General features: G+C 34.6%; 3 protein-coding genes, 2 long non-coding RNA genes, 5 other non-coding genes and 1 pseudogene across 12 annotated transcripts; 10 read left to right on the top strand and 1 right to left on the bottom strand.

The window, feature by feature from the left end:
- Positions 1–25,319: 25,319 nt before the first annotated feature.
- Positions 25,320–28,755, bottom strand: LOC103504191 (transmembrane 9 superfamily member 3-like). The gene is made up of 7 exons (XM_008468655.3): positions 28,460–28,755; positions 27,996–28,036; positions 27,059–27,644; positions 26,836–26,973; positions 26,586–26,742; positions 25,999–26,483; positions 25,320–25,735 (listed from the first exon to the last, which is right to left on the bottom strand). The coding sequence occupies exons 1-7, from the start codon at positions 28,639–28,641 to the stop codon at positions 25,516–25,518; spliced, it is 1,809 nt and encodes a 602-aa protein (XP_008466877.1). The 5' UTR covers positions 28,642–28,755; the 3' UTR covers positions 25,320–25,515.
- A 33,283-nt stretch (positions 28,756–62,038) lies between these two features.
- Positions 62,039–62,132, top strand: LOC127151102 (small nucleolar RNA snoR69Y). Its single transcript, XR_007823840.1, has one exon. It is a non-coding gene; the product is annotated as a small nucleolar RNA snoR69Y (small nucleolar RNA).
- Positions 62,133–68,380: 6,248 nt separating this feature from the next.
- On the top strand, positions 68,381–68,474 carry LOC127151100 (small nucleolar RNA snoR69Y). Its single transcript, XR_007823838.1, has one exon. It is a non-coding gene; the product is annotated as a small nucleolar RNA snoR69Y (small nucleolar RNA).
- Positions 68,475–68,614: 140 nt separating this feature from the next.
- LOC127151097 (small nucleolar RNA snoR69Y) lies at positions 68,615–68,706 on the top strand. The gene has a single exon (XR_007823835.1). It is a non-coding gene; the product is annotated as a small nucleolar RNA snoR69Y (small nucleolar RNA).
- Positions 68,707–76,118: 7,412 nt separating this feature from the next.
- LOC103503149 (pyruvate kinase 2, cytosolic-like) lies at positions 76,119–81,629 on the top strand (annotated as a pseudogene).
- A 250-nt stretch (positions 81,630–81,879) lies between these two features.
- LOC127151048 (uncharacterized) lies at positions 81,880–83,788 on the top strand. Its single transcript, XM_051090366.1, has 2 exons — positions 81,880–82,494; positions 82,717–83,788. The coding sequence occupies exons 1-2, from the start codon at positions 81,950–81,952 to the stop codon at positions 83,039–83,041; spliced, it is 870 nt and encodes a 289-aa protein (XP_050946323.1). The 5' UTR covers positions 81,880–81,949; the 3' UTR covers positions 83,042–83,788.
- Positions 83,789–84,149: 361 nt separating this feature from the next.
- LOC107992374 (uncharacterized) lies at positions 84,150–103,018 on the top strand. Its single transcript, XR_001764880.2, has 4 exons — positions 84,150–84,668; positions 84,958–85,127; positions 85,216–85,427; positions 102,606–103,018. It is a non-coding gene; the product is annotated as an uncharacterized LOC107992374 (long non-coding RNA).
- On the top strand, positions 102,342–102,433 carry LOC127151101 (small nucleolar RNA snoR69Y). Its single transcript, XR_007823839.1, has one exon. It is a non-coding gene; the product is annotated as a small nucleolar RNA snoR69Y (small nucleolar RNA).
- On the top strand, positions 102,567–102,658 carry LOC127151094 (small nucleolar RNA snoR69Y). Its single transcript, XR_007823832.1, has one exon. It is a non-coding gene; the product is annotated as a small nucleolar RNA snoR69Y (small nucleolar RNA).
- Positions 103,019–105,835: 2,817 nt separating the features above from the next.
- LOC103504177 (immune-associated nucleotide-binding protein 9-like) lies at positions 105,836–110,353 on the top strand. The gene is made up of 2 exons (XM_008468645.3): positions 105,836–106,070; positions 109,521–110,353. Exons 1-2 carry the CDS (start codon positions 105,884–105,886, stop codon positions 110,189–110,191), a joined length of 858 nt encoding a protein of 285 aa, XP_008466867.1. The 5' UTR covers positions 105,836–105,883; the 3' UTR covers positions 110,192–110,353.
- A 952-nt stretch (positions 110,354–111,305) lies between these two features.
- LOC103504185 (uncharacterized) lies at positions 111,306–113,288 on the top strand. Of its 3 annotated transcripts, XR_007823754.1 has the most exons (3): positions 111,306–112,013; positions 112,895–113,034; positions 113,122–113,288. It is a non-coding gene; the product is annotated as an uncharacterized LOC103504185 (long non-coding RNA). The 3 variants fall into 3 exon arrangements; XR_540965.3 differs by lacking the exon at positions 112,895–113,034; XR_007823753.1 differs by having other exon boundaries at positions 111,306–113,034.
- Positions 113,289–118,358: the final 5,070 nt, after the last annotated feature.

The following is a 118,358-nucleotide window of genomic DNA, read 5'->3' as shown; positions in this document are numbered from 1 at the left end:
CTAGTGAAGAAGCAAGCTGGCTTCAAAGCTTGCTATCAGAAATTCCCACATGGAAAAGACCGATACCATCCATACTAATCTATTGTAATAATACTGCAGCTATTGCAAAAGTTCAAAACTGTTACTATAATGGTAAGAGACGACAGATACGTCGTAAGCATAGTACCATTAGAGAATTGCTCACTATTGGTGCAGTAATAGTGGATTATGTACGGTCTGACGATAACTTGGCTGATCCTTTGACGAAAAGACTCGCTAGAGAAAAGGTTTTTAAAACCTTAGAAAGAATGGGACTCAAGCCTATTAAAACTTGAATGACTATGAGGTAAACCCAACTTGAAAGACTGAAGATCCTAAGAAACAAGTTCAATGGGTAATAACTGATCACAAGTAAGATGATGAGAATCATGCTAAATATTTAAAAGTCCAATTCTTATGTTTTAGTGATCAACATGACATTCTGAAGTGTATGATGAGGCTGAACTTTGTTCTTAATGAAATCTATACTTGATATCAAGTAGGGTACCTAGCTACAGGTGTACTCTTGATAGATTCACTTTAGTGAATGTGGAAGTGAGGGCCGCTTTCTATGGAATTCTGGACAGATTCCTAGAGCATTCACTAAATTGGGATATACGTGCAAGGCCATAAAACACGGGTTATTTTAGAACTTCACTCAAATAATGCTGTGTGTGCGATAACGTTAGAAGTAAAGTTCAAAACTATGAGTTACTTTACAATATTCTAAACTATTGTCACTACGTAAAGGTTCAGATCATCATACACCTTTACTTAAGCACAACATTATAGAGACAAACACTGCTCGATGAAAATGTTTTTAAAAAGTTTTCAAGTGGGGGACTGATAGTAAAAGTTTTTTAAGTGGCGGATTATTGGATGAAAAAATTGTAAGGAATTATGAAACGTCTATTACAAATTAATTTTTTGACCGTTAAGCGTTACAAAATTAATTTTTTGATCGTTAAGAATTAAATTAAACGTTTACAAAATTAATTTGTGATCGTTGTGAATATGACTGTTGGTAATCCGCCCACACTATAAATAGATCCTTCACTCTTATTCTCAAAACACACAACAAACAATCTTCTCTCAAATTCTCATTCTCTTAAAAGTTTTTCGAGCTGTTCTTTTTTGAATGTTTCGATTCCAATTAGTTTCTGTACAAAACTAAATGATGAAAAAGGGTTGTTTTATTCTGGGGACGATGAGACATAATTCTGTTTACACGATTCAGAGCAGGGTCGCGAAACGTCTTAAAGAGAGCGTGTTCCGTGACTGCCTTTCATTAATCTAGTTTCTGTTTTTCTATCCTTGTTCCTTTTAACAATCCGTTCAGTTGTTGCCTTATTTCTTTCATCATTATTTGCCAGACTTGGATGATTTTTTGCATTGAAGACCGAAATGCAACAACAATATGTGAAAAAGGACTTCGTTTCCAAAAGTAAAAAACAGTGCATTTACTAATTGTTTTTTTATTTTTTATTTTGGTTCTCTTTTTAATTCTAATTTACCCCTATTGTAGATACTTGAAAATATACTATATATTAAACTATATATTAAAAGAAAAAATTACATTACTTAGTTAATGAACTTTCAACTTTGTATCTATAAGATTTTTATTTATTGATACAGGGTGAATTGAGCCTAGCAATGAGATCTCAAACCCCATAGGGGAAGGGGCTATCAGGAGGCTAGACAACCAAACTACAAAACTATTATGATGAGGGCAGCCTTCAACGACTTTCCAAAATCCAAATAGTGATGACCAGGTCAGTTATACTTGGAAAGAAGCCAAGACGAAGGCTACGTTGTGTAACACGTGGTAAAGGGTAACATTAACTTAACCCTGGAAGAAAAAGGCCAAGACTTAGAACACCAAACTTGCTCACTCCTAAAGGTCTCGTAAGACGGTGTCCCATTGATTGAGTCATTTACAAGAAGATCAAACCACCTGGATCATCTATGAGATCAGTCAACAAATCGATCAATCGAATCAAGAAAAGAGTCTCTGACCATGAAAGTTTGAATTTGGAAATTCTAATAGATGAATAGACTAGAACAACTAAAGAAAGCAGCACATCACTAAGGCATATGGAGCTAGCCATAAAATTATTGAAAAAAGACAATGTCTCATTCAATAATATCATAACAAAAGAGTTTCTCGAGCCTTCAAGCTCCTCACCACCAAAGAATATGATGGGAGCACTGAATCGATTGAGATATGCTCAAATGTACCATTCAACCATGGAGCTACATATGGTGTTGAAAGCCATATACAATTGTGCCTTCCATATATTGTAACGACCTAACTTCTTATACTAAGCTGAAGTCATTACTAATTAAAAAATAAATAAAATTTCTTAAATTAACAATCGAAAACAAAACAAAACAAAACCCGAAATACTTCTTAAAACCATAAACAAATGTATGTAAAGATAAAATAAAATCCTAACTCGAACCCTATTTAGTTTTAAAGAAAAATAAATAAAATAAAATAAAATAAAATAGAAAATGCATCTGATCAAATGACATAAGGCAGAAGCAAAAATGATCCCTATGGTTCACCACGATCACTTCATATCATTCGCCAGCTTCCCTCTGCCCTTACCTCTACCTATGCCTGTAAAATTAAACAAGAAAGAATGATTATAAAATTATACTCAATTAGGGACCCACTACTAGTCCCGCTAAGTGCCTGTTAACTTCCTATTAGAGTCCTGTAAAGTGGTACCCCTAAACTGGCAGTTCCCGAACACGTGCAAATCTGTGATCCTTTAGGAACATATATGGTCTTCGGTGAACCCAAAGGAACACCTAAGACAAATTAGTCTTTAATGCACCCGTAGGAAACACTAATACAATCGGACTGTGAGTGACCTCGTCGAATCACTCATAATCATGTCTATGTCTATGTCATAATGGACTGGTAATCCCGTCGGACTACACATTCGTAAAAGGTATTGATCTTGAGGGACACCCATGCAGGTACGACTCTAATAGCTAAAGCTAACATCACAACCTAACTATAACATGTAACATAACATACATCATCATAAACATGACATAAGTATCGATCATATCATTTTTAATTAAACATTATCATCAAAGATATAACACAGTCGTCATCATCTATATACTACCAGTAATAAACATGTTAACAGCCATCACCATCAATCACCCCTATAATGACAGTCATTATCAATAGCATCAAGTTATGCATTTTAGCTATCATTAATGCATAACCATAAATACATGTGATCTCTTAAATTCAGTTCGAAGGTCTAATAGTAAAATCTCTTACCTGGAGATTAGTTAAAACCGAAGGTAATCCTAACAACAAGGTCAAGCTTCCCAAGGGGAAAATCCTAAACAATAAGGGTAAATAACTAAATTTAATAATTTAACTCGCAGTTGATTAAGGATCCAAAAATCCAGTTTATTTAACTTACCAAAAATCGAGGCCGAAATCGATTTACACTTAGTTGGACAAAATCCCAGCTCGATTTCCAGTTAAATCTAAGAATTTAATTCAACATTCAAAATTTTACTAATTAGAGTCCAAAAATCAATCTTTGTTGGGAACTAACCAAAACCCAATCAAAACTTACCAAAAATAGGTAAAAGAAACCAAAAATAACCTTGGTGGCTCAAACGGCTTGGCTGGGGAAAATTGGTTAGGCGGCTCATGGCTTCGCGGCTGGAAGTGGCTCATATGACTTGTGTACGGCTGAAGGGAAGGACAGCTCGACAGCTGGAAGACGTAGCTCGGACGGTTGAGGCGTGGCCCGGGTGGAGCGTAACTCGCGACGGATGGATCGACGAGTAAACAACGGCTACCAATGGCCAACGAAGATAGCCTGGGTTCGTGACGATCTTCGATGCAGGCCGAATGGGATTCCAATGATAGCGCATGTGATGACTGATGGAGACAGCTCGGCTATGCGACGAATCGTGATGAAAACAGACAACCTACAGATGTGGTGGCTTGCATGATTTGACAGTTGTTTGATGATCGATGGACAAACGAAAGACGGAGACAGAGACGGCTCGGGTGAGGGTCAGGCGATCGGCTAACTTACGAAAGAAAAGAAAAAGAACGGCGATGAGGGCAGTCTGACGGCAGTGGCGAGGAGCTACGGTCTTTTAGGGTTAGGGTTTTCCTTTTCTTTTCTCAATGAAGGAGATGACATAACTCCATATGGCAAATTTAAACAAAATAATAATAATAATATTATTATTATTATTTAATTTTTAACTATCCTTTTTCTTTTCCTTCTTTCCCCAAATAACCAACCAAATCTTCTCTTACTTCATTTAAAACCCACGAAATCCCCCTTTTTAAATCAAATATTCTCTCTCTTTCCAATCCCATCACTTTATTTTCCCAAAAAATACTAACCCTAAATAATTACATTATCTTTATAATATAATTATTTTATCCTCAAATCACTTATTTATACCCTTAAATCATTATATTATCCTTATAATATAATTATTTAACTTCACAGTCAATTAATTATACAATCAATGTACAATTAATCAAATTTCCACAAATACAACAATTGGATATTTTTTCTGAAATATCTAATAAGTTCCAACTTCTACTAATTAAATATTTCAACAATTAAATAACACCCAAAAATTCAAAGATTAAACTTAAGATAATTACAAATAAATTACCTTAAATTTAGGGCGTTACATATATACCCAATTTATGGTTGAACACGAAGCCTTGCAATCATTTACGCAATTGTTTTTAGTGCAATAGTGCTAAAACAAGGAACTGTGAGATTTCATCATCACTAGTAGAAAAAGAGCCTACAATGACAGTTAAATGCTGTCATTAAAGGTTTTCGTGACAGTTTTTTACAGTCATTGATGCGGCAGTCATAGAAAGTATTTTATGACAGTTCTATAAAACTGTCACGAAATGTGGTTTTCATGACATAGAATAAACGTCACGAATTAAATATTTTATGACAGATTATAACTGTCATTATTTATTTTCAATGATAGTTAATAACTATCATTGTTTATATTTTATGACAACTGATAACTGTCATAGTTTACATTTTATGACAGAGAATAACTGTCATTGTTAATATTGTATGACAGATATTAAATGTCATTATTTATCATTTATGACACTTTTTAACTGTCATCATTTTATTACCATGACTTTAATTAACTATCAAGAAAATTTTTTCGATGACAGTTTTATTTTTCAATTTAAATGCATAGTTGTGTTTTTAGTAACTGTTTTGAACTGCCCTATTTTTTATTGAATCCAGTATTTCTTGTCGCCCTGCCATTACACATAGCATTACACAGACTAATACAATCACACATGGAAAGAAACAATGAACGCTTTAATATAAAGAAACATACACTTTCTAATATTGCTTTAATTGTTGGTATAGATGTATTTTGGTACGAACAAACTATTTAAATGACTACATTTAAACAAAAGAATTTCCTACCAAACCTACAAAAAAGTCTATACATCAATGAAGTGGCGTAAATATGGCTTCATTGGTCCAATGGATTGTGGCAAAACCTAGTAATAAGAGAAAAGGAAAAAAATGATTCAAGAAGACAACACATTCACCCACATAAACACATCACATTCACTTCAACAACAGACTTCAACAACATAGCACATACACACTTCAAGAATAATAACTTCTAAGCTTGGCAGTGAATTATTCTTTTCTATAACTTTTAAGCTTGGTATTGGAAATGTAGAGGGTATTCAAATGGAAAGCCTTACATATACGGGTCGCAAAATTATGCTACTGTTTAAGTACATAATGTACAAAATTCATTCATATGAAAAAGACGAAAAACGTAATCGCAAACACCAAATTCAGCCCACAAACTTAGCTAAATTCATTACGAAACTTCACAAAAATGCCAAAACCAACAACGAATAACAACATTCAAAGAAAAAAAATGCTTACAAGCATATCAATGGCTAAAAGCAAAAAAGTTGATCAAACGATGCACTAGCACAAAGTACAAAAGGAGAGAAAAACAACATTTTGAATGAAAATGGATTCTGAAGTGCTGGGATTTGAAGTAGAAGGCTGAGAATAACTTTTAGCGCCTAGCAAACAAAACAGAGTGTCTCATTTTAGCAAAAAGTGTATTCAAGTTACAGATACTAAATCAATGGAGATTTTAATCAACAACATATGCAAATATATAATTTGATGAACTTCAAAAACTGCATTTTACTAAGTTCTAAGATAACCTTACCTCATTGATATTGAACATGGCAGCTGTATTTTCCTCCAGTACTGTATTTTCCATGGCAGCTCGAACACAAAAACATGTGACAAAATATGTGACAAAATATATGACAAAATATGTGACAAAATGTAACACTGTAATAACATATCTTAGATTATGTTATCATCAAGGCAAGCAGTAGCTATTGGTCGCATAGATGAGAAATCCTTCCACAACTCTATCAAGAATTATTATGACCATCTTAAAGTTATAAGACAAGATTGTTACTTAATGTTATAGATAAGGTTGTGACAGTGAACTTAAAGCTAGGCTTGAACCAATTACAATTAGTAACTAGATTGGTTATCTTCGCCTCTGTCATTTAGAAACTTCAAAGGAACTACACGTTTACGGTGGTGTGTTCGAGCTACAAGCTCTTGCCCCACGTAGCACCCTTTGTCAAAACTTATTGCATTTAGGCCTACCAGGTTGTATTCAAGAGGGATTACCTAAACTGTAAAAGGATAGAAAAAGATTCAAACCAAGAAATTTGATATTCATAAGCTACTTGATGCAACTTAGCAGCAGAAAACTAATCAAACCACAAAGTGTAACAGAAAGACTCCATTAAATACAATGAAGACATGAAAATGAACCTTTTTGAATCTCATTTAAACCTTCGACATGACATTGTAATCGGGAACAAAAATTACCTGGCGAAAGTAGGCATGACAGTTATGAGCTGTCCTACATTTTGTAATACGAAACTAGTCAGAACTTTCAATTGAAAAGGCACCAAATGGGCCGGAACAGCCTAAAGGACGAAGGAAAATATTATTACTTCTCCTAAAAAGAAAATGTAGTTACATAAAAGCCCTCCACTATTTAAAAAAAAAGAAGAAAAAAATGAAGTTGTATTTGGCAGTCCAATTAGATGCCATGAACTGTGCAAGAGACGTCATGAAAATAATAGACACTTCTCTGATTGATGTATTAAGGTCGAATCCAATATGAATTACTTTACCACCGGAGTTAAACTAAAACAAATTTACTATTATAAACCTAGATGCGACTCAGACAAATAAAGTCCAGTTTTTTGACTGCAGAAACTACCTGTATTCCCAGATTATGATCTATGCCATGTATTTTTATTAGGGATGAAAACCAACAAAAAGACATGGTATACATGAAACCCATATCTTAGTGATTGTAGAAAGCAGTATGCTAAATTTATAACGACTATTTATGTGCCTAATCGTACCTTCAACAAGTCACCAATTTCAGGATCATTATTTACTGTAGCCTATAATACAGACATACACACAAAAACTCACAAAGAAATTTTAACAAATATCTGCGAGGCAAAATTTTACGAATCTCAATCATATCCATAAACTTACGATTTGACAGCTTACGGTGAAATCACATTCTTGGTGGAGCTTGGGGCGGAGACACGGGCGAAAAATCTCGAACTTGTAGAGTCACGTTTGGCCGATACAGAGCCACAAGCGGTGAAACTTGGGGCGAAGTCACAAACTAGTGGCCATGGAGGAATCTGAAGCGTTCAACCCCTTTGCACGACTAATTGCTTTAACTCAAATCTTCACAATTTACTCCACAAACACAAAATACCCAATAATTTTGGATAGAGAGGGATAGAGAGGGAAAGAGAGAAGGGGAGCCAGGGATTTTGGAGCTAATCGGAGAGATAGAGAGAGATTACCAAATCGGAGATTTTAGGTCTAGTCGGAGGGAGAGATAAGGAGGAAGTACCACGCAGATCGGCAAGTAACTTTGGTCCTATGCGGCGAGAGTTGGTAGCGGTGTGTTTAGTTGGTCGGCGCTTAGTCGCAGTAGTCGCTGGTGTTGGTGGTGGAGAGATAGAGAGAGATTGCGCCGAAAGGGAAGGTCCTCGAGAGAAATTTCAAGAAGAGGATGCTCTCCTACCTTTTCACGCAAACTCCAATTCCCCTTCTCTTTTATTTCTTTCTTTTCTTTCAATTTAAATAAATATTTATTATTTTATTATTTATATTTAATGACATTTAAATGTTGTCATAGATTTATGACACTAAAAAACTGTCATAAATTCTTTAAATCCGAAAAATTCAGTCTTTTCCCGCCAAAAATGCGAATTTTTGATATTTATGACAATTTTTTCTTCTCTCCTTTCATTTTAGCCTGTAGTGAAATGTCATGGTATACCAATTTTCTAGTAGTGCATGCATTTCAAAGTTGAGGCACTAAAAATGGAAGAGTGCTCCAAGGACACTATTGCTCAGCGCTTGTTGTTATAGCCTCCTCCATTCATTGAGCTTCAACCTCCTAAGCTAAAATCTTGTCTTGGGCTTAGAAGCATATCTCAACAACTAAGCCCATTAAGGCAAGTGGGTCATAAAGGAGGAAAAATTGTCACACCGAGTTAAAGAGCACTAACAACCTAATGATTCCACGCTATATGACTTTCACGTTCCCATCCAAACTGAAAAAGAACAATGATGTGGGGCACAAGTTGTACACCTTTCTGAATTGGCCTATTCACGAGATCTTGGGTTGCAATGGAGGAATATAGGATTCTCCTATGCCAAAAAAAAAAGAAGTCCAACTTGTGTCGTAGGGATTAGAACAAATACTGTAACGATCACAGGCACAACATGGCTAGTTGTGTTACCCTTAAAGATCAAATTGAATCTCTCGCCTAATGTTTGGATCCTAAAGAAATACATCGAAGAGGTCATGCGCCTAAAAGAAATTTTGGCAATCTTTTAAAGATTGGCCAAAGGACTTATTGGGCGAAAAGAAAGGTTGGCCCTCAATAGGCTCGTAAAGAATAGCCCGAAGGAATTTTGCTATTCAAGACAAGAAAGTTGAGTCGGTTGATCGAATTCATCGAAGAAAGAGACATTGGTCCACCTCTAACTGCACAACGTGCCCTGATAATCTCTCTCACCATAGGAACAACTTTGTTGAGGCAAGTCTTTATTGATGGGGAAAGCTTAACTAACGCCTTGCCCCTATCTACACACAGACAACTTGGTTGAACAAGAAACAACTTGAAAGGGTCATCGATCGCACTAATTGAACTCTCTAGAGAATATGTATCACCTCAAGGACGATTGACCTTTTTGTAAAATTCAAGGAAGGTAACTAAGAACCAATATTTAAGGTCACATTTACTAAAATCATTAAGGCCAGGAATACCTACTAGAAACATAATAAATCAAACGTAATATGAAAATAAGTCACATTTAATTATGTTTGATGTTGTTTTACTAGTGTTTCATAGTTGTAATGAGATGAGAGCTCCACTTCCAAGTTTGTAATCAAAACCCACAACCTTGCAGTCTAATTTAGCAACGAAGGGTGGTCAATTTGATTGACTGAAAATTATGTGAGATTCTTGTTACCATTATGATATGATTACTATTGCAATGAAAAAAATGATGAAAAGCAATGGAAGAATTATGAAAATGTCAAAAGCATTGTTATCGATACTGATTGACCCTAAATAATAACCGTAAAGGTAAGATGACATATTACATTTGCAAAATATTTAGGTAAATGTTGTTAGAAAACATTCCAGACTAAGAAATGTGAGTTCAGAAGAATAATCACCACGTTAGGATTAGAGAAATGTGAAAAATAGGCCAACATGCAAGGGGAGGAAAATACTGAGATGCAAGAGGGAGTTAGATTGAGTGACCCAATCACCTACCTCAACCTTGGAGGTCGAGGTGAGGGAAACTCCCCTCGATCGGCTCTTGAGAGCCAACCGGAAGTGGGAGGTAATCTTTGTCCCTTATGGCTAGTCCAAATCAACTTTTCCTACTTTTAGGTTTGGAAGCCCATATCACCCACAATACTATAATAGGAAGACATAGACACATCTAAAGGTAAGATCTTCCTCCCCTTTCTAGGTTAGATTGAATCTTTGTTAAATATTAATTTAAGTATGGGAGGTTTAGTGCTAGACACTACATCGGTTTTTTTTGTCTTGATAATCGTCTTCCTTTCCAAAGTTATAAATTCATCGTGGAAGGCATGTGAGACATTTATCCATATTTTACCATCAATAATTGTGACAAAAAAAAAAACAATCCAATTATATTTACTTGCAATTGAGATCTATTACAACTACTTCATCAATGGATTCTTATTACGATTGAGCCACTTTTCATTATAGATTGGTAAATGTGCCAGAAAATAACAAATACGACAAGATCGAATAGATAATTAGTATTTCAAAAGTAAAGTTAATTGTTATATTTTCTAAAAAAAGGCTACAAATTATAAGGAGTTTAGAATTGTAATGTAGACTTTTGAATATCATTTTAGTTAAAACATCGGCCTAACATCAGTTTTAAAATTGATGTAAAATATGATTACCTTATAGTAAGTGACATCATTATTAGCAAAAGTGATATACATATATATATATATATATATATATATATATTATTTCTTTTTTATTACAGTAAATAAAATAAAAATAAAAAAGGCCTACTTTGAGAAAAAAGTGTTGAATAATGGGAAGCAATAAATAGGGGAAAATATCATTCTTAAAAAAAAATAAATATAAAATAAAATAAAAAGGGGAAAAAAAACGTAATGGATTTGGATAAGATATGTGTTCTAATGTTTTGGGGACTCCAAGGTTTCTCAAAAGAAAGCATAACGCCGTTAGATTCTGACACGTGGTAATGTTGAAAAAATATGTTTAATCGGACGGTGGTGATGATATGTATGTAGTTGTAAGTGTAACCTGACAATTTCTTATGGGAAATTTTTGAGTCTTTTAATGCCATTTAAGTTTTTTTCTTTTTGTTGAAAAATTAAGAGAAAAAAGATGGAAGAAAAGAAAAGAAAAGAAATGTTGTCGTGAATGGCACGCGAAGCTAATGCCCAATTCTTATGGGATTATTTTTTCTCTTTTTGAGAAATTTGTGAAGTGACTTTTCCACACTATCCAAATGATTGGTGATGATCCCTATAGTCAAACACCCCTTTCTTTTTCAAATTATATATACTTTTCCAAGTTTTTATTATACACTCAATAAATACAACATATATTTTATATAATTTCCTAACGCTAACTATTGCACTTGATGGAGATAAAATACTATTATTTACGTAATATTCAATACTAGCCCTACAAAATACTTTAACGGACATGAAATGTATGAGTTCATCATGCACTAATAAGGTTTCCATCAATGGTCTATTAGTTGCAATGTTCAATAAACATGGTCTTCAATGGACTATTTTATGTATACAAAAAACTATTGTTCATTATGATAATCAAGCTACTTATTTCTATATTAGGTAGATAAAAGAAAAAAACTTCTTTTTAGACTAAGGGAGTTGTAAAGAAGTAGTCGACGATCCTGTAGATATCTATTACAAGTAAGGTTTATAAGAATGACACAATTATCCAACTCGAACAATTCATCAATGGAAGATAACTATTAAATACTATAAACTAGTAATTTTAATTTTGTATTTAAAAACACTTTCTTCAAACAATTTTTTTTAGTATATGATTGGTTAAGTTGGTTGTTAGAGATATTAATTTGTTTGAGATAAATGATGGAGCTGGTAGCAGATCAGTTGGTCTGCCGAAGTGATTGTCAGAGTTGGTTGGCAAAGAAGTAGTCTCCGCCAGAGTCAATCATTTAAAGGTTGTTATTTCAAAGTTAGTTGTTTGAGGTGAACATTGATGTCGGTCATCATAGGTGGTTGTCTGTACTAGATAAAGATGACATTTGTTATAATCAAAGGTGGTTGGCGGAATCTAGAGTTGATTATTGCTAGAGTTGGCCATGTGAAGATGGTCATCTTTAATGATCAACTCTGGTGGCAACCTTTAAAAAGTGTGGTATAGCAGTAGTGTTCGCTACAAGAAAGAGGGGGTTTGCCGATGCAGCTCTGTGTCGGCATAATCCCAAAATGCATCAGTAGAAGCTACGCCGACGTCGAAATCGACATTGACAAGGACGTCGAAATCAAGATTGATAAGGATGTCGAAATCGACATCGACAAGGATGTCGTGAGAATGTGTCGTTGTCGCCTCTTTCGACGTGAGAATTAAACGACATCGGCAAAGATTACTACCGATGCACTTTTCGTCAACATGGTCAATATGTTGGGAGTGCGGAACTATGGACGCATGTTAACAGCGTCGCAAATACCTCATTGCCGACATCGTCGTATGCGTTGGCGTTATCTAATACGCAGTGTCATCAGTGCAATCAGATTTAATTTTTTTAATTAACCTAAAATTAATAAAAAATTAATTTATTTCTAACTTTTATTAATTAGTGTAAACTTAATAAAAAATATTAAAATTCTAAATTGTATTAGAATTAACATAAAATTGTAAAAATTATAAAAATACTAAGTCAAATTTATTATTAATTGAAATATTAAAAAAGTACACGTTCTAGGTGATTCGAATATAAATTACATCAATAATCACTACAAGAGAAGGGGGTACTCCCGACGCACAAAAACGTCAGGAAAAGTGAAAAAACGTCGGAAAAGGATATGCCGAAGTTTTCCGCGGCGTCGGGACGAACGTCACGAGAAGTGAGTCGGAAGAGGTATTCCTGATGCGTGACCAACACGGCGTCGAGAATGCGTCTCCCGACGTCATTTTTGCTGACAAATTCTACAACGTCGGGAATACCTCTCTCGACGCCGTTTTTGCCAACGAAATCACCGACGTCGGGAAGTCCTCTCGCAACGTCCTTTTTGCCGACTCATATCGTAGTGTCGGGAATGATTTCTTTCGATGTTTTTGTGCATCTTGTTTCTGATGTTCGGGTTTAGGGTTTAGGGTTTAGGGTTTAGGCTGCGTAGGGAATTCCTTTTTATATGTATTTTTTTTAAGATGTAATTTTTAATTTTTTTTCCCAAAAATATTTTGCTCAAACAAGTTCTCTATTTTTGTGAAATAACGACATTCAGATTGCTCAAATATTTTTTCCGACGTTTTAGATTAAATTAAAACAAATTCAGTATAAATTAATAAATTAAGAAATACAAACACAAATTTAAAAAATGATTTAATATTCATAATACGAATAAGTTAAAAAAACATAATTAATAGCGTTCATAATAAAAAAAATGTAGTTCTCATAATACAAAAAACCGCAAACAAAGTCGTACGTCTCATAACGAGGCTCGTACGTGCCATTGTACACCTTGGGTCCTATAATGATACAAAAGTAGGTAAGTTTAGTACATATATCCATATGTTCATTGTATACTATCATTGCAAAAACTTAAGAATAATGGAGACATATATACGTACCGCAAAGCTAGGAATCATGGGGTGGTCCTTGCTGTGCTCGAGTCAAGTCTTTTATCAACTTTTGCATTCGTTCCACTTGTGAAGATAACGCTGCGTGATTTCTATATTGTACTTCAATCCGTTCCAAAGCTTCATTAAGTTTAGATTGTAATTCAATCTTTTTTTGTGTGGATGACGAACAAGATGTTGTGGAACTGCTTGCACTCGTTGTCTTGGGTCCCCAACCAAGACCTTTTAAGTAGCCTGGTCGTCTACCCAACACCTAATTGCATATCTCATCCTCAAAGAGTGGCTGACTACCCTCTAGGGTAGGCTGGGACTAGAGTTCCAACATTTGATTCTGCAACAATTTTATAAACTAAGTTAGGTAATGCAAAAATATATAATTAATAAGGGCATAAGTGTTGGTGCAATAACTTACATGCGTATCCTCTATGGCCTGCGACACGAACGTCCCGGCTCGAATGTGTGTTTCCCGAAATAACTCCACACGGTCGATCGACTCTCCTTTCTTCTCAGCAAGCTTGTGTTGTCGTTGTAGAAACAACTTTGACCCGCTGCTCTGATTGTAAGACTGCTTCTGTCTAGCAGCCTTGTTCGTCCGTGATTGCTCCTACATTAAATCAATTATATCGTTTATTTCTTATACATATTAAAAATTAAAATCATAATTAAGCATGACAAATACCTGGAATGCACGACTCATGTAGTGATCGCAGAGGAAGTGCCAATCCTCATGACGTCCAACCAATATGTTTGGTGGGTTGGCACGAGCCTCCTCGAGGTTGCTGTACTTTTTGAAGTGTCTGTGACAGTCAGCTCGAAACTTTTTAAAGGTGGTGAGCATCTGATGCTCAACAAACCTATTCATTACTTGAACATTGAAATTAAGCACAAAAAACCGCTACACATTAAAAAAATAACACATTAGATTTATTAACTTAGATATATTTAAAATGAAATCATAAATGTGTAGTGGACTTAATTACCTGGAGGTGGTCTTTGACGACCTCAATGTATTCTCTGTCAATGTTCGCCAAATTAAGGCAGCGGACGGGAAATATCTTTCGCAGGCACATGCCAATCGCTTGGCTGAAGTGAAGGGCGTGTGAGGAAATAGATTTCTCCGCACCAAGGGCGATCGTCATCGGAATGCGCCCATGTACTGCAATGTGGTGCTCCATCTCTAAGAGTCGAGACTATGCACGTCTCCTAGGAGTCGGAGTCATAGGTTGCTGAGAATATGACCCTACTCAATAAATCGATAATAACATATAATGTTAGAGAAAAACATGTAATAATCGTAAGTTAAAACGAAAGAAATTCTTATAATCACCCGCATTATTGCCCACCGATGACGACCCTCCCACAAAGTTATCTAACTCGTCTTCAAACTTGAGGAATATAGCGTCCGTCTCCAGAAAATTATGACGTGGGTATGGCGATGACATAATGCCTGTGGACATAGAAAACAAATATTGAATAAGCAAATACGAACACATATCTATAATCAAAATATATAAACTACATAAATATGTGGGTATGTGGTTTGTCACTATAATTCGCCGTCATCGCTTGCATGTGACAAGTGTTCATCCATATCGTCGATGAAGTAGTCAGTGACATGGCGCATAATCGGTCTTTCAACGATCATGGGATCAATGTCAATTCTGCACAGATTGTCAGCCTCGATATGGTCATCCACTTGATGGCTTACAACAACTTCTAGTATGTTAATGTGTTTATTCTCAACATCCTCCACTTCTGGCATGTCCCATATACGCTTATTTTGGATGACTTGCACAACTTTCCAATTGCTACCATTTTTTGGGTCATCGACGTAAAAAACTTGATGTGCTTGAGTCGCAAGAATTACAGGTTCCTCCGCTTACCAAAAATGGGACGTGTTGAGAGATTGTACTCTACTTCAACGTGTGTTTTTTGATTTTCGTTTACATCGGTGTCATACCACCGACACTTAAATAACCATATATTTCTTCCCAACAGATATTATACGTGCAACACTTCCAAGAACACCGTAGAAATTATTGTCGCCACTTCAACTTGCATCGCTTTCACCAATGACCATTACTTCACTGTTTTGAGTAGTACATTGGGAATTAAGTTCAATAGTATGAAATCTTAGACCACCCACAATGCATCCATTGTAACAACGAACGTCAAATAATGGTCCCATCGCAAGTGATAAGAAATCGTCAGATAGATTTACAGACTCACGCAGTTCTAACACCTGAAATGAATATGACAACGATTATAGACATCTCACGTGCTTAAATACGTTACTGCTTACATGTCACACTAAAATTTGTTATATACTTGTGCTCGAAACCATTCAGGGAATGTCCGTTCATGTCTTTTATACAAATCCATAGCATTTTGAGCATGTCGACGTTGGAGCCTCAAATGTTTCCTAATAGGGATGCGGATGAGTTTAATTTTTGTAAGAACAATGTATAACAACTATTTAAGAATTACGAAGATGAGGAATGCTTACTTGCGATACTCCAATATTTCGTCTACATTATTTAGTATGTACCAAAGGAAGAGTTGTTTCTCTTCCTATGATATAGCACGAACACTTGACACACCTAAAGGTCGTACTTTCTGCTTGAAAATTTCAAAGTCACCAATTATCTCGTCCTTTACAATGGTGTCATCATTTCGCTTATCTCTTGTGAATTGAGTCTTTATACCACTTAGGTAACGCAAACAAAAAGTGCTTGATTCATTCGTGACATACGCTTCTGCAATTGACCCCTCAGGACGTACTTTGTTCCTAACATACTGTTTTAATGTGCGTAGACTTCTTTCAATTGGATACATCCAACTATAAGAAACCGGTCTAGTAATCTTCGTTTCATATGGAAAGTGTACAGCAAGGTATACCATAATGCTAAAGAAGGCAGGTGGAAATATTCTTTCCAACTTACAAAGTATGGTTATGATATCTGCTTCCAATCTATCTAGAACACTTACTTTTATCGTTCTGGTGCACAAGTCATGAAAAAAATTACATAATTCGGTTATAGCAATGTACACGTTTTTCTGTAAGAATGCTCGAATACCAATTGGTAGCAGTCGATGTAATAAAACATGACAATCATGCATTTTGAGTCTTGATATTTTCCCCTCTCTTTTATGCACACATCTCAATATATTGAAAACAAATCCATCAGAAAACTTAACTGATTTCAGAAACTTGCAAAACTCTACTCGTTCACTGTTAGTCAACGTGTAGCTCGCATGTGGCTTCATCAATCGGTTACTCACTTCTACAAGAAGTAAGTCCTTTCTTATCTTCAAATCTTGTAGGTCCAATCGAGCATTTGTGGTATCCTTGGTTTTCTCTTCGATGTTCAACAACATACCAACCAAATTGTCACAAACATTCTTCTCGATGTGCATCACGTCAAGTTTAAAAAACTCTACTCGTTCACTGCTAGTCAACGTGTAGCTCGCATGTGGCTTCACCAATCGGTTACTCACTTCTACAAGATGTAAGTCCTTTCTTATCTCAAATCTTGTAGGTCCAACCGAGAATTTGTGGTATCCTTGGTTTTCTCTTCGATGTTCAACAACATACCAACCAAATTGTCACAAACATTCTTCTCAATGTGCATCACGTCAAGTTTGTGGCGTAACAGTAGTCTCGACCAGTAAGGAAGTTCGAAAAAAATACTTCTCTTTATCCAATTAAGAGCTTTCTTTCTTTTCTTATCCTATATTGAAGGATGTTTACTCATAACTGGAAACTCCAACTGATCTAGTTGTTCTAATATTTCATGCCCATTCATCACCACTAGAGGAGCCCTACGCTTTACCTTTCCATCGCGTAGCCTAGATCTACACCACGCGTGGTTTTCTGGAAGATAGCATCTATGTCCCATGAAAGATATTCTACCTCGTATCCTGAAGGATGACGTACTCATTTGACCAAATGGGTTAAACCCATCTAAAGCCAAGCTTAAACGCACGTTCCCTAGATTATAAGCAAAATCAGGATATTTAGAATTAAAGTGCTTCCACCCCTCTACATCAGCTGGATGTCTCAACACATCATCTATTTCAACGCGTTTATCCCTATGCCATCTCATGTCAGCAGACTCTTCCTGCGATACAAACAAGCGTTGTAATCTTGGTACCAAAGGAAAGTGGCTCAATACCTTATGCGAATTTTTCCCCTATATTATGATTAGCCTTGTACCTATCCTCGCCACATGTAGGACAATGTTGAAAATCAACAAACTCTTTCCAATACAATACACAGTCATACTTGCACGCATGAATAGTCTCATATCCCAAGCCCAAGTCACGAAGTTTTTGTTTTGCTTTATAAAATGAACTAGGGATAGTACTACTACAGATTGGAAACGCTGCTCTTAAGAGTTCTAACAACATGTCGAACGACTTGTTACTCAAACCATTTAGAACCTTCACATGCATCAACTTAACCAAAAATTTCAATGACGAAAATTCAGAACAACTGGGGTACAACTTATTACGTGCTTCAGTCAATAAGTTCTGAAATATATTGTTTGTTCTATCTTCATCTATATCTACCCTAACATTCATCGACATTTCATCTTCCAAACGACCATCCTCTGTTTCCTCTTCATGTTCAATGAGGAATTGTAAATCATTTAGCATATCAAACATTTTATCTTCTTCATTAAATTGCCTACTACTAGTTTCTTCATCAAAAGGATTACTACTAGTTCCTTCCTCAAAGTTTTATGTACCTCTAAAGCTTAATGACTCTCCATGATACGCCCATTCTGTGTAAGAGGGGGATATTCCAATAGTCAGTAAATGTCGTTCTATACCCTCTAATGAGCTCCAACTTAAATTCAAGCATCTTTTGCATGGACACCTTAATCATCTGTAGACATCAACGTGAAACTTAGCAAATTCTAAATAGGGTTACTCCCTGTCTATACTCAAGGGCGAAATTATTTCTAAGTTTCATCCAACCCTTGTCCATCGTTTAAGTCCCTAAAACATAAATAGGTTTGATTAGAAACATATCTCTCTCTCCCTCTCTTACATCCATAACTTACTGTCTTAAATTTTCACTAAAACTAACTTCAAACTAAAGAGACTGACATAACTGCAGGATAACCAACACAACTTAATTATTAACAACAAAATACTTTAAAAATCTTCGCATCCTACCCACCCCTTCCAACCTTATAAGCCATCCTAAACAGAAATAAATTCAAAATAAACAAGGCTACCATAACTGCAGGATAACCAAGTCAAATCAACACAAACAGGCTACCATAACTACAGGATAGTCAAAACAAATCTTAACACATATTACATTTTCAATTCAAAACATAAACCCCCCTTCAAATTTGAATGCAACCATAACCCCCTTTATTAAAATTTGAATTCAACCATAACCCTCATCCCCTTCAAATTTCAATTTAAATATAACCTCTCTCAAATTTCAATTCAACAATAACAACATTACACACGTTGTATACAAAAATATATTTAACAATAAAAAATCAATTCCAAAACAAAATTTTAAAACAATTTTTTTAAAAAATAAACCCTGAAATAAATCCTAAACCTAAAAATAAACTTATTTAAACTTACCTATATGGTGGCAAACGGCGGCGGACGACGGCAAGGAAGGGCAGCGGCGGCAGACGGTGGCAAGCAACAACGACACACCTTCTTTTCTTTCTTCCTCTCCAATTTTTTCTTTCTTCCTCGTTTTAGTTATGTTTAAAACAGAACCGAAATGAATATATAGAGGATTTCCCAACGCACCTCGAAAACATCGGGAGATCCCACTTATGGCGTCGGGAAAACGTCACTTTTCCCGACGCTCATTAAAAGCGGCGGTAATACCCCTTATTCCTGACGCCTTTTGCAATGCACTATGCGTGGTGTTGGGAATTGGGCTTATTTTCGAAGTCTTTTTCTCGACGTGTTCATTGCGCGTCAGGATAATCTTGTATTTCTCAATGCGTTTTCTGACGCGTTAGGCCGACGTCGGGATTAGCCTTTTCTCCCGACGTCTTACTTTGTGCGTCGGGAGAGCCTCTTATTCTCGACGTCTTTGACTGCATCGAAAAAATCTTGATTTCTTGTAGTGAATACAAAGTAAAAATAAAAACAAACATAATTTAAAGCGTCAACGTGAATTTCTCAACTTCTGCACATTGCCTCAACATCACTGTAGCTAGTATGATTATAGGGACATGAGCAGGATGTGCAAAGAGGAAAATCGAACATTATTATAAGTTGCATCGAAGAAACATGAGGTTGCTTCAAACAGAAAGAATCCTTACTCTGGTGATTCCAGAAAATTGATTTGGAAGATAGGAGCAGAAAATGACAAGATCGAAAACCGAATAAATAAGCCATAGAAAGTTTCTCACTTGTATTACCTAATATGCAAGTAAAGGACTTTCTATGATTTACCTGTTCAGCTTTCAATCTTATCATTTTCTGCTTCTCTCTTCCGAATCAATTTTCTAAACCACCAGAGTTATGGTTCTTTCTGTTTCAAGCAAACTTGTATTTCTCCGAATGTAGCTCATAATAATGTCCAATTATCCTCTTTACACATGCTGCCCATGTCTCTATGATCAAACTAGCTAGCTATAATAATATTCAACTTTCCCTTCCTCTGTTTGAGTTCCTCCATTGCACATAATGATGAAATACACAACAAGTTGATATAAAAAATAGATACACTATACATACAACAAAACATACATTTGTAGGAAATAAATGAACAACCATTAATATACGTTCAAAAGCATCAACATACATATACAAAAGAACAACCATCAACACACATTGAAAAGCATTAACATACATACAACAGAACAACCATCAACATATATTCAAAAGCATCAATATATATTCAAAAGCATCAATATATATTCAAAAGCATCAATATATATTCAAAAGCATCAATATACATTCAACAGCAATGTGCAGAAGTTTACATTCAACAGCAATAGTAATGTGCATCATCAATATACATTCAACAGCGATGTGCATCATCAATATACATTCAACAGCGATGTGCATCATCAATATACATTCAACAGCGATGTGCATCATCAATATACATTCAAAAGCAATGTGCATCAATATGCATTCAACATTAACAAACTCAATGTTCAGATTTGAAATGTCCATACATACAACAACAATGGCCTCAATGTTCAAATTTGAAATATCCTTAAAAGCATGCTAAAGAAGTAAAGAATGATCGGGCAAGGCCAATATATATGTTTATTAAACTGATATGAACATAATGATATAAGAGAAGAGATAAATTTTTTATATTTGAAATTTATCGAAAATGGAAGAACAATGGCGAGGGAGATGCATGATGGGCGACAGATGGACGACACGTGCTGAAGACCGATCAAGAAGCGGATCTCCGATGACATTTGTGTGCGACGAAGACGACAAAACTTGTGAGAATGGAAGAACGAAGAGGATGGAAGGACAGAGGAGAAGACGATCGGATCTTCAAAATTTCCGTTCTGTCTTGAAATATGGAAAACTCCCAATGTCGTTATCTATTCATCGAGAAAAGTTAGATCAATTTTTGGTAAATCACTAATATCGTTGGGAGTAGGTGAATCATTCCCGACGCTCCATGCATGGCGTTGGGGATCTTGCTCTGACACATAATTAATGTTTAAGTTTATCCCAACATCTTGTGTAACTCGTTGAAAATTATATTCCTATTTCCGATGCCATGCATGGAATGTCGGAGATCTTGCTTTGACACATAATAAATGTTCGAGTTTATCCCGACGTCCTGTGTAACCCGTCGGGACTGTGTTCGTATTTTTTAGGCCGTTTGATAAGCATCGAGACCGACTTCTTTTTTTCTGATGTTTTTCGTGACATGTCGTGCAAAGATGATATTAAAATAGTGATGTCGCTGTGTCCCAACGTATGGATCCCGGCGTCGAGAATAGCCGTTTGTCTCGACGTTTCTTCCATTGATGCTTTTTTGTGCGTTGGGAAAACTCTGATTTCTTGTAGTGGTTCGGGTGGTCTTTGTTGGAGTTATTGTCTGATATGGTTGGCAGAGTTTGAATTAAAGTTGATTGCTAGAGTTTGCCACATGAAGCTAGTCATTTATATAAGTGTGGTAGCAGTAGTGTTTGTCACCGATGGCCACACGGGTGAAGTCCTTGAAAACATTGGTTGAGTGAAAGTTGGTGTGAATAAAAATTAATCAATCAAACTCCTGAAACATTTAAAGTTTGCGGGTCAAACATTAAGTTAGTAATGATAATTATTATCACTCAACCCAACTCATGTTGGTGAGCCCCAAGTTTAAAATTAAGATAACACTCATAGTTTGAAATCAAATATAAATTAAACTCGCAATTTAGACTAAAAATGTACTAAATTTAGAACAAAATTAAATTCAAAATTTAGAAATTAAAGAAAATATGTTTATTTTTCTAAATAAACAAAAAAATGAAAGAAATAGGAAGGGTGACTTTTCTAATGATGAGAGTGTTTATTTTGGACTGCACATCTATCAATTAGACTACAAAGTGAGATTGGTTGGTTTAATAAATAGGTCACTTTAATTTCATTTTAGGTTTTGCAGTTATAGATAATTTTGTTCTTAAATAATAATCGTGCTAAAATTATTATTTAAAAAAAGAAAAATTCAATTTAGTTCTATTTGCCACTTCCCTAATTTTTATTCATTAGGTATTAAATTTAAAATAGTTTAAACTTTTAAGTCAATTGATAATGCTATCTCAAAACTACCTAGAAAATAAGAAAACTTGCCGTATATTCTTCCTCAATATATGAAGAAAAGAAAAATGAAGGAGTGAAACTTATAACCAAACTCGGTCCAGATACGACAACTGCGTGTTTGATTGTGCGTAAATGATTTTATCAACATCATTTGAAATGAAATAAATGGTAGATGTTTTTAAAATTATTTTATATTTGTAAATAATATCATATAAGCCTCTATCTTTTATTTAGTGTTGTTGATGCTAAAGAAAAATAGAACAACGGTAAATTTATATTTTTAAGGAGAAGAGTTTAACTACCGTGTGCAAAAATGAAAAAAATTCTCGCTAATATGTGTGGTATCAAGACACCAACATCTGACACTTTATAAGTTAGTAAGAAGTTGAGATGAATATTGTGGTAGTATAAAGTAGTATGAAGTGGTTTTAGCATATATTTGACAAGTGATCTTGATTGTTTATATAGGATTCGTATTATGTAATGGACACCTTGGCTCATAATGACACGTCATTAATCCCAATGAAGCCGTTGAGACTCATTGTGCACCAAACACCCCTACCACATGAAACGACTGCCAACTTGATTTGTTGGCTTAAATTTTTTCATGGGTTTTGTTCTTTATAATTTTGTACCACAACCATTAAGTTCTTAATGAGGTCCTTTTTTAACTTACTATAGTTTCCCTTATGGAGCATCCGAGCTTGCTTTAGGCTATTCATGAGTCTTTTAAATTTCATGATGGGTCCATATGAGCTCACTCTAGTATCCCTCATATATAGATTTTCTAAGCTTCTTCTATTAGGTTTTCTCACAGGTTTTTTGAGTTACCTTTGTATGTTAGACCGAATCTTTTTACGCTCATGGCTACTTAATTTTAGAAAACTAACAGTAGTTTGACCGATGAAAATTGGGGGGAGTTTATAGTAAATTTAAATTGATTGAAGAATAACTTTAAAAGTTGCTTTCAGTTGAATTTAATTATTGAGGAAATATTAGTAATAATTGTGAAAGAATGTTAAGATTAAGATAAAGCCCGTGAATGTTAGATGAGTTGAAATTAATGAAACAATAGTTGGTAAAGAGCACCAAATCAGAAGTTAGATTTTGAAGGTGACAAATTAATACTATTAAATAAGAAAAATTATTCTAATACAACCAAATTTTAGATTCTATTGATGAAAATATTGATAGACATTTATAGATTTTTCTCGGTGTCCAATATTTATGAGTAATAAATTTAAAAATTTTATTATATTTTATAAATATTTTAATTTAATTTTGATATTTTTGAAAATGTATTCATTAAATAACATTTAATTTGATTTAGATTTATATATTAAACAAAAAGGTGAAAAGAAAATTGTATGCTTTTTCATCGTGACTTTCTTGGCCACCATCCATACCCCACTCCAAATTTAAATTTCACAAATTTTCAAACCATTTGAACAAGCATTAATAAAATAATAAAATAGCTAAATACTTTAATATCCACTTCACTAAAAGAAATTTATGGATGAAATAGACTAATATCTAAACAAAAGGGTCATAATAAATATTATTCACATATAATAACAATAATAATATATAGGGAAGTTGCATACACAATGCTTTAAGAGTCAAATGTTACAAAAATAGTAAACAATACTATTCTATATAGACAGAGTAAACAATGAATCAGTATAATTATTATAGAACCCTAATGTTGGTAGATCTTTATTTATTTCTTAGGTTTGATTTAGTTTATGGAAATCTCTCTTTTTTTTTTTTTTGACAACCATTTTTGTTTTCAACGTTAAATTACAAATACAGAGTCTTGGTTATGAAGTTTGCGTCGATTTGGTCATTAATTTCTAAAAGTATTTAATAGGTCTAGAAATTTTTTGATATTTAATAATTTTTAAATTTATGAATCTATTAAAAATAAAAGAAAATGTTTAAAGATTCAACTTAACATAAAATCTTAGTCTTTCAAAACTAAGTTTATAAATATTACTTCCATACCTATAGATTTCTTAGTTTGCTATCTACTTTGTAAAAGTGTTCTAAAGATGAAGCCTAAACTTTGGACAAAAAAAAGGTTTTTATTACTGAAATTTAGCTAAGATTCGAATTTAGTGTTTAGATAGAAAATGTGAAAAGTCATGATCAAGCAATAAGAAAACCAGCATAATTTTAAGAAATTAAAAATGAAATGATTATGATAAAAGAATAGTTTTGATGTTTAGGCATCAAATTATAAATGTTGAGGTTTGTATTTTAAACATTAAATTAAAAATTATATCATTTTAAAAGTAAGACTAATAATTAATTATATCAATTTTGGACGGGTATTCATTAGAATTTAAACTTATATATAAATATATCAATTTGAATTCCTAATTATCTTTTATTTGAAGTAAAAGTTTTACAAGTGTAAATTTAAACCTTCTATTATGTTTTACACACTCTGTAAAAGTTAAAAACTTAATAAAAAGCACCAACTTATATATAAATATATCAATTTGAATTCCTAATTATCTTTTATTTGAACACACTTGTAAAACAAGTGTTACAAGTGTAAGTTTAAACCTTCTGTTATGTTTCACACTCTGTAAAAGTTAAAAACTTAGTAAAAAACACATCAGTGAAAATTTAGATTGATACATCGACAGAACCCTCAAAGTTTAAATCGATAAAAAATGATTTTCTATTCAAGGTGAGTTTACTCCATGTTTGGTATTGCTGTGAGAATATGTTAGTTAGACATTGCATACAATCGGTTCTAAAATCGTGGGGGCTATGGAATTTCTTTACCCTAATAATACAAAGATTAACAAATAGGTTTCGTTTCTGTGGAACAATTTGTATATTTAGCACTGCTTCTCTACATGAATAAATAAATATAGAATATAACAGAATCGATTTCCTTTCGTCCACAAAAGCAAAAAAAAAAAAAGAAAAAAAAAACAAAGATTATAAGATGAAGTAACGACCAAAATCTGTGAAAACTTTAGAATCTGAAAAAGGATCCCAGAATGGAGGTAACACATTCAGTAAGCTTTACCTAACCACTAGCCAAGAGGGGAGCATTTAACTAAAATGAAGGGATAAAACTGAACCAAAGTGTTCTCTTCTTCCCTCCCCAGCAAAAAATAAAACAAAAGAAAAAGGGACCAAATCTGCTACTCGCATTTGATCGATCGATAGATGTGACGAACGAAGAACAGGGCTGCACGGAAGCCTACAGTTCCGAGCATCAGAAAGAAGCCATAGCAGATGCAAGCCATGTACCCGAAAAAGAAAGAAGTTTGCATGAAGCCCGACATATCTGAGCGTGCGTAGTAATAGTACAGGCAGTAACCATAGATGAACAGACCAGTCGAGCCACCACATAGAAAAGATCTGAAACCATATTAGGTATTCAATTCAGGTAAGAGGTAAGAAGGGTGAATCATTAAGATCTTCAAGTCTAAATGGCAGAAAATGAAATAGATGGAAATGGCTTAAAAAAACACAGATTGAATAACATTTTACAAGACTATGTGGCCAAATGATGTCTTGTCTACTTAAGTGTTTGTGTGAGTGAGAAGAAAATGTGAACCAGTGAATGAGTGCAAGAAATAACATTAGGGAGATGAGGTGTCTAAGTAAGAAAATTTGTGTACCTCCACCACCATTCATGATCTTCAGCAGTTAGCTGAAAGTAAGTCAAAGCCACGGTAATGAAAGCAGTAACTATCAAAAGGATGATGAAGACGATAAATAAAATACTGTAAATTGTGTATATTTTGTGACCCCAGACACTAGCAAATATGTAGTAAAGCTCAATGTATATAGCACTGAATGGGAGAAACCCTGCCATTGCCATCTGAGGAACAGTACTTCTATACCAAGGTAACTGTGGAATCTCTCTAGGATACTTTGTGGTGCGACATGGAGCTTGAAATTCAATCCGACTATTTTTTCCTGCTATACCACCCAAAACAAGCAATGGTGATGTTACTAATGTCCATATGAGAACTATCACCACAATTGTGCCAAAGGGAAGTGCAGCTGTTGCGTTGTAAACTATAGCGACAGTGTTAAGGAAGCAGAATGTGGCAAAAAGAGGTCCACAGAAGAGGCAACCCGTCAGCAACAGATTCCTCACCTTCCAAATAGAAGGGAAAAGAAGTTACTAGATCATTCTATAGCAATTGAGTTTTATGCTGGTAAATTACATTTTCCTGAAAACAGAATTATCTCCACATACCCAGTTTGTTCCTTCAAGTTGGCAATAGAATGAGGAAGCTGTATATCCTGCAATCCCAGACGTGAGTGCGTATATGACCACCAGGGCAGTAAACAAAGCTCCTCGGTTGTATGGATAAAACACACCAACTAGTGCCAACATAAATATGAAAACTGTACTGAAAAATGAAAATAATTGGAGAAGATATGAGTCTCACACTTGTAGGTGTAAGGTAACATGAAGTTTAGACGAATGAGGATAAGCTTCTTACAGAGTAAACAACTGGGTGCCAGAGCCAAGGGCTGCCGCAAACAATGACTTGTACTTAGGGAATCGAAAAACATCGCCATGGATGTATTTCCAGCCCGTCTCTTCTTGATCATCAGCTGCTTCCTCGTCTTGTGCATACCTGAAGTTACGGAATTTAAGCAATGCATTAACAAATTTTGGAAGGTTGAAAATATTTACTTGATAGACTAACTTATAAATCTTACTTCATAAAGTCATTCTTCAAGACACGCATCAGAATAGTGGCAAGAAAACCGGTCAAAAGAAGGACCGTTACACAAGAGTTAATAATTGAAAACCAATGAATTTCCAAGTGATGTGGTAATGAAGAAGACTGTGAGTACTTATCCATCCTTTTCTCAAAGGGAGTATCTGTTTCCCTCCACTTCACAGTATACATGAACTCGACATCAACATCCTTGTCCTCAGTCAGGTCCACTACAGAATGAGGATCCATTCGAGCACTAATTTCAATCACACGATCTCTATTGTAGGAAATGTCAAATTGGATGTGCTTGAACAGGAAATATTTATATTCACTTGGATCATCCCTGCCTTCCCTATCAACCTTTCCAATAAAACCCCAGATAGGCAAATCATCATAATACATCTGAAAGTAATAATCTTTCTTCACTGCAGCTCGAAACTGAGCAACTTCTTTCTTTGACAGCTTGCTTTTACAAGCAACTTCTGTATCTTTCTCTCTTTTAAAATCAAGCTTGTAGGGAGCACTAACAAGACGGTCTCCATTCAACACCTCACCAAGAGCTTCCTTTTTCTCTTTTACATCACCTGACATTATCACATGATATTTACGAACTGAACCTAAACAAATATTAACAAGTGCAGCAATCATACACACACCGTTTAAGTTGAGACTCAGATAGAAGGAAGCTATTCATTAGTAATGACAAAGTTTTCTTCAATCAAATTATGACGATTTCTATGTCAAGAACAAAGAAGATGGGCAAACCAAATGCTTAAGAAGATATCTATGAAGTAAGTGTTCTTTGTCATTTTCCTGGAAAATGACGTGATAGAAAAGTTCAATAAAATAAACACTAAGAGAAAGCAGCTGGAACATTAGGCAGACGCAATTGGGTCAAGATTCGAGAATGTAATCACACAAGGAGAGGAGAAAACCTGGTGAGCAGAAAGGCAGATCAAAGTAGCGGTAGGTTTCACTGGAATGACACAGAAAAACCAAGATCAGAGAAAATAACACAAAAAACACAAACAACCCGACAAAATTTGGTCTAAATAATTGTAAATTCCAACAGAATAATAATAACAGCAACAACAATTATAATAAACAACCAACCTAATCTAATCTAATCTAATCACAACACTCCTAACCGAATCATCAACCGCCAATGGCCGCATTTCATTTTCCCAAATCCAAATTATTTCAGGTGCTACATTAAAGAAACCCATTTCAATTCAACAAAGCAGAAACAAACATTCAAATACAAGGCCATGATGCTATCAAAATCAAATGAAACCACATGAACGAATGCGCAACAAGAATACAAAAGATGGGTTACAGAAACTAGAAATCGTCAGATTCAATTACGGATCCAAATTAGAAGAAAATAAAAAATAATTACCTGGGATTGTGAAATGGGCCGACCTTATTAGCGTAAAGAGGAACAGAGTCGCCTTCGCTGTAGCGGTGATTGGAGGCATCTGGTGCCACCTGAATGGCACAGATTGCGATCCACAAAAGGGTGAAGATCAGAGAGTCCTTCATGCTCCGATCAGGAAATCTCCGGCAAGAGAGAGGGAACATGAACCTCGAGTGAATGAAGAAATTGGGATAAATAGAGAAAGGAAAAAAAAAAAAACCAAGGAAGAGATTGAAGAGAAGGGTTCTCAATGTTTCTTATTTCCACCGTCTTGTTTCTGTTTCGGTTTGAAGGCGAAGAGTGAGAGGAGATTGTGTGTTGGGACCCACAGAAAATCGCTAGAAAGCCAAGTCGGACGCCCACGTGGCACTTTTTAAAGATATAATTGGAAAAGTTTTGTCGGTCACGTTTCATTCCAAATTGGATTTTTATAAAGTATATATATTTTTTAATATTTCAATTTTGTCTCAATTGGAGTTAATGTTTTGGGAATTCTCTACTATACCTATGAAATTATTTGAGCAAAGGGGTGGGTAGCAATTAATGTTATATATTATTTTGTGTTGGATTTCTCTTTTCTTTTATAGTTTTGTTTGAGAAAGATGTGTTGTTGGCTACTGCACATGATCCACAACCATGGTCTATCTCTTATGCAATGTATGACTCTATATAACATATTATATTGTTTCCTTGTAAGCATAACTGGTTTAAAAAAGTATTCATGTCACTTTGAATTGAGATATAGCTCTAAATATATGTTTATTGGGTTCCTAGGACGGTGTGTTTAATTCATACTTGTTTTGTTTGAGTTCATGTAATTAGAATGTTATGATCAATTTTTTTTAGAAAAATTATTGTAAATGAAAAAACGACTGAAAATATTTACAAGACATAGTAAAATTTTAAACTCTATCAATGATAGATAGACATTAAAAGGCTGATATCATTGATAGAATTTGAAACTATTGAAATTTATGTCATAAACTCGTAGTTTGTAGTTTAAATTATATTCTATTCCTTAAAGTGGTTATTGAGGACTTATTAGTAAAAATTGAATGTTATAATCTTGAATCCAATAAACTAAGTCTCTGAAGATATCTAGTGTAGACTTGAACTTTATGTAGAGACATAAATAACATAGATCAAGTTTGAGTATATAGCCCAAACGGTCTATAGTGTATAAATAAGGTTGAGCATTTTATTAAGAGAACCCTATGGATGTGACCCACTTTGTAGTTAGTACAAACGATATGATTTTGAATCGTTCATGTATAGACATAGAAGTGGGGACATCCTATGTAAAGAGTCTACATAAGACTGAAACCATGAAATGGTCACTTTTAATTAAGTTATAACACCATTGACTATATAAAATTGACTACTTCGATTATTGATAACCTAGGTAACTTAATCTTAATTATGAGCTAACTATGAAGTTATGTTCACACAAAATTATCCTTAGATTTGCATAGGTGAGGGCAGCTCAATAGTGTTGGCCCAATAAGCCTCCCATTTCAGGGTGGATGACTAGGACATAGGATGCAAGATGGAATTCACTTCTATCTGCTTTAGGGTTAGTAAATAGGTTGTTCCCATAAAGACTAAATCCAAGTCTTGAACAAGGGATAAATTGGACTTTAAACCAATTGTACAATAGTGGATTAATGGGACTTAAGGTGTAAGATCGGAATAAAACGGTATTTTAACCCAGCCGAGGTTATTAACAACCTATGAAGGATAAACTTACTGATCATGGTTATTTCAAATGGACACAAATATATCTATAATGAGGGAAATACAACTACGAGACTTTAGTGGTATGACCCATTAATTAACGAATGTTGATTATCTCAGTCTAAAAGAATTTAGTCAGTTAATCTCGAATCATTGGAGTCCATGATCTATAGGTCCATTAGGTTCCCCTGGTAGCTCATATAGAATTAACTTAGAACAATATGTTGGAATAATTCGAATTGTTTGAATTAGGTAAAGAGAGAGAAACCGATAAATATATGTGTCATAGCCGTCAGTTATTAGTTGCATATAGTTTTATGTTTAAATGTGATTTAAATATTAAAAATAAGAACGCCGATTCATATTCGGAAGCTCGAAGTTGATGGAAATGGTTAAAGCTGTAAAAAGTCAAAATGTTGACTTTAGACTTAGAAAAGTCAAACTTTGATCGACTTTATATTCAAATGTGATTTGATTTTAAGAAAAATAAATGTGGATTCATGCTTGGGAGGTCGAAATTAGTCTAGATGGTAAAATGGTAAAAAGTCAAAATGTTGACTTTAGACTTTGAAAAGTCAAACTTTGATTAGCTTTACATTCAAATATGATTGGAATTTCTAAAAAGTGAATGTAGGTTCATGCTCGGGAATCAAAATTAGTTAATACGGATAAAATGGTAAAAAGTAAAAATATTGACTTTTGATTTTGACTTGAATGATCAATTGACCATTTTACCCTTGGACTAAAGTTAGTGGAAAAATCCAACATATTGTTGGATAATTTCATTAACACTTAGCAATAAGTGGCTACATAAGATGTTAACACCTACCCAACTAGGTTCCATTAATAGTTAGTGGAAAACAATAATAATAATGTGAGGAAGTCTTCAATCCTAAGGTTCAGGAGAATACCAATAGGGTATCTTTAGAATGTCAAAAAGTGTGTGTAAAGTTATAATCCCGAGGGTCGGTGGTGAAGGTTTATTACAAAAAAATATAACAGCTCTGATAGGGTAGAGCTGCAGTGCCAAATGCTTGTGCACACACGTCCCACGTCTCAAGTTCATAGTGCCATAACGCCATAGGGTAGCGGCACGATGCTATGCCATATGCTTGAAAGTGACCCCTTTCTAGTCTTACGACAAGATGTCTAGCGTCAGAACACCATGACTTAAATGCTCCAAGTGGTGATTTCTCATTCCATTAAAGCTCTAAATGTCACGCCTTACCCTCCGAGTTGTGGTACACGACGCAACTTGAGCAGCTCTGATGCCTCAAGAGGAAATGCCAGAATACTTAACTTAAGTCCTTGAATCTTAGCTTTATCGCCTAGTTCCATTTAACTCCTTTAATTACTAAGCGATAAGATTAATCACAACGTAGCGGAAAATAACAAACAATAACTGCTTTATTAACTTAACAATATACAATCCAAATACATTTTATGCACTTTCTTAAGTACAGGAATTATAACATAAAAATTTAAACATCTGGTCCCGCTTCAATGATTGGTAGCTCATCTTACTTAGCCCGGCTTGGCCTTAACGCCTAGTGAACATGGAGGAGAGAAAACTTAAAATACAAGTCAAAACTTAGTGATCGATATTTTGAAATCTTTTTAGAGAACACAATACATTCAATAATACATTTCATAAGACAGACTATCACGCCTCATTTGAAAACATAAACCACACATTAGTTTTTCATATCCCTTCCTCCCAAGAACATAAACCCTTCTCACGTATAGACTACTATGACGACCGTATTATCATCAATATCTCTTAAGAATCTCTCGATTCATTTCTTATTGCTCAGGCTGCTAACATAACCACATTGGTTAGCTTAGTACCGACATGCAATCCTTTTTTACATGGTTTCCTTGACTCAGTATGTGCACATAATAGCTAGTTTATAGATAGGAATAAAACTGATAGTTTACTCTCAAACAACTGATTCATACAATCGTCAAACATAGAACTTTACTTGAAACATAACACAAACTTTCTTTAGAAATCATTCTACTCATAAACATTAGTACATAATACAATATAAAGCTTAGAAAGAAAAGCTTTTTAAACAATTTTAACTTAGAAAATTCACTCACAAACACTTTAGAGTTAGAGGTAATCAAGTTATCCTCTTCTTGTTGTGTTGTATTTGATATTACCTTCACTCAATATATAGATTTTTAATTTTTGAAAAAGAAATAGAGGTTACAATGAATAAATTTGCAATTCAAATATTATGATGGCTATATTTCTCAATGAATCTTTTTGGTTTTAAGTATAATTGCTTTTGTGACTCATTCATTCAAAATAACAATGAGAGTATTAGTATATTCTCAAATTTTCGATAAACATAATGTAAGGATGCATGATTTAGTGACGATCAAGATTTAAACCTACTTGTGTTGCATATTAATTGCGGACAAAATGGATCACTATAAAAATATTTTTTTAATGAAATTTAGACAAATTCTTTTAATAATAATTGTTGGATGAGATTTGTAGATAAATTTAATTAGTTGAACTTGAACTTTGTATTTTTTTTAATTTAAGAATAAAGGGTATAATATCCAATATTTGATTTTTTGATTCTTTCTTTCAAAAAGTAAAGTTTGTCTTGAGAGCTTGTTGTTTGCTCTCAAACATTGAATCATCTTAAGGGACTTGTAACATATTCTTGATATTGATTAGTCTTGCAACTTACTCTTGAATGTTGATTTATCTTAAGGGTCTTGCAACTCATTATCGTCGTTGTTCAATCCTAAGGGCTTTCCAACTTGTTCTCAAGAGTTTGAAGAGTATAATGATCTTTTGGAAGACTTCTTAACTTTAGTCTTTAGATCTTAGGAGAGCAAAAACAAATATTTTTGAAACTTAGGTCTTCAAATATTCGGAAGAATTACACTTAAATAAATAAAAGCTTCCAAAGCTTTAGATTTGTATTTTTCTTTAGATATTTAGAGATTCAAAGCTTTGGAAATTCAAAGTTCAGAGCTTGTGAACTTCGATCTTTAAGACTTTTAAAGCTTCCAAACTTCTGCGTTTAGTTCTTCCAACCCTAAACCCTATTACCCTAATGAACAAATAAGACCTTAGGTTTTAATAAAAAGGATAATGAGTAACAATTTGAGGAGTAATAATTAAATTGTATAGCAACATTTTAAAAGAAATACAAATATAACAAAATCTGTAAAAGTCTATCAATAATATCAATAATAGAAGTCTATCACTAATAAATCATGTTGCAAATATTGATATATCACTTTATCATCAATAGATTTTGCTATATTTTTAAATTTTTTAAAAAATATTACTATACATTTAATCATTTTGAATCTAATTGTTATATTTGCAAATATGTCTCCATCATATTTACATGGGTTTAGGTTGTGGTCCTTAAAATTGAGTTTGGACTTAGAGTTTAGTATCTTTCATGACGTTGCAAACGTAGCAAAAGATAATAATTCATCCGTAATAAGGAACATGTTTGTCATTTAGAAATACCCTATTTCGGTCTGTTTAAATTTTTGAGTTCTCAAGCTTCTCCAAATATCGTCATCATTTTCGACGCCATTTATTGTGATTGATTATGAAGGTCCTCATTTATTTCACTGCAATTTCACTTCATCATTACTATTTCTATTCCTATTTCTACGAGGTTTTGGATTAGATAGATGAAATTCCTGTTTTCATTTGTGTCGTGTCGAAGAAGCAGTTTTCTCGATTCATTTCGTTTTCCTTCTTTCTAATGATATATTTGTAATCGACCCATTATTTCTCTCAAACCAATATTTGTTCATGCTTTGAATTCATTTCGACTTTCTAGTCTTCCATATCCCGCTTGCTTCATTCCATGCAAATTTTCGTGAGAATAAAAAGATTACAGTTCCCCTAATTAAAGAAGATTAGGTAATTCTACTCATCATCTACTCTACTTAAAAACTATGTTCAATTTCTTTAGTTGTCCTATCTTGTTTCTAATTGATGAAAGATAAACTTTGATTTTGTACCAGTTCATTTCCAGGCGATTTCCTATTATTTGATTCTATGTATGTATTCAATTACTATTACTTTCTTACTATTTAATATAATATCGTCTACATGTCAGATTGCATATATAATTATCAAATTTACAAATATCTAAGCCAAAGGGAGTGCTAAAATAATGAATATATTTAAAAAGTTTAGTGACCTTGTGTAATCAGGATCCATTCTTTTGGTTGTATGTCTGTCATTGGGTTCTAAGAATGTGTTAAAAGATTTATATACTTGTTGAAGTTGAACACTCTAGGATGGATCAGTGATCTCCCTTTTCCGTGGAGGAAACTAGATTAGGTGTTTCATAGTTGCAGGGTGTACTGATTTTGTCTTAATTTCTCTTTCTCCCTATCTTTTTCTCTTTTTGTAGGAATTTCTTTGATTTGAATATTTCAGTCTCCAGATGCTTTTTCTTTTGATTATCAACTTTCGGCATCAAGTAGTGGAGAATTTTTCTCAATGCAAGGACTTGTTTCTTTATATGGTCCTTAATGTTCTCTTATATCTTTGCTGCGCACAATGGAATTATTAGTTCATGAAATTGTCTTTGGTGGGTATGATGTGTAAAGCATCTTATTTTAGTGATTAGAAGCTGCTGGATGCTTGATGGACTAATAGGAAGTTCATGATCTTTTTGTACTAACCTACAATTTGAAATTACTTGAAAACATGTAAAGGAAGTATCCAGAATTATCATACATGTACTTGCTAACTCATGGTTTACACAGTTCGATTTGGCTACATTGCAGTCACGGAGCTATTCTTTGGTGTGAGTAGTGGTAACAAAATGGAAAAGGAATCAAAGAGCTCTTATGTAAGAGAGTTCATCAGGGAAAAAGTCCCAGACTGGGATGACGAAGTGGTGGCTATAACCCGGTTTAAGGCATTTAGTGGGCAGAAATCTGATTGGGAACCCAGGTACTTATTTTGGAGGGATTTGATACTCACAGTTTCCCGTCAATTCAACTTCCTCATTATAAAACCTTATGAAATAAAGAATCAATAGTCTCGAAGAGGGTTGACTCCATTGTGCCTTGATTATGTTCTGATATTTCTTTCAACTAAGATGATTGTTTTCTATTTTTAATTTATTGACTTAGTTATTGTTCTGTCTGAGATTAGTTCACCATTTCATTTAGCATCTAATGTATACTAGGGGCAATATCATAACACATAGTGACATATTGGATCCAAGGAGTGACCAACTCTCCTGCATGTTTAAAAAAACTAAGCAATTTGATGGGTACATCTAAAAAGAATCCTAACACTTTGCTTCGTGATGATTATATAGTTCTTACCTGTGTATAACAGGTATATGCTTTAATTCTTCTCTCTTTTTCTTTTTAAAATCCTTTTTACGTTCTCTACTTTTTCTAGACTTGAATTGTTAAATTCTGCTTTAGAATTTACTTTAAAATTTGTCTTAATTTTTCATCACTTTTGGTTCTTACTCATATAAGTTTAATATGAAATATTTCCATGCCAAGGATAGAGTAGCTGAAGTTATCAAGTGTTTATCTCTTAGTGGACCTCGTCTTATATTAATACAATGGTGAAGTTCCAAAACATCTGTTGATGACCTGATAAAGCAACTATTATCTTGAGTTACTTGATTGAGTGTGGTAAAACAAAAAATTTCTCCAAGGGTAAAACGGAACTTCTAGAGATATGCCATTATGTCATTTTCCATATTTCATTCTTCATATAAGCACATTCTTGGATTATTTTTATAATTTACAAAAATAAAAACTTAAGTTGCTTTGATTTTTTAGTAAGGTTGTCCAGCCTGCCTAAGGACTTGACTTTACTGGAAAAGTGGTTGTAAGATAAGAAATAAATAAGTTAAAGTCCGATGAATACTGAAGGATGTAAATAATGTACCATAATAGGATCATTTCATGCTACAAATCTTAAATTTCTATTGACCTTTTTAGTTTTTCAATGAGTTATCACGTTTTGAGCTCTTTTTCATTCCTCTTTTCTCTCCTTGTAATAACTAGGGTGTAAAGGTCTCTCGTTCAACAACGACAGTTCCTGGAATCACAACTCTCGATTATGATATTTTGCACTTAGTTTGAACAACACAACAGCTTCAGCAACAACTTGATGTGATTGACCATAGCTACTATGTATAACTATTTATGGCTCTCAACACTCTCTTTATAAATTGTACTAAATTCTTTGAGTAATGGTTGCATACATATTGAATTCCATTATTAACTTGATAAGAAGTCTCTGAGTAGTTCACGATAAGATGGGGGTGAAACACTTGAGCTTCTGTATCAAGAGTGTTTAGTTTTATCACCGACTAAAAATGTTCCCTTGGAATGTACCACACATCAACTTCTGATTGTTAAAAAGAAGGCATAATGGAACTTTTCGATATTTGAGACTAGGATGGGTGTAATAACCGTAAATATATATAAAACACATAACTCATCTTTTAACAAGCTCATCATAAAGACTTTCTAGGACACAATTTTTACGTCATTGAAGCCACTGTCAAGAAAGGCTATTTAACGATACTTTGGAAAATGTGTCATTAAATATGCTTCGATGACACCAAATTGTGTCATTAATACCTTTACCTTGACGCAATAAATATGTCACCATTATCTATAATTAGACACCAATATATTGTCATTAATACCCTTATATTGATACAAATCATGTGTCACTGTTATCTATATCTTGACACTAATATTTTATATCCATATAACATCACTTTTTTTCGTCTCAAATTTTTATATCCATATAACAAAAAAACTAATGAATTTTTCATACATTTTACAATTATAAAAATGAAAAATAAATATTAATAATAATAATATTAGCAAAAAAATGTGAAATATGATAAATACAGGTTGAAAAATAATACAAGTTGACATATAAAACAGTTGGCAAATGATTTGACAAATAATACAGCAAACAATATATTTGACAAATAATACAGGTCGAAAATAATCTACAGGGTTGGAAAATAATATACCCGTTGAGAAATAATATATATTTGAGAATAAATATATTGAAAACAATATAAAATAATATATTGTAAATAATATAAAATAATATAATGGAAATAATATAAAATAATATATTGGAAATAATATAAAATAATATATTGGAAATAATATAAAATAATATATTAAAAATAATGTAAAATAATATATTGGAAATAATATAAAATAATATATTTGAAATAATATAAAAAAATAAATTGGAAATAATATAAATAATATATTGGAAATAAAATATTGAAAATAGTATAAAATAGTATATTAGAAATAATATAAAATAATATATTGAAAATAATATAAAATAATATATTGAAATAATATAAAATAATATATTGGAAATAATATACCTGTTGAGAAATAATACAAAGTGTAATATGCAGGTTGTGAAATAAATATAAGACCTAACAAATTATTCTATCTTTCACAACTCTAATTAATTAATTTCAAATATGCAATATATTTAATAAACTGTAAACAAAAAAAATTAATAACATTCAAATTAAACCCTCAATCTAACAAATTTAAATCAATTGGCTTAAAAAAATTTAAAGAATAGCATAATAAACTCAAATGACCTAAATCTAACAAATTTGAAGCATATTGAAATCAATTGGTCTAAATCTTTCAAGCTAATAAACTCAAATGACCTAAATATAACAAATTCATTGAAATCAATTGGCCTAAATCTACTAAATAATTTGATTCAACAATAAATTTAATTGGCCTAAACTGTAACGACCCAACTCCTTATACTAAGTCGAAGTCATTACTATTTAAAAGAACATATAAGTTTGTAAAGTTTTGAAAACAGAATAAGTCAAAACCTCAAGTTTTCAAATAACATAAAAATGTTTAACAAGAAAATGTGAAATAAGTGTAAAGCAAAGTCCTAACTCGGGCCCTATCTACTTTTAACGAAATAAATAATCAATAAAATAAACGAAAAGCTGAAATGCTATACTAAAATCCAATTTTGACACAAGCAGAAGCAAGCGTGTCCCTATGGCCCACCACAATCACTTCTGGTCACTCGCCAGCTTGCCCTTGTTCCTACCTCTGCCTCTACCTGAAAAATGGAAATGGAAAGAGTGGGCATAAAAATACTTAGTAAGGGACCCCCTACTAGTCCCACTAGGTGCCTGTCAACTCCTTATTAGAGCCCTGAAAGTGGTACCCCTGAACTGGCACGTCCCCGAACACGTGCAACATGTGCCCCCGTAAGGACAAGCTGTCCTTCGTAATTCGCAAGGGAATACCTAAGACGCTCGGGCTGTGAGCGGTCCCGTCGGATTACTTACGTCATGTCTATGTTAATGTCAATGTCAGACTGGTAATCCCATCAGACTACGCAGTCATAAGTGTGAGCAACCCTGTCGGATCTCTCCATCATGTCTGTGTCATAATAGTGGTGATCCCGAAGGACACCCATGTGGGTACGACTCTAATAAGAAGCTAACATACACCCTACACATCGCATGTACACGACCTCTCGTCAATCACATTATAACTTGTCATACATATCATAATTTCATCAGTTCATGCCATAACATATCAACCATAACATACCAATCCTAACATATCATATCAGTCACCCCCAGCTACCCCCAGGTCTCTAGAACGAAGACAGTAGCATCGACATACTATTCACGCTAACCATAAAGTCAATCAGCAGGCACAATGTCAAAATCTATCTCTCTCTCTCTCTACAATCTCAAGATAGGTACTTAGCCATCATCAATACGTAACCATAATTCAAACATGCAGTTTCTTTGATGTAAATCGAAGGTCTAGTAGGAGAATTTCTTACCTGGAGATTACTCAACAAGTCCTAACAGTAACAACGCGCTCCCCCAAGCGGCGAAAGTCCTAAAGGATCAGAAATCCACCATTTAGTAATTTAACCCTCAAGGAAAATTGATCCAAAAACTCACTTGAAGCGACTTACCCTAGGTCGAGCTTGCAACGCTTGAACCCTTACTAAAGAAATCAAACGCTCCAAATTCAATTGGTCCAAGATGTTCCTTAAGAGAAATAATTTAATTTAATCCAAATTAAATTATTTACGTTAAAAAAATCAAGTCTTGGCTGGGTATGCAAAAAAACCCATTTGACTTACCAAAATAGGTGCAAAGGACCGGAAAAGCTAGGTGGTTCAAAAGGGGTTTGGCGGCTCGGCTGGAAAAGCAGGGATCGGCTCGGCTTGAAGGCAAGCGTCGGCTCTGCTTAGAATCGGCTCGCAAAGAAAGGTGCTGGGGCAGCTTCAGGCGTCGAGCGGGCCCGCACGGGTGCGGCTGGTGGGTCAGAGCGGGCGCGCGGGGCGGCGCGGCTTGCGGGTTAGGGGCGTGGAGCGACGCGGCTTGTGAGTCGGGACGGAGCGACGCAGCTTGCGAGTCGGGGCGGAGCGACGCGGCTTGCGAGCGCATGCGGAAGAAGAGACGCGACTCGGCTTCACAACCTCGATCGACGGCGCTTGGTTTCGGCAACCGACGCTCGGTTTCGACGGACGTCGCGGCTGGGCGAGGCGGCGGGCTCGTAACGGCAGCTGACGGAGCGGCAGAGAATGGCGGCTACGCGAAGCAGCTTGTGGTGGATCGGCTTGGTTTGCTTGCGGCTGACTTCCGACGATCGTACGGCAGGCTTCGAAGACGGCTCGACAGCACGGTGGCTTCAGATGGACGATCGGCGGTAGCGGCTAAGGCTTGAGGGGTTTGGGATTAGGGTTTATTTGGGGAAGATAATGAATAGTCTTCCACGTTTTCCAATGCCCTTTTTATTAAAAAAAATAATAATATAATTATTATTATCTTCTTTTATCTTTTTCCCCAATTTACTCCAAATAACAACCACTCATTCTCTCTCTTCATTTAAACCCATCAATTCTTCCCTTTAAAAATCAATTTCAACCAAGCACATCAATCCCTTCTCTTTCTTTTCTTTTTCCAATTAATATATCACCATTACCTTTAACAAATTTCAATTCTCTCTCTCCTCAACCCAAATACCTTTATTTACCACAATAATCCTACCATTTATTTTATCCTCCAAATAAAATAAATATAATCCTCAAAACTTAGTAAATCACAAAATCAAAACATAATTAATCAAGTCTCCTCAAGTAAATTCAAAATTTCAATAACCACACTTAAGATAATAAAATGAAAAAAACTAAATTGTTGGGACGTTACATAAACCTAACAAAATTAAAGAAGTAAACAGTAAATTCAAATGACCTAAATCTGCTAAATTTGATGCAACAATAAATTTAATTGGCCTAAACCTAACAAAATTAAAGTATAGTAAAGCAGATAAAGTAAACTAAAATGACCTAAATCTAAATCTAACAAATTTGAAGTATATTGAAATCAATCGGTGCTAAATTTGAAGCAACAATAAAAGCACATTAAACTCAATTGGCCTAACCCTAATAGACTTAACCTTAACAAAATTGAACTCACCATAAAATCAATTAACGCAATTCCAACAAAAATAAATTTGAAAAAAATAACCGTTATAATTGATCACATGGAAAGGAAAGAGAGGAAAAAAAGTTACCTTTGAAGACCAATTTGACATAATAGTTTCCTTAGCTTTTTTTTCAACCGATATCAATCAACATAGTCTTTCAAAAAGAAATTCTCCTTTGTTTTTATATGATTTTATAGAACAGTGAGGGCAATGTCGTATTTTAAGAGTAGAGAAGGTGGAAGAGTTTGAAGAGGGAGAGGAAAAAAATCTTAGGAGAGAAAATTAGGTTAGTTAGGGAAACTAAGTAGGAAGGAGATGTGATATTCATTTTTTTAAAAAAAATAAAAAAATAAATTGTTAAATTCAAATTCAATCCAACCTTCAAAATAATGTAAAATAAAGTAGATAAATAAAATAAAAAAGTAAATAAAAATAATAATAAATAAAGGACAAAATGTTATAAACCTCTTACCCTTAGAAGATTACCCTCTCATTGGATCAAAAAAAAAAATTGTTGAAGTTTATTCTTACGACACAAAATTTATGTCAAGAAAAATTAAATAACAACGCAAAAACCGTGTCATTAAAAATTTTGCATTTGTTATTTTTAACGACACATTTTACTTTCGTCCCACCTTTTTTTTATTTTTAATGACACAATATTTTGATTACTAGTATCGTTAAAACCCAAATTTGCACTAGTGCGCCCTTCATTCTTAGAGGATGTTTGACTTTGTTTTTGAAAATCTTGCTTCTTTTCAATAGACTTTCTACTTGAAAACTTAGTTGTCAAATTGTTTATATTCTTGAGGAAAGTATTGCGCTCTAGCCTTTCCATTGTAATTTGGTTAAGAGGCAGAAGCTTTTACTTTTGACTGCAATCTCCAAGTTTGATAGTAATATTATTTGACTTGCAATCTTTATTTTCAGTGTAGATCTTGACAACCATTCGAATGGCTGGAGTTGATCCTGATGAGCCCATTGTGACAATTGTCTTGTAGTTTTAACTAAGGTAAGTCTCCTCCTCAAAGATAATATATGTTTGTAGGGGGGATTATTTGTTTTTTTTTTTATCTTTGTTCATCAGTATATGATTTTGTCTGTTTTGTATCGAGCAAAACAAAGTCTATAATTTCTATGTGTCTATCTAGTTCCATTTATGGTCTGATATTTTTCTCTTAACTCATGGTCGTTCTGCTGATGTAATATGTGAATTGGCCTGTTGGTATAACATAACATTTGAAGAGATTTATTGTTGATACCCTCGGAATACCAAAAACTATTGTTATGTGTTAGTTTACGATATGTTGATGTTTATTATGATTTTTTAGAAACATTTGTAGTTACCAATGTATAAACTTAATTATTTATTTAATTTTTGTTCTGAATTTTTTTGTCGGTTGACAAAAGAACAATTGTACAAAGCCCAAGAATGTCATCACCAAGACACAACAAATAGCATTGTGTTTAGATTTATATATTCTAATAGAACAATTGTTCAAAGGAAAATGTTATTAAAAAGGCTATTGAACCATTTTGATAGCGCTTTTCTAACGTAATAAAAAACGGTTTCCAATTTTCTGAAACGATTTTTCAATGTTATTAAAATAGCTACTGAAACGTTTTGATAATGCTTCTCGAACGCAATAAAAAGTCTTTTTTAGCATTTTTCCAATGTTATTGAAAACACTATTGAAACATTTTTATAACGATTTTCCAACACAATAAAAAACGCTATCAAAATGTTTCAATAGCATTTTTTTTACATTATAAAAAGCATTTATAGCATCATATTTTTGCTATCGCTGCGGACATATTATAGCGTTTTGCTTAGCGTTGTAAAAACGCTATGAAAAGTCATGGGCTTTCAATAACATTGACAACGATAGCTTTTCGAAAATGATATCGAAAATCAATGATAGCGTTTTTATGATGCTATCGTAATTGACATTTCTTGTAGTGATAATGCGTAAAAGAGGAAGCACTTGACTGATATGCTTTGAAACGTGTGGCAACCATGATGAGTAATCAGGCATAAATATAGCAGAGCAGAAGTAAATACTGCAGAAGTGGATTACAACGAACCAGAGAAAATCCCAGAATATGCAGAGTTATATAACTGACGGTGCAAAATCCCACATAATTTTAAGTTTTGACTTGAGTGATGGGTAACCTAACTGGGCCGTGATGGGTAACCTAATTAGGCAAGGTTTAAAATCGATGGCCTAGACCATATACCATGGACTTAGAGATTTGATAAGCCCATGCCCTGGGAATTGCCATGCTGGTTGTTGACAAACTCCAACACCGACCCGTAACCTTTCAAATGTAGACACATCCAGTGGTTTGGTAAAGATATCGGCAAGTTGCATAGAACTGCGAACATGTTCTAAGCTGATAATGTTGTCTTCAACCAATTCTCAGATAAAGTGATGATGGATATCAATGTGTTTTGTGCGACTGTGTTGGACAAGATTTTTAGAGATGCTTATTGCACTCATGTTATCACAGTAGAGAACCATGGACAATTGTGGGACACCATATTCTTCCAACAGTTGTTTCATCCAGAGGAGTTGTGAATAGCTACTCCCAACCGCAATGTATTTGGCTTCTGTAGTTCACACTGTTCTGTTTCTTGTTGAACCAAACAGCTATGTTATTTCTAAAAAAAAACCTCCAGATATGCTCTTCCGATCATCTAAGCATCCTGCCCAGTCTACATCACAGTACCCTACAAGAACTCCAGTTGTATCAAATGTATACTAGAGACCATAGTTAAATGTACTTGCTATATATTTTAATATGCGTTTAGCACTATGAAGATGAGACGTTCGCGGATCCGCCTGATAACGGACACATACTCCTACTACAAATGCAATATCCGGTCCACTGGCAGTCAGATAGAGTAAGCTTCCAATAACACTTTGGTACAGGCTTGACTTGCTTCTCGCCAACGGTATCCTTTGTCATTTTTAGATAAGTATCAGCTGGTGTACTTTTTAGTTTGGTCTTATCCATTCCAAACTTTGAGACTAGATTCTTTGCATATTTCTCTTGAGAAAAGAAAATATCTGTTTCTTTTTGTTTGATTTGAAATCCAAAGAAGAAAGTTCGCTCACCAACCATGCTCATTTCAAATTCTCCTTTCATCTGACAAACAAATTGTTCAACTTAAGCAAAAGACGTGCCGCCAAATATGATGTCAACAACGTAGATTTGCACAATTAGAAACTCAGTGTCTTGTTGATACATGAACATGGTTTGATCTGCACCACCTCTCCTGTCCCTTGTTGTAGCAGATATGTTGAGAGTCTCTCATACCAGGCTCTAGGGCTTGTTTCAGACTATACAGTGCCTTACGTAGTTCATACACATGTTCACGATGGACAGGATCAATAAATCCTTTTGGTTGTGCTACATAGACTTCTTCAGACAGATATCCTTTCAGAAATGCACTCTTCACATCCATCTAAAAGAGTTTGAACTTTCGAAAGCATGCAAAGCTCAATAGCAACCGGATGGCTTCCAGTTTGGCTACAGGTACAAATATCTCCCCAAAGTCTAGACCTTCAATTTGGGAGTAACCCTAAGCGACTAGTCTTGCTTTGTTTCGAATAACTCTCCTTTGTTCATTAGTCTTGTTCTTAAAGATCCATTTAGTTCTAATTATATTTGCATTTGATGGTTTTGGCACAAGATCCCATACCTAATTTCGCTCAAATTGTAGTAGCTCCTCCTGCATAGCTAGGAGCTAGTGCTCATCGTTGAGTACAGTTGTAACAGTAGTAGGTTCCACGATAGATGTGTAGCATACATTTGCAACCATCTTGGCGTAATCTCTCATTTCCTTCTTACGTGTGGTAACACCACTGTGAACATCTTTGATTGTAGAACTAGATGGATGGTTTTTGGTTATATGTATGGGAGGCACCAACTTCTATATTGAGGAACCAGCGGTATTAGTAGCATCAGGTGTTTAGTAGAGCACTCGTTAGTCTGCTGACAGGCAGAAACTGAGGCTTCACTGGCACATGCTTCAAAGCGATCAACTGATATGGCTTCAACCGGGATGATCATACTGTCTATGTTTAAACGTGAAGGCGAGTTACCATTCTCTTCTGTTAGAGAAGGATGATCAGATCCTGTAGTTTTGATTTTCTGAGAGTAGGGAACCCAACCAAGTCCATCTTCTTCATCAGAACTTCTTTTAGATGTTTTACCGTGATCATCTTGATGACATTTATGGATTCCATAACTGTCTTGGTACGCTGATTGTAGACCCTATAGGCACGACTGCTAGTCGAATAGCCAAGAAATATTCCTCTATCTAACTTTGAATCCCACTTTCGGTGATGATCCCTATCACTTAATATAAAACATGTGCTGCCAAAAATATGAAAGTACTTTAGTTTTGGCTTCCTCCCTTTTCATAGTTCATACGAGGTGGAGATTGTCCCTGGTCGAAGAGTTACCCGGTTGTGTATGTGATAGGCAGTGTTTAGGGCTTCAGCCTAGAAGTAAACATGTAGATCTTTAGCGTGCATCATGACATAATACATGTATTCATCCTCACAGAATTCAGTAAAACTTCTGTTTTCAAACTTCCGCCCGTGACACTTCGTATGCGAATAATACCTGTATTCTTTTCTCTTTGAAGTTGTAAACATAAGGTTCAAACTACTTTGAAAGCTTCAGATTTTTCATGAATAAACTTTATCCAAGTATAATGAGAGAAGTCATCTACACATACCAATTCATACCTTTTTCCCCCCAAGCTTTTTGTTTGCATCGGTCCCATTAGGTCTATATGGAGAAGTTCTAGCGTGCGTGTAGTAGAGGGCTGATTTGTGGACTTATGTGATGACTTAGGACACTGTTCTTTAGACAAGTGAACCCCATGCCTGAAAGGTAATAAACCCTTCTTAGAGTTCTGCATCGAATATCGAACCAACATTTTGTCTATATAGGTTGTTTGAGACAGTGTTAGCGTTTTGTTCTTACAATCCCTTATGATTTAGATCCCAAGAACATATTGTGCCTCTCCTAAATCTTTCATTTGGAATTGGGCTGCTAGCCAAGCTTTAACATCAGTAAGGTATCCCATATCATTCCCAATGAGGAGGATATCGTCCATATAAAGTACTAAGAAAGCTACTTTTCCTTTGTTGATTTTCTTATATACACAAGGTTCATCAACGTTTTGGTCAAACTGTAGGATTTGATCGCAGTATCAAGCCTAATGTTCCAAGGTCTAGATGCTTGTTTCAACCCATAAATGGATCGATTCAGCTTGCAACCTTTTTGCTCTTGACCTTGGGTTATGAACCCCTCGGGCTGAGACATAAAGATACTCTCTTCAGGATTACCATTCAGAAAAGCAGTCTTGACATCCATTTGCCATATTTCATAAACATAAAATGTGGAGATGGACAAGAGAATCCTTATAGATTTTAACATAGCAACAGGGGAAAAAGTTTCCTCATAGTCAACCCCTTTCCTTTGGGTATACCCTTTTGCTACAAGTCTAGCTTTGAAGGTCCGTACCTTCTCAGCTGAATCTCTCTTTCTCTTATAGATCCATTTACACCCTATAGGTTTTATCCCTTTAGGTAGATATACAAGCTCCCACACTGAATTGAAGTACATAGACTCCATTTCAAGGTCCATGGCTTTGACCCATTGGTCCTTATCTACATCATTCATTGCCTGTTTATAGAACGATGGATCCTCAACACCATCATCTGGTATGACAACCAGAGTTTCAGTTAAACCCAAATAACGGTTAGGTTTTGATACAATCCTCCCACTGCATCGAGGCATTCTCAACGATTGAGAAGAATGAGATTGACCTGATGTGGTCGGTTCATCAACTCTTGATGAGGGACCAACTTCATCAACAGCCCTTGTTGGTTCATTAGTAGCTTCATTTAATACTAATTTGCTTCGTGGTTTATGATCTCTCATGTGGTCTTCTTCCAAGAATGTAGCATTTGTCGATACAAACACTCTATTTTCTTGTGGATCGAAGAATAGACCACCTATCGTCTATTTAGGGTAACCAACAAATTGGCATAACCTTGAACGAGGTTCCAACTTCTTGGGATTTGTCACTAACACGTGTGCTGGACAACCCCAGATTCTGAAGTGACTTAAACTAGGTTTACATCCTTTCCATAACTCGAAAGGTGTTTCAGAAACACTCTTCGAGGAAACATTGTTCAAGATATGAACTGCAGTCTCTATTGCATACCCCCAAAAAGAGCTAGGCAATTGAGCATAGCTCATCATTGAACGTACCATGTCTAACAAGGTTCTATTTCTCCTTTCTGATATACCATTTTGTTAAGGTGTACTAGGTGCTGAGAGTTGAGATAGGATTCCATGTTCTATCATATAGTCCTAGAATCTCAAATCCATGTACTCTCCACCTCGATCAGATCGAAGTATTTTAACCTTTTTACTTAATAGATTTTCAACTTTAGTCTTATACTCTTTGAACTTTTCAAGAGCTTCAGACTTATGCTCCATTAAGTATAAATAACTATACCTCGAATAGTCATCTATAAAAGAGATGAAGTATTCAAAACCCTCTCTAGCTTTTACATTCATCGGACCACAAAGGTCTGAATGTATAAGTTCTAAAGGCTCTTTGGCTCTATAACCTTTTCCAGTAAAAGGTCTATTTGTCATTTTTCCTTCAAGACAAGATTCACATGGAGGTAATGAATCATCTTCTAACTCGTTTAGAAGTCCATTCTTTACCAATCTCTCGATCCAATCGAGATTTATGTGACTTAATTTTAAATGCCAAAGATAGGTATTGTTATTTAGAGAAATTCTTTGCCTTTTATTTTGAGTATTAGTGGTTCTAAACATCTCATGATTTAAAACTGCTTTTGCTTCATTAGGTCTTAATACATACAAGTTGTTTTCAAGCTTAGCCGAACAAATATGTACACCATTCTTAGAAATGAACGCTTCATTCATAGAAAAATTAATTGAGTACATATGTTCAATAAGACAAGAAACGAAGACTAAGTTCCTTTTAATTTTAGGAACTATGTACAAGTTTTCCAAAAACATGAATTTATTTTTGAAAAAAAACTTAGCATCTCCCACTGCACGAGCTAAATGACATCTCCCATTCCAACCTTGAGTGTCATCTCACTCTCCTCAAGCTGCTTGAAGGAACTAGTTTCTTGTAAAGAAGAACAAACATGGTTAGTGGCCTTTGAATCAAGTATCCAGGCATTCTGGTCATTTTCCACTAAACATGTTTCCAAGACAAGTAAATCATATTTAACTTCCTTTTTTTCTTCTTAACAAGGTACTTAGGGCAATTTCTTTTCCAATGCTTATCAACATTGCAGTGGAAACATTTTCCCTTGATGGCTACCTTAGTCTTCCCTTTGCCCTCAGCAACAACAGTAGGACCTTTCCCCTTCCCTCATTTCCTCTTTTGAATTTTCTTAGATCTAGAAGATGAAGGTGCAAACCTCCTCGAATGGGCAACATTTGCCTCTTGTTTGATCTGAATGGACGGTTGCCCAAACATCTCTCTAAGAGAGTCCATGATCTGACGTGCAGTAACCATGACCTCATGTTTCTTGCTTAGTATGTCAGACATACTAGCCAAGATGTGGAGGCGAGCCTTGTCATTGGCCTTTGTCCAGCGATCATATGCATCCCTAACACTTTGGGATGCATATTTAGTGGGGAAAGAGCCGACCGCCAGCAACCGAGCCGAGCCGTCCATACAGTGTCGAGCCGAGTCGTCTGTACAGAGTCGAGCCGAGCCATGAACCGTCCGTACAAGCCGTCGCCGAGCACCACAGTAAGCTGATGACGTCGCGCTGACGTCATAATGACGTCATGCTGCCGTCATCCCTTCTTTAACCTTCAACCGCATATTTTTTTTCTTTTTTTCTTTTCGCTTCGGTTTCCATACATAATTGAAAAACTCTCCATTAATGGCCTTTCGGTTGTCCGTTTTGGGTAAATTTGGTGTCGAAAAACTCAGAAAAACACCCCGAATCCAAAAAATAGACTCTAAATTACAGATTTACAAATTAAAGTGCCAAAAAACGCAAGGGCCTTTACATTTTAATCTTATCAAAACAGTAAATCTATGGCCAAAATGACAGAAACATTCAATTGCAAAACCCACATTCATAATGTAGAGATCCCACCTAACCAATGCAAATTTTTTAAAATTCTCAATTAAAAATGAGATGGCTTTGATACCAATTGAAGGGATGAAAACCCTTTAATGCGAAATAATTACATAAACTCAATTTTAATTGGAACCTTAAAAAATACCAATACATTGGCAAAAAATTACAAAATAATTTTTATGGTTAAACATACTTTGAAGAAAATATAGAGAATAAGAACTTACTCTCGTTGACGACTCTGAATCTACCAAACACCAACTTGGGGCACCACCACTTGGAAACCTTCCTATTCTCTGAATGAGATGGTTTGTGGGAACCAAATTGGATTGAAGGAATTTTTCTTTACAGAGAAAAGTTTTCCAGAGAGAATGGAGCGTCTCAGTCTTTGCAGAACTCACCCCTATTTTGTTACGCAAAGTATTCCCACTTCTTCCGGAAGTTAGAGAGAATAAATGGGAATGTGGGAAAACCACCCACGTTCCCTATTAACTTAATAGTCATTAAATTAATATATATTAAACTAATTAATTAATTTAATTTAATAATTAATTAATTTAATAATTAATTAAATGATATTTAATTAATATTTTCATTTAAATCATATTTAAATGAATATCTCTCGCATAACCTATAGTTTTAATTTAATTAATTTAATTAAATCAAATTAAACAAAACTATTAATTAATTCTCCAATTAATTAATTTCTAAATTAAATATCTTATATTTAATTTAATCCATAATTTGAATCATATTCAAATATAAATTTCTCTCATAACCTATAGTTTTAATATGTATCATATACATATTAAATTTTAACTTATAGTTTTAATATGAATATAATTCACATTAAACTAATATTTGAACTCATTCAAATATTTTATTCTCTTGTAATTTAATTTTGAATCATATCCAAAATTAAATTTATATAATAAAGTCTAATTAAAATATAAACTTTATATTATAATGTATCAATATACATTATATTAATTCCCAAAATAAATTTGAACATTTCAAATTACAACCAATATAAATAAATCTCATTACTCTTTATGAGTTAGGAATGGGACCTAATGGACCTACAGATCAGAAGCTACAACAATATAAGATTAATTGGCTAAACTCATTAACCACATTAATCAATATTCGTTAATTGTGTGTACACTCCACTAAAGACTCACAGCTGAACTCTTCTCACTATAGATATATTTCTATGTCCACGGATAAAGACCAATATCAGTAGTTAGTCCTTCACAAGTGTTTGTAAAACCAGCTGGGTCAAAATATCGTTTTACCCCTGGGTTACTTCTAGTCCTTAAATACCAATGCTTCTCTAATGAACAACTTGTTTATGATCTAACCACTAAACAGAAAACTCTTCTCGTGCCATAGAGAGGGTAGGGTACTTTGTCCAAGTCCCGGAGACACTATTTAAGGAAACACTTATCTACTTACCCTAAAGGTTGGAAGGAGTGAATTCCATCTTGTGTGATTATGTTTCCAACTCCCAACTCGATCTTATCCCTAAAATGATAAGCATATTGAGTCAGCAATCTGGCCACTCTCACCCGTACAAATCAAAGGACAATCCCTCGCAAACAGAAGTTCATAATACACTCAGGATTAAGACTAAGTTACCTAGGTCATCCTAATGAAATAGAAATCCAACTAGTTAACGGAGTTACATCTAGTGATTACTATTTCGTGGTCCAGTCTTATGCAAACTCATTGCATAGGATACCCTCACTCGCATGTCACATACATGAACACATTGGATCAATGTGTTTGTATCAAATACAAAGTGAGCCGTATCCATAGTGTTAACAGGTAAGGTACCCAACCTTAACCCTATACTATAGACCCTTTAAGCTGATCTTGAACATTGATCCCCATATGTCTCTACATACTGTTCAAGACTCATCAAACAACTTAGGATGTTAGTTTATTGGATTTAGGTTATTAAGACAAAACTAATAATATAATCAATAACACTTATTGAAATTATATTTACTATCTACAAGTTTTAGGACATTAAACCCAATAGTTGTTATGATGATGGGGGATTTAAAAAGTGGCGAGAGGATAATAGGCGACATAGGTGATAGTGGCCTAGAAGAGTTGAATTATGGGAAAGTGAGAGGTGAAGGATGTTGGTATGCTTGATGAGAAGGGATTGGACTTTTAGATAAGGAGGAGGAAGACTAAAGGATTTGAATTTTGGAGGATGTGATAGGAGAGTTCGGGAGTAGGATGGCTAGAGGTTTAGGGTTGATGGTTGCACCTAGCTTCCATCTCTTTTTTCTTTTTCTACGAGCTAAACGCACCAACATGGGCCTTTTTCCTCTTAAGCAGTGATGGTGTCGGAGAGGCCTCTTCTTCTTCTCTGCAATTCTTTTCTTCTCCCTTAACTTTATTAAGGGTTTTAAGGCGTCACTCTTTTTTATTTTGATGAAGCGTTATGGTTTGGTTGAGAGTCGCCTGAGAACATACATTGCTAGAAATGGGTGCTTGTAGAAAAATTGAAAGCTCAGAAACTGCTTTCAGACGAAGAGCTTCAATAGTGTAGAGGAAGGGCACGACAACTTTAGGTGCTTCCATCCAAGAGAGGATGAAGTTCCTGATTATGGCGCCAAGGTTAACTACCATCTACTTTATAATGCAATAAATCATCATTGCACACTTCAGTAGGATGGTGCTGTTGTCACAACCTCTCATGGAGCTGCTTTCCTAAACCCCTAAGTTAGCTCTGAAAGGAGTGCGAGGATTGGCAAGGATTGCCATACCTTAGCAACACTCACTAACTGAATGAAAGCAATAGGCTAAACTAAGTACAAAATATAAGATAAGGTGGTTTGAGGATGTTTGGGTATGCAGCCATGGGCAAACAACGCCTTGGACAATCATGCTCGTGACATTCTTCCTTACTTAAACAGTTGACGTCCTTATCGACTAGCGAAGTTAGAATTCTTTGATCTTCTGTTTCCAAGCTTCAAGGTCTTCGACACGTTCCCAACTTGCTTCTTCCACGAGAAGGGTGAGAACTGCAACAAAAACTGCCAAGAAGATTTCTTTCGGTGAGCTTACCAGTGTGCTGCCTCCGCTTCAAGAAGAAAGTGATACAGATTCTTCCCTTAGTCTCTTTTGATGAAAGAGATAATTGAAAAAGAGAATGGGGTGGCATACGTCAAGGACAAAACCCTAGGCTTTCTCTTTCCTCTTCTTATTCTTCTTCAAAGCTCTTATGTATAGAAAGATTGAAGGAGTCAGAACATTTGACTAACTCGTCTGACCTTTTTTTGCCTTACCTTTCACCAAGACCTACTAATTCTTTGCTTTCACTGATTTACGAGGTTCAGATCTCTCTGTTTGGATGAATTTATGCTAATGAAATCTTAGCCTTGCTCTTGGAATATGGAATAAGGGATGAGGCAGCTGATTGCTCCGTTAGAGCAATTGTGTTCCAGTTATTGTTGAATCTAGATTCCTCTTGATTTTAAGAATCTTTTGAAAACTTTTGCAGCCACTTATGAAAATGAAATCACTAGCTCCTTTACTGCCTCCTTCCTCCGTGCCAACTAAGTGTACTTAATTGCCCGAGGCACGAACGGACTTTTCGTTTCTCCTTGGGATCGTGGGTGACAGGTTGCACCATAAGTGCTTGCTGCTCCACTCGAAGCACTTGCAGCCTCCCCTCCTAATCCTCGACCCTCTGTCTGAGTGAGTGCGCATTTCTTTCCGAGTGAAGGAGCTTAAAGCTAGAACTTCATTGGGATCAGATGTGAATATGGATAGTCCTTTGGACTCCTCTTCTTTTTTAGCTGGGTCATCTGGACCTTTGTTTTTGCTTCGAAGTTTAAAGACCTCTTGACTCTAAAATCTACCATATTAACCTTTCCTTGGCACCAGACCAGATAGGGAATTCCTTCTTTTAGTTGGGGTAGAATAAAATAGTTAAGCTTGAAGGGCATGAAGTAGCTCAAAGATGAGAGGAAAGTCAGATCTCTTAATTTGAGTTGACTATTTAAGAAGTGGTCTAAATAGGGGAATTAGAACAACATCATTGCGTGCAATTCAACAAGCTTCAACCCTGGGAAATAAAAAGTTAGTATTTGAGTCTTAAGAAGAGACTGAAACCCTGATGTGGGTGTGCGAAGGAAGCTGCTCCCCATAAATTAGAGGTTTGGAGCTTGATTTATGGATGTTCATTGACTTCCTTGTGTTCTTTTCCTTCCTTTCACTTAAGTCTTGCCTTTTGATTCTATTTCCATAAGGAAATTGAAGGATAAGCTTGTATCTATGGGTTTGAAAGACCATAAAGAATAGAAGGAGTCTTATTCCTTGTCGGAGCCTCCTACGTCTTTCGTGTATACCATGTCCATTCCTGATTACCCAAATGCTTACACGAAATGGAATGCCTTTAGCAATTTTGGCTCTTATATATCCGTAGTTGGGATTCGTTGTTTCTTCATGGTCGTCACAATCACTTCAAGCAGTTGAAATCAAAAAGATGTGCTCCATGTCCTTGGGCTCTTGAACAAAATTCAACCACACTGGAATGGATGGTACAAAGTCATCCGGCTTGTCATACCTTTAGGGAACTTCCAGCTATCAAGGAGATAAAAAGCTTGTGAAGTAAAGGAAGAAATGTCTGAGACTGCTACTAAGAACCTAACAGAACTTTTCAAAATGTGGGTTCTAAAACCTACTAAAATGAAGTGAATATGGATATAAACAAGTCTCGCAACAAGATGAATATGGTAGAATGAACAAATTCGACGGGTCCAAAGGATGGGTTAGTGGAATTTGATGAGTCTAGAGGGTCCAAAGGACTTATTAGCATCGAACAGGGAATGGATCGACGGATTTAGATTAGCACTGGCTTTTGCATGCCATAAAAACCACTTGAGCCAACTAGATAGCCAACTCCGGTATGTGGTACACTCAACCATCCATTTTTCACCTTCCCTAGCTAAGAGGTCTGACGAAACTAGACAAAGCTCCTTTGGCTTAAGTTCCTACAGCAACATTGCAACTATCTACCCACGAAGATAAGCATTGATGGGCATGCCCCTTCCAATCCACCATTCCAATGGTACCTACGATGAACTCAATGGCTTCGTGGTTGCTACTCATAATCACTCCCACTTCTTAGAGTGATTAGAGGTATAGTCGTAAATGTACACGGTAACTATTACCCATATAATCGACTTTGATAGGGTGGTGTAATACCAGTAATAGCAAGAATTCTTTCCTTTATAAGCTGTTCATAAGCCCAAAAAATGCCAAGGCCTTCCATAAAAAAGAATGGTGGATGAAGGTCAATGAGAGAACCCTTTTCTTATTGTCAAATATAGGATCAAAATTCAAAGGGATTTTGCTTTTGACTTTCCTATCTTACCTTTCCCAATAAGTTCCATTCCAATGTATGGTTCTAAATGGAATCCTATGGTAGATAAAAGGAATCTTAAAAGTCAGAACTCAAACTAAGGAAAGAAACTAAAAGGAAGAAGAAGAAAAAGATGAATATGGTAGGCAAGAGCGGACGAGAGCTTGTGTCTGCGTTTCTTTCCAAAAAGGCCTATTTTCAGCCACTTGTTAGGGAAAGACTCACTTTTCACCCAGGCGACTCCTTTGTAGTCTTCCTTGTAGGGTCTCAGACATAGTCAATTTGCACTCCTAAATGTGATTCAACCTTCTTTCTTCCATTTTGCCGAATCATAGGCTAGTTGTAGAAGTAGAGAAGAGATCTAATTGAGAAGGGATTGACAAGGATCGGGAGTGCAAGTGAAAAGGGCGAGCCCTTGATTTCATATCCAGGTTCAGGATTAAGATAAAGATAGAAAGAAGTTGAATTCGATCTTCATTTTCCCACGTAACGGTATTTCATTCTTAGACCAAGTTAAACCAAGACTTTCATAACTCAAATCTCCATGAAGCGTAGAGAGATGGGAGTCAGACATAGGTAGAGCAGGAATCGACCGAGCAGCAAGAGAAAGCAGGACCAACTGGGATTAAGGAAGAGAAAGCGAGAGTAGCAAGCAGATGCAAGATAGGCGAACCTCTTCCTTTTACTTAGAGGGAGAAACTGCATTTTTCTTTCATCATTGGAAGAGATGGAGCACAACAAATGAAGGAAGGAAGCTTAGAACCCAGCCTTTTGAAGAAAAGATAGACACAGGGAAGGAGCGACCTTTGAAAAAGTGAATCAATCTATATTCAATTCTCTTAGAAATTAATGAGTAAGGTTCGTAAAAATGGTAGATTTTAGAGTCAAGAGGCTCAAAGAATGATCGAAGGACTCAACTAAAAAAGAAGAGGAGTCCGCAGGATTATCCATATTCACCATATATATTAGATTTTAAATATACTCCTCTAGAGGTTCTCAGTCCTTGTTAATTCCACTAATATATAGCACTTTTTAATTCTACCATATGAATCTTGTTGTGGGACTTGTTACTGTGAATATGGTAGATTTCAGACGTAGAAGGAGGGTTTTAAAGGACTTATCCACTAAATAGGCTTTCCATTTTCTCCACTAAATCAAAGATGCAACTAGTTAGCCTAGCCCACGGAGCGATATTTCATTCTTTCATGACTCACTAAAATAGGAAGCACTTTCAGACTCTTAATGGAGGGTCCTCTTGACTTGTGAATTCCACTAAAAGGAGTGGGGGAGGTTCAAAGAATATTAATGAGGTCCACCAAGCAGGGCAGATTAGACACATCAATAGGGATCAGAAGCGAGAATCGTTGCTGCAAGACCAGAAGCTCTGGCCCTCGTAAGGGGGTCTTCTCTACCTTCGCTCCTTTCCATGATCACTGATGCACATCCATCTTTGGGTTGGGGATCAGAGGTGCATCTCTTTAACTAATTATTTACTTCTTAGTCTACCACTACACTTCTTTGCTTTATAGGTCTCCTTTCTTTTCGCCAGGGAGATTCAAATTTTCTTCTTACTCAATTTTATCGAGTAGTCCTCAGTTTATACAACCGTAGCTCCTAAAGCTTACACAAAATGTGGAGTATCAATATCATACAAAGATATATACATTATAATACAACAGACACTATGCACAACTCTAACCACGCGTACTGGCTATCGATATTGAAACTTCAACAGACTAAGGCAGTCTATCACGCACCAGGAACTCGATCTCTACCTGGAAAGTGTGTAAAACATTTTGGAAGGGTAAGCTATAAAGCTTAGTGAATGACTCAGTTTAAAACTAGAAATTTAAAAGTAAGAGCACGTGAAAGCTTACATTTATAAATCTGTTTATACAAGTCGTAAACATAGACATATAATCGTAAGAATAGCTTTCTTAAATACTTAGTATATACGTCATTAAAAATCTAGCAAGGCCTATCAAGTATATCAAAATATTTTAACTAACATGACAAATCTACGTTGTGTAGGGTACACCTAGTACAACAACGTTTACAAGCTCTACGATGTAGTGGGGCCTAGCCAGCACTCTCATCGTCTTTGTCGTAGTAGGACCCACATAGCACTCACGACAGAACCGTTGTTATGGAGTACACTCAATGTCAACAACGAAATCTAACTGGTGTGCACACGGTACCATATAGCCTCATGCTCAACACCTTAGTCATGTAGTTAATAGAAATATTAGAAAAATTGTATGAAAACATTAAAACATGCTTGCTATACTTTTCTTTCGTAAAGCTTAAACTTACTTAGATTATTCGTGAAAAGCTGTAGTTCTTAAAACAAAACTTGGTAACTCATACTTTGTTTGAAACACAGTGGTTCAAATAATTTCCAGATATTCAATAATCACGTGCTAGCATAAACATTCAGTAAGAATTCTAGTCTCGAAACTCATACTTGAAAATAATCATGGACTTCAAATAATTTTCAATGCTTTGTAAATAAACGTGTAGATAATCAACCATAGTAAATATTTAGGAGAAGAAAATATTTTTAAAAACTGGTTTTGGTCACTCACAGTCTTGGACTAATTTCCCGATGTGTAAATCCGACCTATTTTCTCTTAGCTTGCCAAACAACCAGAACCAAGTATTAGAAACCTGAATATTACAATCTTCAAATTTTATGTTTAACATGGCTTACTAAGGGTAATGCTAAAGAAGTCCATCTTAAAAATAATAAACCATACTCGACACACTTCTCAGAATTTTCCACATTCGCAACACGAAATTCAAATGATCATAACTCTTCCAATACTTATACAAAATGATATTCTTTATATCAAAATCTTCATTTTTAGGTCCTCTAAAACTTACCTCAGGACATATAAATCTGATTCCCTGTGAATAAACTCAGATAACCCTTGAAATAAAACAACTTCAATAATCGTGCGCACACGACCCCTTTAACTTGTTCCTACAATTTAACTTATTTTTAGTCATTTTAGATTCACGATTTCTTCATGAAAGTTGTGGTAAATTGAATAAGATTTCCAACTATACCAAATAGAGATCTTAACTCCACCGGTACTCTTGGAAAAACAAGAAAAACCAGAGACCTCCTGAAATTGCGTGAAAATCAGCTGCCCTATTTTCTTCATCAAAAATCACCCAATGAACATACAAATTTGCTAAAACTTTCTTCTTAAAATTTGTTTGAAAATGAATTAGCTTTTGGTAAATGTAAACCTCACCTCTTAATTCTTTTTTTGTAGCTCGGAATCAACAAAACATTAGAGGTGTGCTGTGTGAATCAATTTCTGCCAAGGATGAAGCTTTGCTTGCAATTCCTTTGTCTTTCTTTAACAAAACTTTTTGAACTTCTTCTTCTTCCTTTCTCAGCCTTCTTCCCTTTGAAATTCCTCTTAAAGTTGGTGCAGAAATGGTAAAGAAAGTGGTGGAAATAGATGGAGAAAACCTTGGCGGTGGAGGAAGAGAAGAAGAAAAGTAAAATGAAAATTTTCTTCTTCTTTTTCCTTCCTTTTATCCCTTCTTTTCTTTTCTCTTTATTTTACTTAATAAAAACATTAAATATATATATATATATATATATATATATATATATATGCATAATTTCCATTTTTCTTTTATTCATTTCACATAAATAAAATAAAATAAATAAAATAGACCAAAAAAATATTGGGTTTACTGATCAAGCTAGGGGCAAGGACCGCTACATGGGCTTAAGAGCTGAACTTTTCTGTCTCGCATTTCTAAAAGAAAAGATAGGGCAAAACTACCTCAAACCGAGAGGCAAGGCGCAATTCATCACTGAAGTCAGATCAGTTGACAAACGATCCATCAAAATCAGTGGAATGAACAAGTCCTTGAGACGGTTATAGAGTGTGAGAAAGCAATCGTATTACATAAGGCTTTTCCTAAGAAATCCCTTGATTGTAAGAAATTGATAACAGAGAAAAATGAGCCACTGATCCTTGGACACCCGCATCCCTTTTCAACCTGACTTTGGTTCATGATTTGGGGCTAATTGAGCCAATGAAGAGCTGACACGCGGAAAGATTTGGGTCTTCCCTTTCAATCTAGACAGAAGGATAGGAAGACCACATTTTCTCTTTCTCGCATATGCACCTAAGTAAAAAGCCATTATCCTTATGGAGGGGGTCTTCGTTAGTCTATTGGTATGGTATTCTCTCTTTCATTCTGAGTTGGGCTTTTCTGCTGGAAGGTATTCTCATGTAGGTGCTTACTCCTTCTTTTCCTGCTACACCTGGAATACTATACTCAGGGTTCCAAACCTCTTGTGAGTGACCGAGAAGTTTCAGTAGCCTTTGTTCTTCCTCTTGCATGCTTAGTTTTGGGAATGAGAAAGATTGTTAAATCATTTAGTTATTCAATAGCAAAATCATATACAATAATAGGATTTTTTAGTTAATAACTTAGAGTGAAGAGAAGCCTCTTCAAAAAGAGAAAGGGATGCAATCGCTACCTGGGGTGGTCAAAGACCCGTTGGAGGTTAGAGTGCAAGATAGATAGGATACTAGTGGCATGAATAATCGAAGACAAGGGAAAAGCCCTCTTTTCTTTGAATTACCCGGTTTATTAAGAAGGAATGTTTCAAATCACTTGAAAAAAGGAGAAATTGATATGCTTTGAATGCGGGTTTGTGTGCGACTGATGCTCTTCCCTTGTCAATCATGGAGTTCATTCTGCATGCCTACTAAATCACTCAAAAAGGGAAATTGCATGATTCAGGGCAGACTGGGTTTAGGTTTTTGGTGGAATCAATACAAAGAAGAAAGAAGATTGGATATGTCCCGTGGACGTGAGAAAAAAGATCTTCGAGGTCGACTTCCTTTCTGTCTTCTACCTTTTGGTGTGGTTGTCCCTGAACTGATTATTTACTTGTCTACTGAATTTGTAGTTCATCCTAAAAGTTCATAATCCATATTTCTCAAATAGCTTATAACGAATGAGACATTCGAGATTGCAACCACTAAAAGAACTACTTCTACAGGGACAAGCGGAACTATCCTATGGAATGAGACCCTTACTTTAGTTTCTGTTTTAGTTTTAAAAGTTATTTCTTGCATTCGACTGAAACCTACTATTTAGATTCAAGCCTATGGATTGATTTATGGAACTAAATCCTTATTGGACTTGAAACCTACTATTTAGATTCAAGCCTATTGCATCCAAATTCAATTTTTTCCACCTACTATTTAGATTCAAGCCTATAGACTTCTGATCATTCCACTTTCACTTTCTGACTCGTCCATCTGAAGGACTTGTCAATGGAACTAATTGTAGTAGGCGAAGGACTTATTCATTCCACTGGCTTTCATTTACTTATTAGCGAAAATGCGCAAATTTGAAGGTAAAGGACATTCATTTCAAGTTCCTTAACATCGCAGTTCCCATTGAAGGCTTTGGGTTCTGGGATCTTGAGCTTACTCAAAACACTACATATTGTATTCAGGGTCTGGTTCCCCACTCTTTGCATCGTTATATTTACTTGCATTTTTATTTTGGCCATCTTGGCCTCGATTTTTTTATCGCTGCTCTAAAGTCGTCTGATAGATTGTTGAAAAACTTTAGCATGGTCTTTTTATAGAAGTCAAGCTCTTCCATGTGCGCAACAGAATTCAAAGAGCTACTCCAACGTTTAAAACTACCCGCTTCGGTGGTTTTATATTTCAATGAATTAACCCTCAGCATCCGTTCACTTATGGGTAACCCGTTTACTCAGCCATTCAAGGCGTCTATTTCTCCGACTTCTTCTTCCAACACCTCTAGGCTAGAGAAATCTTACTTCATCTGAATATATTCAGACTTGCCCCCATAAGGTAAATTATTCTATCTAGAAAGTGCCAATGAATCTACCATCTCTGTTGCTCAAAATGCTTGTCGAGACTCCCTACAGCTGCCACCGCCACCACCGTTAGATGATCCCTCGTGCCTAAACTGTGTTCAGTCACCGTAGAACCCACCACCATCGTCCCTCATGCCCAGCGCGTACCTTGTCGTCGTCCCTCATGCCCAACCCGTACCTTGTCGTCATTGAACAGTCCTTCTTCAATTACCGTTGTGCTCGCCACCACCGTCAAGCAAGTCATTTCCTTTGAACCAAATGCTAGTTACCCTTTTCTTTTTATACTTCATCATGTAGAGTCAGTTGGGAAGAAGAAATCGAAAGCTAGAGACAATGATGATTCTTTGAGGTATGTATATTTGTTTTCATGGAAAACCGTGAGTTTTAACATCTAAATGGAAGTGGTTGTTGTTTGTAGGTTTATTGATTAGGTTAGTTGCTACTATAGTTGTTTTTTCCATTTTTCCTTAGCCAAAGGTAGGTATTTCAATTTTCCCATTTTTCCATTTTTCCATTAGTTATATACTCATAACTGTCTTGTTCTCGTCGTTGGTTTTTTTTTTGTCCAAACAAGTTCATTATACTTCTACTGTTGTATCTTTTCCTGACATATTATTTCAATTTGATGTAAAATAGTTTCCTCTTATGAAGTAAAAGTGCAAGATGCCTTCTCATTTTATGAATATTAATGTTCAATCAGCGTGGGCTATAAGAAGAATATGGAAAATTCTTTACGAATTAAAAGTCTAGCTTTCTGATCCATGTTCGAGGAGCATGGCATGATCTTCTCCAGTTCATTGTAATTCAAATGATGAATGAATTTGGTATTTGCCAAAGAAAACACTAGGTTGTTCTATTAGGTTATTTAAAGAATCTTTCAGGTAAAGTGCCTTTTTTTTAATTAAAACTTATCTCTGAACCTTGGTGGGAGATTTGTAAAATTCATCCACAAAGTCTAGTAGAAGCGTTTCTTCCTTCTCCCCATCGAGTTGATGAAATGACTAGTCTATATTTTTGTCAATGTTAGCATCCTCTTGGAGATCGCTTGGTTACAGGAGCAAACTTGTTTGCTACTCTATCTTAATAGATTGTAAATGAAGTGATGGTGAGTAGTGTTTAGTAATTGATTCCAAGCTCCTCGAGACACCTACACCCATCACAAAGTTTGACCACAACATCAAGAATTTTTTGTATTAAGCTCTCCTCAATATTGAAACTTGAGATTTTAATTAAGTCACAGAATCCAAGTTCTTGTCTAGGTATGGCTGAGACTTAGTTATATGACTCCTTGATTCTTGACACTTTGTTATTTTATATTGGAACAATATCAATATATGAAGTGTTTGTGGATTTCTGACGTTAATTGCAAATCGGTTGCTCATAAATCCTCACAAAGTGCTTTGAACACCATAGAGAAAGAGAGTATGTATGTTGTTGCATCTCCTTCTTTCAAACGCAAACAATTCTAATTCATTCATCCAACTCTGTGTTGTGTTAATATTTTGTTTCTTTGATAAACTGTTTTGAATGCTTTTTATGTGGTTTTTGTTTTAAGCTTTTATTGGAACTTAACACCAATCTACTTCTATAATTACCATGTGCAACTTGCAGATAACTTTGCTAGTGTTTTTCGCTTCTCTCTATGTTTTTGTCCTATGAGATCTTTTGTAGATCGGGGAATAGTCCTTAACCATAAAATATCTTAGCCTAAAGTCCAAATTCGAGTCTTTTTGGGATTGTTTTCTACTTCTCCCTGCATTTTGCTTGCCAAATTCGTTTTAAATTAGCAGCAACTTATAAATGACTAATTTTTTTCCTTTTTCTCTAACTAATTCGTTTTGATGGATTTTCTTTACGCTTTGAGAATGTTTGATAATCCTAGCTCGACGAGACCTTTTGTAAGTTAAGGAATAGTCTTTACCCATTAAATATCTAAGCATAAAGTCCAGTTTTAGATTTTCTTTTAGATTCTTTTCCATTTCTCTCTACATTACACTATTCAAATCTGTTTTAAATCGATAGCAGTTTATTAAAGCCTTTTTTTTCTTTTTTGCTAATTAATTGGTTTTGATGGTTGGTCTTTCTTCTTTGATGATGTTTGATAATCCCAGCTTGATGAGACATTTTATACGTCGGGGAATAATAGTTTAGGTTTTGATTTTAAGTAATGAACTTATGAATCCTACATTTTGTTGTTTTTACTTGTTAGTTTGATGCTCAACAATAATTGTCAAATTGTTGATTGTCCACGAAGGCCTGAATCTTGAATTACTGTAATGTTGTATGATCAAGTGAAACGTTATGTTATATTTTAAGTTTCTCTAAGCTAGATTATTGAGAGTTTGAATTGGGTTTCAAATGCAAATGGTTCACTTAGGATAGAAAATGCAAGTGTTTATCTATGAATTTTACATGGGCGTTTCAGGCAAAACTTGTGAATTGCTATAAAATATTGTATGAGCAAGTGAAACTTTATGTTATCTTTCACTGTAGATTGGTTCATGTGGTCGGTTTAAGGAGATCCGCTTCTCAAGCTCATAGTAGTAGATTGGTTCAAAGTCGATAAAAGCTTTGATGGCATTGCATTGCATCCCCGAAATTTAGTTCAGGTATTTTCGCTGCATTTTTGCATCTACAAATAGTAGAAACCCCTAACATAATCTATGGCGTACTGTATTCTTAATCTTAATCACCATATTTTTCCTTTACAAAAAGTAGCATGCTTGATGCCTTTCAGTTTACATGTTGAATTTATTTTTCCTTTATTAAAGGAAGTTAGGAGCTCTAACTGATTGTTGTTAAGTAATTTCACCTTGGAAATTGTCTATTTCTATAGCTTCATTGTTGAATGGGTCAATATAGAATCATGTAATTTTTTGTCTGTGTCCTTGATTTTCAACTCCAACCAACGTGCTTCTTGTACAGAAATGAAGTTATGAGTTGTACCTTAATCCACCATGGTGCTCTTTGCGGTTTCAAAGTCTATGACTGCGTCGATAAACATGAGTCTGTTTTCAAAAGCATCCTTTTAATGAGATGCCTTCTTTTGGATTGCCGATAAGAGTTTTAACGCACCCATTCGAGGGGTGTCCCCCTCATCTTCCCTTTCTGCTTCTATTTCTCACTCTGAATCGTTAAATTACTGCAAGGAGGCTTGCAAAGCTGTCACCTAGCCGCAGTGTGGTTATTAGGCTACCCGATGGGGGCCTTTTCCAAGAGGCAAGAAATAGGTCTTGTCTGATTTGAATTTGACTGGTGTGCTCCTCGAGGAGTACTAGAGCTTGAGATATGTGGTTTTTTATCGTTTGTGAAGTTTGTTTGGGGATTAGGCTTTTGAGATCATATTCCTGGGATCTAGTGTAGTCACATTCTTCTTTTGGGACCCTTGGTTGCCACCGTAGTCAAACAGTCTCTCTGCGATGGTAAAAGCAAAGGTAGGATCTTGAACTTGCTATTCGTATAACTTAGTCCTAGCCCACGGCTTGAGCCCCTCTACAAAGCAGAATACTTTGTGTTTTTCTAACATGTCTCAAATATCCAACATAACACAGCATAATTGTTTTACATACTCTCTGATGGTTCCGGTGTGTGAGTTGCCGCAATTTTCTTCTAGCAATAAATTCAACATTTTTAGGGAAGAATTGGGCCCTTAATTCTTTCTTAAGATCTTCCCACATGTCAATGGTACATCGACCATTCTTGATGCCGTTCACTTTCGACCTCCATCAGAGTTTTGCATCATCAGACAGATGCATGGAGACTAATGTCACCTTGGTTTCTTCAAAATTGGTTCCACTAGCCTTAAAGTATTGCTGCATATCGAAGATGAAATTTCAAGTTCTTTAACATCGCGGTTCCCATTGAAGGCTTTGGGTTCTTGGATCTTGAGCTTACTCGAAACACTACATACTGGATTCGAGGTCTGGTTCCCCACTGCTCGCATCGTCAAATTTACTTGCATTTTCATCTTGGCCATTTCGACCTCGATTTTCTTGATCGTTGCTTTAAAATCGTCAGATAGATCGCTAAAAAGCTTTAGCATGGTCTTTTGATAGAGTCAAGCTCTTCGACAAGATCTTCCATGTACGCAACAAAACTCAAAGCGCTACTCCTACGTTTAAAACTACCCGCTTGGGTGGTTTTATATTTCAATGAATCAACCCTTAGCGTCAGTTCACTTATGGCTAACCCGTGCACTCAACCATTCAAGGCATCTATTTCTCCGACTTTTTCTTCCAACACCTCTAAGCTGGAGAAATCTTACTTCATATGGAAATTCTATCAAATACAAGAATTGCTCCTCAATCTTAGTCAGTCGCTCAGATTGCGACTTCGACAGTTGTTTAATAACTGACATACTTGCATCTCGCTTAGTCAAGGAGCTAACAAAGCTTTGATACCACTTGTCACAATCGCAACTTTTCAAACATGGGACGGGTGATTATGCGACACTTGTTCTAACTTAGTGAACAAATCGGTCGTCTAAAATCTAGAACTCGCTGAAAAACTTGAGATACGACGTAGCCTCCCTTCACGTTTTGAGAGAAAATGGTTTTACAAAATGTGAAAGAGAAAGAAAAGCATTGAAAACATCGTTAAAGAAAGCATTAAAGACTACCAGTTGCAAAGAAATCTTAGATTGCAAAGAGTACAACAAGGCTTGGTTGAGAATTCAACTACTATATCTCCCCTATAGTACATTTTGAACAATTTTAACTTTGACAGGCTTGAATATGAAAATGCCGAAACCTCACATCCTATGTCGGCGACAACAAATGAAAGCAATAGGCTAAACTAAGTACAAAACATAAAGATAAGGTGGTTTGAGGATGTTCGGACATGCGGCCATGCGCAAACAACGCCTTGACAAGCATGCTCGTAACACATGGCATTGCGTTGTGTCACAATCACAACCTTTTAAACATAGGACGGGTGATTGTGCGACACTTGTTTTACTCAATCAATAGGTCAGCCGTGCAAAATCCGAAAATCACGGACAAACTCGCGGTAAGATATCCCTTCACATTCTTGAGAAAATTGTTTTATAAATTGTGAGAGAAAGAAATTAATTGAAAACGTCATTAAAGAAATCATTGAAGGCTATCAATTTCAAAGAAAGCTATGATTGCAAAGAAAGCTATGATTGCAAAGAAAGCTTTGATTGCAAAGAGTATAACAAGGCTTGGTCGGGGATTTAACTATTATATCTCCCCTATAGTACATTTTAAACATTTTTAGCTTTCACAGACTTGCATATGAAAATGTTGAAACATCACACCCTAGGTTGACTACATAAAAAGGAAAGCAATAGACTAAACTAAGTACAAAACATAAAGATATGGTGATTTTAGGGGTATCTGAGCGTGCGGCTATAGACAAACAATGTCCTGGACAAGCATGCTCGTGACATTTTCTCCCACTTAAATACTTGACGTTCCTATCGACTAGTGAAGCTTGAACTCTTCGATCTTCTACATCTAGGCTTTTAGGTCTTCAACTCGTTCTCAACTGGTTTCTTCCATGAGAAGGTTCTTCCACTTTAATAGGTACTTATGGATCCTTCTTGTGGGTCTTCAGCCATTTTTTACTCCTTCGGTCAAGATTTCTTCAACATCTTTATCTTCTTTCTGACTGAGGTTGATGGTTGGTCGAACTATGACATTGCGCTGCAAGTCTTTGGGATCTTGATGGCAGGGCTTTAAGTTACTCACATGAATTATTGGATGGTTTTCATCCATATGGGCAACGACACTCTGTAAGATGTATTCCCCTCCCTTTAGAGCACTTCCACTGGTCCCTCGAATTTTCTGACGAGGTGCTGGTCTTTGTCCTCGAAATCAAATCTGTTTTGGTCACAATTTGATGAGGACTTAATCTTACGCTCGAAACTCAAGAGGGCGACGCTTTTTATCTGTCCACTTCTTCATTCGCCTCGAGGCTTTCTCTAAGTACGCTTAATCGATGTCTTTCATCTATTTCCATTCCTAAATAAAGTTGTGAGTTTGGGTTCTTCCCCAAACAAGGATGATCACCAAGGTGTGGCAATACAGGTTGCCTACTACAAACAATCTCAAACGGGCTTCTCCCGGTTGATGAACACGTCTGAGCATTGAAACAGAATTGGGTCACGTCCAACAGCTGAATCCAATTCTTTTAGTCTTGCTTCCACAAAATGATGCAGATATTCTTTGAGAATACAGTTGAATTGTTCGATCTGATCGTTAATCTAGGGATGGTAACTTGAGGATATATTCAGACTTGTCCCCAAGAAGGTAAATTATTCTATCTAGAAAGTGCCAATGAATCTACCATTCTATTGCTCAAAATGTTTGTCGAGACTCCCCACAGCTGCCATCGCCACCACTGCTAAAAGCAGTCTTTCGTGCCCCAACCTGTGCCAAGTCGTCGTGGAACCCACCACCGTCGTCCCTCGTGCCCAGCCCATACCTTGTCATCGTCCCTCGTGCCCAGTCCGTACCTTATCATCGTCGAACAGTCCTTCTTCGATTGTCGTTGTGCTTGCCACCACTATCGGACAAGTCATTTTCTTTGAACCAAATGTTAGTTACCCTTTTATTCTTATACTTCATCTTATAGAGTCAGTTGGAAAAAAGAAATCGAAAGCTAGAGACAATGATGATTATTTGAGGTATGTATATTTGTTTTCATGGAAAATGTTTTGTTCTAACATCTTAATGGAAGTGGCTATTGTTCGTAGGTTTATTGATTAGGTTTGTTGCTGCTATAGTTGTCTTTTCCATTTTTCCTTGGCCAAAGCTAGGTATTTCCATTTTCCCATTTTTTCATTTTTCCATTAGGTGTATACTCATAATAGTCTTGTTCTCATCGCTGGTTTTTTTTTTTTTTTTTTTGCATACAAACAAGTTCACTCTGCTTCTACTGATGTATCTTTCCCTGACATATTGTTTCAATTTGATGTAAAATAGTTTCCTTTTATGAAGTAAAAGTTCAGAATGCCTTCTCATTTTATGAATATTAATGTCTAGTCAGCGTGGGTTATAAGAAGGATATGGGAAATTCTTTACGAATTAAAAGTCTAGCTTTCTGATCCATGTTTGAGGAGCATGGCATGATTTTCTCCAGTTCATTATAATCCAGATGAAGAATGAATTTGGTATTTGCCAAAGAAAATACTAGGTTGTTCAATTAGGTTATTTAGAGAATCTTTCAGGTGAAGTACCTTTTCTTTTTATTTAAATTGAAACTCATCTCTGAACCTTGGTGGGAGATCTGTAAAATTCATCCACAAAGTCTAGTAGGAACGTTTCTTCTTTCTCCCCATCAAGTTGATGAAATGACTAGTCTATATTTTTGTCAATGTTAGTATCCTCTTAGAGATCTCTTAGTCACAGGAGCAAACTTGTTTGCTACTCTATCTTAATAGATTATAAATGAAGGGATCTATTAAAATGAAGTGATGGTGACTAGTGTTTAGTAATTGATTCTAAGCTCCTCGAGACACCTGCACCCATCACAAAGTTTGACCACAACATCAAGAATTTTTTGTATTAAGCTCTCCTCAATATTGAAACTTGAGACTTTAATTAAGTTAGAGACTCCAAGTTCTTATCTAGGTATGGCTAAGACTTAGTTATATGACTCCTGGATTCTTGACCACTTTGTTACTGTATATTGGAACAATATCACTCTTTGGAGTGTATGTAGATTTCTGACGTTAATTGCAAATCGGTTGCTCATAAATCCTCACAAAGTGCTTTGAACACCATGGAGAAAGAGAGTATGTACGTTGTTGCATCTCCTTCTTTCAAACGCAAACAATTCTAATGCATTCATCCAACTGTGTGTTGTGTTAATATTTTGTTTCTTTGATAAACTGTTTTGATAGTTTTTTGTGTGGTTTTTGTTTTAAGCTCTTATTGGAATTTAACACTAATATATACTTCTATAATTACTATGTGCAACTTGCAGATTTCTTTGCTAGTGTTTTTCACTTCTCTCTGTGTTTCTGTCCTATGAGACCTTTTGTAGATCGGGGAATAGTCTTTACCCATAAAATATCTTAGCCTAAAGTCCATATTTTGAGTCTTTTTGTGATTGTTTTCCACTTCTCCTTGCATTTTGCTTGCCAAATTCATCTTAAATTAGCTGCAACTTATAAATGCCTAATTGTTTTTTCCTTTTTCTCAAACTAATTCGTTTTCATGAATTTTCTTTATGCTTTGAGAATGTTTGATAATCCCAACTCGATGAGACCTTTTGTAGGTTAGGGAATAGTCTTTACCCATTAAATATCTTAGCATAAAGTCCAGTTTTAGATTTTCTTTTAGATTGTTCTCTACTTCTCTCTGCATTATGCTTTTCAATTCTGTTTTAAATTGGTAGCAGTTTATTAATGTCTATTTTTTTTCTTTTTTCGCTAATTAATTGGTTTTAATGGCCGGTCTTTCTGCTTTGATGATGTTTGATAATCCCAATTCGATGAGACCTTTTGTACGTCGGGGAATAGTCTTTACCCATCAAGTATCTGAGCCTAAAGTCCAGAGACAGAGGTAATAATAGTTTAGGTTTCGTTTTAGGTAATGAACTTATGAATCCTACATTTTGTTGTTTTTACTTGTTAGTTTGACGCTCAACAATAATTGCCAAATTGTTGATTGTGCACGGAGGCCTGAATCTTGAATTGTTATGAAATGTTGTAAGATCAAGTGAAACTTTATGTTATATTTTAAGTTTCTCTGGGCTAGATTATTGAGAGTTTGAATTGGGTTTCAAATGCAAATGGTTCACTTAGGATAGAAAATGCAAGTGTTTATCTATGAATTTTGCATGTTGGCGGTTTTAGGCAAAACTTGTGAATTGCTATAAAATTTTGTATGATCAAGTGAAACTTTATGTTATCTTTCACTGTAGATTGGTTCATGTGGTCGGTTTTAAGAGATCCTCTTCCCAAGCTCATAGTAGTAGATTGGTTCAGAGTCGATAAAAGCTTTGATGGCATTACATTGCATCCCTAAAATTTAGTTCGGGTATTTTCGCTGCATTTTTGCGTCTACAAACAGGAAATGGCATTATATTGAGTCAAGCTTTATTTCTTGAATTTGTTCTGAATGAGAAAACAGGAAATGGGTACTGAAGAGACCCAGGGAATTGTCTTTTACTTATTTATTTATTTGGGGGGGGGGGGGGTTCTATATGAGCTATGAAGGGAAAAAGATGGAAATGTGATATGTCAGTAATCGGTGAAGTGACTATGCCTGAGCTTTTCTTGCTACTGAGTTCATTAACCCAATCTTTGTAAATATTCTTTCACACCTCTTTGCTTGTTAGTGGTGTTAAAACTTTACTCTCAAAATATCAAAGGCGTTGGAACTGTGGAGAAGTGCAACTGATGTTTTAGCTATGCGAATACAGCTATAGTCCTAGTGATGTTTTAGCTACTAAATGTTGTATGTTCTTGGGAATTGAATAGTGATATTTAAAAAAGTATATTATAGATAAAATATGTGAAAATACTACATTAATATAGCTTTCATTTAAAGGTATGATTAAACTTTTATATTTGTTAAAAAATGTTATTATAAACAATCAACAACTTTAAACTTGCTATAAAATGTTTTTCATAGCATTAAAAAAATGCTATAATAAATCATATAAATAGAAGAATACGCTATTAAAAAGTTGTTTTTATAACCTTTCCAAAACTCTACCAAAATGCTTACTTTTTATAGCTTTTATAAAACAATATTAAAAATCTAGGCTTTTAATAACGTGGGCTATCGCGACTTTTGGTAAAACGCTATAAAATGTCTACAATAGCGTTTTTAGTGAGCTATCATAGACATTTTTTCTTGTAATGTATTGTTTGTAGAATGATTGAAGTCATATCGGATTGAAAGCTAAGCGATGTGTAGATATATAGCCAGGCGGCCGTTGAAGGTTGAAGACCGAGAAGACGTTTAGATTTTCTTATTCAACTCCTGTCTTAGGATTTTTTTCATGCACTGTTGTAGAATGTGTATATATAAACACAATATTAAGATTTCATTTTGTGTATACAAATGTAAAAGACAAATCTTATATTTTCCCGAACTCGAAATTCATGCATGTATATGACCATATCTTCGGAGTGAACAATCTACCATGAAGATATATGGCTGCAATCCTTAATTACTTTTCATTTTAATTCATATCCCCATCAAAATAATATATTTAAAATCTTAAATTAATCAACTTTTCAATATCCTTTTAAATTTTTGTTAAATTTACCACTAAAAATATTACATTTCAAAAACTTAAGTGGTGTTTGGCTAACTATCTTCAATAATGTTTGGTCTGCCCATTTGAAATGTTGATGAAGTTGAGTTGGTTAACTCTCTCCATACGATGTTTTCAATAACTTCATTCGTCTACAACATCATAACTCACATCAATAAAACTCTTTTAAGTATCTAACAAATTGGACGCACACTTGTGTAAAAGTAATTTTTAGAAAATGTGGACAAGAACATTAGAAAATGAAAATCATCTTTGAAAAACATTTTCTCCAATGTCATCCAAATAGGTTGTAATCTTTTTTTTTTAATGTAAAAAAAATCAAATTAGATGCTATAAAAAAGGAAGAAAATCATTTTTTACAGTAATCTTTGTCCGTTATACCAATTTTTAACCCTAAAACTTGAATAATTGCATCAATTTTAACCTCAAACTTGAATAATTATTTTGACATAACTTATTTATTTATTTATTTTGTTTATGTTCCACCAGCCCACCAAAAGAGGCGTCAAATCCAAACAAACCAACATAACATACATAGAACAATCGGAGAATATATAAACGAAACTCATTGAAATAAATAAATAAAAAGAATGGAAGAAACAAACTTAACAAACTCTACCAATCATCATAATCAAATTCAACTCAAAAATTAAATCATATGTAGCTATTGTTATAATCTTGAAGGTCCTATTTGTTAACCATTTTTTTTAATGAAAATTAAGTCTATTTACTTCTCATTTCTTATAATTGATGTCCAAATTTTTACATACAATGGTTGAATTTTTAGGTAAATTGAAAAAGACAAAAACAAATTTTTAAAAGTTACATTTTTTTGTTAGTTTTCAACGTTGTCTTTTAAATCTTTAGTAAATAAAATTTGAAAATAACAAGAGTATTTATAAGTTTATTTTAAAACATAAAATAAAATTTGAAAATAACAAGAGTATTTATCAATAAAAACGAAATAACCTAACAAATCTAAGATAAGATCCCAAGAACCGTCTTCATTTGGTTTTGGGTTTTGGATGCGTTTTCTTGGTACGGAAGGCCAAGGAGAAGACCGAAGGGGTATACAAACTTTGTTGGCATCGAGAATTTGGAAAGTTAAAAAGAGACAAAATTGATGGTGGGGACACAACATCTATTATTTATTTATTTAGATTTTTAATCGATTTTTATATATAACAAAGTGAGAGTCACCTTATTTTGAGTGACATGAAAGAGAGCAACTTCCGATTGGTCATCAAAAGAAAAAGATTTTTGTATGGTTGACGAAATCATATCATTTAACAAATTTACAACCTCCAAAACAATCGAAATCAACCTTCACATTTGAGATATTAGGAGAAGGAGTACTCGCCATCTTATAGCATATTGTCATTGCTTCCAAGAATCTTCACTTTCTTACAACGAGAAAAAAAAACTTCAAACCAGTAAGATGAACATATCCCAACGAGTTTTGTAGTACCCAATCCAAACTATGCTCTAAAATTTCCATCAAAATCTCAAAATTTTGAGATTTCAAAGGGCTCAAAATTTTAGTTGGGAGACATTTTTTTTTCTCTAATTTTGATGAAACTTCAAATTTTCGAGAATATTTTGAGATATTTTATTTCTCTCCATTTAAACGAAATTTCAAGATTTCAAGAAATTTCTACATATCAACAAAAATTCGATTTTTATGATTAACTATATTAGTTCATATCAAGATTTTTTTTTAATTTATAGTTCTAATACATATTTAAAATTATATTGATTCAGTTTTTTTTATGTGTTATGTTTTTCTCAAATTTTAGCTTTATTTTTTACCCAAAACTTTAATTTCTAAAACAATTTATTTTGCAAATAACCAGAAACAGAAAAAACCTATATTTATTTTTAACATTATTCAAACTTTTTTTACGAAATTTTCTCATTATTGCACCTTCAAATATTTCTAAACTTTATAGTATTTTGTAGTATAATTATTTTTCCATTTGTTTTAAATTATGTTATTGTATCAACATTTACACATCTATTTACAACGGACATCTAAATGTTGTCGTACATTATTGAAACTGTTATTATAAATGACAATCATATATAGTCTATTTAAGTCACAATAAAAGTATCATTAATTAATTATAACAACTTACGTCACTTTTTTTTTTGGGATAGTTGCAAATTTAGCAATTATATTCAAAATAATTAAGTATATAACAACATTTTAAAAAAATTGCAAATATAGCAAAATCTGTCAAAATCTATCAATGATAAGAGTCTATCATCGATAGATCATGTAGCAAATGTTGGTCTATCACTGATAAACCATAAGAGTCTATCAACGATAGAAGTGTATCACTGATAGATTTTGCTATATTTGCAATTTTTTTAAAATATTGCTACATACTTAATAATTATTCTAAAAATTGCTACCTATTATAATTACCCTTTTTTTTTAATTTCTATAGAAATTAATATTTCCATGAAAGTTAAGCCCTAATGGAAAAGGAAACTATCCACTACGATATAGCAAACCCTAATGGCTATGATACTATATAGTCAATAATTCAGAGAAAAGTATTTCTTATTCATATAGAATTAGAGTAAATTTCCAAAACTAAAATTTCTCCTTAAAACATACTATAATTAGTCAAACAAAAAAGAGTGTTAATAGTCAAATATATTTTTTATTTGATAATTAATTATTTGTGTTAATTACAACAATAACTATAAAAATTAGTTGTGTTTATGATCAATCCGTGTATGTTAATAGTTAAATAAAACTAATAAAAATATTCTTAAATTTTTTTTAAGTTTAAGGGTATTCTTAAAATAAAACTTAACAATTTCAATACATTTGAATCTTTTTAAAAGTTTAATAAAATTTAGAATTGTTTTTTTTAAATTAGTTCTATTTTTACTCCTATGAATCTTGAATTAAAATTAAAAATGTGTAATTTGGATAAGGTGAAACAAAAAATCAGAAAACATTTAAATTTATTTATGTTTATAAATAAATGTTTTATTTTTCATACGTTACAAAGTCATATTACACTATTTCAAATTTCAAAAAGAACTTCGTTATCTCTTCTTCGAAACCCTCCCTTCACAGCTTCTCTCTCATTTCTAATTCCTTCGTCTCTCTTCTCAACTGCAAATCTCTCTTTCCTCCTCCCCTTCTCTCTCGCTCTCTTGTCTCCTTCGTCTTCCTCATCTTCACTCTTCCTATCTCTCAATTTCCATTCTCTAAAACGAAGCATGCACCCAAGAAACCCTATTTTGCTATATACCCATGTCGCCGATCCACTGCCATCTTCTATTCCTAGCGCTAACGGCGCCGGAATCAAGGGCGGCAGACCCCTCGGAAACGTACGTCGTCTTCCAAAGAAAATGCTTCACCGTCCGATCCCAATTCCATGGTTCCCGATTCCAAACCCTCGCCGACTAAGGTGAAGAGCCTGCTCCCTCTTCTAACCCACTTAAGCGGAAGCTCAGTATGGAGACCGTTCTTGAGAATTCCATCCCTGGGTTGTCCGATTCTATTGCGAAGGTAATTTACCTGGTGTAATTATGGGGTTTTTGGTATATTTTTGTCTTAATTTGGGTGGTGAAATGACATTTTCCTGTAATTTGAAAAACTAATTTGGTCTTATGCTGAATCATCTCACAGATTAGAGAAGATGTAAAATCTGGTGTAGGAAATTTAACAGAGGTGTGTGTATCCACAATGGCAGATGTTACTCGGCTTCTAATGAAGGTTTTTATCTTCCTCGTGCTAATATGCCACCTAAGTGCACCCCTATCCCTGCAACCGTGTACTAAAAAAATTGTTACAGTTGTCCAGAATGTCTATATATAATTTGTATGCCATCCTTTATATTTTGAATATTGTAATTTTGTAGATCGGTGGAACTGACTTCCGTATGCGGTTGAAATCATAAACTCAAGATTAATCATCAAGTTTTGGACCTTGTTAAGTGAAATTAGTTCTATTACTAAAGCATGAAAAAAGATAAACTTTAATAAAGATTAAAAAATGTTTGACACTTTATAGTCTTGATTTGTGTCATAGACTTCTTAAAGCACGAAGTCTCTTATCATGATACTGTGAAAAATTGCATGCCTTTAGTAGTTCATGGTCTCCACTGTTCTTCCTTTTCATGGTTAACCTTTTAAAATGAATTGAATACAATTTTAAACACCATCTTTATAATCTCAGAATAATTATGCAGGGTTTATCAGAATAATTATGTTTGTTTTTCAGATATACTGAATATTACTTTGATTACTCATTCATTTTAATTTCTGTTGTTAGTCGATTATGGCGGCTCGCTTTGGAAATTTGTTACGTAGCTACTGCCAAAAGCTTTAAATTGCCTTCCGGATGCACCTCAAAGTCAGCTTCATTCTTTGCATTTTCTAATTTCTAGGTCACTCTATTCAGCCATGGAAGTACGGAGGTAAGTTAAGTTCCCTTTTGGAATCCAAGTTCTTCTGTACTTCTTGTTGGAGTTTAAGAGGCATTTTTGTTGTTGTTCTTCTTCTTGCATAACTGTGGTTGTGGAATTTGGGCTTTAAGTAGTGAAAGAACTTGTATTATAGTTTTCTGTGGTAAAAGGAATTGAACCCACTTGCCATATGTTCACTCAATTTGATTTTTTACTGTAATTTGAGTCAGTTATGGTCATTTTCAAGGGGTTCAATTGCATCTGGGAAGTTGGGAAGGAGTCAAAAGGGATTTTTTAAGCCAGAACTGACTTCTCTCACTTTCTTTTTCTACACTACTAACTTCCAAAGTTTTTGTGACTGTTAGAAGTTTCATCAAGTGTTTGTGTTTGTGTTTGCTACTTGGTTATGCTTCATAGTTGCTTTAGGTTCACAAAAATACTATAACCAGGAGTTTGAGACCTTTTTGTGTGTAGGAACTAACACCAATTGAACATTTCAAAAGTGAAAAGAAGTTGGGTTTATAGAAAATATAGTGCCATTTGGTTGAGTTATGACTACTTTTGAAGATGGTTTTATTTTAACTATGACTGCATTTAGTTTGGTTTTTTGGTACTTCGTTCACTGTCCATTTTCTCTCCATGGTCGAGTTTCTCTCCCCCTCATTTATTTTTTATAACATTCATTAGATCACTCTTTAAATCATTCAATTACAAAGGAAAGGCTACTTCAATTCATCATCAATAAACTATTTTTTTCCTTTAGTAACAATCACTCACATCATATTGTCATTTCTCTATGTATTGTCTATAGACAAGGGTGAATTATAATTCTCTTCTAAGGTTAAATAATCACCAGCTAATCATTTAGGAAATATTGCAGTTAAATGGCTCTTGGGTTGTCAACTATACTAATTTTTATCTATTTTCTGTGTGCGGTTGAAATTCTTCTGATGTCCCCCATCTTCTGTGATTCTCTTCTTCAAAATCAAATAGTAGAAGTATCTGTTGGTTCATCTGTTCCACTTGCTTTGTCCCCTGTCCAGGAGTCCAGAAAGTTTTCAGATGTCGAGGGTCTTTTGAATCTACTCATTCTTAAAGAAAATAGATGGACTTCTAGCGATCTCCCAAAAAGTGCCCGGGCTCCTTGTTTTGCTCTTCTTTACTTAAACCCCCCAAGAAAAGTAAATTTTTTTCCAACGATTCTTCTCTTTCCAACTAAACCCACATTCCCATTTTCACCAAAATGCATTCCAATCACTTGCTTCTTGAGGAGCCCATTCGGATGGCTTCCATTTTGGAGCCTTCCAAGGCTCTAAGTCTTGCTTTTTCGGTTTTGATTTTACTTCCATCTTTCAATTGCTGCATTTTGTTCAGTGTACGTAGATTGCATTTTTTCTTGTATTTGAGGCCCCTTGAAATTTTGTTGTTCGTTGCCCTCTTGTTTTCCAGAGCTTCTTTCCTACAAGGACTAAGATTGTTGGTACTCTGGGTCCTAACTCTCGATCTGTACAAGTTATTTCTGCTTGTTTGACGGCTGGAATGTCGGGTATGGTTGGCTTCCTTAGCAATTCTCCTTTTGTTTCTAGTGGGTAATGCGTTTGAGTTAAAATAGGGAACTTTTGTTTTTCTATTCTTTCTTTGGTGGCTGCTTGTTGCTTTGTTCGACTTTTCGTCGGGTAGTCCGGATTACCATCAAGAGACTTTGGAAAATTTGAAGATTTCTGTTAAAAGCACCAAGAAACTTTGTGCTGTATGTTCGTTTTTAATATGTTTGAGGGTATATTTTATCATTTGAACTTTCCTACCATTTTCTTAGTAACTTGGCCAAAGAATAAGTAAGATAATTCTTCTGCTTTTTTCAGGTTATGCTGGATACAGCGGGTCCTGAGGTGTTGGTTGTAACTAAAGTGAGAATCTATCTCTCTTCAGGAAGATGGGTTTGTTGTTCTAACAGCCAATCAAAAACTAGAGGCATCTTCGGAGCTGCTACTTATAAATTATGGTGGACTTTCAAAGGTTGGGAAATACTACTTGTGGAACATTTTAGATTAGGCCAAATCCACAAGGAAAATCTGTAGCCCTGAAGTTTAGGAAAAACTTTCTATGAATTAAAGTTTTATTTTAAATTTATATTCAAAAGCCCCTCGTATATTTCTAGAAGTGGCTATTTGTTGTTATACAAGAAAATAAAACAAACAAATAAATAAATCCAAACTATTATTTAATCTAAAACCATCGATTAAACTAATGTTAACTGACTATACTAATGATCTCATTACTTGTCTGCATCGTGTCTGTTGCCTGATGCAATTTACTATCAGTCAAAATTGCATCGTATGAAGACACGTGAGTTTTTCATTAAAAGTTGATAAGAGGTTGAGATTTTAATATTCTTTAGTTTATGCAATAAGATATTTTGCAAAGTCAAACTTTATAAAAGATAGGCGTTCTTTCCTTCACTGCATTGAGTATACAGTAATCTCCTTCATATTACTAAACTTGAAATTTTCTTATATAGGTCGTTAAGAAAGGAGACACCCTTTTTCTTGGTCAGTACCTCTTTACTGGAAGTGAAACATCTGTCTGGTTGGAGGTAATGGAGCATATTGGTAGCAATCTTCAAATTTTTTTCACTGTAAGGAATCATGGTAAATGATGTTACTGAGTTATGTCTGTTGGGGATTTATCAGGTTTTCGAAGTGAAAGGAGATGATGTTGGTTGTGTGGTAAAGAACTCTGCCACGTTGGTTGGTATAATGTACACTTTGCATGCTGCTGAAATTCACATTGATCTTCCAACACTTACTGTGAAAGACAAAGAGTAACATTCTTCGGTTTCCTATTTGTTATGCCTGTTAAGTCTCTCTGATTGCTTGCAATTAGCTTATACAACCTTAACATGATTGGTAGCTCATAGTATTTTTTGATGCTTACTGGTGACTTTCGATCATAGCTACGTGGGGAGTAAAAAACAAGATTGACTTCCTCTCTCTGTCACATGCTAGACATGTGGAAGATGTTCGACAAGTATTATTTCCTTGCATTGAGTCTTCACTTTAAACAAATGATCGACTGTGGGTGATTTGACTATGTTGATTATTACAATAGAGGATATTGATTGCTAAATTAAATTTTTATGTAGGCTCGGTAATTTCTTTCTAATCTAGGTGACCTTAACCAAACGCAAATATTTGCAAGGATTGAAAGTGTAGAGGTAAGTCATTGTTACCTCACTTTTTACTCGTATTCTTTACCATGGTTACCTTAGAATTGATTATTTCTGTTTTCTACATTGTTACAGGTGTTTTTGTTTCAGAAAACTGCCCTTTATAGATGTAATATGGCTGGAAAGCCTGCTGTTTTAACTCGTATGGTAGACAGCATGACTAACAACTTGAGACCTACACGTGCAGTAGCTACTGATGTTGCCAATGCTGTACTTGATGGTGAGTTATTCAATTTTTAAATCTCTATTGTTTAAAGACCGAAGATGTAGGGATTTTTTAAGTCATGGTTCTTTTAAATCTCTCTCTACCTTCTAAAGCCACAGATCTCATAATAACTGATGCTGAAGATTGGGTTGAACTTTTTAAAATTTATCTATTTTATGTTCAATTGTATCATTATATTTAGTATAAATCAGGGTTCTTAGTTCCATTCCTGACTAGGGGTATGATTGTATGACGTTTTTTATAACCTGTCTTCTCATGAGTGTGCAGGAAGTGATGCAATTATTCTTGGGGCCAAGACATTGCGTGGATTACATCCAGTAGAAACTGTTTCAACCGTTAGTAGAATATGTGCTGAGGTAATTTGTGTGTGTATGAGATAGCAACACAGTTTTTAAACCTAAGCTTTATGTAGTATAAGGTATTTCCATTCCTTCATTCATTACTTTTTCATTAATGAATTGATGAAGGCACAACTTTCATTTGGAGAAAACGAACATTTACCGTGAGGTCATGAGTGCACTAAAAGGACTAGAAAAGGGCCCATTAAAGGGAAGTAGAAGGAAAGCCATACATGAAAAAAAACACAAACCCTTGCCGGGAAAGGATAAAGTTACAAGTAAAACAAAGGAATATCTCTAAAAGTGGAGGCTGTTATGGCCAAAGAAAATTTTGCATGCTTTCCTTTATAACCACCATTTATAACCACCCATTTATAACCACCATTTAGTGCTGCATGCTGCATTCTTTTGTTACTCTGTGAAGTCTCTTTAGGTAAGTTTCTCCCCCACAAAAAGAACTAAAAAGTTTCTTTGATACTATTTAAAGTAAAAAAAGAAGGAAAACATTCTAAAATCCTGTGCACTAAGGGGCTCGTGAGTTAGAAAAAGTTCACTCAACTGAAGGTGGAACCTTGACAGTGGCCAAAGTTTCTCCCCATCCCCTTTCTTTTAATAAGAACTCTTGCATTTCTCCCTATCCGTATTTGTCACATTATTACCTTGATTCTTTTAACTTCGAAACAGAAAATTTTTGTTGATCAAATGAAAATATTACCAAGGAACTAAGGAAGTTACGAAAAACTTCCAATCGAGGAATTTAAACATCCCAAAGATAGAAACAAATAATTATAGTAAAATCTCAACACTCCACCCAAATGATAAAATAAAAAACTCAGTTATGAAGTTTCAAGGAGAGTAAATTCAAAAAAAGCTAATCTACCTAAGAACCATGAATTAATAAAGGCTATTTGCTGCATTCAATCTCTTCCTTTATATGCTTGCAAGCCATGTTCGTTGACCGCCACTTTTGTGCTTGTTTTAGCCTTTTCATCGTTTTTTAGATGGATTACACTATCCTCAAAGATTGATTTAGTTAGAATTTTTTAAGAGAAAAAGAGGGAAGATATAAAATTTTATAAACATGAAAAAGCATAAGATCAATCTGTATTCTGGTTTCAAAAAGCAATCTGTGACATGAATGCTTCGAGGTGTGATAATACATAATGTCATAACCATGCTTATTCTTAATATAGTATTATGTTTCACTGTGCATTTGCAAGAGAATACCAGGATGTAGGTTCATTTATCAACCTTCATTTTTGTTTGTTTAAAAGAGTTAGTAGGTGTTTTCAACTGATAATCAATTGGTCAAACTATTAGTTTGTTTTGGTGAAGAACATACATAAAAGAAGAAGATAATTGATACCAACAGTTACTCTCGTGTGCCTTTTAATAGGCTTTTAATAATATTACTCTTTTAGGTTATTGGAGCGTTTTGGTATTTATTCACTGCAGAGAGAAACAACTTGCTGGGAAGAAAGCTATGCAAATTGGCCTCTAAACTGTAATTACATAGGCAACTTGAGTGCCAATTTGAGTGCCAACACCTTTTGCTCTCCAAAAGCTGAAAATGGTTCCAATTCTTTTGATTTTGGAATATTCAAAAATGCTCTTTGTATTGTGGGATCAAGAAAGATCGTGAAGTAACTGTCTCTCTGTTTTTTACGGGGTCTACAGAAATTGAGGTTTGTCTTTAAAAGATTCTTTACCCTCTGATTCATTTTTTTGTATTCACTTTTACCGGTTTAGCTCATTATCTATTATAAAATTGTACTTGTGCTTCTTTGGCATTCTTGTTATGTGAGAAACAACAAAGTACCTACCTTAGTAATGCATATTTTTTGAGCAAGATAAAGACGTTTGACTGAGTTAAGTTATCATTTCACATTTATCCCTTGTTCTCACTTGACATCAATTCTAGAGCTTATAGGAGAACTCCATGACATTTTTCTTTAAGAGTAGTTTTCGTGCTTCTAAAAGAAAAGACATGAAGTTTATTGATTTATCATGGATAAAAGATTCTTGTCCGAAAATGAAAGAACTTTACAAGTTAGAACTTGGAAACTCGTTTAATGAATATGGATGATTGCATTTCATAAGTACTTTTCAAGTTCTTCACATCTGGATGAATTACACTACACTCTAAGATTGATGCCTTTGGTCATTGATCCGGGTTCAATTAGGGAAAGTTCGGTTGCATGATCGATCTTAAACAATGCAAAATTTTATTGCTTTCTTTTAAATTATGTAGATTTTTTTTAATTTTTTGTTTAACCTCTAATAAAATTTGATAGAAATTCATGTTTTCTTTCTGTAGGAATAAAGGGAAATGAAGTATAATCGAATTTGGAACCTTTGCAAGCAAGGGGAGGTTTTCTATTCACCCTTTTTTTTTTCTTCATCCTTGGAATCTTGCTTAAAATACTTTGAGGACAAAGCAAAATTTTAAGTGGGGGTGGGGTTGTAGCCTTGCATGTTCCATGTCCTTTGGGAAATTTTCATTTTGCCAAAAATGCCCAAATTTTAAAAATTTTCAAATTCTCTATTCATAGAATAAATACCATGTTTACTTTGCTTTTTAGCTTCGAAAAGCATGTCTGCCTAACCTTTGAGCATAGAGCTCGGGTTTGTGATTGTGTTTGTTATTTGAATATTTTAAATATGTTGAAAATGCATACTTTGATAGTTTAATGAGTAGAGAACATGTTATCCATTTTCTGAATATTGTGAATACAGTACATACTTAATAATATATGATGAAAACATTTGCTGTTGAAAACATGACCTAACCAAAACAGACTTGCCTAGCCCTTAGAGTTCAGCCAGTTAGGTCAAATAGAATGCGTTGAGCTCCCTCAGTATCAGAACTTGTGTGGGGAACTCTTCACTTTTGGCCTAACCAAACCCAGACGTGCCTTGCCCTTGGTGTTTAGCCGGTTAGGTCAAGTAACATGCGTTGAGCTCCCTCAGTATCAGAACTTGTGTGGGGAACTCTTCACTTTTGGCCTAACCAAAACCATACCTGCCTCGCCCTTAGAGATCAGCCGGTTAGGTCAAGTAGAATGCGTTGGGCTCCCTCAGTATCAGAACTTGTGTGGGGAACTCTTCACTTTTGGCCTAACCAAAACCAGACCTGCCTCGCCCTTAGTGTTCAGCCGGTTAGGTCAAGTAGAATGCGTTGGGCTCCCTCAGTATCAAAACTTGTGTGGGGAACTCTTCACTTTTGGCCTAACTAAAACCAGACCTTCCTCGCCCTTAGAGTTCAGCCGGTTAGGTCAAGTAGAATGCGTTGGGCTCCCTCAGTATCAGAACTTGTGTGGGGAACTCTTCACTTTTGGCCTAACCAAAACCAGACCTGCCTCGCCCTTAGTGTTCAGCCGGTTAGGTCAAGTAGAATGCGTTGGGCTCCCTCAGTATCAGAACTTGTGTGGGGAACTCTTCACTTTTGGCCTAACCAAAACCAGACCTTCCTCGCCCTTAGAGTTCAGCCGGTGAGGTCAAGTAGAATGCGTTGGGCTCCCTCAGTATCAGAACTTGTGTGGGGAACTCTTCACTTTTGGCCTAACCAAAACCAGACCTTCCTCGCCCTTAGAGTTCAGCTGGTGAGGTCAAGTAGAATGCGTTGGGCTCCCTCAGTATCAGAACTTGTGTGGGGAACTCTTCACTTTTGGCCTAACCAAAACCAGACCTTCCTCGCCCTTAGTGTTCAGCCGGTTAGGTCAAGTAGAATGCGTTGGGCTCCCTCAGTATCAGAACTTGTGTGGGGAACTCTTCACTTTTGGCCTAACCAAAACCAGACCTGCCTCGCCCTTAGTGTTCAGCCGGTTAGGTCAAGTAGAATGCGTTGGGCTCCCTCAGTATCAGAACTTGTGTGGGGAACTCTTCACTTTTGGCCTAACCAAAACCAGACCTGCCTCGCCCTTAGAGTTCACCCGGTGAGGTCAAGTAGAATGCGTTGGGCTCCCTCAGTATCAGAACTTGTGTGGGGAACTCTTCACTTTTGGCCTAACCAAAACCAGACCTTCCTCGCCCTTAGAGTTCACCCGGTCAGGTCAAGTAGAATGCGTTGGGCTCCCTCAGTATCAGAACTTGTGTGGGGAACTCTTCACTTTTGGCCTAACCAAAACCAGACCTTCCTCGCCCTTAGAGTTCACCCGGTGAGGTCAAGTAGAATGCGTTGGGCTCCCTCAGTATCAGAACTTGTGTGGGGAACTCTTCACTTTTGGCCTAACCAAAACCAGACCTTCCTCGCCCTTAGTGTTCAACCGGTTAGGTCAAGTAAAATGCATGCAGTTCTTGTGGAATGTTCGTATAAAAAATTAAAGTTTGTTGAGTTTGAGATTGTATATGGAAATAAATGTCTTTTTTACCTTTAAATTTTGATGAAATTGCATTTCTTTTTCGTTAGTCAGATTCTTCTTTTGAATCTTCGAAATTTCTTAATTCTTGATTTTGTAATGTTGAATGGATGTGAAACAATGTTAGGGTCTGAAATTTTGGCAGAATGTTAGGATGAGGATTTAGGATATAATTCCTCTTTCTTATAAGGATCTGAAGCTATATAAAGGTATTCTTCTCTATTTCCAATCATATGTGGTAATCTTGTAGGTTCTTTAATTTTAGGTGGAAATTTTAGGATATTCTAAGGTAATTTTTGCTTTCTTAATAGGTTTTGTTGCTTGTTTTCATGCCATTGTTGAGTGTTTCTTGGTTGATTATCAACCATTCTTCCTGTTGGATCTAAAACCCAAATGTTCTTACCCAAAGTGAAATCTTTTTGTATAAGAGATTTTTCCACGCTAATTTTCTATTTACCACATAGGTGCTCTATCTTGAAATGTAAAGGACTCAACATGAGTTACTCTCCACCTTACGGTGATAGAAATCTTAGGTCTCTTAAAAGTTTTCCTCTTTCGTTTCGGTTGTACATAAGAGAAGGGATAAAAGATTTCTGAAGGTAGAACAATTAACAAGTAGAAGAAGATGAAGAGAAAGGTTAGTGAAATAAAAAAGAACACAAAGATTAACCGGTTTTGTTAGGTTTATCTTCTTTATTGCTTTTCAATCTTTGTGAAGAATTTTACAAAGTAAACTCTCTCAACTTCATTTATGACTTCTTTTGCATGTAGAAATTTAAAGGATATGCTTCAACAATGAGCCTAATGGTTACATCAGACAACAGGTATTTTGTTTTGATTTCTTTTTGTCTAACCAACTTGAATAGCATGTCAAAGCATTGACAAAGGTATGGATCTTAACAACATAGGTTTCTGTTTTCTCAATTTCTTCTCTAATGAAGTGATGCCTAATATCTATGTGTTTTATTATGTTGTGAAACTGGTGATTCTTAGTTAGATATATTATGCTCTAGTTATCACAATATATTTTGATTTTTGCTTATTTGATTTTGAAATCGTTCAGTAGCTCTTTTTCTCTCAAAGTTTGAAATTTCCACATCACATTTGACTTATTTGTCAACTAAAGAGCCTGCATGAATATTGATTGAGATATTAGGAAGATTTTATTTTTGCTTTCAACTTAGCATTGATTGACAAAATTGCATGGAGAGTATTGTGAGCTCTATTTGAACAAAAATGTGATTGATCACTTCTGCTTGCTTGTGTTATGGAGTTTTCTTTCTTAGCTTGAACGTTGTTTCAAATTTTCAAGTTTTAAAACATGACATAACAAAAGGAAATGTTAACAAGCAAGAAAAAACAGTACACACATACATATATATGTGAATATGTGAGTCTAAATTCATGTAGTTTTGCATTCAAATTTTCAAGAATAAACTGACTCAATTGAATTCCAATTTTGTTCGTTCCAATTGCACGATTGAGTTTGATTTCTAAAAGATGTAGGTTGGAAAAGGAGGTGAGCTAACATGAAACGGAAGAACCATAACAAGAGGAGTACTGGATTCGTCGAGAAATGGGAGAGAGACTCCATGGCTCCCATTTGTGAAACTTTTACAATCGATATTAATGTCAATCTTGACAGGTAGTATTAATCTGTTTAAGTTGAGAGGTTTGGAATACTTCATGAAAATATGGTTTATCGCAAGAATTTCTTGATTGTTTCTTGGTTGATTATCAACCATTCTTCCTCTTGGATCTAAAATCCAAATGTTCATGCACAAAGTGAAATCTTATTGTATAAGAGATTATTCCATGCTAATTTTCCATTTACAGGTGCTATATCTTGAAATTCCAATGACTCAACTTGAGTTACTCTATGCCTTACAGTCATGCAAATCTCATAATTGTAAGAAAATTCTCTTTTGTTTCAGGCATTCAAAGAAGAGGAATTTCTCTCTTTCTCTTTCCGTTGTACATAAGAGAAGGGATAGAAGATGTTTGGGAAAGAAGAAAGGTAGAACGATTAATAAGTAGAAGAAGATGATAAGAAGAAAGGTTTGGGAAAGAAGAAAGAACTATAGAGGTTAACTGGTTCAGCCAGGTTTATCTTCTTTGTTGCTTTTCAATTTGTGATGAATTTTACAAAATAAATCTCTCTTAACCTCACTCCTGACTTCTTTTGTATGCAGAAATTTAAAGGATATGCTTCAACAATGAGCCTAATGGTTGCATCAGAAAATAGGTATTTTGTTTTTATTTCTTTTCGTCCTCTCTTTACAAGTAACATGGAAATCGCTATTTTGGTCTATTTGTCAAGTAGTTCAAATTCGATTACATCAAGACATGATATGAATTTTGTTTTCTCTGACGACTTGGCTAGCATGTTGAAGCATTGTCCGAGGTATGGATCTTGACAACTTCAATTTCTCTTATCTCAATTTCTTCTCTAATGAAGTGATACCTAATATCTATGTATTTTATTATGTTGTGAAACTGATGATTCTTAGTTAGATAGATTGGACTCTAGTTATCACAACATATTTTTATTTTTGCTTGTTTCATTTTGAAATCATTCGACAACCCTTTTTCTCTCAAAGTTTTAAATCCCCACATCATATTTGATTTATTGACAACTAAAGAAACTCCATGAATATTGATTGAGATATTAGGATTGTAAATCATGAATATTGTCGAATTACCTCCTTGGCCGCATAACCCATCTCTTGGCCGCATGACATTTCTTCTTGGCTGCATGCCAACCTCTTTAGAGCGTCTTGACATTTCCTAAATGCCTAGCATACTCTTGGCCATCTAGCCTTGTTCTGTAGAGGTTGTCTTGAAAGTGGAGGATTTAGAAAGTGGTGAGAGGATAATGGGCAACATAGGTGATAATGGCCTAGGAGAGTTGGATTATGGGAAAGTGGAAGGTGGAGGATGTTGGTATGATTGATAAAGGGAGGGGGTGGGGGGAGGCCTAGGAGAGTTGGATTATGGGAAAGTGGAAAGTGGAGGATGTTGGTATGATTGGTAGGGGGTTGGATTTTTGTATAAGGAGGAGGAGGACTAAAGGATTTAGATTTTGGAGGAGGTGATGAGACTGTTAAGGAGTAGGATGGCTAGAGGTTTAGGGTTGATGGTTGCACCTAGCTTCCACCTCTTTTCCTTTTTCTGTGAGCTAGACGTGCCAACATGGACCTTTTTCATCTTGAGCAATGGTGGTAGCGAAAAGGCCTCTTCTTCTCTGTAATTCTTTTTTTCTCCCTTAATTTTATTAAGGGTTTTGAGGCGTCTCTCTTCTTTATTTTGATGGAGCGTTATGGTTTGGTTGAGAGTCGCCTGAGAACATACATTGCTAAGAATGAGTGCTTGTAGAAAAGTTGAGAGCTCAAAAACTGCTTTCAGACAAAGAGCTTCAATGGTATAGGGGAAGGACATGACAACTTTAGGTGCTTCCATCTAAGAGAGGAGAAGTTTCTGATTATGGCCCCAAGGTTTAACTACCATCTACTTTATAATGCAATAAATCATCATTGCATACTCCAATGAGATGGTGTTGTTAACACACCCTCCCTCGGAGCTCCTTTTCTGAACCCCTAGCCTAGCTCTGAAAGGGGTGCGAGGATTGGCAAGGATTGCCATACCTTAGCAACACTCACCAACCGACTAACCTGTCTAACTTAACTAGCAGTCACAACACAAATGCATGTTCGAAAGGAACAACAATACAAGGTACATGCTTTCACTATTAACTTAGACAACTAGTTGCGACTATTGTGATACATCAGTGGAAGCTTTAAACATGATAATAACCTTTTTACTAAACTAACTTACAACATTGAAACTTTAACAATAAACATAAACATGTTCATTCTAAACTTTTCTTACAAAGTCAAAACTTTCAAAATGACTTAACAATTTCTAATTATTGGATGGCCTGACAACAGTACACCCAACATTAGGGAATGCACAATCCATATCTGAAAAGCGAGAAATGATTTGAAATGATAAGTCGAAAGACTTAGTGATGGATAGTTTTCATAAGACATGCTTTCTAAAACAGTTAAGCATAAATCCTCGGATTATAGAAACATTCAAGTTGTTCGAAATCATTTGGAAAACATGATACTCGAACTTAAAACATTCGATGACATTTCATAGATCATTCTTGATCATAAATTCACAACCCGTTCTTAGCACGAGTCTAGGCAGTACTAACACGTTCATAGATCGTTCAAAGACTGCTAACCCTTTCTAAGACGTTCATAGATCGTTAAAAGACTACTTAGGTGTCAAAATACCTCCTTGTCAAAAGACGAACATAGGGTACAATTTTCACTGTATTTTTCTCCTCATAGGCACAACAAAGTATACCTTTCCTGATGGATTTAAGCATAGGCTTGCCAACCTTCCATCAGTAGCGGAGTTTCCAAACGTGCACATAGGCTCACAGAGAGAGTACATAGAACATACGGGCATATATTTATAAAAACGTGCTTGAAAACTTGGCTGAAGACAAATTCTTACTTTCAAATCACATAGTCATAAACATGTTTTTAACATAACATTAACTTTGGAAAACCAGCTTAAATCCATGCTCTACTTAATCATAATTTCAGCTTTCAAACATTTTAACATACATGCTGTTGCCACCGAATTTTGTTCGGTCTTATTTAAAATCAATTTAATTGTTAGATTAATTTTTGTCTTAATTTGGCTTATTTTTAATTTTGTGATTAACTACCTTTTTCTTAAAAAAAATTGGTGTTATTTAATTACTTTTATAGTTTTTTGGGTAGTTTGGTTAGAGTAACTAATTCGATTAGTAAGTCTAACTAAGGTAGGTGGAGAAATACCAAATATGATATCTTTTTTGAATTTGATTTTGGTTATTAAAGGCTCCATGCCATTTTGATATGAATGCTAAAGTTGGTATTATTGTCAAATTTAAAAAAACACTAGCCATTTTGAATTTTTAGCCATTTGAAGAAGCACTTTTGGCTATAAATAATCTCTTCTTCGTCCATGAAAAAAAACACAACATAAAAATACAAGACCACAGAAAGAACCTAGAAATTTGTAACCTTCACATCCTCGCTTCTTTATCTAAATCTCTAACCTCCATATTCTTTACTTCCCTTAACTTTCATATTTTCTTTTAAAAAAAGAATCAAAAGATGTATAACATTCATTTTATGTTCTCTTCTAGCAACCCCTTATATCTTTCTCCTTACAATGCAAAGAATCCAACCTACAAAAAAACTTTAACTTAGTTGGAGGTGTGTGGTAAGGTTTTGGTCTCAACGATCCACACCTCAAACAACAAGTGAGTTTAGTGTGTTGAGATTTTAATTTTTCTTTCTTTTCTTTCTTCTTCTTCTTCTTATTATTTTGTTTATTTTTTTTCTTCAAAGTTTTTTATTTTTTTTTCTTATTCTTACCATTCTCATCATTCTATTTATCTTTTTCCAAGCTTTCATAAAAAAATGCAAAACAAAAAAGAAAAAGAAAAATAAAAATAAAGACTAAATGATTAAATATTTGCTTATCATTCTTGTTCTTACTTCTCTACTTTACTTTCTCTTATATTTATTTATTTATTAACTTGTGAGCTTCTCTCTTATGATTTTTTTTACAATATTTCTTCCCACCTTGTTGTTTATCTCTTTTTTATTTATTATTATGTTTTTAATTTGTTAATTTATTTTTAAACTCTATTATCATATTGTATATTTACCTTTCTTTTCCATTAGCATTTTTATTCTTTTATTCTTTTTATATCATTATTTATTGTTTCTTTAATATTTTCTCATCTTGATTATTGCTTCTTTAATATGTTTTTGTCTTTTATATGGTCAATTTAATATGTTATTGCTAATAAATGTTTAAGTTTGTTAATATTTTAAATTATTTTTTTTTATAAAAGACATTTGACAATGAAATCTAGGAAATTTGGGAGTCCGATTTATTAGAATTCTTGAGGTGAGGAAATTAATTCTTTGGAAGTTTGAGATCGGTCTCCAATATATTCTTATTAAAATCTCTGTTATCTTATGTTTGCATAATTTGTTATGATGCTTCTCTACTAGTTTCTACTTATCTAAAATTTCTTCTCAAGCCTCATTTTGTTTTCTATTTAAAATTTTCAAATCTTTCTAGTTAAAATTTTCAATGTTTTAAAATCCTTCTAAAAGTTTTAAAATCTTTCACAAAACTTCTTTTAGAAATTGTATTTATTAGAAGGTTATTCCTATGACGGATTTTGAGAAATTGTATTAATTTCTCACTTTCTTGAGGTGAGAAGATTTTTTAAAAATATATCCTAATTGATGGAAGGCTCTCCACTTATTTTATGAAATCATTGCTTCAAATATTGGAGCAATGAGAGGTAAAATAAGACATTGTTTTTTAAAAAAATTAAAGAATATTTTCAATTCAAGATTTGAAATTTGGCCACAGTTTTCTAAACGTGTGTTTTAGGGTGCTAACACTTTTCATATACACAAATGACTCCCAATCTCAACTTAGTTTTCACATACCGTTTTTATATGATCTGTTTAAAACTTTTTACTTTATTTTGGTGTCCAATCACACCGTAAAAAGGATTGGGGTGCTAACACTCCTATTTTATTTTAAAACTAACTATTTTGAGGTCGTCAGTCGCATCGTCGTCTCGAGCACGTGACGACACATGCTTTGAAAATCTCTAGCAGTCACAACACGAATGCATGCTCGAAAGGAATAATAATACAAGCTACATGCTTTTACTAATAACTTAGACCACTTGTTGCAACTATTGTGATACATCGGCAGAAGCTTTAAACATGACAATAACCTTTTTACTAAACTAACTTATATCATTGAAACTTTAACAATAAACATAGACATGCTCATCATAAACTTTTCTTACAGAGTCAAAACTAACTTTTAAAATGACTTAACAATTTCTAATAATTGGTTGACCCAACAACAGTACGCCCAACATTAGGGAACACACAATCCATACCTGAAAAGTGAGAAATGATTTTAGAAGATAAGTCGAAAGACTTAGTGATGGACGATTTTTATAAGACATGCTTTCTAAAATAGTTAAGCATAAATCCTTAGCTTATAGAAACATTCAAGCTGTTCAAAATCATTTGAAAGGTATGATACTGGAACTTAAAACATTCGATGACATTTCACATATCATTCTTGATCATAAATTCACAACCCGTTCTTAGCATGAGTCTAGGTAGTACTAACACCTCATCGTCAAAAGACTACTTAGGCGTCAAAACACCTCTTTGTCAAAAGACGAACATAGGGTACAATTTTCACTGTATCCTTCTCCTCATAGGCACAACAAAGTATACCTTTCCTGATGGATTTAAGCATAGGCTCGCCAACCTTCCCATCAGTAGCGGAGTTTCCAAATGTACAATTAATTCTTGTCTTAATTTGGGTTATTTTTAATTTTGTGATTAACTACCTTTTTCTTTAAAAAATGGTGTTATTTAATTACTTTTATAGTTTTGTGGGTAGTTTGGTTAGAGTAACTAATTCAATTAGTTAGTCTAACTAAGGTAGGTGGAGAAATACCAAATATGGTAACTCTTTTGAATTTGATTTTGGTTATTAAAGGCTCTATGCCATTTTGATATGAATGCTAAAGTTGGTATTATTTTCAAATTTTAAAAAATACTAGTCATTTTGAATGTTTAGCAATATGAAGAAGCATTTTTTACTATAGATAATCCCTTCTTCATCCAAGAAAAAAACACAACGTAAAAAATCAAGACCACACAAAAAACCTAGAAGTTTTTACAACTTCACATCCTCTCTTCTTTATCTAAATCTCTAACCTCCATATCCTCTACTTCCCTTAACCTGATCCGTCTCCAATATGTTTTTATTAGAATCTCAATATATTATTTTATGTTTACATATTTGTTATGATGCTTCTCTACTATTGTTTCTACTTATTTAAGATTTCTTATTAAGCCTCATCTTGTTTTCTATTTAATATTTTCAAATCTTTCTACTTAAAACTTTCAATGTTTTAAAATCCTTCTAATTTAAAATTCTCCAAGTTTTAAAAATCTTTCACAAAACTTTTTTTTTTAAATCATTTAGAATTGTTTCTTTTAATGTTATAATGTTTTATGTTCTTCAAACGTTCAAAATTTAATCTATGATTTCATAAGGTTTCTTAATCAATCTTTTCTAATAACATTTAATGTTTTTCTTAAACAAAATCCTACGACGAAATCTAGGAAATTTGGGAGTCCGATTTTCTAGAATTCTTGAGGTGAGGGATCACATCTTTGGGAGTCCAAGATTTGATCCCAAGAAAAAATGATTTTAATTAATATTTTAAAAAAATCTATTTATAGAAGGTTATTCCTATGACGGATTTTGAGAAATTGTACTAATTTCTCACTTTCTTGAGGTGAGAAGATTTTTTTCAATATAGCCTAATTGATGGAATGCTCTCCACTTATTTTATGAGATCATTGCTTCAAATATTGGAGCAATGAGAGGTAAAATAAGACATTATTTTTTAAAAAATTAAAGAATATTTTCAATTCAAGATTTGAAATTTGGCCACGGTTTTTTAAACGGGTGTTGTGGGGTGCTAACACTTTCCATATACACAAATGACTCTCAAACTCAACTTAGTTTTCGCATACCATTTTTGATCTATTTAAATTTTTTTACTTTATTTCGGTGTCCAATCACACCTAAAAAAGGATTGGGGTGCTAACACTCCTATTTTGTTTTAAAACTAACTATTTTGAGGTCGTCAGTCGCATCGTCGTCTCGAGCACGTGACGACACATGCTTTGAAAATCTCTATAGAAATCAGTAAGTTCAAATACATTTCTCGAAACATCTTTTTAAGATATCACTAGTAAAACATGCTTATAAATTTATTTAAAAGTTTATTTTGTCACTTGCAAACTTGATCCAACCCTTGGCTTAGAAATTCCTTCAAATCCTTCTTGACTTAAAAATTTCATATTTATGTCTTAATTAATCCATTGATTATAGGAAATATCCAAAATATGCTCAAAATTTCAAAAAACACTAAAACAACACAAAAATTATGTCATGACACTGCTGGCTGCATGACATGAGTGCAGGCAACACACGCGCGTGCATAGAGCATAAGAATGTCCAACCATGTGCTTGCCTTGCACGCATACATGCGGTGCCCGCCTGGCCGCATGGTGTCACAATTTGAGTTGGACTTTTATGCTGGAGGGTATTCTCATTTGGGTGCGTACTGCTTCTTTTCCTGCTACACCCGGAATACTGTATCCAGGGTTCCAAACCTCCTGTGAGTGACCAGGAAGTTTCAGTAGTCTTTGTTCTACCTCTTGCATGCTTAGTTTTGGGAATGAGAAAGATCGTCAGATCGTTTAGTTATTCAATAGCAAAATCATATACAATAGTAGGATTTCTCTATTAATAACTTAGAGCGAAGAGAAGTCTCTTCAACAAGAGAAAGGGATGCAATCGCTACCTTGGGTGGTCAAAGACCTGTTGGGGGCTAGGGTGCAAGAGAGATAGGATACTAGTGGCATGAATGGTCTGAGACAAGGGAAAAGCCCTCTTTTCTTTGAATTACCCGATTTGTTAAGAAGGAATGTTTTAAATCCCTTGAAAAAAGGACACATTGATACGCTTTGGATGCGGGTTTGAGTGCGACTGATGCCCTTCCCTTGTCGATCATGGAGTTCATTCTGTATGTCGACTAAATCACTCAAATAGGGAAATTACATGATTCAGGGCAGACTGGGTTCAGGTTAAAGGTGGAATCTGTACTCAAGAAGTCAAAGAAAAGTATCTCTTATTATCGTATAGAGTCAAAATAAAGTTACATATATATAGAGAACAAAGTTTCTGCCTACAAAGACACAATATCCAAAGGTTGATCTCCTATCCTCTCGAGATCTCGCCCAATCAGCATGAAAAAAACATTCAACTCTCATATGTCCATGATCTTTGTATAAGATCCCACGTCCAAGAGCAGCTTTCAAATAACATAGAATCTGCTCTACTGCAACCCAATGATCCACTGTAGGGGAAGACATGAACTGACTTACCACACTTATAAAATAAGCAATGTCTGGTCGAGTCACTATTAAGTAGTTCAACTTCCCAACTAATCTCCTATATCGCTCAGGATCTTTACATAATTTTCCTTCTTTAACAAGTTACTGATTCGACATCATCAGAGTACCACTTAGTTTGGCTCCTAATTTTCCTCTCTCAGACAACAAATCAAGCACATATTTTCGTTGAGACAAATAGATACATTTCTTACTTCTCATCACTTCAATGCCCAAAAAATATTTCAATTGACCCAAATCTTTCGTGTGAAGCTGACCCTGAAGGAAAGTTTTAAGGTATGAAATACCTGATGCATCATTTCCAGTAATAACAATATCATCAACATATACAATCAGTAAAACTATACCATTATTAGATCGGCGATAAAAAACAGAATGATCATATGTACTCTTTTGCATACCAAAGCGTACAAGAGCTTAACTAAACTTACCAAACCACGCATGTGGACTCTGTTTCAAACCATACAAAGATTTTCGAAGGCGACATACTTTATCACTCTCCCCCTGAGCGACAAACCCAGGTGGTTGCTCCATATAAACTTCCTCTTGAAGATCACTATGCAGAAAAGCATTCTTAATGTGAAGTTGATGCAAAGACCAGTTGTGGGTAGCAGCCATTGAAAGAAATAGACGGATGGAAGTTAATTTGGCAACTGAAGAAAATGTATCTAAATAATCAATACCATAGGTTTGAGCATAACCTTTGGCAACAATACGAGCTTTCAGTCGAGCCACTGTTCAATTAGGATTCACCTTAAGAGAAAACACCCATTTACAACCAATAGTCTTCTTTCCTACAGGACGAAATACCAAATCCCAAGTACCATTATCATCTAAAGCAGTCATCTCCTCAATCATTGCATTTCACCAGCCAGGATGAGATAAAGCTTCATGAACAGTGTTAGGAATAGATGTGGAGTCAAGAGATGTAATAAGAGCATATGTGAGGGGAGACAATTGGTGATAGGAAATAAAAGAAGAAACAGGGTAAGTACACTTGCGTTTACCTTTGGGAAGAGCAATGGGAAGGTCATCACTTGGTCCCCAATCGCATGATGAAGGAGGCATTGATGTAGGACATGAGTCTAAAGGTTGTGATGGAGGTCGTCGGGAGTAGACTCGAGAAGGCAACAAGCGGGAAGGAGGCGCATCAGTGGGAGAGGTAATCTCATACATAAAAAAATTGCCATCCTCCTCCTGGCACGAACTCGATGGTGATGAAGTAAATGGTGTATCCTAAAAAAAGCAACATCAGGCGAAACAAGATATCTTTTGAGAGTAGGACAATAACAACGATACCCCTTTTGAACACTTGAATAACCCAAGAAGATACATTTCAAGGATTTGGGATCTAGCTTAGTATGATGAGGACGAACGTCGTGAACAAAACAAACACAACTAAATATTTTAGGAGCAATAGGAAACAAAGACTTGGTAGGAAAAAGAACACGATAAGGAATCTCACCATTAAGAAGAGATGAAGACATTCTATTAATTAAAAAACAAGTTGTAGACACGACATCAACCCAAAAAGTTTTCGAAACATGCATTTGAAACGATAAAGCATGGGCAGTTTCAAGTAAATGCCTATTTTTACGTTTTGCGACACCATTTTGAGATTGAGTGTCAGTACACGAAGACTGATGAATAATGCCATGTTCACCCAAGTAAGAGCCAAGAGTATGAGAAAAATATTCACCTGCATTATCAATACGCAAAGTTTTGATAGAGACATTAAACTGATTTTTTAATTCAGCATGAAAGGCACAAAAGTGAGATAATAACTCAGAACGATTTTTCATTAAATATAATCAAGTTAGACGAGAATGATTATCAACAAATGTAACAAAATAACAAAAGCCTGTTTGAGATACAACTGGACAAGGACCTCAAATATCAGAATGAACTAACTCAAATGGAGTACTTGCTCGTTTATTAACTCGAGGACTCGAACTAAGATGATGAAATTTAGCAAATTGACACGAATCACAATTTAAAAAGGACAAAGACCTAAATTCGGGATAGAGTTTCTTCAACACAAACAAAGATGGATGACTTAAACGACAATGAACTTCAAAGGGAGAAGGAACGACAGGGCACGCCACAGCTTGCGATACTTGGTGATCAAAGAGATAAAAGCCTCCCGACTCATATCCTTTACTAATAATCTTCTTCGTCACACGATCTTGAAATAAGCAAAAACCAGGAAAGAACAAGACAACATAATTAAGGTCATGAGTAAGCTGACTAATAGAAATTAAATTAAAGGATAAGTTAGGCAAATGTAACACAAAAGATAGAGAAAATGATGGGTAAGATGAATAGTGCCAGATTCAAGAATAGACGATGTGGAGCCATCTGCCAATGTGACAGATGGAAAAGGAGCAGGGGATAACGGTCTAGAAACTAGGCGAGAATTACCTGTCATATGGGTTGTGGCACCAGAGTCTATGACCTATTTTGGATGATGTAAGAAGACACTTGGTATTACCTGGGGCAACAATGGATGCAACAGAAGTAGAGGAAGATGACGCTTGTAATGAATCTTAGTAGTTCTGAAACTTAGCATACTCATATGCAGAAATCGTAACTGACGCCTCTGGTATATCACATGTGGAAGCTATCTGAGCATGTTGAGATTGTTGACTATTCTTATATAACAATTTTCGACAATCACGTTTTACATGGCCTAGCTTACGACAATAGTTACGAACAATCTCTGTAGAATCTGGTTCCGGAATGAGACCCTTACTTTAGTTTCTGCTTTAGTTCCAGAAGCTCTTTCTTGTATAGATAGAAAGGCTTAACAAAACTAAATATGATTGAAACCTACTATTTAGATTCAAGCCTACGGATTGATTTAAGGAACTAAATCCTTGTTGGACTTGAAAGCTACTATTTAGATTCAAACCTATGCCATCTAAATTCAATTCTTTCCAAAACTACTATTTAGAATCAAGCCTATAGACTTCTGATCATTCCACTTTCACTTTCTAACTCGTCCATCTGAAGGACTTGTTAATGGAACTGATTGTAGTAGGCGAAGGACTTATTCATTCCACTGATTTTCTTTTGCTTATTAGTGAAAATGCACAATTTGCAATGTTTTAGGTATGGCTGGCAGTAAGAAATCATTCAAAATCAGTCATAGATAAGTCCTACTCCTTCGAAGAGGTCCGAAGTGAAAATGAATATGAATTTCTGAGTCCTTCGGACCACTAAAAAAGACTGGGATAGTTTAGGTGGCATGATATCAACATAATCATTCAGAACTTTCTGGATCTTTACCGGGACAGTCCAAGTTTCTATTTTCTCAACCACCAACGGGATGACCATGAAGGTTGGCTCTTCTCCACTGAGGCCTTTTTTTAGTTGTAGGGCTAAAATCATTCTCACCTCACTTAGTTGTTTGATCTTAGCTTGGATCACTGTCGTGTTATTGGTTGTTAGTACCATACACTGAACCAGTGTCATGGGAATGGTTTTATGTTGTAAGAGAAATTCCATGTCGAGTACTACGTCAAAGTCATCCATACAGACCACGACTAAATCAACGTCTCTTCTCTATTCGCGCAATATTAGAGATACCTTTTTTTATACCCAAAAAATCTGCAAGGCTTCGAAGTTCACACCTTTCATCTTGTCTATGTCCTTGATTTTCAACTCCAACTGACGTGCTTCTTGTTCAGAAATGAAGTTATGAGTTTTACCTTAATCCACCATGGTGCTCTTTGCGGTTTTTTAGTTTATAACTACGTCGATAAACATGAGTTCGTTTTCAAAAACATCCTTTTGGTGAGATGCCTTCTTTTGGATTGCCGATAAGAGTTTTAACGCACCCATTCGAGGGGTGTCCCCCTCATCTTCCCTTTCTGCTTCTGTTTCTCACTCTGAATCGTTAGATCACTGTAAGGAGGCTTGCAAAGCTATCACCTAACCTCAGTGTGGTTATTAGGCTACCCGATGGGGGCATTTTCCAAGAGGCAAGAAATAGGTCTTGTCTGATTTGAATTTGACTGGTGTGCTCCTCGAGGAGTACTAGAGCTTGAGATATGTGGTTTTTTATCGTTTGTGAAGTTTGTTGGGGGATTAGGCTTTTGAGATCATATTCATGGGATCCAGTGTAGTCACATTTTTCTTTTGGGACCCTTGGTTGCCACCGTAGTCAAACAGTCTCTCTACGGCAGTAAAAGCAAAGGTAGGATCTTGAACTTTCTATTCGTATAACTTAGTCCTGGCCCACGGCTTGACCCCCTCTGAAAAGCAGAATACTTTGTGTTTTTCTAACATGTCTCGAATATCCAACATAACACAGTAAAACTGTTTCACATACTCTCTGATGGTTCCGGTGTGTGAGTTGCCGCAATTTTCTTCTAGCAATAAATTCAATATTTTCAAGGAAGAACTGGACCCTTAATTCTTTCTTAAGATCTTCCCACATGTCAATGGTACATCGACCATTCTTGATGCCGTTCACTTTCGACCTCCATCAGAGTTCTGCATCATCAGACAGATGCATAGAGGCTAATGTCACCTTGGTTTCTTCAGAATTGGTTCCACGAGCCTTAAAGTATTGCTGCATATCGAAGATGAAAATTTCAAGTTCTTTAACATCGCGGTTCCCATTGAAGGCTTTGGGTTCTGGGATCTTGAGCTTACTCGAAACACTACATACTGGATTCAGGGTCTGGTTCCCCGCTGCTCGCATCGTCAAATTTACTTGCATTTTCATCTTGGCCATCTCGGCCTCGATTTTCTCGATCGTTGCTCCAAAGTCGTCTGATAGATCGTTAAAAAACTTTAGCATGGTCTTTTGATAGAGTCAAGCTCTTCGCCAATTGGAGGATTTGGAGTAGTTGGACTTATAGTGTTGAATATAGTTGTGTTTATTGATATGTGATTATATGTAAGTGTTGGATGATGTGTATTTGTTGTAGTTCTATATGGAAGTGTGGAAAAGTGTGCTTGTATTTTAGTGTTGGATCTTATGCATTGTAGGTGTTTACTATTGGTTTGCCATGGATGGTAGGATGTGTTGTTTGATATGTGTGATTATATATAAGTGTATATATTGGAGGATTTGGAGTAGTTGGACTTATAGTATTGAATATAGTTGTGTTTATTGATATGTGACTATATGTAAGTGTTGGAAGTGTGCTGGAATTTTAGGTATTATTGTGTGCATTGCAGGTGAATTAGGTATTATTGTGTGCATTGAGTAGTAGGCATTATAGCTAGTGTGCAAGCAATTTTTTTATTTTTTACAATATACGATGACGAACATTTCCGGACGTAGTTCGACTCAAATAATATCGGTTTTGCCGTCATAAAAACTATTATAAATACGACATGAAATGAATCTTTAATGTCGGTTTAAAAAACGACATAAAATGTGTCTTTAATGTCGGTGGAAAAACGACATTAAATGTGTCTTTAATGTCGGTGGAAAAACGACATTAAAGATGTGCACTAAGCAACATTAATGTCGGTTTAAAAACGACATTAAAGACATCTTTAATGTCGGTTATAAACCGACATTAAAGACAGCTTTAATGTCGGTTATAAACCGACATTAAAGATGAACCGACATTAAAGACCTTCAATAACACCTTCAAAGATGTCGATTTATAACCGACATCAAAGGTCTTTAATGTCGGTTTATAACCGACATTAAAGACACCTTTAATGTCGGTTATAAACCGACATTAAAGCCCAACCGACATTAAAGGCCTTTAATAACGCTTACAAAGATGTCGGTCGCCAAGTGACATTAAAGGCCTTTAATGTCGGTTTTAAACCGACATTAAAGGCCAAATTTCTTGTAGTGCAAGCTCTTCCACGGACGCAACAGAACTTAAAGCTCTACTCCTACGTTTAAAACTACCCGCTTGGGTGGTTTTATATTTCAATGAATCAACCCTTAGCGTCAGTTCACTTATGGCTAACCTGTGTGCTCAGCCATTTAAGGCATCTATTTCTCCGAATTTTTCTTCCAACACCTCTAAGCTAGAGAAATCTTACTTCATATGGAAATTCTATCAAATACAGGAATTGCTCCTCAGTCTTAGTCAGTCGCTCAGATTGCGACTTCGACAGTTGTTTAATAACCGACATACTTGCGCTCGCTTAGCCAAGGAGCTAACAAAGCTTTGATACCACTTGTCACAATCGCAACTTTTCAAACATTGGACGGGTGATTATGCGACACTTGTTCTAACTTAGTGAACAAATTTGTCGTCTAAAATCTAGAACTCGCGGACAAACTCGAGATACGATGTAGCCTCCCTTCACGTTTTGAGAGAAAATGGTTTTACAAAATGTGAGAAAGAAAGAAAAGCATTGAAAACGTCGTTAAAGAAAGCATTGAAGACTGTCAGTTGCAAAGAAAGCTTAGATTATAAAGAGTACAACAAGGCTTGGTTGAGAATTCAACTACTATATCTCCCCTATAGTACATTTTGAACAATTTTCACTTTGACAGGCTTGAATATGAAAATACTGAAACGTCACATCCTATGTCGGCGACAACAAAATGAAGGCAATAGGCTAAACTAAGTACAAAATATAAAGATAAGGTGGTTTGAGGATGTTCGGACATGCGGCCATGCACAAACGACGCCTTGGACAAGCATGCTTGTGACACATGGCGTTGCGTTGTGTCACAATCACAACCTTTTAAACATAGGACGGGCGATTGTGCGACACTTGTTTTACTCAATCAATAGGTCAACCGTGCAAAATTCAAAAATCACGAACAAACTCGCGGTAAGATATCCCTTCACATTCTTGAGAAAATTGTTTTATAAATTGTGAGAGAAAGAAATTAATTGAAAACGTTATTAAAGAAATCATTGAAGGCTATCAATTGCAAAGAAAGCTATGATTGCAAAGAGTACAACAAGGCTTGGTCGGGGATTTAACTATTATATCTCCCCTATAGTACATTTTAGACATTTTTAGCTTTCACAGACTTGCATATGAAAATGTCGAAACGTCACACCCTAGGTCGACGACATAAAAAGGAAAACATTAGACTAAACTAAGTACAACACATAAAGATATGGTGATTTTAAGGGTATCTGAGCGTGCGGCTATAGGCAAACAATGTCCGGGACAAGCATGCTCGTGACATTTTCTCCCACTTAAATACTTGACGTCCCTATCGACTAGCGAAGCTTAAACTCTTCGATCTTCTGCATCTAGGCTTTTAGGTCTTCGACTCATTCTCAACCGGTTTCTTTCACGAGAAGGTTCTTCCACTTTAATAGGTACTTATGGATCCTTCTTGTGGGTCTTCAGCTATTTTTTACTCCTTCGATCAGGATTTCTTCAACATCTTCGTCTTCTTTCTGACTGAGGTTGATGGTTGGTCGAACTATGACATTGCGTTGCATGTCTGTGGGATCTTGATGGCAGGGCTTTAAGTTACTCACATGAATTATTGGATGGTTTTCATCCATATGGGCAACGACACTCTGTAAGATGTATTCCCCTCCCTTTTGAGCACTTCCACTGGTCCCTCGAATTTTCTGACGAGGTGCTGGTCTTTATCCTCGAAATCAAATCTGTTTTGGTCACTCTTTTATTCTTATACTTCATCTTATAGAGTCAGTTGGAAAAAAGAAATCGAAAGCTAGAGACAATGATGATTCTTTGAGGTATGTATATTTGTTTTCATGGAAAATGTTGTGTTCTAACATCTTAATGGAAGTGGCTATTGTTCGTAGGCTTATTGATTAGGTTTGTTGCTGCTATAGTTGTCTTTTCCATTTTTCCTTGGCCAAAGCTAGGTATTTCCATTTTCCCATTTTTTTCATTTTTCCATTAGTTGTATACTCATAACTGTCTTGTTCTCATCGTTGGTTTTTTTTTTTTTTTTTTGCGTACAAACAAGTTCACTCTGCTTCTACTGATGTATCCTTCCTTGACATATTGTTTCAATTTGATGTAAAATAGTTTCCTTTTATGAAGTAAAAGTGCAGGATGCCTTCTTATTTTATGAATATTAATGTCTAGTAAGCGTGGGTTATAAGAAGGATATGGGAAATTCTTTACGAATTAAAAGTCTAGCTTTCTGATCCATGTTTGAGGAGCATGGCATGATTTTCTCCAATTCATTATAATCCAGATGAAGAATGAGTTTGGTATTTGCCAAAGAAAACACTAGGTTGTTCAATTAGGTTATTTAGAGAATCTTTCAGGTGAAGTACCTTTTCTTTTTATTTAAATTGAAACTCACCTCTGAACCTTGGTGGGAGATCTGTAAAATTCATCCACAAAGTCTAGTAGGAACGTTTCTTCTTTCTTCCCATCAAGTTGATGAAATGACTAGTCTATATTTTTGTCAATGTTAGTATCCTCTTAGAGATCGCTTAGTCACAGGAGCAAACTTGTTTGCCACTCTATCTTAATAGATTATAAATGAAGGGATCTATTATAATGAATTGATGGTGACTAGTGTTTAGTAATTGATTCTAAGCTCCTCGAAACACCTGTACCCATCACAAAGTTTGACCACAACATCAAGAATTTTTTGTATTAAGCTCTCCTGAATATTGAAACTTGAGACTTTAATTAAGTTAAAGACTCCAAGTTCTTATCTAGGTATGGCTAAGACTTAGTTATATGACACCTTGATTCTTGACCACTTTGTTACTTTATATTGGAACAATATCACTCTTTGGAGTGTATGTGGATTTCTGACGTTAATTGCAAATCGGTTGCTCATAAATCCTCACAAAGTGCTTTGAACACCATGGAGAAAGAGAGTATGTACGTTGTTGCATCTCCTTCTTTCAAACGCAAACAATTCTAATGCATTCATCCAACTGTGTGTTGTGTTAATATTTTGTTTCTTTGATAAACTGTTTTGATAGCTTTTTGTGTGGTTTTTGTTTTAAGCTTTTATTGGAATTTAACACTAATCTACTTCTATAATTACTATGTGCAACTTGCAGATTACTTTGCTAGTGTTTTTCACTTCTCTCTTTTTTTTTGTCCTATGAGACCTTTTGTAGATCGAGGAATAGTCTTTCCCTATAAAATATCTTAGCCTAAAGTCTAGATTTTGAGTCTTTTTGTGATTGTTTTCCACTTCTTCCTGCATTTTGCTTGCCAAATTCATTTTAAATTAGCTGCAGCTTATAAATGCCTAATTGTTTTTTCCTTTTTCTCAAACTAATTCGTTTTCATGAATTTTCTTTATGCTTTGAGAATGTTTGATAATCCCAACTCGATGAGACCTTTTGTAGGTTAGGGAATAGTCTTTACCCATTAAATATCTTAGCATAAAATCCAGTTTTAGATTTTCTTTTAGATTGTTCTCTACTTCTCTCTGCATTATGCTTTTCAAATCTGTTTTAAATTGGTAACAGTTTATTAATGTCTATTTTTTTCGCTAATTAGTTGGTTTTAATGGCCGGTCTTTTTGCTTTGATGATGTTTGATAATCCCAACTCGATGAGACCTTTTGTACGTCGGGGAATAGTCTATACCCATCAAGTATCTGAGCCTAAAGTCCAGAGACAGAGGTAATAATAGTTTAGGTTTAGGTTTTAGGTAATGAACTTATGAATCCTACATTTTGTTGTTTTTACTTGTTAGTTTGATGCTCAACAATAATTGCCAAATTGTTGATTGTGCACGGAGGCCTAAATCTTGAATTGCTATGAAATGTTGTAAGATCAAGTGAAACTTTATGTTATATTTTAAGTTTCTCTGGGCTAGATTATTGAGAGTTTGAATTGGGTTTCAAATGCAAATGGTTCACTTAGGATAGAAAATGCAAGTGTTTATCTATGAATTTTGCATGTGGGCGGTTTTAGGCAAAACTTGTGAATTGCTATAAAATATTGTATGATCAAGTGAAACTTTATGTTATCTTTCTCTGTAGATTGGTTCATGTGGTCGGTTTTAGGAGATCCTCTTCTCAAGCTCATAGTAGTTGATTGGTTCAAAGTCGATAAAAGCTTTGATGGCATTACATTGCATCCCCAAAATTTAGTTCGGGTATTTTCGCTGCATTTTTGCGTCTACAAATAGTAGAAACCCCTAACATAATCTATGGCGTACTGTATTATTAATCTTAATCACCGTTTTTTTCCTTTACCAAAAGTAACATGCTTGATGCCTTTCAGTTTATATGTTGTAATTGAAGGAAGTCCGGAGCTCTAACTGATTGTTAAGTAATTTCACATTAGAAATTGTCTATTTCTATAACTTCATTGTTGAACAGGTCAATCATAGAATCATGTAATCTTTTGTTGCGCTGGGGAAAAGGTATGTTATCTTAAACACACCATAAAGCTAGGTGACTACATTTTTGTTACTGTGCTGTTAATAAATCACTACTAAAAATCCAAAAGTTTTCAAAAGAATGATGGTGTATAAGAAATGTGCAATTGCTGCACAGTTTGCTGTTTGGTTGCTCATTTGCCTTTATATTTGTTTGTTTATACCAAATTTCTATGAATTATCAATCAAATGTTTCTTTTACCCAAAAAATCTCACGCCTGCTATATATTATCAATCAAATGTTTCTTTTACTCAAAAAAACAAAAAAAATCACCCACCTGCTATAAATACTTACAACCTATACTAACTCTTAGATGTCAAACTTACATTTCCATTTCTACTCTTCCCTCCCTTAAACTTTAACTTTGAAGCCAATAGGTTCACTAACACCCAGCAGCTTAATGCCCAGGTGAAAAAGAAAAGGAAACAGATACAACTTTCAAAAGGTTGTTAACTAGAGGACATTTCTAGTTGACAGTTTGCCAAATGATATTTAGTTTTCTCTCCTTGGAAGCCCCAGAGGTAGGCCATATTGAGTCAAATTTTCTTCCAATAACTTTAAGGAACAAGTTTTATTTCTTGAATTTGTTCTGAATGAGAAAACAGGAAATAGGTACTGAAGAGATCCAGGGAATTGTCTTTTACTTACTTTTTTTTGGGGGGGGGGGGGAGGGTGTTCTATATGAGCTATGAAGGGAAAAAGATGGAAATGTGATATGTCAGTAATCGCTATTATAAAGTTGTTTTTATAAAATGTATAATTATATTAAGTATAAATAATAAAACAATTAGAAATACAAGATGTTAAAAAAACACATAAAGATTTGATCAATGTCGAAAGGTGAGTCATAATAGATTAATACACAACAAACGCTATCAACTACTTACTACTTAGAATTGATGAACAAGGCAGTTAGAGGCAATTAACATAGTGCTTAGGGTTCCTAATGTTCTTTAATATGTTATTTTTGTCCTTTATTTGACATTTTTAAAATTTTTCTTTGTCAACTCAACTGATTGTTAAATCTAATTTAATCAGAAGGACTATTTTAATCTTTATTGAAAGTTTAAGGACCAACTTGAACTAACATCAAAATATAGAGACCAAAATGATATTTTAACCTTAATTTTAAACCTTTAGTTTCTTTTTCTCATTAACGCATAGCTTTAGCACGTCCTCGCCTAATGCTTCTCCAAAAAATTCCTATCTCTCAATACTTGGCCTCTGTTTGCCTTACCTCAAAACACCTTCCTTCCTTCTCGTGTCCCCTAACTTTGACACTAGTTACCACTCAAAACACCTACTTCAAACCATTCTTCTTAAAACGCCTTTTCCAAAAACCTTCTAAACCAATTCCTATTTGCATCTGACCCTTTTATTTTAGTCTTGGGTCTTAGACTAAACCTCCAATTATTTATCGTTTAGTCTCGAAATGAACATTAAAGCCAAGAATCCCTTGAATTAAGCTCGATACCTACAAAATTGTGGAATAGAAGCGTAGAATAACAAAACAATCCAAATTTAAACAAAACAAGATAACGCATTTGTATTTTTAACGCTATTAGTCTTTTTGTATGTAGCTTTTTTCTATGAAGGGTAAATGTTTTTTTTATTATTATTATTTTTGAAAAAACCACAAAATTTGAACCTAATTCTTTTAGAATATTAGAAAGTAATAATATATAAAGAAGCTACAATCCACTTTTTTTTCGGTGTAATTGTTCGATTATGATGGGATTATATTTCTCTCTTTACGAGGAATTTATCCACTCCACTTGGATGAAGGATTTGTTCGACTATGGTGTGGGATTCTTTTTCTTTTCTCCCTTTCATTTACCTTTTATGAAAATTTCATCCACTAGTTGGATTAAAATAAGCTTAATAGTACAATGATTCACACAATTTTAATTTTTTGTTTGTTAGGATTAGAAATTTGTCTTTTTCATCTGTTCAAACACAAAAGATTCTCATCCTATCATAAAAAAGGAAGAAAGAAAAGGGTGAAAGAGGATAAAAATTCCAAAATATAATAAAATTTCAAATTCTATAAAAACTATAAAATAAAATTTTGTTATATTTTATAAATATTTTAATTTATTTTACTATAATTAAAAATATTACTAAAAATCATAAAAATAAAAAATAAACACCCATATGTCCGAAATGTGAAATGTGATACATATGTATATGCCTTACCATTTTGTTTGATGATAGACATTTTAAAGGCTTTAGTTTTGTTGAGTCCAGCAAAGGAATCAATTTAGACAAGACAGAGAAAGCTAAGAATTTATCCTTAGTGTACGGATTTATGTCACATAATTGCCACAACTTTAATCACATTCACATCAAAGGAATTAAGCATAGAAGGAGAGTTGGTGTATGTGTATAAAAGTGGGATAGATAGAATTGTATTGTTATTAGATATGATAATTGGGTTGAGCCAAAGCAATGGTATCTCCACTAACAATAGTGTTGATTGGTCGTACAGGAAATGGAAAAAGTGCAACTGGAAACAGTATTCTTGGAAGACGAGCACTTAAATCAAGGACAAGTTCTTCTGGTGTTACTAGATCTTCTGAGTTGCAATCTTGTGTTAGAAAAAATGGCCAGGTCATAAATGTTATTGATACTCCCGGTAAGTAATAATTAGTTTTTTATTTTTAGAACAAATTTTAGATTCTATAACGATAGATAATAATTAATTGATATTAATAGATTTCTATCCATGTCTATTAAAGTTTCTGGTAAGTATATTGATTGACATTGATAGTAATTAGCATTTTTAGTTAAGTTTCTAGTTTGGTAGAGTGATATTGAATTGCAAGACTCATTTTGTAATTAGTACTTATGTCTGGTGTAATAGCATTTTATATTAAGTATGTTAATTTAGTATACTTTAGGTTATGTCTTTGTATGTATCGAAAGTTCATTCAACCCATATCGTTCTATGAATCTTTCTTGTATATTTAAGTAAGTTTTCTTGTCTCTCGTTGTAGAACGTTGAGACACTCTAATCGATAATTTTCCTATATTTTCCTTATCCCTATCTAAAATATCCATTACTAATTTACACCTTGATTGCTTGTTAATTAATTAAAGACATTTGTGTATTTTTATGTTTAATGCTTTTATTTTCTAGGTCATTGTTAATAACTATTTTATTCATTTAATAACCATTTTATTTATTTAAATAGTTTCAGTCTGAGAGAGAAATACAATTGCATATCCATTGGTCTATGGTAGAAAGGGAGATATAGTCTCAATATCTAACTAAGAGTTTCCTTAACATCCAAATGTTGTAGGATCAAATAGGTTATCCCGTAAAATTAATCGAGTTTAATTATCATCTTACAAAGAAAGGAAGCATTTTTAAACATAGCAAAACAAACTAAAATATCTACAAAATATAGCAAAAATTAGAATGTCATTAATAGACATTGGTAAAAGACTTCTATTAATATCTGTGAGTGAGTTATATTTTAATAGAAGAAATCATGATAGGAAAATAGAAAGAAAGAGAAACAAATCAATTGTTCTAGTGTTGTGAGTTCGTAATCTCGAGCTTCAATCTAACTCTCCCTAAACTATCTTTAATCTTGTAAAAGATCAAACACGTCATTGTCTTTTACTTCTCTATTTTAGTTAGGAAAAATATATATATATTTATACTAACAGACTAGTAATTGTCGAGAGATGATGTTAATAACTGCATCAAAACTACAGACAAAACTGTAAGCATATTCATTATTTATATTAGATTTTTAATGTTAGTAGAACTTTATGTTTATTTTTTGTGTTAATCGGTGATTTTTCAATATTGAACCGTTTGAAAATATCGATATGGGAATGAAATTTAAGAATTGTGGATTCATTCACATGGCTGCAAGTTTATATATATTGCGTTAAAACACATTAATTTTGATGAAATGATTCCAAAATTTAGTAACAATGTCCCCACGTGTCCGAGATGACGCGGAGCAGCGAACGTCCTAAAAATGAGTTAGTTTTTAAAACAAAATAAGAGTTGCCACCAATTCTTTTTATGGTGTGATTGGACACCGAAATATAGTAAACACTTTTTAAATAAAATCATTAAAAATGGTCTGCGAAAACTATCGTTGAGTTCGAGAGTCATTTGTGTATGAGGAAGGTTGTTAGCACTTCACAACACTCGTTTAGAAAACGGTGGCCAAATTTCAAATCTTGAATTGAAAATATTCTTTAATTTCTTTTAGAACTAATATCTTATTTTACCCCTCATTACTCCAATATTTGAAGCAATGATATTTAGACTATATTGAAGAAAATCTTCTCACCTAAAAAACGTGAGAAATTGTTTGAGAAATTAGTACAATTTCTCAAAAACCGTCATAAGAATATCTTTCTAATAAAGAGATTTTTTTTAAAACATTAATTAAAATCATTTTTTCATAGAATCAAATCTTGGACTCCCAAAGAGGTGATACCTTACCTCAAGAATTCTAGAAAATCGAACTCCCAAATTTCCTAGATTCCATCGTAGGATTTTGTTTAAGAAAAACAATATAAGTTATTGGAAAAGATTGATTAATAAACCTTATGAAATCATAGATTAAAATTTGAACGCTTAAAAAACAAAAAAAAATATAACTTTAAAATAAAAAAAATTAAATGATTAAGAATTTTAATTAGAAAGAATTGAAAATTTTAAATAGGAAACAAATCGGGCTTAATAGGAAAATTAGGTAAAGTAGAAATAAGATTAAAGAAGCATACTAATAAACTATGCAAACATAAAATAACATATTGAGATTTTAATAAAAACATATTGAATATCGATCTCGGACTTCCAAATAATCAATTTCCTCACCTTAAGAATCTAAGAAATCAGACTCCCAAATTTCTCAGATTATGTCATCGAATGTTTTTAAAGAAAAATAGTTTAAAATGTTAACAGATTTAAACAATTATATATTAGCAATAACATATTAAATTGATCACAAAAGTAGAGAAAAATAAAATATTAAATAGGGAAACATACATAAATTTAACAAAACACCAAACTATTTACGACCCATGTAACAAGTCCATAAAGTTAACCATTTTTTAAATATTCCAGGTTTGCCTTTCCATCTTTCTTCCCTTCATCATGATGAAATTGTCTTTCTCCTATGATTTCTTTCATCGTCTTCCTCTTCGATTCCTTTCATCGTCTTTCTCCTTTTTCACTTCTTCGATTGTGTAACAAAATTAAACGATAGAATTGAAAAAATAAATTGTAGCCATATCTAAACGATACTGTAAACGCACTACTACAGAAATTGGATTACTTGACGTTAATACAGTGTCAAGTAGACGTTTTTAAAAGTTTGTAGAGAGAAAGATGAAGATTAAGGGGGTTGCTAGAAGAGAAGATAAAATGGATGTTGTAGATCTTTTGATTTTTTTTTAAAGAAGATATGAAGGTTAAATGAAGTAGGGGCTATGGAGCTTAGAGATTTAGATGAAGAAGAGAGGATGTAAAAATTTCTAAGATTTTTTGTGTGGCATTTTCTTTATGTTGTCCCTCATGGATGAAGATGAGATTATTTATAGTAAAAAATGATTCTTCAAATGGCTAAAAATTCAAAATGGCTAAATTTTTTTAATTTGAAAATAATACCAACTTTTAGCATTCATATCAAAATGGAGACTTCAATAACCAAAATCAAATTCAAAAAAAGTTACCATATTTGGTATTTTTACATCTACCTTAGTTAGACTAACTAATTGATTTAGTTATTCTAACCAAACTACCCACAAAACTTTAAAAGTAATTAAATGACACTTTTTCAAGAAAATGTAGTTAATCACAAAATTAAAAATAAGCCAAATTAAGACAAGAATTAATCTAATAATTAAATTGATTTTAAATAAGGTCGGACAAAATTACGTAGCTACAATAACAATAATAATGAAAAAACTAAACAAAAGCCAAAAGAACAACCCCACGTTAAATGTATGTTATCACATAAAGTATAATATTCTATATATATTTATAAAGATTATGTTACTTTGTAATTGAATCGTGATTTGAATAATTATCTAAAGGGACATATGTATGCAGGATTGTTCGATTCAAGTGTTGGATCAGAATACATTGCAAGAGAAATAGCTAAATGTGTGGATCTAGTGAAAGAAGGTATTCATGCAGTTATCTTAGTTTTCTCAGTGAGAACTCGATTTTCAGAAGAAGAAATAGCCACTGTTCGAACCCTTCAAACCTTGTTCGGAACAAAAATTGTGGACTTTGTCATTGTTCTCTTCACTGGAGGTGACGATCTCGAAGACAATGATGAAACATTGGAAGATTACTTGGGTCGAGAATGCCCTGTGGGATTGAAAGATATCATAGCTGCTAGCAAGAACCGCTGCTTGGTTTTCAATAACAAAACCAAGAATGAAACAAAGAAGATTGAACAAGTGGAGAAACTTATAGAGATGGTGCATGGAGTTGTACAACAAAATGGTGGAAAAGCCTACACTCATGGCTTGTTTTCTAATGTCAAGTTTGAGGCCAAGTTGCAAGATGTGAAAACCAAGCTTGAACAACAATTGGAGTTTGAAACACAAGCAAGACTTAAAGCAGAGCAGAGAGCACAAGAAATTCAACAACAATCCATCGATCAAATTCGAGTCCTCAACGATCGTCTACGCATCGCGCTTGAAAAGCCACCACCACCTCCACAAATTATCCGTCATGGTCGCAGGGGAGGAAGAGGTTGTGTTATTGTATGACTCTATTGCATGTACTCAATAAATTTTTACAAGTGATTAGTATATTGCCTATATACTAAATAAAAATGCATTAGTATATTGCCTATATACTAAATAAAAATGTGAAAGAGTGCGAAGAAAAAAACTTATTTGATTAACTATTATAAAATATATATTTGAAAATTGGCATGTATTTTGGAAACTAATAGATGCAAGTTCGGAACTGCCTTTACTTTTTCTTTGCTGCGTGTATTGTAAATTGTGACAATATAGAAGGATTAGTTATGTTATTAATTAATAAAGAAATTATCTTAGAAAAATCCCTTGAAATTAGGTGAACTCCATAACTAATAATAATAATAGTTCTCTTGTTGATGAATTAACAAATGCTCGATATTGACAAATAATCGATATGTACACGAGTACATTTCAAATTATAATATAGTAAAACGATCATAGAGATCAAGTATCATCCTTAGGAGAGATATATCAAATGCACAAATCAATTTATCTATATAAATTTGGTTGACTTTCCTAAGTATTAAAAAGAGGATGTGTTTGATGATTACCCATTAACAGGAAACTAAAATACAAAAATTGAATCTTTTTCTCAAATTTGTTTTTGATTTCATTGTTCGATCCATAAATTCATCTGTGTGTATAGGTTCTATGAAATCTTGTGTTCGTATGTTTAGATGTAGGAGCTAATTAACTTGAAAAAAACATCTTTACAGAGAAACATAATTGGTTCCTTATCTCTTGAAACCAAGTTAAGAAATATGGTATTATGTAACGTCTCAAAATCTCGAGGTAATTTTCTCAATATTATTATCCTAAGTTACTAAGATTTTATTTTGTTGGGTACTATGTTATTTGCTTTTGGTAAGATAGGAAAAAGTTATTTTTTTAAAAGGAGAAAAGAAAAAATAATAATGTAATATAATTAATATAGTGTAATTATATTATTATTATTATAATAATTATAATTATAATTATATTATTATTATTATTATTATAATAATTATAATTATAATTATATTATTATTATTATTATAATAATTATAATTATAATTATAATTATTATAATTATTATTATTATTATTGTTATTATTATTTAAAAGAAAAATAAGTTAGGTTGAATCGCGTGCAATCTCTTCTTCTCTTTTTCACCGTGAAGTCAGCCGCCCAAATTTCCTTTCTTCTTTCTCTCTCGTTCTTTGCTTCGACGACCGCCCTTGCAAGCCGTCGTCCAACTTCATCGCGTCTCCCCATCCTCGAAGCCCAATCGTTTGTCCGCGCGTCCGCCTCCAACCTTCGTCGTTTGTTTGAAGTACAGCCGTCCGCCGTCGCTTTTAGTCTGTCTGCCGTCGACTTCTTCTTCCTCCGACAGCCCTCGAGTAAGACCAAGCCGCAACCCGAGCTGTTTATCCGTCGTCCCCTCACCAGCTGGGTTCAACTCCTCTTCAAGCCATGAGTATAAGCCTGTGGCCACTTCTTCAAGCAAGCCGTCCTAATCTGCTTGCACGTCGCCGTTGACTCGTTCGTGCGTGGTCGCCTCTACATTTTTTTTTTTGAACCGCTGTGAGTAATTGGTAAGGGTAATTTGATGAGTTTCGTAGAGGTTTCCGTAGAGGTTTCCATAGCCATTTTAATTGTAAATGTTGGAATATTAGGTTGGATTGGGTGAGTTACCACTGAATTCTTGAAGGTGTTGGAGTCAAATTCTTGAAATGTATTGCAGGTTTGGTTGGAGTTCGATTCTCCATTTACTTGGGTAAGCTTGTGAACGTTGCTTTGAGGCCTTTTGGATGAAAGGATTGGTTTAGGAAAAATATTTGATAAGGTAGGAGTTCGATTCTACTCTATGTTATGTTAAGTTGGTTCTTTGGACTTCTTTTAAGCAAAGGTCTTTACTAAGTGTGAATTATAATTAGGGACTTCTACTACTGGACTTAATTTTAGATCGACTCATACTGATATGGGAATTATAACATAATGATCGTACTGTTTGATTGTTTGTATAGATAAAAAGTATTGTTAAGTATGCTTTGAATTGAGTATAGACATCATGGCTACTATGTGATGTTTGGACCGTTATGTGTTATATATATATATATATCGAAGGATTATACTATTGACAGAGTATAAACGACTTGACTATTATATGTAGTTTATACATACTGATAGGTTGTATTGTTAATGGAGTAGTGATGTTTGAGCTGTTATGCATAGTTTGTGCATACAGTTGGGTTGTGCTGTTGATGGAGTATGGGTTCTGATGAACTGTGTTGCAGACTGAACATAGGCGTTATGTATAGTTTATTTATCTTCTTCGAGTTAAGCCCTTAAGAGAGTAAGGGTTTAGAACTGCTATGTGTAGTTTGAGTGTACCGATGGATTGTGCCGCTGATTGGATATAGGCGTTATGCTTAGTTTATATTTACTTGTGGTTTGTGTCAGTTTGTGCTGATGGATGGATTTAGGCAACATGAATGTCAGGTGTAATTATTTAGTGATATTGATTTGTTGACTGGATTTAGGTAATGTGATTGTATTGTGTGGAGTGGATATAGGTATAGTGACAGATGATATTGTTGACTGGACCTTGACTGATTATGCTTAGAGGCTGGACTGTTTATTTGAGTCATATTGTGATGCAACTGTTGTAGACTGTTTACAATGAACTGGGGGTTAATTTTATTTATGGGGTAGTGTACCTTGCAGGCACGGTGTCCTACGGGATCACCACATATTGTATTCGACGGGATCACTAGACTGATATGTGTATCTGACGGGATCACTAGACTGATTGATGTGTGCATCCTACGGGATCCTACGGGATCACTAGATTGTTATGTTGCAGGGTACCACTTAGTAGGAATCTAATTGTTATTATCTTAAGGAGACCAGGGTATATTTTATACTTAACCTTTTATGCTTAACTTTTTCAGGTAAAGGGTAACATGCGAGGAAGACTGGCGAGGGGCAAGAAGGATTTGTGAATGCCATAGGGGAATGTCTAATTTAATATTTCCGCTAGATGTTTTGTTTTGTTATCTTAGATTGTTTTGAGGATTTGAAATGAGTCAAGTTTAAGATATTTAATTGTTTTGTTTTATTTTGTTGTTTTCTAGACGATTATGTCAACGTTTGAAAATTATTTTAAACAGGGCCCGAAGGCAGTTTTCTATTGTTTTGAATTTTATTTGTATTTAAATAGGATTTTTGAAATTATTTTTCGTTTTGATGACGTGTCTTGGTAGTAATGGCCTCAGTTTAACATGAAAAGTTGGGTCGTTACATATTATGCAAAGTCATAATTTGGTTCCTATTTTCTCTTGAAAATGATTTATAACGACCCAACTTTTCAAACTAACTTGAGTTCATTACTTCACTACCAAGACACATCACCAAAACGAAAAGTAGTTCCATAAATCTTGTTTAAATTCGAATAACATCCAAACTATAGAAAAACATGTTCATATAACCGCCTAGGAAAAATTATCAACCAAAACAATTAAATATCCTAAAATTTGACTCACTCCAATCCTCAAAACAATTTAAGATAACAAAACGAAACAAAACAAAATAAACGTCTAATGGAAGCATTAAAACAGACATCCCCATATGACATTCACGAATCCTTCTTGCCTCTCGCATGTCTGCCTCGTACACTATCCTTAATTGAAATAGTTAAACATAAAAAGGTGAGTATAAAATATACTCAGACCCACTAATGGTCCCATTATGGTAATAACAATTAGCTTTCTATTAAGGGGTACCCTACAAATAATAGTCTAGTGGTCCCATAGGACGCACATATCAATGAGTCTACCGATCTTCAAGGATACACATATCAGTCTAGTGATCTCGAAGGATGCACAACATATGGTGATCTCGTAGGACACGTGTCTGCAAGATACACTACCCCATAGATAAAGCTAGCCGTTACCCCTCTATTCATTCTAAATAGTCACATAACAATATAGCTCAAACTAGCAGCCCAGTTTTTAAGCATAATCAGTCAAACAGTCTAGGTTCAGTCAATAGTATTATCTGTCACTGTGCATTTATCCAATTCACACAATATAGTTTCACTACCTGAATCTAGTCAACAAAACAAATCATCACTATGTTATTACACCTGACAATCACATTGCCTTAGACCAAACAATAACACATAATACAAGTGATCTATAGTATGCATAACGTTTAATTCAGTCTGCAGCACAGTTCATCAGTAAATATACAACCTACATATGATGGCCTCGAATACTTAACCCATCCACAGTACAACTCAACAATATGTATGGACTACACAGAACATTCAGATATCACTACTACATCAACAACACAACCCAACAATAACTCTAAGTTTCGAACAACAGTCAATTCCTCATCATCTATATTCAGTCAACAACACGATCCATCAATGAAAAAAAAAACCTACACTTAGCAGTCATGTCATCCAAAACCAATCAAGAGTATATCATTACTACTTTTTATATGAACACATAACCATCAATCTAATGCAGCCTCTAAAACATACTTTCATATCATTTACTAAGTTTAAATCTCATATTTGAGTCCAATAGTAGGAACTCTTACCTTATATTTAGCTACGCTCCTTAACCAAACTAAGATTCAACAAACCAACCTAAACATAACATAAGGAATTTAAATACTAAACAAGCAAGTTGCCCAATCCAAAAATACGCACTTTATAAAATCTACAACTTACCTAAGCAAATGAAGAATCAAACTCCAAACAAGTTCGTCGTAGAATCCAAGAATTCGACTTTCAAACCTTCAAGAAAATCCATGGTAATGAACCAATCAATCTGACATTTTATTCCAACCATTATACTTAAATCGGCTAGGGAAAACGCTATAAAACTCACAATTTCGTTCTTACCACAAATTGGCTCGAGTGGCTGCAAGAAAGGGAAGCTAACTGGCTGTTTGGCTTGGAAGATAGCTCGGTGCACGTGGCTAAGGGAGACAACTGGGTGGCTCGGTGAATAGAACTCTCAGCTCGGATGGAAGATGAAACCATGACTTCCTGTCTTGACGTCTTCGACGGATGGAGGATGGGTCACGACGGCGAGCGGCTAGGCTGGACTCGTCGAATGTCTTAGGATTGTATTTTATGAAATCCCTCAAATGTTTAGCCTCTGCCAGCAGTTGGTTCGGCAAACTCTGGGGTTCGACTGGAGTCTGAGCAGAAGTTGGCGGAGTAGGCTGTTGTAGTGCCCGCGTTTGCATAATCAAGTCCCTGAACCTTTGCTAGTTTTATAGCAGGGAGGTCTGCATGAGTGATCGGTGCAGAAGGATTGGTAGCTTGGACTACAAGTTGCACTTCAGGTTGGACACATCCTACTCCTCTTCCTCGACCTCCTCGACCACCCCTACAAGCACCTCTTCTTGGCAGCATTTTCCTAGTAACCACCAGGCTTCTTTAGTCTCAAACAATATTTCACTTCGCAATTTAACTTAGGCAAGGTCATACATATAGAGTTATACATATAATTCATGAAAGCGTACCTGACGAGCGGCCAAGGATCGTTCTAGCCATAGAGACACAAAATCATAGACTTACATCATAAGTCAGTCTATAGAACCTAAAACTTAGACTCTGATACCAACTGTAACGATTCAACTTTTCAAACTAAGCTGAGGTCATTACTTTACTACCAAGACATGTCACCAAAACAAAAAGTAGTTTCATAAATTTTGTTTAAATTCGAATAACATCTAAACTATAGAAAGACTGTTTTTAGGCCTTATTTAAAACAAAATTCAATGTTCACATAATCGCCTAGGAAAACTATTAAACAAAACAATTAAATATCCTAAAATTTGACTCACTCCATCCTCAAAAGAATTTAAGATAACAAAACAAGATAAAACAAAAGAAACGTCTAGCGGAAGCATTAAAGTAGACATCCCCTATGGCATTCACGAATCTTTCTTACCTCTCGCCAGTATGCCTCGTACATTACCCTTACTTGAAAAAGTTAAACATAAAAGAGTGAGTATAAAATATACTCAATAAGAGACCCATTACCAGTCCCGTTAGGTTAATAACAATTAGCTTCCTATTAAGGGGTACCCTACACATAATAGTCTAGTGGTCCCGTAGGATGCACACATCAATCAGTCTAGTGATCTTGAAGGATACACATATCAGTCTAGTGATCCCAAAGGATACATAACATGTGGTGATCCCGTAGGACACCGTGTCTGCAAGATACACTACCCCATAGATAAAGCTAACCATTACCCCTCAGTTCATTCTAAATAGTCTACAACAGTCACATCACAATATAGCTCCAACTAACAGCCCAGTATCTAAGCATAATCAGTCAGACAAGGTTCAGTCAATAGTATTATCTGTCACTATACATTTATCCAATTCACACAATACAGTCTCACTACCTGAATCTAGTCAACAAAACAAATCATCACTATGTAATTACACCTGACAATCTCATTGCCTCAGCCCAAACAATAACACAAAATACAAGTGATATATACTATGCATAACATCTAATTTAGTCTGCAGCACAGTCCATCAGTAAATATACAACCTGCGTATGATGGTCCCAAATACCTAATCCATCCACAGCACAACTCAACAATATACATGGACTACACAGAACATTCAGATATCACTACTCCATCAACAACACAACCCCAACAATAACTTTAAGTTACGAACAGCAGTTAATTTCTCATCATCTATATTCAACAGCACGACCCATCAATGAAAAAAACTACACTTAGCAGTCTTGTCGTCAAAAACCAGTCAAGAGTATATCATTACTACATTTTATATGAACACATAACCATCAATCTAATGCAGCCTCTAAAACATAATTTTATATCATTTACTAAGTTTAAATCTCATATTTGAGTCCAATAGTAGGAGCCCTTACCTTAAATTTAGCTACGCTCCTTAACCAAACTAAAATCCAACGAACCAACCTAAATATAACATAAGGAATTTAAATACTAAACAAGCAAGTTGTCCAATCCAAAATTCGTCGTAGAATCCAAGAATTCGACTTCTAAATCGGCTATGGAAAATGATAAGAAACTCACAATTTCGTTCTTACCACAAACTTCCTTTCTTGACATCTTCGACGAATGGAGGATGGGTCACGATGCGAGCGGCTAAGCCTGGAAAACGACGAACGGAGGAGGATAGAGATGGCCAAGGTCAACAAAACAGCAAGAAGAAGAAAGGGGGTCGGTGGCTGTTGTGAATGGGTGCCCGTCTAAGTTATAAGACTGACAGCGACAACTTTGGAGAGATACGGTGGCGGGTGGCATCGAATGGAGACGGCAGAGGCTATCGGCAGGAGAGAGATCGCTAGCGGCTGGCGAACTAAAGAGAAAAAGGAGGTTGAGATGGGGGCGGCGACGCGAGGATAGAGAGGAAGAAGAAGAAATTTTAGGTTTTTAAATAATATTATAATTATTATTATTATATTATATTATATTATTTCATATTCTTATTATTTTATACCATTACAAAATATTTTTCTTTCTCTTTTCTTTTCCTTTTTTCTTACCAAACTCACATAATATAACGCGCAACAAAAAAATAAAATTTCCATAATATAAGGTAAATATGTTGATAAATACCTTGAAATTTTGGGGCGTTACATGATTATTTTGAGAAAGCAAATACTTTTTTATCTAGGTAATTCAAGATCTTATGGTATATTTGTAAATATGAAAAAATATTTCCATATTAGAAGAGATATTAAAAGATCTTTTTACAACATCATCACGATGCAAAGCGGCTGACACCTTATTCCCTAAAGATCTCTTTTGTGGTAAAAGATTTGGAGTTGCACACCAATCAATTTAGAGGTTGAATGATCATCCATTTTAAAAAATAAAAAATAAATAAGAGAAAGATAAAAATGGTGTATTTTTTCAAAGATAGGTTCAAAAATTGTTTGAGTTTAGAATAAGTATTAGTAGTCATGCAAGCACTTGTTTGAAGACATTTGATTTTTGTTATCTAAATTATTTTATTAAAGATGGTGTTTATTTTCTTTTTTAAAAAAGTTTATGTTTATTAAAAATGCTTATTAAAAAAATGTTAATAAAAATAAGTAATTAAACACTTCTCAGATAGGTTTCCCTTTAAGTACCTGAGCTTAGACAAACTTAA

This window comes from Cucumis melo, chromosome 9, assembly GCF_025177605.1.
Source record: "Cucumis melo cultivar AY chromosome 9, USDA_Cmelo_AY_1.0, whole genome shotgun sequence".
Classification (NCBI taxonomy): domain Eukaryota; kingdom Viridiplantae; phylum Streptophyta; class Magnoliopsida; order Cucurbitales; family Cucurbitaceae; genus Cucumis; species Cucumis melo.
This window is presented reverse-complemented; position numbering and strand designations above follow the sequence as displayed.

What these genes read in the sequence shown, in the direction of transcription:
- LOC127151048 (XM_051090366.1), top strand. Translation starts at nt 81,950, where the DNA reads ATGCGTTGGGCTCCCTCAGTATCAGAACTTGTGTGGGGAACTCTTCAC. An exon ending in CTTAGTGTTCAGCCGGTTAG is followed by an intron (nt 82,495 to 82,716) that starts GTCAAGTAGAAT and finishes TCACCCGGTCAG; the next exon opens with GTCAAGTAGAATGCGTTGGG.
- LOC103504191 (XM_008468655.3), bottom strand. Translation starts at nt 28,641, where the DNA reads ATGTTCCCTCTCTCTTGCCGGAGATTTCCTGATCGGAGCATGAAGGAC. An exon ending in GGCACCCAGTTGTTTACTCT is followed by an intron (nt 26,743 to 26,835) that starts GTAAGAAGCTTA and finishes TTCATTTTTCAG; the next exon opens with TACAGTTTTCATATTTATGT. An exon ending in GATCATGAATGGTGGTGGAG is followed by an intron (nt 25,736 to 25,998) that starts GTACACAAATTT and finishes ATATGGTTTCAG; the next exon opens with ATCTTTTCTATGTGGTGGCT.
- LOC103504177 (XM_008468645.3), top strand. Translation starts at nt 105,884, where the DNA reads ATGGTATCTCCACTAACAATAGTGTTGATTGGTCGTACAGGAAATGGA. An exon ending in AAATGTTATTGATACTCCCG is followed by an intron (nt 106,071 to 109,520) that starts GTAAGTAATAAT and finishes ATATGTATGCAG; the next exon opens with GATTGTTCGATTCAAGTGTT.